The sequence below is a fragment of the Lepidochelys kempii genome, chromosome 7, assembly GCF_965140285.1.
Source record: "Lepidochelys kempii isolate rLepKem1 chromosome 7, rLepKem1.hap1, whole genome shotgun sequence".
Classification (NCBI taxonomy): Eukaryota; Metazoa; Chordata; order Testudines; family Cheloniidae; genus Lepidochelys; species Lepidochelys kempii.
Genome location: NC_136386.1, coordinates 1206275 through 1324290, shown reverse-complemented (window position 1 = coordinate 1324290; position 118016 = coordinate 1206275). Strand labels below are relative to the sequence as shown.

The 118016-nt window shown below is 65.5% G+C and overlaps 4 protein-coding genes across 10 annotated transcripts; all 4 read right to left on the bottom strand.

Annotated features, from left to right (window-relative positions):
- Window positions 1–1888: 1888 nt before the first annotated feature.
- Window positions 1889–44765, bottom strand: LAMB2 (laminin subunit beta 2). The gene is given in 35 exon segments (XM_073350846.2): window positions 1889–2456; window positions 2555–2714; window positions 4307–4483; window positions 5239–5380; window positions 5625–5832; window positions 13182–13326; window positions 14370–14573; window positions 14764–15005; window positions 15404–15588; window positions 15779–16151; window positions 16369–16465; window positions 19153–19370; window positions 20427–20651; window positions 26717–26880; window positions 27326–27557; window positions 27977–28085; window positions 28087–28121; window positions 28582–28774; window positions 30635–30755; window positions 31010–31137; window positions 32780–32935; window positions 33226–33361; window positions 33543–33622; window positions 35004–35116; window positions 36149–36328; window positions 36503–36691; window positions 37283–37403; window positions 37754–37956; window positions 38513–38576; window positions 39701–39889; window positions 41032–41105; window positions 41716–41851; window positions 42233–42402; window positions 44407–44484; window positions 44570–44765. Coding segments are annotated over 34 exon segments (5334 nt in total). The 5' UTR covers window positions 44435–44484; window positions 44570–44765; the 3' UTR covers window positions 1889–2319.
- Window positions 44766–47942: 3177 nt separating this feature from the next.
- Window positions 47943–91757, bottom strand: LOC140914013 (laminin subunit beta-2). Of its 3 annotated transcripts, XM_073350836.2 has the most exons (35): window positions 91676–91757; window positions 90675–90723; window positions 87661–87824; window positions 86784–86907; window positions 85647–85720; window positions 84862–85050; window positions 83440–83503; window positions 82880–83082; window positions 82321–82441; window positions 81760–81948; window positions 80459–80638; window positions 79357–79469; window positions 79207–79286; window positions 77238–77394; window positions 75463–75615; window positions 74679–74837; window positions 73734–73855; window positions 73153–73273; window positions 71428–71620; window positions 70817–70960; window positions 67682–67913; window positions 66839–67002; window positions 62774–62998; window positions 61562–61776; window positions 61261–61357; window positions 58258–58636; window positions 57606–57790; window positions 56141–56382; window positions 53559–53762; window positions 53141–53285; window positions 52685–52892; window positions 52260–52401; window positions 49990–50166; window positions 49422–49578; window positions 47943–48737 (listed from the first exon to the last, which is right to left on the bottom strand). In XM_073350836.2, exons 2-35 carry the CDS (start codon window positions 90703–90705, stop codon window positions 48604–48606), a joined length of 5487 nt encoding a protein of 1828 aa, XP_073206937.2. In that variant the 5' UTR covers window positions 90706–90723; window positions 91676–91757; the 3' UTR covers window positions 47943–48603. The 3 variants fall into 3 exon arrangements, with proteins under 3 accessions (XP_073206937.2, XP_073206940.2, XP_073206938.2); XM_073350837.2 differs by lacking the exons at window positions 47943–48737; window positions 49422–49578; window positions 52260–52401 and having other exon boundaries at window positions 50033–50166; XM_073350839.2 differs by lacking the exons at window positions 84862–85050; window positions 85647–85720; window positions 86784–86907; ... (1 more) ...; window positions 90675–90723; window positions 91676–91757 and adding an exon at window positions 84220–84820.
- A 16-nt stretch (window positions 91758–91773) lies between these two features.
- Window positions 91774–108182, bottom strand: LOC140914015 (uncharacterized). Of its 3 annotated transcripts, XM_073350844.2 has the most exons (7): window positions 102156–108182; window positions 101826–101964; window positions 99351–99514; window positions 97228–97460; window positions 96742–96839; window positions 95757–95961; window positions 91774–91844 (listed from the first exon to the last, which is right to left on the bottom strand). In XM_073350844.2, exons 2-6 carry the CDS (start codon window positions 101869–101871, stop codon window positions 95810–95812), a joined length of 693 nt encoding a protein of 230 aa, XP_073206945.1. In that variant the 5' UTR covers window positions 101872–101964; window positions 102156–108182; the 3' UTR covers window positions 91774–91844; window positions 95757–95809. The 3 variants fall into 3 exon arrangements, with proteins under 3 accessions (XP_073206945.1, XP_073206946.1, XP_073206944.2); XM_073350845.2 differs by having other exon boundaries at window positions 99351–101964; XM_073350843.2 differs by lacking the exons at window positions 99351–99514; window positions 101826–101964; window positions 102156–108182 and having other exon boundaries at window positions 97228–98202.
- A 975-nt stretch (window positions 108183–109157) lies between these two features.
- CCDC71 (coiled-coil domain containing 71) lies at window positions 109158–115566 on the bottom strand. 3 transcript variants are annotated; one of them, XM_073350841.1, is made up of 2 exons: window positions 115494–115566; window positions 109158–110849 (listed from the first exon to the last, which is right to left on the bottom strand). In XM_073350841.1, the coding sequence occupies exons 1-2, from the start codon at window positions 115541–115543 to the stop codon at window positions 109604–109606; spliced, it is 1296 nt and encodes a 431-aa protein (XP_073206942.1). In that variant the 5' UTR covers window positions 115544–115566; the 3' UTR covers window positions 109158–109603. The 3 variants fall into 3 exon arrangements, with proteins under 3 accessions (XP_073206942.1, XP_073206943.1, XP_073206941.1); XM_073350842.1 differs by having other exon boundaries at window positions 109158–110841; window positions 115494–115561; XM_073350840.2 differs by lacking the exon at window positions 115494–115566 and adding an exon at window positions 114594–114977 and having other exon boundaries at window positions 109158–110841.
- Window positions 115567–118016: the final 2450 nt, after the last annotated feature.

Sequence of the window (118016 nt, the reverse complement as noted above, 5' to 3'; positions counted from 1 at the left end):
CACGCTCGGCCCCCTGGCCCTGCCGGGCGCTGTTCACAGCTCAGACCCGCTCCCACAGCGTTGTTACTGCAGGCTGGATGCTGCCAAGGTGCCATGCCCCAAAGTCAGGGGAGACAAAGGAACCCAGTCAAGGGCCACGGTGTCACCGATGTGCCACCCCGAATGTGCTAATGCGACTCCGATGGGACCAGAGTGGTTAACCACGGCCTGACCCCAATTACTCGTGGCAAAGAAGAGCAGAGGGTTAACCGCTGACCGTGGGTTTGGCAAATGTTATACTTGCTCCCGGGGCAGGTCCCTGCCAGCTGAGGAAGCAGGGGGCAATTCCTGCCAGCCAGGGAAACGACTTGGAAATGTCAAGTTGCCATAAAGTGCTGGTGTGTTGTGCTGGGGTGATCCAGGCACATCATCCCATTGCGGGGGGCCTGGTAATCCCAAGAGCCTAAAGCACGGGGAAAGGAAAGGGCTCCATTAATGGAACTGGAGTCACACGTTCAGCAAGCGTCCATCCAAGAAGCTGCAATACCTGTGGGATGGGGAAGGGGTCTCAGCCACCCGCCAAGCTCGCAGCGGGGGAGGTGTGCGTGGCAAAGCAGTGGGCAAGAGGGTGAGTGCATCCCTTAGCCGACTTCCCCAGGCTCTGCACGAACCCACTAGTGCAGAGCAGGGCTGCCAGAATGACACCAGGGTGGAGAACCTGCCTCAGGAGTGGAGACTCAAAGAGCTCGGCTTGTTTAGCCTGACCAAACGCAGGTGAGGGGAGAGCTGCTCGCTGTCCAGCAATCCATGCGAGGGATAACACCAGGCAGGGAGAGGAGTTATTGCAGTTGAGTGAAAGTCTCTACTGGAAATTAGGAGAGGGTTTCTAGCTATCAGAGGAGTGACGTTCTGGAGCAGCCCTGGAGGGGTGCAGTGGGGGGCAGAAAACCTAACTGGCTTCGAGCCTGAGCTTGAGAAGTGTCTGGAGGGGCATGGTGTGATGGGGCTGCCTATGATGGCAGGGAGCCGCTCTGCGACTGCTAGCAGGAAATATCCCAACGCCCGGAGATGGGACACGAGCTGGGGAGGGCTCTGGGTTACTGCAGACAGTTCTCTCCCAGGTGGCTGGCTGCTGGGTCTTGCCCATGTGCTCAGGGTCTAACCAATCGCCAGGTCTGGGGTCAGGAAGGAACTTTCCCCTGGGTGAGCTTGGCAGAGACCCTGGGGGAGTTTCGCCTTCCCTGGCAGCATGGGGCACAGGGCACTGGCTGTTTTGAGTTCGTGTCAATGGTGGATTCTCACTGGAAGGTTTTAAGTCTGGATTTGAGGATGTCAGTGACTCAGCCAGAGGCGGGGGGTCGATCCCTGGAGGGGGTGGGTGAAGCTCGGTGGCCTGTGCCATGCAGGGGTCAGGCTAGATGAGCTGCATGGCTGTACTGTAGGGCTGTTTGTGGGCACAGGGCCTCTATGGGGCTGGACAGAGGGGATGTGCTACGACAGGATCTAGAGGGCACAGAGGAGCTGGGGTGTAAGGACTGTCCCTTCCCCTCACGGCCTGGCAGCTCCCACTGGCTGGCTGGGGCAGTCGTCTGCCCATGCTGGCTCTGTGCAGTGTGCTGTGGCCCCAGGCACCAGCCATGACTGGGGTGGGTGCACAGCTGGAGCTCTGCTTCCAACCCATCAGGTTCCTTCCCCTCCCGTGTGCCCAGGCCGGGCCCAGCTCCAGCTCCGAGCTGCCTGGGGCAGCAGGGGAGGATGCAATCTGCTGGCTGCCTTGGTCTGCATGAGAGCGGGGGGGCAGTGTGTGCCAGGCCCAGGGCTGGCCCTGCGGGCATGCCAGGGCAGCAGATGCCTGGCACCTGGCAGCATGGCAGTCACCAGCACATGATCCACACAGAGAGACAGCGAGTGCCAGGCAAGGGCTTTATTCACACACAAGCTGCCCCTGCCACGTGCCAGGGCAAAGCGCCAGAGGGTGCAAGACCCTGTGCCCTGCCCACTGTGGAGGGCGTGAGTCCCCCTCAGCCCCCCCAGCCTAGCGCTGGGCCAGGGTCCTGGTGCCCCTGGCCGGAGGCAGCAGCGGAGCCTTGGGCTGTGGGAAAGGGCACCATGGCTGCCAGGACAGGGGCCCAGGACGCGCCGAGGCTGTGCCAGGAGGGAGTTCTCAGCACTGCCCCAGCGGTGATGATACCAAGGGGGCAGGGCTCTCCTGGAGGGGCTGGTGCTAGGAATGGAGCCATGCAGGGGAGCCCAGGCCCTGGCAGACATGGAGGGGAGCTGGGCAGGGGGACGGGCTGTCGGGTTGGGGGAGGGAGGCGACAGGCTGGTGGGCGCTCGGGGTCACTGGCAGGTGTTGTAGATCTGGATCTGCTGGTTGATGGCACCCACGATGCCCTTCACCTTGGCCTCCAGCCCGTCAAGCTGGGCCGCCTTCTCCTCCAGCACCCGCTCGTTCTCCTGGTACGACCCCTCCAGCGCTGGGGAGACACAATGCAGGGTGAGCCCTCCCCTGCTGGGAGCCCGGTGAGGGCAGTGCCCAGGGCTGTTCCCGCAGCGCCCCCGCCCCACTCCTCACCTGTCAGGCGCTGCAGCTTGCCCTGAGCATCCCGTAGGAGGGCCGTGGCCTCATCACGCAGCCGCTCCGCCCGGTGCCTGGCCTGCAGCGCACCCCGTGCCTGGCTCTGCACCAGCTCCTGCACCGCCTGGTACCCGGCCTCCAGCTGCCCCTCTGCCAGCTGCGCCACACCCAGACAGAGACAGCCAGTCAGAGGGCACCCAAGGGCCAGCATGGCTCCCCCCCCAGGGCCAGTGCAGGCCCCCGGACAGAGCCAGCGCAGACCCCAGACAGAGCCAGCCCCAGCTCCCCCTCAGGGCCAGCACGGACCCCCGGACAGAGCCAGGCCAGCTCCCCCCCAGGCCAGCGCAGGACCCCCCCACAGGGCCAGCACAGACCCCCGGACAGAGCCAGGGCTGCTCCCCCCCCCCAGGGCCAGCGCAGACCCCCGGACAGAGCCAGCATGGCTCGCCTTGCAGGCCCTACAAGGACCCCCTGTGAGGTTAGGAGTGTGATATCATATCTCATTGACAGGTGACACAGGGCCAGAAAGAGTTAATGACCTCCCAGACTGACCTGACCCAGGGCCCAACTTTAGAGACTGCTTAGGAAGAGATGGAAAGGAGGAGAGCTGTGAACTGCAGCCCGCACTGCTAGAGAGAGAAGGGGAGATGCTGGCTCAGGGCTTGTGATGTCAGCAAACGAGTCTTGTCTATTGCCACGGCTTTGATTCAAAGATCAAAACAGGAGTGTGAAGATCTAGGAAGACACTGGAGGGCAACAGTGTTGTTGTCTCTCTGTCTCCGGGAAGGTTGGGGTAACCTGTATCTGAACCGTTTAATGATAAATTACCCTGAGCTAATTGCCAGGATGTTTGGGAGAAGGAAGGTTGAGCCTATTGTCTTCTCAGGCCAAGAGGCTGCTGGAAATGTATAAAAGCCCTGGGACACGATCCTCCTTCATCTCAGATCGGCTTTGGGTTTCAAGAAGGGGAAACCCTGAGCCATAAGGATTGAGATCCCCAGTCACTGACTGGAGTCACCCTGAACATGGACATTGGACTGTAACCTCTGGGCTGTTTCTAAAAGGACGTTTGGCCACTACAGATTCACCATCTCTGCTCGGTATCGTGACCTCAAGAACTGAACTCAGGTCGGTCTGTAGACTGATCTTTCTACCAACTCTCTCTCCCTTTTCTTTTTGAATAAACTGTAGTTTAATTAACGAGAATTGGCTATCAGCGCGTATTTGGGGTAAGATCTAAGTTATCATCGGACCTGGGTCTGGGGCCTGATCCTTTGGGATTGGGGGAACCTGCTCTCTTATATGATGAGAGAAGATCTTCAGTAATCATCATCGTATCTGACGTGTGTCCGGAGGGAGGCCTGGGGCGGGCACTTTAGGGGCACTGCGTTGTGTGGACGTCTGAGTACCCAGGGAGGTGATACGGAGGCTGGTTTGGTAACTCTGAGGAGTGGCATATCCACCCGCGTTTGGGGTTTGTCTGCCCCGCTCTGTCTGCAGTTCACCCCGACTGAGTGACCTCAGCTGGCTCCCACAGGCAGCACCGTCACCGCCCCCCGACAGAGCCAGCTCAGTTGCCCCCCCCCACAGGGCCAACCCAGACTGCGCCCCCCCAGGCAGAGCCAACACGGCTCCCCCCGCAGGCCTTACCCGGACTCTCCACCACCTCCAGCCTGCAGGGCCTGAACCAGAGAGCCAAGCCCCCTCCCAGGCCCCCAGCTGGGTGTCCTCTCCTTTGCCCCCACTCACCTGCTTGACCTCCCCGGCCCGGGCGTGCGCGGCGCTGGCTGTGTTCTTGGCCCGCGTGGCCGCTAGGCTGTTATTGGCCCGTTTCATCTTCAGCGTGCCCAGCTGGCTGTCCAGCCACCCCACCTGCTCCATGGCACCCTGCAGCTGGCGTTCTGTGCTCGCCGCCTGCAGCTGGATCTGCCCGGGAGGGGAGCTCCGTCAACCCAGGAGCCCCCCATCCCTGGCATGGCCCCCCCACCGCTGCTCCTGTGCCCAGCCCTGGCATCTCCCAGACCGAGGGGGGCTTGTCTGTGATAATGATGGGGACGGCATACCAGGCAGTGTTGGGCATCGCTGCCCCATGGTGCAGAAGGGTTCAAATGCCCCTGGGCACTGCAGGGGGCAGGAGCTGTTGGGTAGGTAACTGGCTGGAACCGACCCACAGCAACAAGAAAGGCACAGGAGCCCCACGGCCGGCCAGCTGACCCCTAACAAGGGGGAACTAGGCTGGCAGCTGGGAGCCCAGCGGGGTCTGCAGGGAGAGGGGTAGGGGCAGGACTCGCCGGGGGCTGGCGGACACGGGAAATATGAGGAAGGAGGCCGAGATGGGCTGGCCAGGCTGGACTCCGGCTGCCTCTCCGCTGAGCCAGGACTGGAACCCGGCACCGGCTGGCGCGGCACAGAGGGATGCTCCGAGCAGGGGCTCGCTCAGTGGCCTGGCTGGGCAGAGCTCCCGGGGGGAGGCAGAGGCTGCAGCCCGGAGGCTCGGGCTCAGAGGTGGGGAGGCCACACGTGACCCCGGGGACCCAGCCCACGGAAGGGAAGGCTGGGGAAGTGCACAGGCTCAGCTCCCTCCCAGCCCCTGTGGGGAGGACAGAGCTGCCCGGCCCCTTGCCGTGGGGCTGTGGGGTCCCCAGCTGAGGCTCCCCCGGGGGGGCTGGGGCTGCGCTCACCGTGCTCAGGGTGCCCTCCGTGTGGCGGATGTCATTGCTGGCACTGCGGATGGTGCTCTCAGCGGCGCTCTGGGTTCGCCTGGCATCCTCCAGCGCCCGCCTCCCCACTTCAGCCGCGTTCTTCACGCTCTCCGCCCGCGACCTGCACCCGGGCACAAGGCAACACATGGGGCCCTGGGCTCGCCCCGCCCCTCGCCCAGCCGCCCTGCCCAGGGCCTGGCCGGTGGCTGCCGAACGGGGAGTGCCCCCATGCCCAGCCCGCCTGCCCTGCCCGTTACAGCAGGGTCGCCAGAGTGTCGCCGCAGGCACGGGGGCAGGGCGGGAAGCAGGTGTCACTGTGGGTAGCCCCAGGCCCAGTGTGACTGGCCCCCGCCCCATGGTCTCACCTGGCCCTGCGGGCGTCCTGCAGCAGCTGCTCCGCTCGGCGCACATCACCCGCCGTCTGCTCCAGGATGGCATCCACGTTGGCCAGGCTGCTGACCCGCTCCTTGATCTCCTCGGCCAGGTGGCGGATCTGGTCGGGCGAGGCTGGGATGGAGAGAGCCAGCACCTGCCCAGCCACCACCTCAATGCTGTCGGGGTCGGCCCCCTCCTCTGCAGGGCGGGGAGGGGGTCAGCACTGCAACCCCTGCCCCGCCCCCGCGCTGCCTGCCCCGCCCTGACCTGCCCTGCCCCGCCCCCGCGGTGCCTGCCCCGCCCTGCCCTGCCCCGCCCCCACGCTGCCTGCCCCGCCCTGCCCCCACGCTGCCTGCCCCGCCCTGCCCCACCCCCACGCTGCCTGTCTGGTCCTGCCCTGCCCCGCCCCCGCGCTGCCTGCCCCGCCCTGCCCTGCCCCACCCTGCCCCCACGCTGCCTGCCCCGCCCTGCCCTGCCCTGCCCCGCCCCCACGCTGCCTGCCCCGCCCGCACGCTGCCTGCCCCGCCCTGCCCTGCCTCACCCCCACGCTGCCTGCCTGGTCCTGCCCTGCCCCGCCCTGCCCCCACGCTGCCTGCCCCCGCGGTGCCTGCCCCGCCCTGCCCTGCCCCGCCCCGCCCCCACGCTGCCTGCCCCGCCCTGCCCCGCCCTGCCCCGCACGCACGCTGCCTGCCCCGCCCTGCCCTGCCTCACCCCCACGCTGCCTGCCTGGTCCTGCCCTGCCCCGCCCCCACGCTGCCTGCCCCGCCCTGCCCCGCCCACACGGTGCCTGCCCTGCCCCGCCCCCACGCTGCCTGCCCGGTCCTGCCCCGCCCCCACGGTGCCTGCCTGGTCCTGCCCCGTCCCAATGGTGCCTGCCCCATCCTGCCCCGTGTGACGATGTGACTCAGCAGGGAGGGGGAAGTGTTGACCTGGGAATGTGCCCTGGGGAGGGGAGACCTGAGAGCCTGTCACCTGAGCCAGGAGGGGGAGGGGGAGGTGACACCTCTGCCCGGGATGTGAACAGAGGCTGCAGCAGGGAACCTGCTGGGTGGGTTTAGTTCAGTTTGGGGCTGGGTGGAGGAACACAGGGAACCCCAGGGCTGGGGTCTAAGCTCCCTGCTCCCCCAGAAGGACGTGATTGAGGGGTCCTGGTTGTACCCACAAGCTCTGTTTTGGACTGTGTTCCTGTTGTCCAATAAACCTTCTGTTTTACTGGCTGGCTGAGAGTCTCAGTGGATCCCAGGAAGAGGGGTGCAGGGCCTGGACTCCCCCACACTCCGTGACAACTGGTGGCAGCGGTGGGATCTACTGCACCCCGTGAACGGCGCTTCCTGCAGTAAGTGACTGGGGAGCAGTAAAAGGAAGGGGAATTGATGGGGACCAGGCATGCTGAAGATCCAGAGAGAGACGGTTTCGGGGGGCGGTTAACCCCTGGGAATGTGTGACCAGAGAGAAAGACTTTTGCAGTAACAGGGTCCCCCGGGGGATTGCAGCGAGCGGTCCCAGGGGCGGAGGAGTCTGCAGCTCGACCCTGGCAAAGAGTCGGTGACCTCAAGAAGGACCGGCACACGTGGGAAGCTGCCCGGCCTGCGAGTGGCCAGCAGGGAGATGTACACTAAACGCCTTAAGAGCGACCTGGTGGAGCTGTGCAGGCAGAGGGGGCTGCGCATCGGGAGGTCCACCAAGGAACAGCTGATTGCCCAGCTGGAGGAGAGGGATCGCTTGGATGACCCGATCCCTGTCCCTGAGGGAAGCCGCCCGGCAGACGCAGCGTGGGCCCTGGGGCCTGACCGGGCTGGGAGGGGTCAGACTGCTGCTGAGGACATCCCGAGACCCTTCCTACCTATGTCTGGGGGAGGGGTTGGGGGAAGCCCAGCGAATACCGAGGGCACCCTGACCCCGGCACCCAGCAGGGGATCCTCCCGGCGGAGCTCCCCATCCCTGGAGCGGAGGCGGCTGAAATGGGAGAGGGAGATGAAAATGAGGGAGCTGGAGGATCATGAAAAACAACGTCAACATGAGGAGAAACAACGTCAACATGAGCAGGAGGAGAAGGAGAAACAACGTCAACATGAGCAGGAGGAGAAGGAGAGGGAGCGTCAGGAGAAGGAGAAACAAAGACAGCATGAACTGGAGCTGGCCAGGCTGAGGAGCAGTGGGGCCCCGGCTGCGGTGAGTGCGGGGGGACCCAAGACTGCAAGGAGCTTTGATAAGTGCTTCCTGGCCCAGCGGAAGGAGGGGGAGGACATAGATAGCTTCCTGACGGCCTTTGAGAATGCCTGTGAGCTGCACAGGGTTGACCCTGCGGACAGGCTCCAGTTTCTCACCCCCTTACTGGACCCCAAGGCCGTGGAGGTGTACAGCCGGATGAAAGGGCCGGAGGCAGGGGACTATGAACTGTTCAAACAGGCCCTGCTCCGTGAGTTTGGGCTGACCCCCGAGATGTACCGGAGAAGGTTCCGGAGTCAGCGTAAAACGCCTGAGGTCACCTACCTACAACTGGCCAACCGGATGCAGGGATATGCCCACAAGTGGACAGCTGGGGCCCGAGCTAAAGAGGACCTGCTTGACCTAATCGTACTGGAGCAACTGTATGAACAGTGCCCTTCTGACCTGAGGCTGTGGTTGGTGGACAAAAAGCTCGAGAACCCCCAGCACGCAGGGCAGCTGGCCGACGAGTTTGTGAACAGTCGGTCAGGGGGTAGCCGGGAGGAGTCCCAAAAGAACAGGCCCCCCCCGATGCAGGCCCCTCCGACCCGCTCGAGGGGACCAACGTGACCTGAGCTGCTATCACTGTGGCCAGAGAGGCCACGTGCGGTCCCAGTGCCCCGGGCTCAGGGACAAACTGAGCAGACCCAACCTACCCAGGGTTAACTGGGTAGGGACCCAGCTGGACGAGGGGCAGACGACCCAGGAAAGGGGGCCTACCAGTTTACCACCTGCCCCGGAGGGAAGAGTACCCCAGGCCAGCTCCACCAGAGGGCTGGATGCTCTGGACTCAGGGTGCTCGGTTTACAGAGTGGGCGCGGGGCTGTCCCTCCGGAGAGAGTGCCTTGTTCCCCTGGAGGTGGATGGGAGGAAGGTCAATGGATACTGGGATACGGGCGCGGAGGTGACGCTGGCCCGGCCCGAGGTGGTGGCCCCAGATCGGGTGGTGCCCAACACCTATCTGACCCTGACAGGGGTGGGCGGAACCCCATTTAAGGTGCCCGTGGCAAGGGTACACCTGAAATGGGGGGCCAAGGAGGGCCCCAAGGATGTGGGGGTACACCACCATTTGCCCACTGAAGTTTTGATGGGGGGAGACCTAGAGGACTGGCCAAGCAAGCCCCAGGCCGCCCTGGTTGTGACGCGTAGCCAGAGCCGGCGAGGGGCACTGCGCCCTGACCTCGGGAAGGGTATCACACCGGAGGCGCAGGACCCTACCTTGGTGGGAAGGGAGGGCCGAGGGGCATGGCTCAGAGAGGCTGAGGCCTCAGACCCGGCCAGTGAGAGGGAACCGGGCCCCATCCCTTCCCCAGCCGCTGAGTTCCAGGCCGAGTTGAGGAAAGATCCCTCCTTGCGGAAGCTCAGGGACCTGGCCGACCTCAGTGTGGGACGGACCATGAGGAGAGGCTGCCAGGAGAGGTTCCTGTGGGAGAAGGGGTTCCTGTACCGAGAATGGGCTCCCACAAGGGAAGTAGAGTCCTGTGGGATCAGGAGGCAGCTGGTGGTCCCCCAGAAGTATCGCCGCAGGCTCCTGTACCTGGCCCATGACATCCCCCTCACAGGGCACCAAGGAATCCGGCGCACCCGGCAGAGGTTGCTACAGAACTTTTACTGGCCCGGGGTCTTTACCACGGTCCGGCAGTACTGCCGATCCTGTGACCCCTGTCAGAGGGTGGGGAAGGCCCGGGACAAGGGGAAAGCGGCTTTGAGACCTTTGCCCATCATAGAGGAGCCTTTCCAGAAGGTGGCCATGGACATCGTGGGGCCTCTCAGCAGGACGACCCGGTCGGGGAAGAAATACATTCTGGTGGTGGTAGATTTTGCCACCCGCTACCCCGAGGCAGTGCCCTTAGCTTCCATTGAAGCCGACACCGTGGCCGATGCGCTCCTGACCATTTTCAGCCGAGTGGGGTTCCCCAAGGAAGTCTTGACAGACCAAGGCTCCACCTTCATGTCGGCCCTGCTCCGGTGCTTGTGGGAGAAATGTGGGGTCCGGCACGACTGGGCCTCAGCGTATCACCCCCAGTCCAATGGGCGGGTGGAGAGGTTCAACGGGATGCTAAAGATGATGCTGAAAACCTTTATGAACCAGCACCCGCAGGACTGGGACAAGTACTTACCTCACCTGCTGTTCGCGTACAGGGAGGTGCCCCAGGAGTCTACCGGATTTTCGCCTTTCGAACTGTTATATGGCAGGAGGGTGAGGGGCCCCCTGGACCTGATGAGAGACGAGTGGGAGGGGAAGGCCACTCCCGATGGAGAGTCAGTGGTGGAGTATGTCCTGATCTTCCGAGAGAGACTGGCTGAACTCATGGGCCTGGCCAGGGAGAATCTGGCCAGAGCCCAGAGGAAGCAGAAGGTCTGGTATGACCGCACGGCACGGGCCCGTGCCTACGCCACCGGGGATCCGGTGATGGTTCTCATCCCCATGAGAAAGAACAAACTACAGGCCGCCTGGGAGGGCCCTTTCAAGGTCGTCAAGCAGCTCAATGAGGTAAACTATGTGGTGGAGCTGTCGAACCGGGCGCACCACCGCCGGGTGTACCATGTGAATATGATGAAGCCATATTATGCCAGGGGGAATGTGGTGTTGGCCGTGTGTGGACAGTGGGAAGAGCAGGGAGATGACCCTTTAGTAGATCTATTCCCTGGGACCAGAGCTGGTTCCCCCCTGGAAACAATTCCCCTCTCGGATCAGCTAACCCCTGCCCAGCAAGCTGAGGTCAGGGAGGTGCTGCATCCGTACCGACAGCTGTTTTCCAACCAGCCTGGACGCACTAATCTGACTGTCCACCGGGTGCAGACAGGGTCACACCCGCCGATAAGATGCTCCCCCTTCCGAGTCACAGGGAAAACTGCTCAGGACCTGGAAAGAGAGGTCCGGGACATGCTGGCTTTGGGGGTGATCCAGCCATCTGCCAGCCCTTGGGCCTCGCCGGTGGTGCTGGTCCCCAAAAAGGATGGGTCGGGCCGGTTCTGTGTGGACTATCGGAAGCTCAATGCCATCACTGTATCTGATGCCTACCCCATGCCCAGGCCTGATGAGCTCCTAGACAAGCTGGGAGGAGCTCGGTACCTCACCACCATGGACCTTACAAAGGGCTACTGGCAAGTGCCGCTGGATGCAGATGCCCGACTGAAATCGGCCTTTATCACCCCTCTGGGGCTCTATGAGTTCCTGACCCTGCCTTTCGGCCTCAAGGGAGTGTCGGCCACCTTCCAGCGCCTAGTGGACCAGCTCCTGAGGGGGATGGAGAGTTTTGCCGTGGCGTATATTGATGACATCTGTGTCTTTAGCCAGACCTGGGAGGACCACGTGTCCCAGGTTAGACAAGTGCTGGACCGACTCCAGGGGGCTGGGCTGACTGTAAAAGCGGAGAAGTGCAAGGTGGGGATGGCGGAAGTATCTTACCTGGGCCATCGGATGGGGAGCGGCCGCCTAAAGCCGGAACCAGCCAAGGTGGAGGTGATCAGCGACTGGCCCGCTCCCCACACCAAAAAGCAGGTCCAAGCCTTTATTGGGATGGCAGGATACTACCGAAGATTTGTGCCCCACTTTAGCGCCATCGCCACCCCCATCACTGAGCTATGCAAGAAGGGGAAGCCAGACAAGGTGGTCTGGACCGAGCAGTGCCAGGAGGCTTTCCGGGCGCTGAAGAAGGCTCTGGTCAGTGGCCCAGTTCTGGCAAACCCAGACTTTGACAAGCCCTTTGTGGTGTTCACCGACGCCTCAGACACGGGACTGGGGGCGGTGTTAATGCAGGAGGATGAAAAGGGGGAGAGACACCCCATCGTGTACCTGAGCAAGAAGTTGCTGCCCCGGGAGCAACACTATGCGGCCATCGAGAAGGAGTGCCTGGCCATGGTGTGGGCCCTCAAGAAACTAGAGCCCTATCTCTTCGGGCGGCACTTCACCGTCTACACCGACCACTCTCCCCTGACCTGGCTGCGCCAGATGAAAGGAGCCAACGCCAAGCTCCTGAGATGGAGCCTGCTCCTGCAGGATTACGACATGGACGTGGTCCACGTGAAGGAAAGTGCCAACCTGATAGCGGATGCGCTGTCCCGGAGAGGGGGCCCCGAACTTCCCCAGGTCACTGGTCAGCGTGACCCCGCTCAGTTCAGTCTCAAAGGGGGGAGAGATGTGACGATGTGACTCAGCAGGGAGGGGGGAGTGTTGACCTGGGAATGTGCCCTGGGGATGGGAGACCTGAGAGCCTGTCACCTGAGCCAGGAGGGGGAGGGGGAGGTGACACCTCTGCCCGGGATGTGAACAGAGGCTGCAGCAGGGAACCTGCTGGGTGGGTTTAGTTTCAGTTTGGGGCTGGGTGGAGGAACACAGGGAACCCCAGGGCTGGGGTCTAAGCTCCCTGCTCCCCCAGAAGGACGTGACTGAGTGGTCCTGGTTGTACCCACAAGCTCTGTTGTGGACTGTGTTCCTGTTGTCCAATAAACCTTCTGTTTTACTGGCTGGCTGAGAGTCTCAGTGGATCCCAGGAAGAGGGGTGCAGGGCCTGGACTCCCCCACACTCCGTGACACCCCGCCCCCACGCTGCCTGCCTGGTCCTGCCCCGCCCTGCCCCGCCCCCACGGTGCCTGCCTGGTCCTGCCCTGCCCTGCCCCCACGGTGCCTGTCCCGCCCTGCCCCGTCCCAACGGTGCCTGCCCCATCCTGCCCCACCCTGCCCCGCCCCCACGCTGCCTGCCTGGTCCTGCCCCGCCCCCACGGTGCCTGCCCCATCCTGCTCCGCCCCCACGGTGCCTGCCCCGCCCTGCCCTGCCCCATCCCCATGGTGCCTGCCTGGCCCCACCCTGTCCCCGCGGTGCCTGCCCCGCCCCGCCCCACCCTGCCCCGCCCCCACGCTGCCTGCCTGGTCCTGCCCCGCCCCCGCAGTGCCTGCCCCACTACCATGGTGCCTGCCCTGTCCCGCTCTGCCCCCGTGGTGCCTGCCCTGCCCCCCCGGGGCCTGTCCCGCCCCCATGGGGCTCACCCTGCCTCGCCCCCCAACAGTGCCTGCCCTGCCCCACCCCAACACCACCCCTAGACCATGCTCTCCATGCCACTGCCCCTGCTGTGCCTGCCCCATGCCCAAACAGTGCCCTCACTGACACCGCCTGGACACTGCCTCCCGCAGACAGTGCCCACCCCCCAGCCCAGACCCCGCCTGGGGGTCCCGGCCTGCTCCCCACACAGTGCCTGCCCTCCCAACCCAACCCAACCCCCCCATTCCTTCCCCGCCCCATGACAACACCCATCCTGCCCCGGGGGTACCCAGCGCCACAGCCCCAGGCCGCTGGCGCACGGGGAGGGCAGCCTGGCGGGGGGGGCCGGGCACTCACGGCTCAGGAAGGCCTTGATCTGGTGGATGAGCTCGCGCAGAGCCATGTTGGAGCGCTCCACGCGCGTCCTGGTCTCGTTGGCCTTGTCCAGCGCCACCTGTGCCCTCAGCCGGGCATCGTCAGCCTTCCCCTTGGCCTCGGCCACCTGCCGCAGAGACGTGAGAGCCACGCGCTGCCCCGGGCACTGCCCACGGACAGGGGAGCCACGCGCCACTCCGGGCACTGCCCACGGACAGGGGAGCCACGCGCCACCCGCAGGCGCTGCCCACGGACAGGGGAGCCACGCGCCACCCGCAGGCACTGCCCACGGACAGGGGAGCCACGCGCCGCCCGCAGGCACTGCCCACGGACAGGGGAGCCACGCGCCGCCCGCAGGCACTGCCCACGGACAGGGGAGCCACGCGCCGCCCGCAGGCACTGCCCACGGACAGGGGAGCCACGCGCCGCCCCGGGCACTGCCCACGGACAGGGGAGCCACGCGCCGCCCCGGGCACTGCCCACGGACAGGGGAGCCACGTGCCGCCCGCAGGCACTGCCCACGGACAGGGGAGCCACACGCCGCCCCGGGCACTGCCCACGGACAGGGGAGCCACGCGCCACCCGCAGGCAGTGCCCACGGACAGGGGAGCCACGCGCCACCCCGGGCACTGCCCACGGACAGGGGAGCCACGCGCCGCCCCGGGCACTGCCCATGTCAAGGGAGCCACGCGCCGCCCCGGGCACTGCCCACGGACAGGGGAGCCACGCGCCGTCCCGGGCACTGCCCATGTCAGGGGAGCCACGCGCCACCCCCAGGCACTGCCCACGGACAGGGGAGCCACGCGCCGCCCCAGGCACTGCCCACGGACAGGGGAGCTACGCGCCGCCCGCAGGCACTGCCCACGGACAGGGGAGCCACGCGCTGCCCCGGGCACTGCCCACGGACAGGGGAGCCACGCGCTGCCCCGGGCACTGCCCACGGACAGGGGAGCCATGCACCACCCCGGGCACTGCCCACAGACAGGGGAACCATGCGCCGCTCCGGGCAGTGCCCATGGACATGGGAGCATGCCCCCATGCCACCCACAGCCTCTGCCCACGAGTGGGAGAGCTGCAGTCCTGCACACTGTCCCTCGGGTCCCTCTCCATGCCAGCTCCCCCTGCTGCTCACACCCTTCCCGCACTCCCATCCCCGCCCACACCGCATACCTTGTGGAAAAGCTCGTCCACCTCCCCCATGGCCTTGTGCAGCTCGGCCTGGGTGTGCCGGGCCCGCTCCTGTGCGCTGCCGGCCATGGCCACCGCCCCCTGGCAGTTGAGGCCCCCGCAGTGGCGCCTGCCATCCTCATCCCGGCAGCTGGACCCCCCGCAGGGGCTGCTGGCACAGGGGGCGTCCCCGGGGGCACCGCACACCTGTGGGCAGACAGAGCACTGTGGGCCGGCGACCCCAGGAGCTGGGGGGAGCCGCCTGGAGCTGCTGTGCCACGGGCATGCTGTCCCCTGCCCCGCCTGCCCCACTTTGCCCATCCCCCGCCTCCCCACCCCACTTTGTCCCTCCCCCACCTGCCCCCCTCAGGCCCCATCCCCTGCACTTTCCCCCCACCTTCTCATTGATGTCACGCAGCTGCAGGGTCTTGGCCCTGGTGGCCAGCTCGCCCAGCGCCCGCCGGTTGGCCGCGCTCTGGCGGTTGAAGTTGTCTCTCCTCCGTGCCATCAGCTGCTCCGAGCGGCGCCGGGTGGCAGCTGAGTCGCTCACAGCGCTGGGCACTGCCAGGCTGGAGGCGTTGGCATCACGCTCAGCTGCCCGTGACAGGGCATGGGACTGGCGGATGCTGTCGTAGGCACCTGGGGAGGAGCAGGCGGGCACCTGTGAGACCCCTACCCAGGGCAGGGAGCCCCCTGCAGCCTCTGTCGCGGGGGCCCTTCGGCACCAGCCCCCCTGAGAACGCCTGCCCCAGGCCCCTTGGTGCCAGCCCCCACAGAGCCCCTGCCCCCGGGGCCCCCTGGTGCCAGACCCCCCAAAGCCCATGCCCCGAGGGCCGCCCTCTGTGCAAGCTCCCCCCCAGTCTCCCAGTGCCATCCCCCAGTGAGACTCCTGCCTCCTCAGTGCCAGCCCCGCCAAAGCCCTCACCTCTGGGGCCCCCGGCCCCCCCCGGCCCCCCTGCAGCTCCTTGGTGCCACTTGCAGTGAGCCTCCCGCCCCCTTGGTGCCAGCCCAGAGCCCTCCGCCAGGGCCCGGCTCACCCAGGAAGTTGGAGTTCTTGAGCAGGTGGAGTTGGCGTGCCAGGTCGAGCAGGGTGAGGTTCAGGCCGCGGGCGCTGCGCTCCAGCGTGCCCAGGGCGCGGTTGGCGTTGTAGTTCTCGTCCTGGGCCGCGGTGAGCTCGCCCTCCAGCTGGGTCAGCATCTCCGTGGCTTCGCCCACGTGCTGCCTGTGGGCAGGGCAGGGTGAGGCCCCAGGGCACGGCCCCAGCCTCACTCCTGCCCTCCCCACCCCACCTGCGGGACGCTGATCCCTGCCTGGCTCAGCCCCACACCAGGGCCCTTCGCCTGCTCAGCCCGTGGCCCACGCTCAGGCAGTGCCCAGGCACTGGGCGAGGCGTCTCTGCACCCCCCACTCACCGCAGCTCCTCCATGGTGCGCAGCAGCTGGGTCACGGCCCCCGCGGTGGCATTGCGGGCGTCCACAATGGCCTGGGCTCTACCCAGCTTCTCCTCCAGCTGGCGGAAGTTCCTCTCGAAGGCACCTGCGATGCCCGTCTGCTGGATGTGTTTGGCGCGCAGTGCCAGGCCCCGGGTGCGGGCAGCCAGGTCCTGCACCACACGGTCCCAGTCCCCGAAGCACTGGTGGCAGGGCTGGCAGTCGGGGAAGGCGCCAGAGAAGCCGCGGGCGCACTGGTCGCAGCGGACGCCCGACACCCCCTGGCGGCAGGAGCAGTGCCCGGTGGCACGGTGGCACTGGGAGCTCTCGACGCCGCGGAGGTCGCAGTCACAGGCTATGGAGAGCAGAGACACGTCAGTCGTGTGCCTGGAGCCATCCCAGCCCCACCCCAGCTGGGCCTGGCACTGCAGAGATGGGGGCCTGCATGGCACCCTCCCCCGGCTCCCTCCAGTGCCTCCTGCACTCTGCCAGCAGGGAGCCCCCAGCCCGCTCTGCCCACAGTGCTGAGGGGGTGCAGGGCCCCCAAGCCAGCCCGCTCTGCCCACACTCACCTCGGCACTGCAGGCTGGGCTCACCCCAGTGGTTCTCCTGGCAGTCGGCGCAGGTGCGGCCCCCGAAGCCCGTCTGGCAGGGGCACTGCCCTGTGAACTGAAGACAGACGCTGGCCATGGTCAGTGCGTGTGAGTACACATCAGGCAGGCACTGAGCCCCTCCCCACCCTGGGGGCAGGCCTGTAGGGGGCAGGGAGGGGATGGACCTTCTCAGCTAAGGGTCGCACCACGGGCCGTCTGGGGCCCTCGCCTTCTCCTCCAGGTGCCAAGGTCTCTTCATCATACCAGCCCCTAACCCATTCCAGGCCCCGCCCACCCTGCCCCAAACCCCGGGACAACATGGCAATATTTTGTCATGTTTTTATGAGGCCTGTCTATGCCTCGGTTTCCCCGCAGTGCTGCATGGCTCCCAGTGGGTGGGGAAGGACTGGCTGCTCTCAGGGCAGGCAAAGCGACGTGGGCGTCTGGGCCTTGCTCCCCATGTCAGTGGGGGGTCTGAGAAGACACCGGCGACTGGCACCGAGCACACAACGCCCCAGAGGGACCTGGATTCCCTGCCGCCCCTGGGGGGCTGAACAATCCCCAGCTGAGATCAAAGCACTGGGTGGGGGGGACCTGGGGCTCTCCCCTGGGCTCTGCCGAAGGAGGGCGGACAGCCAGAGCGTGCACCAAGGGGCTCCCTACAGCTGGCAGGGTGCTGGCTGAGCAGGGTGGCCAATGCTGCAACCTTCACGTCTCTGTGCCGCGCCAGGGGACAGCGCAGGGTGAGCGTCTCTGCAGCCGCTGGGCGCGGGGCATCGGGCCCTGCACAGTGGGCAGGGCTCTGCCTGGCTCTGCCTCAGGGGGACTAGCTGGGCAGAGCTCACGGGGCGGAGCAGGGCTGGAGCCCAGGGGCCCGGTGTAAGGGGGTGGGGAGGCTCGTGGCTGACCCTGAGGGTCTGGTTCACTGCATTGGGCCCCCAGAGCTGGTCCCAAAGCTGCTTAGTCCTGAGGGCTTTCTGCTCCAAATAACTAAACATTCTGCGCACAGTATTTTAAAATCCCGCAGACCGTGTTTGTGAAATAAACGTGGAGGCTCCCACGGCCCGGGGAGCCCAGGCCCCTGCTGCACAGAGGCGGGCGATCAGTGTGCGGCTCCCCGGGACACGGACTCAGCGACCAGGCGGCACCCAACCCTGACACAGCGCAAGGACTGGATCTGCCCCGGAAACACCCCAGGGCCCGGCCCCTCTGAGCCAGGTGACCAGGTGGTTAAGTAGGCAGCTCGGCAAGGCAGGAGCTTAGCGTGGGGGGGTCCAGGTGTGGGTTGAGAGGGTTCTGTTGCGACAAGCAGGGTAAGGGAGGCTCAGTGGGGGGGTCTGGATACGGAGAGGGATCTGGATGCATAGGGGCTTGTTGGGGGGTACTGGGTGCAACAGTAATGGGTCTCTGCAGGGGGGTCCAGGTGAAGGTGGCTGGGGCTCAGTGGGGTAGGGTCTGGCTGTGGTGGGGATAGAGCTCGGCATGGGGGTTGGGTGGATGAGGGAACAGCTCCCTGTACAGGGATCCCTCCCCCTGCAGCTGAGGAGCGATGGGTGCAGGAAGCAGGTGTGTGTGTGTCTGTGTGTGGGGGGGAGTTGGCAGAGCTTCCTATAGCTGGAGGAGAAATCTGGGGGTGGGTCTGTGTCCCGGAGTCCCTGGGCGATGCTCTGGAACTGCTCCCTACGAAGCCAGGCAGGACTCTGGGGAAGTCTCCTCTCTGGAAGCAGCCTGTCTGCAGGACACACAGCTCCCCCGGCTTCCACCTTCCTGGGTCTGACCTCGGAGCATTCAGCCTCCCCTGCCCCACTGTGCGCTTCCCACAGCCAGTCCGCCCAGGCGGGGTCCTGGGGAAGCCAGAGGGTCCTGCCCCCCAGCTCTGCAGTCAGACGGGACTCTCAGCCAGCCAGTAAAACAGAAGGTTTATTAGACGACAGGAACATGGTCTAAAACAGAGCTTGTAGGTGCAGAGAACAGGACCCCTCAGTCAGGTCCATCTTGGGGCAAGGGAGCCCAGACCCCAGATCTGGGCCTCCCTTTCTTTCCCCAGCCAGCTCCAAACTGAAACTCTCCCACCCCTCCTCTGGCCTCTGTCTCTTTCCCGGGCCAGGAGGCCACCTGATCTCTTTGTTCTCCAACCCCTTCAACTTGCACCTTGCAGGGGAGGGGCCCAGGCCATCAGTCGCCAGGGGACAGGGTGTCGGCCATTCTCTGTGCAGACACCATCACGCTGGCCCTCTAGGGCTCTGCCACAATCACACCCCCTTATCCCCCCACCTAGAGACTTAAGAAATGCCATGGGGAAACTGAGGCACACACACAGTATTCAGAGAAAACATTATGAACATTCCCACTTCATCACAGTCTGACACAGCCCCGGATGCCATGCAGGGAAGAGGAAGTCCCGTCCACCCCAGCCCAGCCGGGATTAGCAGCTGAGCCTGGTGCAGCGTAGGAGCCACCAGCAGGGTCCTCCCCAGTCCCGCCCCCTGCCCCACAGTGATTTACTTCTCTGCTGGCTGCCCTGGGCACCCAAAACATACTGCTGGGGAGGGTCACATGAGCATTCCCGGCTTCCCTTTGCTTCCCCATCAGAAAGTCATTTTTCTGTGGGGAAGCAAAGAAATCTGCGGGGGACATGAATTATGTGGATGTGCAATGGCACAGAATTCCCCCAGGAGTAAAACCTGGATCCGTAGCCCCACTCCTGGGGGCCATGACACTCCCCTGTCCTGCCCCCCGCCCCACCCCCATGCTGGCTCTCACCTGGTTGCAAGCAGGGCCCAGCGAGTGCTGGGGGTGGCAGGCACAGGGCTCACAGCCCTTCCCGCTGGCCAGGTTCCAGAAGTTGGGGGCACAGCGGTCACAGCTCTGCCCCTGGACGCTGGGCAAGCAATGGCACTGCCCGCTGCGCCGATCACACCGGCACTCACCCTGCGCGCTGCACTCACTGGGCTCTGTGCCCAGGGTGTTACAGGAGCAGCCTGGGAACCCAGACAGCAGGGGCATCAGCAGGAAAGGGGGGCCCTGCTGAGACCTGGCTACGGGCACGGCATGGGATGGGGCCTGGCCGCACGGCACTGGTACCCAGTACCCATTGGGAGGACTGTGCGCCCGGCCCTCGCGGGGAGGCGGGGGGTCTGTGCGCCCGGTCCCCGGGGGGCGTGGGCAGAGCAGGGGTCTGTGCGCCTGGTGCCCAGGAGGGAAGGGGGGGTCCGTGCGCCCCATCCCCAGAAGGGAAGGGGGGGTCTGTGCACCCGGTCCCCGGGAGGGAAGGGGGGGGGTCTGTGCGCCCGGTCCCCAGGAGGGAAGGGGGGGGTCTGTGCGCCCGGTCCCGGGCGGGTAGGGCAGGGGTCTGAGCGCCTGGTCCCGGGCGGGTGGGGGGGGGGGTCTGAGCGCCCGGGCCCCAGGAGGGAAGGGGGGGTCTGTGCGCCCGGTCCCCGGGCGGGGGGGGGTCTGAGCGCCTGGTGCCCAGGAGGGAAGGGGGGGTCTGTGCACCCAGGCCCCAGGAGGGAAGGGGGGGTCTGAGCGCCTGGTCCCGGGCGGGAAGGGGGGGTCTGTGCGCCCGGTCCCCGGGACGGGTGGGGTCTGAGCGCCCGGTCCCGGGCGGGTGTGGGGGGGGTCTGAGCGCCTGGTCCCGGGCGGGTAGGGGGGGGTCTGAGCGCCCGGTCCCCGGGATGGGGGGGGGGGGTCTGAGCGCCTGGTCCCGGGAGGGAAGGGGGGGTCCGTGCGCCCGGTGCCCAGGAGTGTGTGGGGGGGGTCCGTGCGCCCGGTCCCCGGGACGGGGGGGGGTCTGAGCGCCCGGTCCCCAGGCGGGAAGGGGGGGGTCTGAGCGCCCGGTCCCGGGCGGGTAGGGGGGGGGTCTGAGCGCCCGGTCCCGGGCGGGTGGGGGGAAGCGTGCGCCCGGTCCCCGGGGGCGCTCAGAGGCGAGGGTGACGAGCGTGGTCCAGGAGACTGGCGGGACAGAGCAGGGGGGGCCAGGCAGGCGCCTCCCGCCCAGGCCAGCAGCCCCGCAGTGCCCAAGCCTGGCCCCTACTCACGCTGGCAGCCGCGGCGGGTGGCGTCCCCGTAGTAGCCGGCCTGGCAGTGCTGGCAGCGTGCCCCCTCCGTGTGGTGCAGGCAGCGTTGGCAGTGCCCCGAGCGTCGCTCACACACCTCCTCGTCCCGCCGGTCCACGTTGCCGCTGCACTGGCAGGGCTGGCAGCGCCCGCCGGCCTGCGAGGGGTCTCCATAGTAACCAGGGGCACACTCCTCGCAGCGCAGACCTGCGGGAACGCGGGAATCAGGGCCGGGAACGCTGCAGTGTGGGGTGCGGCACGGGCTGGAGGGCAGCACCCCCCGCCAACACCCCATTCGGCCCCCCCAGAGTCACAGCCAGTCGATGCTGGGCTGGAGAAGCCAGCAATACCCTGGTTAAGTAGAAACAGGATCCCTGTGGGAACGTGTCCTCTCAGGCCTGGGTCTCGGGGCTCCCTTGGGAGGGAAGGAAGGGGGGGGTACTGCTATGTGGGGGGGCAGGGAAGGGGATACAGATTGGGACAAAGTGGGGGGTTCTCTTAGTGTTTTGCAGGAATATGGTGCGTGCCTCAGTTTCCCTGTTTGCTGCGTGCGTAACGAAGTGGCAAGAGAGGGTTTGTTGTTTTAGGGGACCAGGTGTGACCTTGCCTAGCAGCCGGGACCCCAGATAATGTCCTGGAGATGGGGTGTCACTGAGTGTGGGGGAGTCAGGGCCCTGCACCCCCCACTTCCTGTGATTCACCATGACTCTCAGCCAGCCAGTAGAATAGAAGGTTTATTAGCCAACAGGAACACAGTCCCAAACAGAGCTTGTAGGTACAGAGAACAGGACCCCTCAGTCAGGTCCATATTGGGGGGGCAGGGGGAAGCTCAGACCTGGGTTCTGGGCCTCCCACCATCTCCCCAGCCAACTCCAAATTGAAACCCCCTCCAGCAGCCTCACCCAGCCACCCCCCACCCCTCCTCCAGCCTTTGTCCAGTTTCCCGGGCAGAAGGTGTCACCTGGCCCTGACCCCCTCCTGGCTCAGGTTACCTGCTCAGGTATCTGTGACGAAGTGGGGCTGTTCTTAATGTTTCCTCTGAATAGTGTGGGGGTGCCTCAGTTTCCCCTATGCACTTCTCAAGTGTCTAGGTGGTGGGATAAGGGTGTATGATCATTGCAGAGCCCTAGAGGGCAGGTGTGTGCAGGGGTCTGGACACAGAGAATGGCCGACACCCTGTTTCCAGGCACCTGATTGCCTGGGCCCTTCCCCCCTGCAAGGTGAGAGCTAAAGGGTCGGAGAACAAAGGAATCCGGTGACCTCAAGGGACAAAGCCCAGAGGAGGAGGGGCTGGAGGGAGTTTCAGTTTGGGGCTGGCTGGGACATGGACCCAGCTGAGGGGTCCTGTTCTCTGCACCTACAAGCTCTGTGTTAGACCATGTTCCTGTCGTCTAATAAACCTTCTGTTTTATGTCTGACTGCGGAGTTGGGGGGCAGGACCCTCTGGCTTCCCCAGGACCCCGCCTGGGCGGACTGGCTGTGGGAAGCGCACGGAGGGGCAGAGGAGGCTGAATGCTCCGAGGTCAGACCCAGGAAGGGGGAAGCCGGGTGAGCTGTGTGTCCTGCAGACAGGCTGCTCCCAGGGAGGAGACTTCCCCAGAGTCCTGCCTGGCTTCGTGGGGAGCAGTTCCAGAGCATCGCCCGGGGACTCCGTGACAGTTCCAGGCAGCATTCCCGGGTAACACTCCCTACTCCCTCACATGGGGACCCAGCGACAAAGGCCGGAGAGACAAAGGATGGAGGAGGGGCTGTGGGGGAGGGGATATGGGGGCTCGGCTGGAAGCAGGGGTGGGGCTGGATTGGGACAAGGAGCAGCCCTGGGACTGGGAGGGGGACAGACCTGGCTGGCCAGGCCCGAGGCCCTCAGAGCTGCCTGGGCTGAGACACTCAGTAAACCTCCTGTGTGATGCTGGCTGAGAGTCCGTGCAGGATAGAGATGGGGGGCATTGCTCCCTCACAGGGGCTGGGGGTCCAGAGCGAGTGGACTCCCGCAGGGGGCCCAGGGCAGAGCCAGGCTGTTGATGGCTCTGAGAGGTGTGATTCCAGGAGACGCTGGAGCCCAGAGGCTTAACCCCCGGGGAGAGAGAGCGCCCCGGAGAAGGGCTGTCACACTGAGGGGGGTTCCGTACGGAGCCGGGAGAGCAGGGAAGGGGGCACAGCTAGGATGTGAGGGGAGGGCAGAGAAGGGGGTACAGCCATGCAGGGGAGGGAAGAGGGTACATCCAGGAAGTGGGGGAGGACAGGGGGTACAGCCATGTGGGAAGAAGGGGGTGTGACGAAGTGGGGTTTTATTCACCTTGTTATGTTGCATGTGAGTCTCACTGTCCTGTGCCAATACTGTGTGTGCCTCAGTTTCCCTGTGTGCTGCACCAGTACTGGGGTGGTGGGAACTGGGGGTGTGATTTTTGCTGAGGCCCTCAGGGAAGGTGAGCCTGCCCAGCTGTTTGCAGCTGTGTAACCTAAGACCCAGGAGGGGGTGCAACCCGGTGACATCTTTTGCCCGGAGACAAAGAGAAGGTGGAGCAGCAATGGGAAGGGGGGAAGGGGGAGGTCAGGTGGCTGGAGGCTGGCAGGCATGGGGGTGGGGCAGGAAGGGAATCCAGGCCGCCTGGCCCAGGACTCCCAAGATAGACTTGGCTGAAAGTTACTGATTTCTGTGCTAACAAGCTCTATTTTAGACCATGTTCCTGTCGTCTAATAAACCTTCTGTTTTCCCGGCTGGTGGAGAGTCACGTCTGACTGCGGAGTTGGGGGGCAGGACCCTCTGGCTGCCCCAGGACCCCGCCCGGGCAGACTCACTGGAGAAAGCGCACGGAGGGGCAGAGGATGCTGAATGCTCCGAGGTCAGACCCAGGAAGGTGGAAGCCGGGTGAGCTGTGTGTCCTGCAGACAGGCTGCTCCCAGAGAGGAGACTGCCCCAGAGTCCTGCCTGGCTTCATCGGGAGCAGTTCCAGAGCATGGCCCAGGACCCCGTGACAGGGGTGTGACGTTAGGAGTGTAATATCATATCTCATTGACAGGTGACACAGGGCCAGAAAGAGTTAATGACCTCCCAGACTGACCTGACCCAGGGCCCAACTTTAGAGACTGCTTAGGAAGAGATGGAAAGGAGGAGAGCTGTGAACTGCAGCCCGCACTGCTAGAGAGAGAAGGGGAGATGCTGGCTCAGGGCTTGTGATGTCAGCAAACGAGTCTTGTCTATTGCCACGGCTTTGATTCAAAGATCAAAACAGGAGTGTGAAGATCTAGGAAGACACTGGAGGGCAACAGTGTTGTTGTCTCTCTGTCTCCGGGAAGGTTGGGGTAACCTGTATCTGAACCGTTTAATGATAAATTACCCTGGGCTAATTGCCAGGATGTTTGGGAGAAGGAAGGTTGAGCCTATTGTCTTCTCAGGCCAAGAGGCTGCTGGAAATGTATAAAAGCCCTGGGACACGATCCTCCTTCGTCTCAGATCGGCTTTGGGTTTCAAGAAGGGGAAACCCTGAGCCATAAGGATTGAGATCCCCAGTCACTGACTGGAGTCACCCTGAACATGGACATTGGACTGTAACCTCTGGGCTGTTTCTAAAAGGACGTTTGGCCACTACAGATTCACCATCTCTGCTCGGTATCGTGACCTCAAGAACTGAACTCAGGTCGGTCTGTAGACTGATCTCTCTACCAACTCTCTCTCCCTTTTCTTTTTGAATAAACTGTAGTTTAATTAACGAGAATTGGCTATCAGTGCGTATTTGGGGTAAGATCTAAGTTATCATCGGACCTGGGTCTGGGGCCTGATCCTTTGGGATTGGGGGAACCTGCTCTCTTATATGATGAGAGAAGATCTTCAGTAATCATCATCGTATCTGACATGTGTGACATTCACGGAGGGAGGGAGGGATAGCTCAGTGGTTTGAGCATTGGCCTGCTAAACCCAGGGTTGTTAGTTCAATCCTTGAGGGGGCCATTTAGGGATCTGGGACAGAAATTGGGGATGGCTCCTGCTGTGAGCAAGGGGTTGGACTCAATGACCTCCTGAGGTCCCTTCCAGCCCTGAGATTCTATATTCTATGTGTGTCCGGATGGAGGCCTGGGGCGGGCACTGTGTTGTGTGGATGTCTGAGTACCCAGGGAGGTGATACAGAGGCTGGTTTGGTAACTCTAAGGAGTGGAATATCCACCGGCGTTCGGGTGCCCCGGTCTGTTTGTAGTTCACCCTGATTGAGTGCACTTAGGATGGAGTTGTCACAGGGTCCCCGGGTGATGCTCTGGAACTGCTCCCCATGAAGCCAGGCAGGACTCTGGGGAAGTCTCCTCTCTGTGAGCAGCCTGTCTGCAGGACACACAGCTCACCTGGCTTTCCCCTTCCTGGGTCTGACCTCGGAGCATTCAGCCTCCTCTGCCCCTCCGTGTGCTTCCCACTGCGAGTCCGCTCAGGCTGGGTCCTGGGGAAGCCAGAGGGTTCTGCCCCCCAACTTCGCAGTCAGACGGGACTCTCAGCCAGCCAGTAAAACAGAAGGTTTATTAGATGACAGGAACAGGGTCTAACACAGAGCTTGTAAGTGCAGAGAACAGGACCCCTCAGCCAGGTCCATTTTGGGGGGCAGTGAGCCAGACAACCACGTCTGCCCTTCAGTCCTTGTTCCCAGCCAGCCCCAAACTGAAACTCTCTCCAGCCCCTCCTCTGGGCTTTGTCCCTTTCCCGAGCCAGGAGGGCATAGAATCATAGAATATCAGGGTTGGAAGGGACCTCAGGAGGTCACCTAGTCCAACCCCCTGCTCAAAGCAGGACCAATCCCCAACTAAATCATCCCAACCAGGGCTTTGTCAAGCCTGACCTTAAGGGCACCTGATTTCTTTGTTCTCTAACCCTTTAGCTCTCACCTTGCAGAGGGGAAGGGCCCAGGCCATCAGCTGCCAGGAGACAGAGTGTCGGCCATTTATGTACCCTGGCCCTTTGCTCTGCAACAATTACACCTCCTCATCCCACCACCTAGAGACTTAAGAAATGCCTAGGGGAAACTGAGGCATCCACACAGTTTTCAGAGGAAACATTAAGAACAGTCCCGCTTCCTCACATCTCTCCCCCTTTGAGACCGAACTGAGCAGGGTCACTTTAGCTGGTGACCTGGGGAAGTTCGAACCCACCAACGTTGCCATGGATGCCCCAGGATCTCTCCCATTCCTTGCACCGCTACAGACTAGGGACCGAATGGCTCGGCAGCAGTTCTGCAGAGAAGGATCTAGGGGTGACAGTGGACGAGAAGCTGGATATGAGTCAGCAGTGTGCCCTTGTTGCCAAGAAGGCCAATGGCATTTTGGGATGTATAAGTAGGGGCATAGCGAGCAGATCGAGGGACGTGATCGTCCCCCTCTATTCGACACTGGTGAGGCCTCATCTGGAGTACTGTGTCCAGTTTTGGGCCCCACACTCCAAGAAGGATGTGGATAAATTGGAGAGAGTCCAGCGAAGGGCAACAAAAATGATTAGCGGACTGGAACACATGAGTTATGAGGAGAGGCTGAGGGAACTGGGATTGTTTAGTCTGCGGAAGAGAAGAATGAGGGCGGATTTGATAGCTGCTTTCAACTACCTGAAAGGGGGCTCCAAAGAGGATGGCTCTAGACTGTTCTCAATGGTAGCAGATGACAGAACAAGGAGTAATGGTCTCAAGTTGCCGTGGGGGAGGTGTAGGTTGGATATTAGGAAAAACTTTTTCACTAGGAGGGTGGTGAAACACTGGAATGCGTTACCTAGGGAGGTGGTGGAATCTCCTTCCTTAGATATTTTTAAGGTCAGGCTTGACAAAGCCCTGGCTGGGATGATTTAGTTGGGGATTGGCCCTGCTCTGGGCAGGGGGATGGACTAGATGACCTCCTGAGGTCCCTTCCAACCCTGAGATTCCATGATTCTATGAGTGACCTCAGCTGGCTCTCACAGGCGGCACCGTCACAAGGGGGTACAGCCAGGAAGTGGGGGAGGGCAGGGGCTCCCGGCTCAGACAGAGCAGCACTGAGCTGCAGTGCCCAGGAGGACGAAGGCTGTGCAGGGCTGTGCCCCTGCCGTGCCCCCACCCGGCACCGCCCTGCAGGGGGCCGAGCTGCCCCACGGCCCTGGGGGTCCCCAGTGCAGCCGGGTGGAGCTGCCTGGTGCTGGCACAGCCATGCCCACCACTGGGGCTGCTGCTCCACGGCTGAGGAGCCGGGCAGACGGGGCTGGGGAGGGGCTGGCAGTCCTGGCCCCGGAGCGGTGCTTCTGGTGGGTGCCCAAGGCCTGCGGGGGCACTCACCTGTGTAGCCGGGGTTGCAGTTGCAGATCACCTGGCGGGAGCGGCTGTCCTGGTGGCAGGAGGCAGCGAAGTGGCGGGCGCTGTTGGGCCCATCGGGGCAGGGGCAAGGGCGGCAGCGCTCCCCCGAGACCAGTGTGGGGTTCCCGTAGTGGCCAGCTGCGCACCTGTGGGGGGAGGAAGTGAGAGCCAGGGGGAGCCCCAGCCCTGGGGACACCTGACTGCACCCCTTCCCGAGGGGGGGGGCTGCGTGGCCACGCCCCACCCTCCCTTCCTGCTGCTGCACATGTCAGAGCCCCTGCCCCACTGGGCCAGCACCAGCCGGGGTATGAACCGTCTGTGTCACTCTGTGCCCAGCCCCTTGCACTGCTGCCCACTGCGGGGAGGGAATCGATGTTCTCCCTGGCTCCGGGAGAGCCCGGCTGGCACTGCGGCTCCCACCCCGGAGACGCCCACCGGCGCCTGCCCAGCCCCTTGCACTGCTGCCCACTGCGGGGAGGGAACCGATGTTCTCCCTGGCTCCGGGAGAGCCCGGCTGGCACTGCAGCTCCCACCCCGGAGACCCCCACCGGCGCCTGCCCAGGGGGAGCCCCCGGCTCCGCGGCCCGTCACCTCTGGCATCTGTCGCCGTCCGTGTTGTCGCGGCAGCGCAGGCAGCTGCCGGTCCGCGGGTCGCACTCCTCTGCGTGCCCATTGCACTGGCAGGGCTGGCAGTGGGGGAAGCCCCAGGAGCCAGGCTGGCAGCGGTCGCAGCGGGGCCCGGAGGCGCCCGGCCGGCAGGGGCACTGCCCACTGAAGCTGTCGCAGAAGCTGCTCAGGGCCCCGTCGCTGTTGCACTGGCAGGCTGCAGGGGAGAGGCCGTGAGAGGGGCCGGGCACTGCCCGGGCACTGCCCACCCAGCCTAGCCAGGGCCCCAGGGCACTCCCCGGGGCACAGGGCAGGTGGGAGAGGCGCCCCCACCCAGAGTCCATCTCCTGGGAACCGGGGACCCTCACCCTGGAACGGAGTCCCCCAGACAGGTGTGGGGGGAGGCTTGGGACCCCGCCTCTGGGGAAGCCTGCTGGGGGAGGGTGGTCAGGGTGAGGAGCCCCCGTCAGGGGAGGGTGGTCAGGGTGAGGAGCCCCTGTCGGGGGAGGGGTGGTCGGGGCAAGGAGCCCCCGTCGGGGGAGGGGCCCCCGTCGGGGGGGGTGGGGGCGAGGAGCCCCCGTCGGGGGAGGGGTGGTCGGGGGAGGGGCCCCCGTCGGGGGGGGGGGTGTCACTCACCTCGGCATCCGCTGGGCCCGAAGCCAAAGGTGCCTGGGGAACAGCGGTGGCAGCGACGCCCCGTCACGCCGGTCTTGCATGGGCACTGCCCCCCGCGGGCCTGGCACTCCGGCGCTCAGCGAGCCCTGGGGGTCGCACAGGCAGGCTGTGGGCAGACAGGCGAGTGCGCGACCCATGGGCAGAGGGAAGGGGCAGCCCAGCCCGGGCACAGGGCGCACCCCCCTCTCTGGAGCACACCGCCCGGGCCCGGGGTCCCCGCCAAATACACCGCCCGGAACCGGGGACCCTCCCAAATACACCGCCCGGAACCGGGGACCCCCCAGAATACACCGCCCGGAACAGGGGTCCCCGCCAAATACACCGCCCGGAACCGGGGACCCCCCAGAATACACCGCCCGGAACCGGGGACCCCCCCAATACACTGCCTGCAACCGGGGACCCCTCCCCAATACACTGCCTGCAACCGGGGACCCCCCCTCGATATATGCCACCTGAAAAACCCCACCCCCCTATCCCAGAACCAGGCTAGCAGATGGCAAGTGTCGTTCCCATCCTGGCACTGGCTGGCGCTGCCCAGGGAGTGCATGGTGGGCGGGGGCACTCACGCAGCGCCCCGCCGTGGATGATGGCCGACATGCTGGTGAGCAGGCTGGTGCACACTTCGCTGGCGGGTGCCTTGCCCACGGGCCAGGCGTGCTGGCCACAGTGGAACCGCTCGAAGGCCTCCCTACGCCCCACGGCACCTGCGTCGCCCGCGATGAACATCTCCATGGAGGAATAGCGCGGCACCAGCACCAGCTGGAGGGGAGAGAGGTCAGCCAGAGCTGGGCGTGCTGGTCCCCCCGGCACGGCCCTGTCCCCCCGCTCTCCTCGCCGGCGTGGCCCTGTCCTACCCCCGCACAGCCACGCCTGGCACGGCCCTGTCCCCCCCGCTCTCCTCGCCGGCATGGCCCTGTCCTATCCCCACACAGCCGGGCCTGGCACGGCCCTGTCCCCCCCCGCTCTCCTCGCCGGCGTGGCCCTGTCCTATCCCCACACAGCCGGGCCTGGCACGGCCCTGTCCCTCCCGCTCTCCTCGCCGACGTGGCCCTGTCCTATCCCCACACAGCCGGGCCTGGCACGGCCCTGTCCCCCCTGCTCTCCTCGCCGGCGTGGCCCTGTCCTACCCCCCCACAGCCACGCCTGGCACGGCCCTGTCCCCCACCGCTCTCCTCGCCGACGTGGCCCTGTCCTATCCCCACACAGCCGGGCCTGGCACGGCCCTGTCCCCCCTGCTCTCCTCGCCGGCGTGGCCCTGTCCTACCCCCCCACAGCCACGCCTGGCACGGCCCTGTCCCCCCCGCTCTCCTCGCCGGCGTGGCCCTGTCCTACCCCCCCACAGCCACGCCTGGCACGGCCCTGTCCCCCCGCTCTCCTCGCCGGCGTGGCCCTGTCCTATCCCCACACAGCCGGGCCTGGCACGGCCCTGTCCCTCCCGCTCTCCTCGCCGGCGTGGCCCTGTCCTATCCCCACACAGCCGGGCCTGGCACGGCCCTGTCCCCCCGCTCTCCTCGCCGGCGTGGCCCTGTCCTACCCCCCCACAGCCACGCCTGGCACGGCCCTGTCCCCCCGCTCTCCTCGCCGGCGTGGCCCTGTCCTACCCCCACACAGCCACGCCTGGTACGGCCCTGTCCCCCCCGCTCTCCTCGCCGGCATGGCCCTGTCCTACCCCCCCCACAGCCACGCCTGGCACGGCCCTGTCCCCCCGCTCTCCTCGCCGGCGTGGCCCTGTCCTATCCCCACACAGCCGGGCCTGGCACGACCCTGTCCCCCCCGCTCTCCTCGCCGGCGTGGCCCTGTCCTATCCCCACACAGCCGGGCCTGGCACGGCCCTGTCCCCCCCCGCTCTCCTCGCCGGCGTGGCCCTGTCCTACCCCCCCACAGCCACGCCTGGCACGGCCCTGTCCCCCCGCTCTCCTCGCCGGCGTGGCCCTGTCCTACCCCCACACAGCCACGCCTGGCACGGCCCTGTCCCCCCCGCTCTCCTCGCCGGCGTGGCCCTGTCCTACCCCCACACTGCCACGCCTGGCACGGCCCTGTCCCCCCCCCGCTCTCCTCGCCGGCGTGGCCCTGTCCTACCCCCACACAGCCACGCCTGGCACGGCCCTGTCCCCCCCCGCTCTCCTCGCCGGCGTGGCCCTGTCCTACCCCCACACAGCCATGCCTGGTACGGCCCTGTCCCCCCCGCTCTCCTCGCTGGCGTGGCCCTGTCCTACCCCCACACAGCCATGCCTGGTACGGCCCTGTCCCCCCCGCTCTCCTCGCCGGCGTGGCCCTGTCCTACCCCCCCCACAGCCACGCCTGGTACGGCCCTGTCCCCCCCGCTCTCCTCGCTGGCGTGGCCCTGTCCTACCCCCACACAGCCGGGCCTGGCATAGCCCCAGCCCCTGCCCTCCCCCCCAGTGAGGCCCCAGCCCCCCAATGCCCCTGTTGGCCTACCGGCACACAGCTGGGCCTGGTGCGGTCCTTTCCCCACGGCCCCCCCTGGCACGGTCCTGTCCTAACAGCACAACAACCCCCTCCGCCCAGCGTGGCCCCGCACCCCCCCATCACCCACACCCGCCGTGGACCTGTCGGCCAGGCCCAGCATGGCACAGCCCCCCAGCTCCCCAGGCTCACCGAGTCGAGCAGGATGCTGGCGCCGGGCACCGCCGGGCGGGACGTGTAGCGGGCGAGCTCCAGGCGCAGGGTGTAGCTGACGCCGCGCTCCAGGCAGACGGGCAGGGGCAGCAGCATGTACCTGCAGGGATGGGAGCCAGGCTCAGCTGCCCTCAGGTTAGCCTCGGGATGGGGGCACCCCCCACACAGATCCACGGGCACCTGCCAGCCCGGCAGCACTCCCCGCCCAGCGTCACCCAGGCAAATTCCTCCCCTGTGCCTGGCCCCAGCACCAGACGGGCCCCCCCAACCCACCCCTAGCCACCCAACTACGCTCTCCCCCTCCCCGAGCCATGCCGGGCACCCCCCCCCCGGGCACCCTGCCCACCTGCTCACCTGGCCCTGGGCGGCAGTGCCGTGGCCAGCCGGTCATCAGCAGGGATGGTGTTCCCACATGGGCTGCCGGTGGGGATGGGCCCGGGGCGTAGCACCCACAGCTTCACCTCCTCCCACGGCTCCGGGAGCTGAGAGCCGGGAGAGCCAGTCAGAGCGGGCAGGGGGCACGGGCCTGGCGCCAGAGTGAGGAGCCGGGGGGACAGAGGCCCGGGGCCGCGGGCAGGAACCCGGGGGGGGGCAGTGGCCCAGGGCCGTAGGCGGGAACCCAGGGTGGGGGGCAGTTGCCCGGGGCCGCAGGTGGGAACCCAGGGTGGGGGACAGTGGCCCAGGCCCGTAGGCGGGAACCCAAGGGTGGGGGGCAGAGGCCCGGGGCCGCGGGCGGGAACCCAGGGTGGGGACAGTGGCCCGGGGCCGCAGGCGGGAACCCAGGGTGGGGGGCAGAGGCCCGGGGCCGCGGGCGGGAACCCAGGGTGGCGGACAGTGGCCCGGGGCCGCTGGCGGGAACCCAGGGTGGGGGGCAGAGGCCCGGGGCCGCGGGCGGGAACCCAGGGTGGGGGGCAGAGGCCCGGGGCCGCGGGCGGGAACCCAGGGTGGGGGGCAGAGGCCCGGGGCCGCGGGCGGGAACCCAGGGTGGGGGGCAGAGGCCCGGGGCCGCGGGCGGGAACCCAGGGTCGGGGGCAGAGGCCCGGGGCCGCGGGCGGGAACCCAGGGTGGCGGACAGTGGCCCGGGGCCGCGGGCGGGAACCCAAGGGTGGGGACAGTGGCCCGGGGCCGCGGGCGGGAACCCAGGGTGGGGGGCAGAGGCCCGGGGCCGCGGGCGGGAACCCAGGGTGGGGGGCAGAGGCCCGGGGCCGCAGGCGGGAACCCAGGGTGGGGGGCAGAGGCCCGGGGCCGCGGGCGGGAACCCAGGGTGGGGGGCAGAGGCCCGGGGCCGCGGGCGGGAACCCAAGGGTGGGGGACAGAGGCACGGGGCCGCGGGCGGGAACCCAGGGTGGGGGGCAGTTGCCCGGGGCCGCGGGCGGAAACCCAGGGTGGGGGGCAGAGGCCTGGGGCCGCGGGCGGGAACCCGGGGGGGGGCAGTTGCCCAGGGCCGCAGGTGGGAACCCAGGGTCGGGGGCAGTTGCCCAGGGCCGCAGGCGGGACCCCAGGGTGGGGGGCAGTGGCCCGGGGCCGCAGGCGGGAACCCAGGGTGGGGGGCAGTTGCCCAGGGCCGCAGGCGGGAACCCAGGGTGGGGGGCAGTTGCCCAGGGCCGCAGGCGGGAACCCAGGGTGGGGGGCAGTTGACCGGGGCCGCAGGCGGGAACCCAGGGTGGGGGGCAGTGGCCCGGGGCCGCAGGCGGGAACCCAGGGTGGGGGGCAGTGGCCCGGGGCCGCAGGCGGGAACCCAGGGTGGGGGGCAGTGGCCCGGGGCCGCAGGCGGGAACCCAGGGTGTGGGGCAGAGGCCCGGGGCCGCGGGCGGGAACCCAAGGGTGGGGGACAGTGGCCCGGGGCCGCGGGCGGGAACCCAGGGTGGGGGGCAGAGGCCCGGGGCCGCAGGCGGGAACCCAGGGTGGGGGGCAGAGGCCCGGGGCCGCAGGCGGGAACCCAGGGTGGGGGGCAGAGGCCCGGGGCCGCTGGCGGGAACCCAGGGTGGGGGGCAGAGGCCCGGGGCCGCAGGCGGGAACCCAGGGTGGGGGGCAGAGGCCCGGGGCCGCAGACGGGAACCCAGGGTGGGGGGCAGAGGCCCGGGGCCGCAGACGGGAGCTGGGGGGCGCTAGCCCAGGGCTCACCTGGGGCTCGTAGCGGATCACCACGTCGTACTCCATGGAGGCGGGCACGTCGCTGACCAGGAACTCCACGGCACCACCCTCTGGCACGTGGGCAAACCCAGCCCCCGTCCACGTGGCTGGCCGGCCCGGGGACTGCGCCCGCTCCACCACTGCGCCCTGCCGTGAAGGAGCCGTCAGGAATGGCCCCTCCTCCCGCGTGTCCCAAGGGGGCCCAGCCTGGCACCGCACGCAGCGGCCTGCCCTGGGACCCCGCTCTCCCAGCTGGCTGCCGGGTGCTGAGCGGGGCCCGCCGGCCCGGCTCCCGGGGCTCTGGATCCTTGGCCCAGACGTTGCAGGTGCTGCCAGGGGCTCGCCCCCCGGCCCAGGTTTCCCCCGGGTGCCCACCGGGGCAGGCCCAGCCCCACCCCGTGCGCTGGCAGCCGAACGCCAGGGCTGGCCCGTCTCACCTGGCGCAGCCGGGCCTCCTCCGCCTCGTAGGTGTAGTGGTCCAGGCGGGCGAGGTAGAAGCCGGCTTTCACCCGGCTGCACGTCCGGCCCACCATGTGGCTACGGCAGGGGCAGCGCCCCGTCTCGACGGCACACCTGGCAGGAGAGCAGGTCAGAGCAGGAGCGCTGGGCCCCTCTGCCCACGGACAGGGCGTGACCCCCACCCCCCAGCCCCGGCAGGGCGGGCCCCAGCCTGCCTGTGAGCAGCCCCCTGCCCCCAGCCCCACGGGTTCATGCCCAGGGTGAGGCCATGGCCCCAGGCCCAGCACCCACTCACTGGTTGTTGTGGGCACCTCCCACGTCGCAGTCACAGGACCGGCAGCCGAGCTGGTCGTGGCTGAGAGCCCAGTGCTCTGGCTGGGGACAGAGACTGCGTTAGTGACCGGTCCGCCTCACCCTGCCTGGCTCCGCCCAACCCACCCCGCCAGGCCCTGCCCAGCCCCACCCAGCCCCGCCCAACCCGCCAGGCCCTGCCCGGCTCCACCCAACCCCACCTGACCCTACCAGGCTCCGCCCAACCCGACCCCACCAGGCCCTGCCCGCCCCTGCCCAGCCCCGCCCAACCCCGCCTGACCCTGCCCAGCTCCGCCCAACCCAACCCGCCCCCACCAGGCCCTGCCCGCCCCGCCCAGCCCCACCCAGCCCACCAGGCCCTGCCCAACCCCACCCAACCCCGCCTGACCCTGGCTGGCTCCGCCCAACCCAACCCGACTGGCCCTGGCCAACCTGCCCAACCCGCCAGGCCCTGCCCGGCCCCGCCCAACCCCGCCTGACCTTGCCCAGCTCCGCCCAACCCTGCCTGAACTTACCCGGCTCCACCCAACCCGACCCACCCAACCCAACCCTGCCAGGCCCTGCCTGGCCCTGCCCAACCCAACCAACCCTGCCCAGCCCCGCCCAACCCTGCCTGACCTTGCCTGGCTCTGCCCAAACCTGGCTGATCGTGCCCAGCTCCGCCCAATCCGACCCGCCCAACCCAACCCCACCTGGCCCCACCCTACCCACCAGGCCCTGCCCAACCGGACCCACCCAACCCTGCCCAGCCCCGCCCAACCCGACAGTCCCGAGCCCCGCCCAACCCAACCTGCCCAACCCCTGCCCAGCCCCGTCCAACCCGTCAGGCTCTGCCTAACCTAACCTGTCTGACCCCTGCCCTGCTCCGCCCAACCTGCCAGGCCCTGACCCCACCCAACCCACCAGGGCTCGGCCCTTCCCAGCCCCACCCGCCTGCCCCCTGCCCCGCTCAGTTGGCCTAGCCCCTGCCCCCTGGTGTGGCTAACTCGGAATGTTCTTGTTTTCTCTGAATACTGTGTGTGCCTCAATTTCCCCTGTGTGTTATTCAAGTGTCCAGGTGGGGGATTAAGGGTGTATAATCATGGCAGCGATGCCTAGATGGTAACTGATGGCTGAAGCCCGTCCCCAGCCAGAGGGTCCTGGCTGACTTCATTCAGGGCGGTTCCAGAGTACCCAGCCTGTGACTGCGAGACATCTGGCTCCACTCCTCCTCCCACCAGCTAGTGCCCCCGATCCCTAGGCACAGGCCAGGGCCTGGCAGCACACCGAATCCCAGGAGCGGGGCCCAGGCAGGCCAGGCCAGGCAGAGCCCCAGGAAGGGGCCCAGTGGGACAGCCCTCAAGCACCCCCAGCCCGTGACACCCCCTGGGGGGGCTGAGGCGGCAGCCCGGGGCCGATGCCGTGGGGAGGCGCTGCCCGTAGGGCCCGTAGGGCCGGCACTCACCAGGCACTGGTCGCACCTTTGGCCAGTCACCAAGCGCTTGCAGAAGCAGTCACCGCTGACGGGGTCGCACTGGGTCCCGCCCGACACCGTCCCCTGGGGGTGGCACTGGCAGCCTGATGTGGAGAGTGGGTGAGAGGGAGTCGCAGGCCAGCACCACCCCACAGCCAGCCCCCTGCCCCGTCCCCACACTGCAGCGCCCTGCCCCACCCCCACAGCGCCCCCTGCTGGGAACTCCCCCCAGCCAGCGCCCTGCCCCTCCCCTACAGTGCCCCCTGCTGGGAGCTCCCCCCAGCCAGCGCCCCACCCCGCCCCCAGAGCGCCCCCTGCTGGGAGCTCCCCCCAGCCAGCACCCTGCCCCGCCCCCAGAGCGCCCCCTGCTGGGAGCTCCCCCCAGCCAGCACCCTGCCCCGCCCCCAGAGCGCCCCCTGCTGGGAGCTCCCCCCCCCAGCCAGCGCCCTGCCCCTCCCCCACAGTGCCCCCTGCTGGGAGCTCCCCCCCCAGCCAGCGCCCTGCCCTGCCCCCACAGCGCCCCCCGCTGGGAGCTCCCCAGAACCAGCACCCTGCCTCGCCCCCACAGCGCCCCCCGCTGGGAGCTCCCCAGAACCAGCACCCTGCCTCGCCCCCACAGCGCCCCCCACTGGGAGCTCCCCCCAGCCAGCGCCCTGCCCCTCCCCTACAGTGCCCCCTGCTGGGAGCTCCCCCCCAGCCAGCGCCCTGCCCCGCCCCCAGAGCGCCCCCTGCTGGGAGCTCCCCCCAGCCAGCGCCCTGCCTCGCCCCCACAGCGCCCCCCGCTTGGAGCTCCCCAGAACCAGCACCCTGCCTCGCCCCCACAGCACCCCCTGCTGGGAGCTCCCCCCAGCCAGCGCCCTACCCCGCCCCCACAGCGCCCCCTGCTGGGAGCTCCCCAGAACCAGCACCCTGCCTCGCCCCCACAGCACCCCCAGCTGGGAGCTCCCCAGAACCAGCACCCTGCCTCGCCCCCACAGCGCCCCCTGCTGGGAGCTCCCCAGAACCAGCACCCTGCCTCGCCCCCACAGCGTCCCCCGCTGGGAGCTCCCCAGAACCAGCACCCTGCCTCGCCCCCACAGCGCCCCCTGCTGGCTGAGGCGGGACTGGCAGCTGGCCCTGTGGCCAGAGGTACGCACGCTGGCAGCCCTGGGGGTTGTCGGCGCTGAGCCCGAAGAATCCCGGCTTGCACTGGTGGCAGCGTGGGCCCTGCGTGTGCTCCTTGCAGCGGCACTGCCCGGCGAGCAGCCCCAGCGCCGGGTCGTCGTGGGCGTCACAGATCCCGCCATCCAGGGCGCCGGCCGGGTCACAGTCACAGGCTGCGGAGCCCCAAACGGGCAGAGTCAGACGGGGCCCAGCCCCCCGAGCCATGCCCTCCCCCCAAGGGAAAGGCCCCCCTGACCTCCCTCCCCGAGACGGGGCTCAGCTGGACACAGACCCCCGCAGCGAGGGCTCGGGGCCTGTTCTCCACCCCCGGCCCCGGGGCCCCTCACCTCGGCAGGCCCCGGGGTCCCGCAGGTCCCTGCCGGGGTCCCTGTAGTAGAAGGGTTTGCAGAGCTGGCAGCTGCGGCCCATGGTGTTGTGCTGACAGTCGTCACAGACGCCCCCGCTGGCATTGCCCGTGGCCAGGTACACGGCCATGTCGAAGTGGCACCGGCGTGAGTGCTGGTTACAGTCACACCCTGCCGAGACACCGGTGCCATCCGGTAATCCAGCCCCCGCCACGCCGCGTGGTGCCCAACCTGGCCCCCAGCCCAGCCCAGCCCCAGCCAGGCCCCCCAGCCCCCAGCTCCGCCACCCGGCCCCCTGCCCTGCTGCCCAGCCCCCACCCAACCACGCCACCCAGCCCCCAGCCCCACCACCCGGCCCCCCGCCCTGCTGCCCAGCCCCCACCCAACCACGCCACCCAGCCCCCAGCCCCACCACCCGGCCCCCCGCCCTGCTGCCCAGCCCCCAACCAACCACGCCACCCAGCCCCCAGCCCCACCACCCGGCCCCCCGCCCTGCTGCCCAGCCCCCACCCAACCACGCCACCCAGCCCCCAGCCCCACCACCCGGCCCCCCGCCCTGCTGCCCAAGCCCCGGCCCCCCGCCACGCCGCCCAGCCCCTGGCCCCGCCCCCAGCCCCCTATCCTGCTTCCCAACCCCTGGCCACGCCACCCAGCCCTGCTGCCCAGCCCCGCCACCCAACCATGCCACCCTGCCCCCAGCCCAGCCCCCTGCCAAGCCCCCAGCCCTGCCGCCCGTCCCTGGCCCCTCCGCTCGGCACTCACTCCTGCAGGCGTTGGTGCTGCGCCCCTCGGCCGGGCGCCAGGGCAGGTCGTTGTAGAAGTTGTTGCACCTCTCACAGTTCAGGCCCTGCGTGTTGTGTTTGCAGGCGCACCTGCCATGCACCTGCCGAGGGGGCGGGCGTGAGAGACGTGCCACGGCCCTGCTAGCCCCAGCCACGCCCAGCCCGGGCCCATGTCCCTGCTGCCCAAAGCCAGACTCCCGGGGAGCTTGGTCCCCAGGCTCGGTCAGTTCTCAGACTCCGCTCTGCAAACAGAGGGCCAAGCCGTGCCAGGCAGCCGGGGCTCTTGGGGCCATGCCCTGCCAAGACCCACAGCCACCACGGCCCAACCCGGCCCATGCCCGTCAGCAAGGGCTCTGCCCCCAGGCACAGCAGGGCCACACAGCCCGTGGGGCTTGGATCTGGGAGTCCCCAGCGTGGGGGGAGGTCGCAGGGCGGGCAGCGCAGCCCCTACCATGCCCTCCAGGTTGGCGTGGGCGCCGGGGGCGGGCGCGCACTCGGAGGCGTGGCCGTAGCAGAAGCAGCTCCCACGCAGCACCAGCTCGTAGAGGGCATAGTAATACTTCTCCTGGATCTCCCGCCGCGAGTCCAGCAGGTTGTCGCCCAGCGTGTGCAGCTTGGTCAGGTTCACCCGCAGGTTGGTGACGCGCAGCAGATCTGGGGGCAGATGTCACCCACTGCAATGCTCCAGCGCAATGCCGGGGCGGGGGGGAGCTCACCCAGCCCATCTCCTGGGGGCGGCCAGGGGAGCCCGTGGGGGGGACCCCGGGAGACCAGGGCGAAAAGCAGCCGCAGCCAGAAGAACCCAGCCCCAAAGAGAACACAGCAGCACAGGCCCCGGGACAGACACGAGCTGGGCTTGGTACAGCGAAGGCTCAGGGCTGGAGCCGCCTGCCCCTCCCCAGGACCCCCCATGCCCTGCTTCCCAGGACTCCCGCAGGTCCTCCCCCGCGCCTTCTCAGGAACCCCCCGTGCCGCCTCAGGATCCCCCCACCCTGCTTCCCCAGGACCCCCCCACCAGGAACTTCACTGCCCCTCTCCAGGACCCCGCGCGCCCCCAGGATCCCTCCGCCCCACCTCAGGACCCCTCGTGCCTCCCCAGGACATACCACCCCTCCCCAGGCCGGGCCTGTGCTGCTCTGAGATCTGGGCCGGATCTCCCTGCGCCTGTCTGGGACCTGGGCATTGTCCCGCTGGGCAGAGCTGGACTCACTCTGGATGGCCGGGCTGTAGGGGTCTCGGATGGGGATGGCCGGGTCCAGGACTCTGTAGATGACCTGCAATACGGAGAAACGCCCCTCAGTCCCGAGTGCCGGCTGCGGGACGGTCCAGGGGCCCCAGCGGGGTGGGGTGCCCGCCTGCCGTGCTCATTTCACGGGGCCCAGAGGTGCTGCCCGGCATTGGCCAGTGGCACACCAGGCTCGGGCCCCAGGACAGAGGGGAAGCAGGCTCAGCCCAGCATGGCCCCCCGTCCCTTAGCTGGGAGGCTTTGGAAGGAAAAGCTCCCGTGTTTGGCTGCTGCCAGCCGCCCCTGGGGAGAAGGGACGTGGCTGGGGCTGGAGCTGTCCCCTCCCGTCTCTCAAAGACAAACAACAAGCACCCGGCAGGGGACGGGGAGACCGGACCAGCAAAGAGAAAATGTAGCTGCTGGCTCGGCTACTGACTTCCCGGGCCAACGGGGACACAGACCAGACGGCCGAGCAGCCCCAGACGGCCCAGCACCAGGCATGCCGAGCCCTGCTCCCGCCGGCCTCTCCCCGGCCCAGACCCCAGGACAGACGGTGGGGGAGAAAAGGGGCACACAGGGCAGGGGGAGGGGCAGGTCTCCCTTTCCCTGGCTGCTTGGGACCGAGCTGGAGCTGTGGCCGTCCTCTGGCTCCCTCCTTTGTCTGGTCAGGACGGCTCTAGGGACCAGGATCGGGACAGGGACGGCTCTAGGGATAGGGCCAGGCCTTGGGATTGGGATTGGGATCAGGATCGGGCCGGCCCTCAGGATGGGGTCGGCCCTCGGGATCGGGACTGGGCCAGCGAAGGCCCAGTGACATCACAGCGAAGCTGGGGTCCCAGGACACGGAGGGGTGGAAGCGCATGCCAGGAGCCAGCTTTTCCCCCCAGGGTCTCTCTCGGGGGACCCAGAAGAGAGCTGGGGCAACAGCCCAGCCCACCAATAGGCCTCATTTCCCACCCCCAAGGGTGGGTGGCCGATTTCCCGTCCCTCCTGCTCAGCAGGTCTTTGGTCTGCACTGACCCCCAGTGCCTGTCCCATGGCAGGGCCCGCCCCGCCCCCGCCTGCTCGCAATCGGGGAAAGGTCCGTGCCCGCGCCGGGTGCAGGATCTCATAGGCCCACAGCCAGCCCACGGGCCAGGGCAGGCGGGGCCACGGCCAAGGACCCCCGCTTACCTCCCCCTCGCTGGAGGGCTCGATGTCCGAGTAGCGGGACTCACAGATGACATCATCCACCCTGCGCAGGGGGGCGGGGGCAGCTCTGGGGAAGGCTGACGCGCAGTCATAGGCGAAGTAGCGATAAACCTTCCAGGTGCGGCCGAAATCCGCCGAGCGCTCGATCAGCATGGCCGCCGGGCGGAAGGTCTGTGGGGAGAGACATGGGGGAGATGGGTGCGCCCCCAGCATGGCCCCGGGCAGGGTGTCGTGGGGGAGGGGAGCTGGGTGTCCCCTAGCATGCCCCGGGGCGGGGTGTCGTGGGGGAGGGGAGCTGGGTGTCCCCCAGCATGCCCCGGGGCGGGGTGTCGTGGGGGAGGGGAGCTGGGTGCCCCCCAGCATGCCCCTGGGTGGGGTCTCGTGGGGGAGGAGAGCTGGGTGTCCCCCAGCATGGTCTGGGGCGGGGTGTCGTGGGGGAGGGGAGCTGGGTGTCCCCCAGCATGGCCCTGGGTGGGGTCTCGTGGGGGAGGGGAGCTGGGTGTCCCCCAGCATGGCCCGGGGCGGGGTGTCATGGGGGAGGGGAGCTGGGTGCGCCCCCAGAATGCCCCTAGGTGGGGTGTCGTGGGGGAGGGGAGCTGGGTGCGGACCCAGCATGGCCCGGGGCGGGGTGTTGTGGGGGAGGGGAGCTGGGTGTCCCCCAGCATGGCCCGGGGCGGGGTGTTGTGGGGGAGGGGAGCTGGGTGTCCCCCAGCATGGCCCGGGGCGGGGTGTTGTGGGGGAGGGGAGCTGGGTGTCCCCCAGCATGGCCCGGGGCGGGGTGTTGTGGGGGAGGGGAGCTGGGTGCGCCCCCAGCATGGCCCGGGGCGGGGTGTTGTGGGGGAGGGGAGCTGGGTGTCCCCCAGCATGCCCCTGGGTGGGGTGTCGTGGGGGAGGGGAGCTGGGTGCGCCCCCAGCATGCCCCGGGGCGGGGTGTTGTGGGGGAGGGGAGCTGGGTGCGCCCCCAGAATGCCCCTGGGTGGGGTCTCGTGGGGGAGGGGAGCTGGGTGCCCCCAGAATGCCCCTGGGTGGCGTCTCATGGGGGAGGGGAGCTGGGTGCGCCCCCAGCATGGCCCCGGGCAGGGTGTCGTGGGGGAGGGGAGCTGGGTGCGCCCCCAGCATGGCCCCGGGCAGGGTGTCGTGGGGGAGGGGAGCTGGGTGTCCCCCAGCTTGGCCTGGGCAGGGCGTGGGGACAGGTTGAGGGTGATGAAGGGACAGGACTGGTGGCTCCCAGGAGGCCTGGCATGTCCCCCCATGTCCCGGGGAGGCCTGGCCTGGGCGAGGGGGCCCCGTGCCCGCCCCAGGCAGGGACCCACCTTGAAGGTCATGATGAGGTGGGTGAAGTGGAACTCGGCCTCCAGGTCCAGGCGGATGGTGACGTGCTCCACGCCTGCGGAGACGGGGCTGTGAGTTCTGTGGGGGCTGCAGTGGGGCCGGGGCGAGGCCCCCTCGGATCCCGGTTGCTGTCAAGGACTCGGCTACCTCCACCAGGCAGGGGGCCAGGTGGCAAAGAGCCAGGCCAGGGTGGGTCCGGCCCGCTGAGTCAGCGCTTCCCCGCGTGGGAGGGAAGGGAAGGAGAGGGCCCCAGGGACCCCCAACCCACACTGCTGCCGCAGCCAGCCCATGGGCCCCACGCTGGCAGGCAGCCCTTCTCCTGCCTAGGGGAACACAGGGGCCATACTGAGTCGGAGCCTGGCCCGTCTCTGTGGTGGGGGGACCCCAAGGCCCAGCCCCCACAAGGCTGCCACCTACCCCAGGGGCTGGATGGGGATAGCTTGGCCCAGGGGGGCAGAGCAGATCAGGACTCCTGGGGGAGTGGGCAGAGCCTGGCCCCACACACACGGGCCAGGCAGTCTGGACAATGGGGCTCTCTGCAAGGGAGCTGGGGGTCACCGTGGGGGACTGGGCAGAGCCTGGGGGCAGGGCTGAGCCAAGCAGGGGGTGGGGCTGGGGTCCAGAGGGGGGCTGAACTGGGGGGCTGGGGGCAGGGCTGGGCTCACCGTTCTCTGACTGCCACCAGGCCTTCCTGCGGTGGGGCGCGAAGGAGGGGATGGCGTTCTCAATGCCATGGCTGACGGGGTTGGCCAGCGGGGAGTAGGGCTGGCGCGAGTCGCACACAAAGCACTTCTTCTCCTCCTGCAACAGAGCCCTCAGCATGCACCCACCTCCTCCCTCCCGCCCCATGAGCCCCCCACCCCGGCCCACAGCGCCCCCGGCCCCAGCCTGCCCCAGCCTGCAGCGCCCCCGGCCCCAGCATACCCCTGCCCCAAGGTGCGTGGTGCCCCAGCATGCCCCCGCCCTGCAGTGCCCCCCACCTCAGCATACCCCTGCCCCATAGCACCCCTCACCCCAGCCTGCCCCTGCCCCAGCATCCCCCCTCCTTGCAGCGCCCTCCACCCCAGCATACCCCTGTCCCACGGCAGCCCCCCTCCCCAGCATGCCCCAACCTGCAGCGCCCCCCGCCCCAGCCTGCCCTGACCCCACGGTGCCCCTTGCCCCAGGATGTCCCCGCCCCACCTGCAGGTGGCTGACGATACAGTAGGGTTGGGGTCCCTGCAGCCCACATGTGGAGGAAGCTTTCAGCCGCTCCGCTCGGCCCACAAGCAGGTCCCCGGTGACTGGGTAGCAGCTGCCCAGGGAGCAGCCATGTGGGGGCTCGGGGTACTGGCACAGGCCCCCCCCCAGCACTGTGGAGAGAGGTCAGAGCTGAGAGGGGAGCAGCTCTGGGTTGCCCCAGCAGGGAAGTTTGGGGTCTGCACCCCACCCTGGGCAAGGGAGATGGGGGTCCGTGCCCTGTCCTGGAGCAGTGGGGCACCTCCCTGCCAGCCATGGAGGACACTGGGTCTGCCCCTTCCATGCTGGGAAGCCAAGAGCTGTCTGCTTCGCCTTCCTGGTGAGCCCAGGGCCTCCCTGTCTGCACAGAGCCAGCTGCCTTCGCCTGGGGATGGGGGGCGGGGAGGTGCCCTAGCCTGGTGCCAGGGCCTCTGTCCTGATGCCGGGGAGGAGGATGGTGCCCTAGCATGGGAACAGGGGGTGCCCTGGTACCACGGGGGAGGGGAGTATGCATGGGGCAGAGGGGGGCTGCCCTGGCACTGCAGGGTACAGGCACTGATGGGCATTGGGACCCTTTGTTCTGCCATTACCCGGGAACTGGGGCTCCCTGGCGCAGAGCAGGGCCAGAGCCAGGGGCTGGTGGTCACAGACAGGGGTGGGGGCCATGCTGAGGGTCTGGCTCCACGCTGCTCTGAGCCCCCCTTGGCCACCTGCCCCTGCCCCTCAGGCAGGGCCAGGAATGTGGCAGGCCGAGCCCTTTCCGCTGGCCCAGGCAGAAGCAGCTGGCAGCTGGAAATAGCCAGGCCCTCGCCCTCCCCGGCAGGCAGGCAGCCAGGGGAGGGGTGTCTTTGGTGGTGGGGGCTGCTGCATACAGCAAGGCCCTGAGCCGCCGTCCCGGGGTCCCAGGACCCTGACCGTGCTGCCCCGAGCAGGGCGCTGGCTGCCCAGCCAGGAAGAGGGCCCAGGCCGGGGGTGGGCGGCCGGGCCTGGAACCCAGGAGTTCGGGCTCCCTCCTCCCGACCTGCGACACTACTGCTCATGGGGAGGGCTGCAGGGGAGCTTGGCGCCATGCCCCAGCACACTCCCTGCCCTCTGGCTGGGGGGCTGCTCACCCTGCAGGGGAGGGGACAGCCCTGCCCCGCCCCTGCAGGCTACGTCCTGGGCACCCAGCCAGCTCCGGCCAGTCCCCTCTCCTACCACTGAGCTTCAAAGGCAGATGAGAACCGGCTGCCCTGGGGTGTGGCCCACCCGCTGCCCCCCACCCCCGGCAGGGGCACGGCCTGCACCCCTCCCCCTAGCTCATGGCAAGGGGGCAGCACAGAGCCAGGCCGGCAGGGCTGTGGTGATTTATCGAGCTCTGGGGCCGCACTGGGGGGCGAGGGGTGGCTGGCAGCTGGCCCTGGGCACAGGGTAACAAGGAAGCAGAGCCAAGGGAGTGGAGGCCAGCGCCAGGCTCAGCTGGCAGAGGAGCAAGGCAGGGGGCACAGCTGGGACTGGACCCAGGAGTCCCAGCTCAGGGAAGAGGCCCAGGGCTCACCCCAAAAGCCTGCAGGCTCCTCCCCGCCCCACAGCTCCTGGCACTGACGCCCCATGGGGGATGGGCCAAAGATGAAGCATGAGCCCCAAGGGTGCCAGCAGGGAATGAGCCAGTGCGACCCCCACCTGGTAGCCCCACCGCAGCTCCCCTGCCCCTGACTGGGCTGTGCCCCGTGGGCCATACAGGGGAAGGCACGTGCTCCCTGCACAGGGGCCGCCGGGAGCGAGGGGCTAGGGACCGGGGGGGGGGGGGGGGGCACAGGACCTGGGGGGAAGAAGGGGGGGCAACTGAGGGGCGGGGCCGTGGGAGGAGCTGCCCTGCCCCAGATGTCCCAGGAACCCCCCACTCTCTGGCCAAGCTACAGCTTCCCTGCCCCCCAGAGCCTAGACCACCCAGCCAGGAGACAGAGCATCTGGGGCGGGGCCGGGCGGGGCTGCACATCTGGGGCCGGGCGGGGCCGGGCGGGGCTGCACATCTGGGGCCGGGCGGGGCCGGGCGGGGCTGCACATCTGGGGCCAGGCGGACGGGGCTTCCCTCGTCCTGGGCATCACTCAGGGGCCCCGGGGCTCCCGCTGCCCCCCGCAGGCCGGGCCGGACTCACCCGCCAGCAGCCAGCCCCACAGCCTCATCGGGGCAGCCCGGGTCCCGCTCGCCCTTCGCCGCAGGCTCCTCTTCCACCCTGCGGGACAAGCCGGTGAGCGGGGCCGGGCCGGGCCGGGCCTCCCGCAGACCCCCGGGGACGCGTCCAGCCCGGCCCCGCTCACCTGCCCGGTCCGGTCCGGTCCGACACGGCTCGGCTCGGCTCCGCTGTGCCCGGGCCCGAAGTTGGGAGAAGTTGGCGCCGGGCCGGAGGGAAAGTGCGGGGCGGATCCGCCGCTGGGATCTGGGGCCGCGGCCAGGGGAGGAGCCCGGCCGGGGGGGCTCCCGGGGGCGGCGCCTCGTAGGGGGGCCAAGGGAAAACGGGACCCCCGGCCGGGGGCAGTCGCCAGAACCCCGCCCCTCCCCCCATCGCCGCTCGTCCCCCTCCCCCCATCGCCGCTCGCCCCCCCTCCCCCCATCGCCGCTCGCCCCCCTGCCCCCATCGCCGCTCGCCCCTGGGCAGGTCCCGGGAGCGAACGGGACAAAGGCCCTTGGGCCGGGACAGGGCTCCAGAAAGGGCAGGGGCCGCCAAGCCCAAACCACACCCAGGGGCCCGAAGCACCCTGCCACAGGGACACTGGCTCGGGGTGCAATGGGGCGAGCGACACAGCCCCGCCCCATCCTGGCCCTGGCTGCAGCGGGGGGGTGCCCGCAGTCAGGCACAGTCCCCTGCCGGCAGCCGGCAGGCCCAGACGTGGGGACCCCGGGGGGCGCAGGCCCTGGGAGCCGTAGCCTGGGGGCTGGAACTGGGGGGCTGCAGCACCCCCTGGCGTGACGTGGTTTCCATCGTATCCAGGGTTTGCAGTTTGGCTCCATGGCTCAGCCCGCCCCCGCCCCAGGCACATTGCTCTGGTGCCCCTGGCCAGCGGGCGCAGGCCCGGGGAGCCAGCCAGTGGGCGTGGGGAGTCGGGGGGCGCGGGTCTAGGGGAGCCGGCGGGCGCTGACATGGGGAGCCGGGGGGCACAGGCCCAGGGGAGCCGGTGGGTGCCGACGTGGGGAGTCGGGGGTGCGGGTCTAGGGGAGCTGGCGGGCGCTGACGTGGGGAGAGTCGGGGGGCACAGGCCCGGGGAGCCAGCCAGCCCGCACGCTTGTGGGGAGCCGGCGGGCGTGAAGCCAGTGGGTGTGGGGAGCCGGGGGGCACAGGTCTAGGGGAGCAGGTGGGTGCTGACGTGGGGAGCCGGGGGGCACAGGCCCAGGGGAGCCGGTGGGTGCCGACGTGGGGAGTCGGGGGTGCGGGTCTAGGGGAGCTGGCGGGCGCTGACGTGGGGAGAGTCGGGGGGCACAGGCCCGGGGAGCCAGCCAGCCCGCACGCTTGTGGGGAGCCGGCGGGCGTGAAGCCAGTGGGCGTGGGGAGCCGGGGGGCACAGGTCTAGGGGAGCAGGTGGGTGCTGACGTGGGGAGCCGGGGGGCACAGGCCCAGGGGAGCCGGTGGGTGCCGACGTGGGGAGTCGGGGGTGCGGGTCTAGGGGAGCTGGCAGGTGCTGACGTGGGGAGTCGGGGGGCACAGGCCCGGGGAGCCAGCCAGCCCACACGCTTGTGGGGAGCCAGCGGGCGTGAAGCCAGTGGGCGTGGGGAGTCGGGGGGCGCGGGTCTAGGGGAGCCGGCGGGCGCTGACGTGGGGAGCCGGGGGGCACAGGCCCAGGGGAGCCGGTGGGTGCCGACGTGGGGAGTCGGGGGTGCGGGTCTAGGGGAGCCAGCAGGTGCTGATGTGGGGAGTCGGGGGGCGCAGGTCTAGGGGAGCCGGTGGGTGCTGACGTGGGGAGTCGGGGGGCGTGGGCCCAGGGGAGCTGGTGGGCACCCACATGGGGAGTCGGGGGCTCAGGGGAGCTGCCAGGCGCCCACATGGGGAGTCAGGGGGTGCACAGCTCCTGTCCAGATGGCTCCGGCTTTCCCCCCGCGTTGGCAGGGCCGGGCTGGAATGCAAGTCCGGCGGTGGGGGGAGGCTGCAGGACAGACGCTGGCAGCCAAGGCCGGATTTCAGTCAAGGGCGGCTGGGCCAAATCCCGCCCCCACCCCGCCTGCTACAGCCCAGCCAGAGGGTTTGGGAAGCTGCGTCCCTTCCTCAGGCCCCACCCTCCCCAGTGGCCTGTCTCAGCGCCCCGCAAGGGGCCCCTGTATAACCAGCCCCTGCGCCCTGCCACAGAGCCAGCTGCATCTCAGCAGTGGGCAAAGGGTCCCTGTATAACCACCCCCCACCCCCAAACCCAGAAGCAGGCGCCTCAGTGGGGAACGAGGGGTGTTGTTGAACTAATACGGCATTGAGGGCTCGGTCCAGCCTCACGCCGGGGCAGCTAACAACACACTGGTACCTGCCGGCCTTACGCTGTCCCCACCCCATGCCCGGGGGTGGGTGCTGCCCAGCTGGCTGCAGCCTGCGTGGAGCCGGGGCGGGGGCGGCGGTTGGATATTCTTACTACAAAGAGCAGCAGCGAAGTGGTTTCCAGCCGTGCCAGCTACTGTGGTCCTTACGGGTCAGTGTTAACACCCCATGGTGCTGGATGGGGCCGCCCTGAGCTATTGGCCCAGGCCGGCAGTGCGGCACCGGCCCTGCTTGGGCCGTGGACACTGAGCCCTTGGGTCTGGGCCCGAGTAAATATCCCTGCTCAGAGCTGCCCTCTCTTGGGCGCATGGGCCCCAGACCTGGCTGCAGCCTGGCTGGTGCCATGGGCAGGCTGGGTGGGTTTGGGACGGGGCCCGCGGGTGTGATGAAGTGGGAATGTTCTTAATGTTCTCTCTGAATACTGTGTGGGTGCCTGTTTCCCCATGGCATTTCTTAAGTCTCTAGGTGGGGGGATAAGGGGGTGTGATTGTGGCAGAGCCCTAGAGGGCCAGCGTGATGGTGTCTGCACAGAGAATAGCCGACACCCTGTCCCCTGGCGACTGATGGCCTGGGCCCCTCCTCTGCAAAGGGGCCAACTGAAGGTGTTGGAGAACAAAGAGATCAGGTGGCCTCCTGACCCGGGAAAGAGACAAAGGCCAGAGGAGGGGTGGGAGAGTTTCAGTTTGGGGCTGGCTGGGGAAATGGAGGGAGGCCAGAGGAGGCTCTGGCCTCCTGCCCCAGAAGACGGACCTGACTGAGGGGTCCTGTTCTCTGCACCTACAAGCTCTGTGTTAGACCACGTTCCTGTCGTCTAATAAACCTTCTGTTTCCCCGGCTGGTGGAGAGTCACGTCTGTCTGCGGAGTTGGGGGGCAGGACCCTCTGGCTTCCCTAGGACCCAGCCTGGGCGGACTCGCTGGGGGAAGCGCACGGAGGGGCAGAGGATGCTGAATGCTCCGAGGTCAGACCCAGGAAGGTGGAAGGTGGGGAAGCTTCTTGCCCTGCAGACAGTCTGCTCCGAGAGAGGAGGCTCCCCCAGAGTCCTGCCCAGCCTCGTAGGGAGCAGGTCCAGAGCGTGGCCCGGGGCCTGTGGGGCACAGTCAGCATGGGCCCTTTGGGTGCTGGGGCAGAGCCCAGTGCAGGTGCAGAGGCTGGCATGTGACACAGAGCAGCCGGGGCCATAGGCTCAGGCCTTTATTTGCAGAGTACAGGGCTGCTACAGGTGCTGGCCGGGGCAGACCCTGGAGCTGCATGAGGGGCCCCTGACAGGTGGGGCCTGCACCTGGCTTCCCACTTGCTCCCTAGCACACTGCTGGGCCCCACGGCACCGCCTGCCCACGAGGCCAGAGCACAGCCCATGGCCAGGGCGGGCACCAACGGGGCACAGAGCCGGCTGCCAGCAGAACTCCTGGCTCCCCCTACGGCAGGCACAGCATATGGGGGCTGTGGGGTGGCTGGGGCATCCCTGCCAGCGGAGGGGCCTGCCCGCCAGCTCTGAGCCTCAAGGCAGCGCGGACACTTGGCTCTGCCCTCCCTGCGAGGCACTCCCCAGCCCCACCTGCTGTGGTGTGGGGGAGGGCCAGGAAATAATCCCATGAATGTCTGGGATGTGGGGGCAGGACAACGCGGCCCGGCGGGGGAGGGGCAGGACAACGCGGCCCGGCGGGGGAGGAGGGGGTAGGACAACGCGGCCCGGCGGGGCCGGGGGGGACAGGACAGCATGGCCTGGCCGGGGAGGAGGAAGGGGCAGGACAGTGCGGCCCGGCGGGGGGGGGACACCGTGGAGGGAAGGCGCAGAGGTCCAGACTGGCCGTCGGGCCCGGTGGGCGATGCCCTGGCACTAGCAGGTGGCATAGGCATTGGCCTTCTCCCGGATCTCCTCCAGCAGCCCGGACACCCGTCTCTCCAGCGCCTGCAGCCGCGTGGCCTTGGCCTCCAGCGCCTCCTCGCCATCCTCAAAGCGCCGCTCCAGCTCTGCAGACAGGCGGAGACAGGGGTGAGCCCCCCAGCATGGCCACAGCACCGACGGGGACCCGGGCCCTTTGCATGGCACAGCCAGCCGTCACACAAGCCCTGGCCTGCAGCCCCCCACGTGGCATGTGCCCGGACCCCTCCCAGAGAGCCCACGGGGCGCGTGGGGCCGGGCAGGTGTGAGTGGGGGGCCAGAGGGGCCCTCGGGGGGCGCGTGGGGCCAGGCAGGTGTGAGTGGGGGGCCAGAGGGGGGCGCATGGGGCCGGGCAGGTCTGAGTGGGGGGCCAAAGGGGGGCGCGTGGGGCCGGGCAGGTGTGAGTGGGGGGCCAGAGGGGCCCTCGGGGGGCACGTGGGGCCGGGCAGGTCTGAGTGGGGGGCCAAAGGGGGGCGCGTGGGGCCGGGCAGGTGTGAGTGGGGGGCCAAAGGGGCCCTCGGGGGGCACGTGGGGCCGGGCAGGTGTGAGTGGGGGGCCAGAGGGGCCCTGGAGGAGGCGCGTGGGGCCGGGCAGGTCTGAGTGGGGGGCCAAAGGGGGGGCGCGTGGGGCCGGGCAGGTGTGAGTGGGGGGCCAGAGGGGCCCTCGGGGGGCGCGTGGGGCCGGGCAGGTGTGAGTGGGGGGCCAGAGGGGCCCTCGGGGGGCGCGTGGGGCTGGGCACTGCTCCTGCTGCCCCAGCCACGCGGCCCGGGTACCTTCCAGCTTCCTCTGGCTGCCGCTGGCCTTGTCCAGGATCTGCTCAGCGTCCTGCAGGAGCCGCGTCACCCGGCGCAGCGTGGCGTCCGACGCCCCGGCCAGCTCGCCCACCTTGCTCTGCAGCGCCGCGTGCCGCCGCACGACCTCCGCCAGTGCCTGGGGGCAGAGGGGACCGGCTGACACCCAGCGCCAGGCTCACAGGGGTCCTGCCCTCTGGGCGCGGGGCCCACGGCCCACTGCTGCAGGGAGGGGGAGGGGTATGAGCAGACTGGTGGGCGGGGGGGGAAGGGTGTGGGCTAGCAGGTGGGCGGGAGGGGTGCTGTGCGGGGAGGGGCACCAGCAGGTGGGGGGGGGAAGGGAGAGCATGCTGGGGAGGGGGCACCGGCAGGCAGGCGGGGGAGGGGGATGGGGTGAGCTGGGGAGAGGGTGCTGGGGGGGTCACTGACAGGCTGGGGGGAGGGTGCTGTGTGGGGGAGGGCGTGGGCTGGCATCCAGGAGCCAAGGGGAGGGGTCACATGCTGGGTGCAGCATTTCAGGCCCCTGCAGCGGGGGACCGGGGGCTCTCACCTGGCCTAGCACCCCCGTGGCCGACACGGCTCGCTCAGCTTTCTTCTTGGCCTCCTTGGCCAGCCCCCGGTTGGTCCTGGACTTGTCCTGCAGGGCAGCCACGTGCTTCGCCAGCTCCTGCAGGGCACTCAGCACCCGTGACTCCTTCTCCTGCAGCCCCCGGAGCCTGCGCTCGGCCTGCACCGGAGAGAGGGGGATTGGGCTGGAGCCGGCAGGACGAGGGGGCCCCTGCCCGTGCCACCCCAGTCCCACTTGCCCCCGCAGCGCGGCCGTGGGGCTGTGGCCCGATCCAGCCCAAAGGAAACCCGTGGAGCAGTCGGACCCGGCCTCTGTGAGCCCCCCCAGCCCCGGCCTCAGGGCTGAGAGTCCACACAGCCCCAGCGAGCCCCCGGCCCGGACCAGCCCCAGGGAAGAGCCCTCTGGCCAGGAGCAGCTGGGGCAGGGACTGGCTGGGGAGGGGAGGGGAGGGCTCCAGGCAGCAGAGGTAAGGGGGGTTCAGGGGGTGGGGATGCCCTGGTGTAAGGATAAAAAGAAGAGGAGGACTTGTGGCACCTTAGAGACGAACCAATTTATTAGAGCATGAGCTTTCGTGAGCCGCAGGATGCATCCGATGAAGTGAGCTGTAGCTCACGAAAGCTCATGCTCAAATAAATTGGTTAGTCATCTACATGACAGTAACACAATGTCAGAGTGGCTGGCAGGAAGGCGACCCCGTCCAATGGCCCCCACGATCACCAGACACAGAAACAGATCTTAAGGTGGTTAAAGAAAACTTCATTTGATGGCATCTGTCTGGCAAGAAACCACTTCTCAATAGTTGTGGTTGTGAAACCCTCATTTTTTGTATTGTTTTGTCATTATGGCCCCCACTTCCCCATTGTTTGTCTGTCTGGTCTCTGTCTGGCTCTTTGACTGTTTCTGTCTGTTACATAATTAATTTTGCTGGGTGTAAATGAAGGTGGTGGGGTAGGATTGGGTAGAGAATTTTGTTACACTATGTTAGAGAAGAATGAGGGGGGATTTGATAGCTGCTTTCAACTACCTGAAAGGGGGTTCCAAAGAGGATGGCTCTAGACTGTTCTCAATGGTAGAAGAGGACAGGACGAGGAGTAATGGTCTCAAGTTGCAGTGGGGGAGGTTTAGGTTGGATATTAGGAAAAACTTTTTCACTAGGAGGGTGGTGAAACACTGGAATGCGTTACCTAGGGAGGTGGTGGAATCTCCTTCCTTAGAAGTTTTTAAGGTCAGGCTTGACAAAGCCCTGGCTGGGATGATTTAGTTGGGGATTAGTCCTGCTCTGGGCAGGGGGTTGGACTAGATGACCTCTTGAGGTCCCTTCCAACCCTGATATTCTATGATTCTATAGGGTTGGTTAGTAATGTTTCAGTCTAATGCTTGGTTACGGCACAGCTAAGCAGGACTCAAGTTTCACTATATAAACTGGGATCCAAGAGGAAGTTCTGTGGGAACCAACTCCAGGACACAGCCCCACGATCAGAGCTTCCAGACCTCAACAAATAAAAGGACGTTTTTCTCCACACAGCGCACAGTCCACCTGTAGAACTCCTTGCCTGAGGAGGTTGTGACGGCTAGGACTATAACAGGGTTTAAAAGAGAACTGGATAAATTCATGGAGGTTAAGTTCATTAATGGCTATTAGCCAGGATGGGTAAGGAATGGTGTCCCTAGCCTCTGTTTGTCAGAGGGTGGAGATGGATGGCAGGAGAGAGATCACTTGATCATTACCTGTTAGGTTCACTCCCTCTGGGGCACCTGGCACTGGCCACTGTCGGCAGCCAGGACACTGGGCTAGATGGACCTTTGGTCTGACCCAGTCAGGCCGTTCTTATATATGTTCTTAACACTCTGCCAATGACACCGGGCAGAAATTGGAGTGTCTCAGATGACCTGATCCTGACTGGCCATCCAGACAAGTTACTGGGTGTGGTGAGCACAGTCTGTGTTAATAAATAGAGGCGACGTAGGATATTACAGTGTAAGGCTCTTCCACTGGTAAAAGGTCCTGCACACATGCAGGAGTAGTGTACACCCGGAGCCCTACGCATTGGGTAAGGGTGTGGGGACTTACACCGACCAGGCCAGTGACACCGGGAGCCCTACGCATTGGGTAAGGGCATAGGTGCTTTTTGCCTGGAGCCCTATGGCCTGGGAAAAGGTGGGGTGCCATAATGTGTGTAGGTAACACCGGGGCAGGAGAAGCCTGGCTTGGGGGGGGCCAGAAGGGTCCCCGGGAAGGCAGAGCCCCTCACCTCCTTCACTCTGCTCTCCACACCCCGGACTGCCTTCTTGGTGCTCTTCAGCGCACGCCCTGCCACAGACACCTGGACCTTCGCCCCCGCCAGCACCTCCTGCGTGGCCGTGATCACCCCCCTGACGCCCACCGCTTGCTCCCTGGGGGGGCACAGGACAGCATCACCCTCAGGACACCTCCCCACCCCTGCCCCCACAGTGCCCCCTGCCGGGAGTCCACCACAGCCAGCACCCTGCCCTGCCCCCACAGCACCCCCTGCTGGGAGCCCCCCACAGCACCCCCTGCTGGGAGCCCCCCACAGCCAGAGCCCTGCCCTGCCCCCACAGCGCCCCCTGCAGGGAGAGGCTGGGACCAGAGTAGCCAGAAACTCCACCCACACCCTCAGCTGGTGTCCCTGCCCTGCTTCTGTCCCTGGTAACTCACCTGGCTTGCCCTGCCCGTGTGAGCAGCTCCTGGGAGGTGGCCAGGCTGTGGGCCGTGCTGTTCAGGACAGCGTCCACCCCATCCAGCTGCCGGATGCTGTCCTGGATCTCCTGCAGCAGGTGCCGGATCCTGCTGGGGCTGCTGGGCAGGGAGATGTTCAGCACCTTCTGGGCCACCAGCTCGATGCTCTCCGGGTCGGCTCCCTCCTCTGCAGACAGGGACGGCCCTCAGCATGGGCAGCGGGTCCTTGGCATGCCAGTGGGGACAGGCCGGGGCATGGCTGGGCACCCACAGATACCTGCAGCAGCCGCTGACTTGGGCCCTGGTTCACCCCATGCCTGCCCATGGCTTGGCCCAGCATAGCAGTGCCCTGGGACGCCCACCATGCCAGGCTGCACAGGGCACCGGTACTCCTGGGAACCCCAGGCCCACTCCAGCTCAGCTCCGGCTCCATACCTGCCAGGAAGTCCTTGATCTTCTGGATGAATTCTCGCAACCTGGCTGTGGACTCCTCCATATGGCCTCTGGCTGTCTGGGACCCATCCAGTGTGTCCTGGGCTCGTCTTCTGGCGCCCCGGGCCAGCTCCTGGATCTCCTGCACCTGGAGGGGACTCACAGCTGATTGCTCCAGGCTGGCTGCCCAGCTGGGAGCACAGGCATGTGACTGGCACATTTGTACGTGCACAAGGCTGTGGGGTGGAGGGCACCCAGCCATAAGGGTGCCCAGCCCACAGGTGTGCGAGGCCAGGGAAGGCTGTGCACTAGCAGACCCTGTGAGACACACACTCACCAGGACCCCTGCAGCTCGAATCACAGGCCTGATGCCTGAGGAGACCATCCCCACCCCTGGTGATGGGACCCACCCCTGTCGTACCTTAAGGGTGATGGTACCCAGCTGCCCAGCCGTGCTTTCCAACTGGCGAGAGACATCCTGGGCGGTGCGCAGGGCCTGTGTGGAGATGGGGAGCGCCCCCCTGCAACCTGGGCCCCCACAGCGCCGCTGCCCAGAGTCATCCTGGCAGGAGGCCCCTCCACAGGGGGCTTGTTCACAGCCCTGATCTCCCAGCGCCCCACAGATCTGCAGGCAGAGAGCACATGGCAGGGGGTCACCGGAGAGCCAGCCAGCCCTGCAGGGCCCCAGGGGAGGGGGGCAGAAACCTGGGCTTGCCATTGCACTCACTGATGGCCCCACACCTGGGAGGGAGGCTGCAACAAAGGGGGAATGATTTGTATGACTCCTGAGTGTGCCTCAGTTTCTCCCGATGCTCCACATGGCTACCGGGGGCAGGGAGGAGGACTCAGTTTGCTCTCAGGGCAGAGGGAGGCCTGTTCTTGTGACACAGCAGGGAGGTGGGAGTGTTGACCTGGGAGTGTTGCAGGGGAGTTTTACTGGGACTGTCTGCATTGGGGAGGGGAGACGTCCCTTGAGAGAGGATACCAGAGCCAGTAACCTGAGCTGGGAGGGGGATGGGGCCAGGTGACCCCTTCTGCCTGGGTAGCTGGACAAAGGCTGGAGGAAGAGCCGGGGGGAGGCTGGGGGAGTCGGCTGGAGGGGGTTCAGTTTTGGTGAGTTGGCTGGGGAAGAGGAGGGAGCCCTATGGCTGGGGTCTAATCTCTCTATCCCCCAGAAGGGCCTGACGAAGGAGTCCTGTTTGTGCCCACAAGCTCTGGTCTGGACTGTGTTCCTGTCGTCTCTAATAAACCTTCTGTCCTACTGGCCAGCCGAGAGTCATGGTGAATCACAGGAAGTGGGGAGACAGGCCCTGACTCCCCCACACTCCGTGAGGGTTCTACACTAGGAAACCAAGTCACTGTTACCACATCGCTCAGGGGGCTGAAAAATTGCCCTCCTGGAGCGACGCAGCGACCCGAGCTGAGCCCGGTGGAGGTAGCGCTAGGTGGACAGGACAGTTCCCCCAGCGATCCTGCCACCCCTCTCGGGGACGGGGATTGGGACAACATGGCAATATTTTGTCATGTTTTTATGAGGCCTGTCTATGCCTCTGTTTCCCCGCAGTGCTGCATGGCTCCCAGTGGGTGGGGAAGGGCTGGTTGCTCTCAGGTCAGGCAAAGCGACGTGGGCGTCTGGGCCTTGCTCCCCATGTCAGTGGGGGGTCTGAGAAGACACCGGCGACTGGCACCGAGCACACAACGCCCCAGAGGGACCTGGATTCCCTGCCGCCCCTGGGGGGCTGAACAATCCCCAGCTGAGATCAAAGCACTGGGTGGGGGGGACCTGGGGCTCTCCCCTGGGCTCTGCCGAAGGAGGGCGGACAGCCAGAGCGTGCACCAGGGGCTCCCTACAGCTGGCGGGGTGCTGGCTGAGCAGGGTGGCCGATGCTGCAACCTTCACGTCTCTGTGCCGCGCCAGGGGACAGCGCGGGGTGAGCGTCTCTGCAGCCGCTGGGCGCGGGGCATCGGGCCCTGCACAGTGGGCAGGGCTCTGCCTGGCTCTGCCTCAGGGGGACTAGCTGGGCAGAGCTCACGGGGCGGAGCAGGGCTGGAGCCCAGAGGCCCAGTGTAAGGGGGCGGGGAGGCCACGTGGCTGACCCTGGTGGAAGGGTGGGGCCCCCTGGGGGGCTGGCCCACGGAAGGGTTCCTCCCAGGGACTGTTTAAAAGCTGGGACCTTGCACCGACCCTATGGATTCATGACAGAGGAACACCCAAGTCCTGTCCCCGCACTCCCCTGCCTTGCCCCAGCTCTCTCCCTGGAGGGGCTCCTTGGGGTAACCCTGCCCTGGCGCTCGCCCCTGCAACGCAGCAGCACAGAACGCTGCCCTGGGGCGGGCCGGCCAAGGAGGGGGGCACGAGCTAGGAGGGGGCTCGGGATCCGCCCGAAGGGGCAGTTGGAAAGAGCTGTAGGGGAAGGAGGAGGATGCAGAGGATGGAGTGGGTGGAGCTGAGGAAGGAGGTAGGGGATCAGATAATGGACGAACTGGGAAGTGAGACGGAGGAAAGCAGGAAAAGAGGAAAGGTCTGAGGCCAGGAGAAGCGGAAAAGTCAGACCTAGCTCTGGGAGCAGACACTCTTGGGGCTTGTCTATACTGCAACGTTGTCGACAAAACTTTTGTCTTTCACAGGTACTCAAAAAAGCCCCCTCGTGAAATTCCCGACGCAAGTGGCCGTGTGAATGCCTTTGTCAGCAGGAGCGGCAGGCCCGGGCGGCGCTTACCTCAGTCGGCTCCCCAGAAGTGGTGACATCTCCCTCTGGCTCCTAGGCGGAGGCGCGGCCAGGCGACTCTGCATGCTACCTCGCCTGCAGGCGCCGCCCCCACAGCTCCCATTGGCCGCAGTTCCCGGGCAATGGGCACTGCGGAGCCAGCGCTCAGGGGCAGCGTGCAGACCCCCCAGCTCTCCCTGTGCCTAGGGGCAGCCCACCCCCCAGCCAGAGCCCTGCCCGCTCCTGGGCTCCCGCCCTGCCCAATCTGGGCTCCCCCAGCCCTCCCCCGGCTCACCCTCTCGTTGAGCCTGGAGACGCTGAGCACAGCTGCCCGCTTCTGGGCCTCCTGCAGCGACCTCCTCTGCGCTGCCAGGCTCCGGCGGAAGGTGTCACCTGTGTCACGCAGCAGCCCCTCCGCAGCCTGCCGTGTGCGCTGGGCCTGGCCCACCAGGCTGGCTGGCCCCTGCACCGAGGCCCTGGCCCGCTGCGCCGCCTGCCTCGAGCGCTCGGAGGAGGCCCGGATGCTCCGGTAGGACTCTGCCAGGGCACAGGAGCAGGGCATCAGGCCAGGCCACGGAGAGCTCTGCCCCTGCATGGCCAGGGAGACGCGGCTGCACTGCCTGGGGGCTGGGCAGGGCAGGGAGGAGCTGCTGTCATAGAATCATAGAATATCAGGGTTGGAAGGGACCTCAGGAGGTCACCTAGTCCAACCCCCTGCTCGAAGCAGGACCAATTCCCAGTTAAATCATCCCAGCCAGGGCTTTGTCAAGCCTGACCTTAAAAACCTCTAAGGAAGGAGATTCTACCACCTCCCTAGGCAACGCATTCCAGTGTTTCACCACCCTCATAGTGAAAAAGTTTTTCCTAATATCCAACCTAAATCTCCCCCACTGCAATTTGAGACCGTTACTCCTCGTTCTGTCATCTGCTACCATTGAGAACAGTCTAGATCCATCCTCTTTGGAACCCCCTTTCAGGTAGTTGAAAGCAGCTATCAAATCCCCCCTCATTCTTCTTTTCTGCAGACTAAACAATCCCAGTTCCCTCAGCCTCTCCTCATAACTCATGTGTTCCAGACCCCTAATCATTTTTGTTGCCCTTCGCTGGACTCTCTCCAATTTATCCACATCCTTCTTGTAGTGTGGGGCCCAAAACTGGACACAGTACTCCAGATGAGGCCTCACCAGTGTCAAATAGTGGGGAACGATCAGGGAACGATCATGTCCCTCGATCTGCTGGCAATGCCCCTACTTATACATCCCAAAATATCATTGGCCTTCTTGGCAACAAGGGCACACTGCTGACTCATATCCAGCTTCTCGTCCACTGTCACCCCCAGGTCCTTTTCTGCAGAACTGCTCCCTAGCCATTCGGTCCCTAGTCTGTAGCGGTGCATTGGATTCTTCCGTCCTAAGTGCAGAACCCTGCACTTGTCCTTGTTGAACCTCATCCGATTTCTTTTGGCCCAATCCTCCAATTTGTCTAGGTCCCTCTGTATCCTATCCCTGCCCTCCAGCGTATCTACCACTCCTCCCAGTTTAGTATCATCCGCAAATTTGCTGAGAGTGCAATCCACACCATCCTCCAGATCATTTATGAAGATATTGAACAAAACCGGCCCCAGGACCGACCCTTGGGGCACTCCACTTGACACCGGCTGCCAACTAGACATGGAGCCATTGATCACTACCTGTTGAGCCCGACAATCTAGCCAGCTTTCTACCCACCTTATAGTACTGTGGGGACTCTGTCCCTCTTACCCCCAAAGCTGGCCCCCTCCCATCTTGCCAGCTGCTCCTGCTGGCGGGAGAGGGTGAAGTTCAGCTCCCGCAGCTCCCTGCTCAGGCTGGCCAGGCGGCCCCTCTGCTCCACGTCCACTCCAGCTGGCTCATCCAGGCGCCCCTCTGCGGTCTGCAGCTGCTTCCACACCTCGTCCATGTCCTTCCTGGGGGCACAGCTCAGAGTGGGCACAGAGCGGGACCTGCCCCCCAACCCTGTCCCAGGGCCCAGGTCCAGCGGCCAGACCCTTCTCCCCAGCACACCGGCGGGCACATGGGCGCAGGAGACGGACGTCCAGAGGGCTGGCCAGAGCCAGCGCCCGGCGTCCTGGGAGGGAAAGCAGGGCCCATGAGTAGCTGCTGGCTGTTCAAGGCACAGCTGCAGGAGGAGTCTGCGCCAGCCCCTCATGCCAGCCTTGCCAGTGGGGCTCAGCCCTGCACCCACACGGGGTCTCCATCTCCTTGGCCTCTGCTGGGCCTGCTCGCAAGGGGCCAGCCATGCCAGCTGGGGCAGCAACATGGGCATCTGCTTCCAGCCCAGCAGGCGGGAGGGCAGGACCAGGCTGGTCCCGCCGGGTGCTCAGGGTAAAGGGTCCCGTCACCGAGCCCCTCCCTCCCGGTGCCACCCCCTTGCCTGGTGCCGTCCAGCCGGCGGCCCAGCTGGCGCAGGAGGGGGGCGCCCTGGCTGCTCCCGTCCCCGACCAGCCGCTCCGTGCTCCTCAGCTTGCTCTCCAGGTCCTGCAGGCGGCTGTTGCTGAACTCGGGCCCGGGGCCTCCCTCCTGCAGCGCCCGCACCTGCCCCTGCAGCTGGCGCAGCCGGTCGTGCAGCCGGTCCAGGGCCAGGTCCCACCGAGCGAAGCAGGGCGGGCAGCGCTCGCAGCGGGGGAAGTTGTCCTGGAAGCCGCGCTGGCAGCGGTCGCAGCGCTGCCCCGTGAAGCCGGTGAGGCAAGCACAGTGCCCGCTGAGACGCTCGCACTGCGGGCTCTCCACCCCGGCCGGGTGACACTCACAGGCTGCCGGGGGAAAGGGGGCATGTCACAGCCTGGCCGCAACCCCTGCCGGAGTCTGCACACAGCCTGGCACGCCAGCTGCCGGGGGGGGGGTGTTAACCCTTTGACTGCTGACCCCTGCCCGAGCCACTCCCATGGCAGGGGGCAGGTCTCCAGCCGTGCCCCCTGTGACGAAGTGGGGCTGTTCTTAATGGTTCCTCTGAATAGTGTGGGGGTGCCTCAGTTTCCCCTAGGCAGTTCTTAAGTATCTAGGTGGTGGGGTAAGGGTGTATGATCGTTGCAGAGCCCTAGAGGGCAGGTGTGTGCAGGGGTCTGAACACAGAGAATGGCCGACACCCTGTTTCCTGGCACCTGATGGCCTGGGCCCTTCCCGTCTGCAAGGTGAGAGCTAAAGGGTTGGAGAACAAAGGAATCAGGTGACCTCCTGGCCCAGGAAAGGGACAAAGCCCAGAGGAGGAGGGGCTGGAGGGAGTGTCAGTTTGGGGCTGGCTGGAGACCTGGAGTGAAGGGCAGACGGGGTTGTCTGGCTCACTGCCCCCCAAAATGGACCCAGCTGAGGGGTCCTGTTCTCTGCACCTACAAGCTCTGTTTTAGACCATGTTCCTGTCGTCTAATAAACCTTCTGTTTTACTGGCTGGCCGAGAGTCACGTCTGACTGCGGAGTTGGGGGGCAGGACCCTCTGGCTTCCCCAGGATCCCGCCTGAGCGGACTCGCTGTGGGAAGCACACGGAGGGGCAGAGGAGGCTGAATGCTCCGAGGTCAGACCCAGGAAGGGGGAAGCCGGGTGAGCTGTGTGTCCTGCAGACAGGCTGCTCCCAGAGAGGAGACTGCCCCAGAGTCCTGCCTGGCTTCGTGGGGAGCAGTTCCAGAGCGTCGCCCGGGGACTCCGTGACACTCCCCCACCCCAGCTCTGACAATGCAGCGAGGCCTTGGCTGCACCAGCTCTGCAGTCTCCGCAAATGCCCAAAGCCCCACGCCCTTCTCTGCGGGGCACGGGGCTCAGTGAGGGCAGAGCAAAGCAGCCTGTCCAGTGTGGGGACCCCTCTCGCTCGACCCCATTCACCTGTGGCTTGCCTCCCATCCCTCTGGGTTTACTCCCATCCCCTTCCAACTCACCCCCGACTCTCCCCCCCCGGCTCACCACCATCCCCCTCTGACTTGCCCCCCACTCCTCTGGGCTCACCCCATCACCCTCTGGCTCAACCCCACTGGGCTCACCTCTCAGCCCCCTCTGGCTTGCCCCCTGTGGGGTTAGGAGTGTGATATCATATCTCATTGACAGGTGACACAGGGCCAGAAAGAGTTAATGACCTCCCAGACTGACCTGACCCAGGGCCCAACTTTAGAGACTGCTTAGGAAGAGATGGAAAGGAGGAGAGCTGTGAACTGCAGCCCGCACTGCTAGAGAGAGAAGGGGAGATGCTGGCTCAGGGCTTGTGATGTCAGCAAACGAGTCTTGTCTATTGCCATGGCTTTGATTCAAAGATCAAAACAGGAGTGTGAAGATCTAGGAAGACACTGGAGGGCAACAGTGTTGTTGTCTCTCTGTCTCCGGGAAGGTTGGGGTAACCTGTGTCTGAACCGTTTAATGATAAATTACCCTGAGCTAATTGCCAGGATGTTTGGGAGAAGGAAGGTTGAGCCTATTGTCTTCTCAGGCCAAGAGGCTGCTGGAAATGTATAAAAGCCCTGGGACACGATCCTCCTTCATCTCAGATCGGCTTTGGGTTTCAAGAAGGGGAAACCCTGAGCCATAAGGATTGAGATCCCCAGTCACTGACTGGAGTCACCCTGAACATGGACATTGGACTGTAACCTCTGGGCTGTTTCTAAAAGGACGTTTGGCCACTACAGACTCACCATCTCTGCTCGGTATCGTGACCTCAAGAACTGAACTCAGGTCGGTCTGTAGACTGATCTCTCTACCAACTCTCTCTCCCTTTTCTTTTTGAATAAACTGTAGTTTAATTAACGAGAATTGGCTATCAGCGCGTATTTGGGGTAAGATCTAAGTTATCATCGGACCTGGGTCTGGGGCCTGATCCTTTGGGATTGGGGGAACCTGCTCTCTTATATGATGAGAGAAGATCTTCAGTAATCATCATCGTATCTGACGTGTGTCCGGAGGGAGGCCTGGGGCGGGCACTTTAGGGGCACTGCGTTGTGTGGACGTCTGAGTACCCAGGGAGGTGATACGGAGGCTGGTTTGGTAACTGAGGAGTGGCATATCCACCGGCGTTCGGGGTTTGTCTGCCCCGCTCTGTCTGCAGTTCACCCCGACTGAGTGACCTCAGCTGGCTCCCACGGGCAGCATTGTGAGCCCCCCGCATGGCTCACCCCTCATCCCCCACGGCTTGCCTCCCACCCCCCACCCCTGGGCTCACCTTCATCTCCCATCTGGGCTTGCCCCCTGCCACCCCTTGGTCTAGCACCCATCCCCATCTGGCTCTCCCACCACCCCCTGTGCCCCCTCCTGGCTTGCCCCCCCCACTCCCCTCCAGCTCACCCCCCATCTCTTCCAGGTTCCACTCCAGACTTTCCCCCTGCCCTGCCCCACCCCCCCACGGCTCGACCCCAGGACTTGCACTCCAGGTCTCTGCCCACATCTCCCCCCACACACACTCACCCATGCACTCCCGCTCTGGCTCGCCCCAGTGGTTCTCCTGGCAGTCGGCGCAGGTGCGTCCCCCGAAGCCTGGCCGGCATGGGCACTGCCCTGTGAACTGGTGGGCAAAGAAGACACTTAGGTGGAGCAGAGGGAGCCCGGGCACCCCCAAACACAGGCCTCCCTGGGCCCTGCGCAGCCCGATGGCCCCACAGGGCAGCCTGCCCATGCAGTGCCCAGCAGGGCATGGCCCAGGCCGAGCGCCAGGCCCTGCTGCATGCCAGGTGGCACCCAGCCCCTGCTCCCTGGCACGGGCACTCACCATGTTGCAGCCTTGCTGCAGGGAGTGGGCCGGGTGGCAGCCGCAGGGCTCGCAGCCCTGCTCCCCACCGAAGCTCCGGAAGCCGGGGGCGCACTGGTCGCAGTTCTTGCCCACCACGTGCTCGCGGCAGGGGCAGCTGCCCGTGAGCCGGTCGCAGTAGCAGGTGCCGGAGGTGCAGTGGGCAGGCAGCGTGCCCAGCTGGTTACAGGTGCAGCCTGGGAACAGCAGCAGCAGGATTGGAGGGGCAGGGTTCAGCCCCCTCCCTCTGCCCACAGATACCCACAGCCCCAGGGCACTGCCATCTCCCACACTCAGGGACAGGGCCGTGCTGGGCCCTCTCCCCCCGTGTCTACACAGTGCCAGGGCCTGGGACCCCAGCCCCACTCCCTGTGATGAGATGCCAGGCCCTGTCCTGCCCCACTGTGCCAGGCCCACCCTGCCCCTCCCCACGGCCCCGCCCCACTGTGCCAGGCCCAGCCTGCCCCTCCCCACGGCCCCGCCCCACTGTGCCAGGCCCAGCCTGCCCCTCCCCATGGCCCCGCCCCACTGTGCCAGGCCCCACCTCGCCCGACGACCCGCCCCACTGTGCCAGGCCCACCCTGCCCCTCCCCATGGCCCCACCCCACTGTGCCAGGCCCACCCCGCCCCTCCCCACGGCCCTACCCCACCGTGCCAGGCCCACCCCGCCCCTCCCACGGCCCTGCCCCACTGTGCCAGGCCCCGCCCCGCCCGACGACCCGCCCCACTGTGCCAGGCCCCGCCCCGCCCCCCACGGCTCCGCCCCTCCCATGGCCCCGCCCCACTGTGCCAGGCCCAGCCCCTCCCCACGGCCCCGCCCCAATGTGCCAGGCCCCGCCCCGCCCGACGACCCGCCCCACTGTGCCAGGCCGAGCCCCGCCCCCCCATGGCCCCGCCCCACTGTGCCAGGCCCAGCCCAGCCCCTCCGCACAGCCCCTCGCCATGGCCCCGCCCCACTGTGGCAGGCCCAGCCGTGCCCCACGGCCCCACCCCACTGTGCCAGGCCCATCCTGCCCCTCCCCACGGCCCCACCCCACTGTGCCAGGCCCAGCCCAGCCCCTCCCCACGGCCCCGCCCCACTGTGCAGGCCCCGCCCCACTGTGCAGGCCCCGCCCCTCCCATGGTCCCGCCCCACTGTGCAGGCCCCGCCCCTCCCACGGCCCCGCCCCACTGTGCAGGCCCCGCCCCGCTCACGTCGGCAGCTGCGCTGCGGTGCGTTGCCGTGGTAGCCGGGCTGGCAGGCGGCGCAGCGGGGCCCGTCCGTGTGGTGCTGGCAGCGCAGGCAGTGCCCGGTGCGGGGGTCGCAGGCCTCGGGGTCGCTGGGGTCGATGTTGCCGTTGCACTGGCAGGGCCGGCAGCCCCCGCCCTCCTGCCCTGGGGCCCCGAAGTAGCCGGGGGAGCAGCGGTCACAGCGCGGGCCTGGAGGCGAGACCAGGAGACGCTCGCGGCCGGCTGGGCGATGCCCCGGAGGGACACCCCGGCCCGGGCAGCCTCAGGGGCCCCGTCCTGCTCTCAGGACCCAGAAACGCCACCAACGCCCCCCACCTGCCTCTGAGCCCCGTGCCAGGAGTGTGCTGCTCGGCTGGAGCCCCCCGGCCTGGCGCCGTGGGGCCCGGGGACCGACCCCACGCACGCATCCCTGGGACGGCTGCCCAGGCCCCAGGGCCGGCACGGAGCCCTGCCCCGGCGTGCTCCCCGCACTGCCCCCCACAGGGCTCTCGGGAACCAGCCGGCCCCAGATCACCTCCCCGGCCCCCTGCAGCCCCCAGCATCGCCATCGGGAGGGGCTGGGGGTGAGCGGGGCCAGGGGTGTCTCTATTTGGTTTTTTAAAGGAAAAGGGTAAACCCCACCCTCCCTGTCGGCCAGCAGGAGCCCCCCGCCCCGCCCCGCCCTTCCTGTCGGCCAGCAGGAGCCCCCCGCCCCGCCCCGCCCTCCCTGTCGGCCAGCAGGAGCCCCCCGCCCCGCCCCCGCCCTTCCTGTCGGCCAGCAGGAGCCCCCCCGCCCCGCCCCGCCCTGCCCTCCCTGTCGGCCAGCAGGAGCCCCCCCGCCCCGCCCCGCCCTTCCTGTCGGCCAGCAGGAGCCCCCCGCCCCGCCCCCGCCCTCCCTGTCGGCCAGCAGGAGCCCCCCGCCCCGCCCCCGCCCTTCCTGTCGGCCAGCAGGAGCCCCCCGCCCCGCCCCCGCCCTCCCTGTCGGCCAGCAGGAGCCCCCCGCCCCGCCCTTCCTGTCGGCCAGCAGGAGCCCCCCGCCCCGCCCCGCCCTTCCTGTCGGCCAGCAGGAGCCCCCCGCCCCGCCCCGCCCTTCCTGTCGGCCAGCAGGAGCCCCCCGCCCCGCCCCGCCCTGCCCTCCCTGTCGGCCAGCAGGAGCCCCCCGCCCCGCCCCCACCCTCCCTGTCGGCCAGCAGGAGCCCCCCGCCCCGCCCCACCCCGCCCTCCCTGTCGGCCAGCAGGAGCCCCCCGCCCCGCCCCGCCCTCCCTGTCGGCCAGCAGGAGCCCCCCGCCCCGCCCCCGCCCTCCCTGTCGGCCAGCAGGAGCCCCCCGCCCCGCCCCCGCCCTCCCTGTCGGCCAGCAGGAGCCCCCCGCCCCGCCCCGCCCTGCCCTCCCTGTCGGCCAGCAGGAGCCCCCCCGCCCCGCCCCGCCCTGCCCTCCCTGTCGGCCAGCAGGAGCCCCCCGCCCCGCCCCGCCCTCCCTGTCGGCCAGCAGGAGCCCCCCGCCCCGCCCTTCCTGTCGGCCAGCAGGAGCCCCCCGCCCCGCCCCCGCCCTCCCTGTCGGCCAGCAGGAGCCCCCCGCCCCGCCCTTCCTGTCGGCCAGCAGGAGCCCCCCGCCCCGCCCCCCGCCCTCCCTGTCGGCCAGCAGGAGCCCCCCGCCCCGCCCCCGCCCTTCCTGTCGGCCAGCAGGAGCCCCCCGCCCCGCCCTTCCTGTCGGCCAGCAGGAGCCCCCCGCCCCGCCCCCGCCCTCCCTGTCGGCCAGCAGGAGCCCCCCGCCCCACCCCCGCCCTCCCTGTCGGCCAGCAGGAGCCCCCCGCCCTCCCTGTCGGCCAGCAGGAGCCCCCCGCCCCGCCCTCCCTGTCGGCCAGCAGGAGCCCCCCGCCCCGCCCTCCCTGTCGGCCAGCAGGAGCCCCCCGCCCCACCCCCGCCCTCCCTGTCGGCCAGCAGGAGCCCCCCGCCCCACCCCCGCCCTCCCTGTCGGGCAGCAGGAGCCCCCCGCCCCGCCCCGCCCTGCCCTCCCTGTCGGCCAGCAGGAGCCCCCCGCTCCGCCCCTGCCCTCCCTGTCGGGCAGCAGGAGCCCCCCCGCCCCGCCCCCGCCCTCCCTGTCGGCCAGCAGGAGCCCCCCCCGCCCGCCTGCCATGAGCAGGGCTGGCATAGCGCCCAGCCTGCAGCCGGGGCTGCTGGCAGCAGCAGATAGTGCTGTGACGGTGCTCTCCACGTGATTTTATGGAAATATGCGAACAAGTGTGACTATGATGTAACTGGAATATGCTTCAGGAAAAAGGTCTCTGGTACGGGGTCATTACAAAGCTTATAATCTACTGAGTGTGGTCATCCCATTTGTATGAATGTATCATCCTTGTATCTGAAACTAGAAATATTAAATATAACTCTGAGGTCCTATTGTAATTATGCAATGTGTGGGCCAGTAATGGTGGTTTGGTATCTTGGCTCCTGTTAACCAGGACAATTGACTGTAGATGGCTCTGTTTACTTGCAAGCCTTCCTGTGAGTCAGGCTGGGAAGAATGAAGGCTGTGAAAGAATGAAGGCTTCCTGTGAGTCAGGCTGGGAAGAATGAAGGCTGTGGAAGAATGAAGGCTTCCTGTGAGTCAGGCTGGGAAGAATGTGACCATGTCACCTGGTACTGGAATCCATCTTAAAATTGGGGCTTTTCTGTTTAGAAGGAGGGGTGGGGACCCAGAGAGACAAAAGATTCCCCCCTTGTGCCAAAGCTATAAAAGGGGGTGGAACAGAACAAATTGTCTGGAGTCATGAGAAATCCCCTAGTTACCACCTGAGCTGGAGCGAACAAGAACTGTACTGGGGAAAGGATTGGGCCCAGACTAGGAAGGAGTCTAGTCTGTGAAAGAAGCTTATTGGAACATCTCTGAGGGTGAGATTTCATCTGTGTTCAGTTTCTTAATGTATTAGGCTTCAACTTGCGTGTTTTGTTTTATTTTGCTTGGTAACTTACTTCATTCTGTCTGTTATTACTTGGGGAACCGCTTAAATCCTACTTTTTATACTTAATAAAATCACTTTTGTTTATTATTGAACCCAGAGCAAGTAATTAATACCTGGGGGTGCAAACAGCTGTGCATATCTCTCTATCAGTGTTATAGAGGGCAATTTATGAGTTTACCCTGTATACGCTTTATGCAGAGTAAAACAGATTTATTTGGGGTTTGAACCCCATTGGGAGCTGGGTGTCTGGGTGCTGGAGACAGGAGCACTTTTAAGCTGTTTTCAGTTAAGCCTGCAGCTTTTGGGGGACCAGGTACAGACCTGGGTCTGTGTTTGCAGCAGGCTGGCGTGTCTGGCTCAACAAGACAGGGCACTGAAGTCCCAAGCTGGCAGGGAAAATGGGCTCAGAGGTAGTCTCAGCACATCAGGTGGCAGTCCCAAGGGGGTTTCTGTGACCCAGCCCACTACCACTACATCTCCAGTGGGACAGGCTAGGGGGCTGCACGTGGTGGGAGGCAGAGCCCAGCCTCGCCTCCCTCTCTCTGTGCCCGCAGCCCCTGAGAGCTGGGGGAGGCCCTGCCCTGTGTGGTAACCCAGAGGAGGTGGATGGGTCCCTGGAGCCCTGAGCTGGGTCCAGAGAGCAGTTGGAGGGAGCCAGGCCCAGCTCTTTCCCCTCCACAGAGTTGGGGGATTCCTGCCCCATGTGGTGCCCCCCAATCTTCAGGGTGCAGCGCAGGCCTGCTCTCTTCTCCCCCAGCAGCTCCCAGAGCAGGCTGTGCTGCCTGGCATTGGCGGGGGCGGCCTCGCAGGGTTTGGGTCTCCTGATTGCTCTGCCCGGCAGCCACCCATCCTTGGGGATGCCCCGGGGCAGCTCCGCAGAGGCTGAGCAGCATTGCATGGGACCGAGGGCACCCCCTGCCCACTGCCCCTGGCTGCTGCCAGCCCCACGGCCTCTCGAATGGCTGAGTGGGGCTGCCACCTGCTCCCCCATGCAGTCTCCCCGAACAACGGGGCTGTGCCCAGCCCCATGACCTCAAGAGTGGGGGGGCAGTGCCCTGACCCCGTTATCCCGCTCCCCCACTGCTCACCCGTATAGCCTGGTGCACACAGACAGACGATCTGATTGGTCTCCTTGTTGGCATGGCAGGAGTTGCCATGGTAATGCCGAGTCCCAGGGTACCCCGGGCATGGGCAGGGTCGGCACTGCTGCCCCGAGCCCAGCACCGGGTCACCATAGTAACCCTCCAAGCACCTGCCCACAGCACAGGGAGAGAGAAGAGGGAGATGAATTCGGACCAGAAACCACCTCGCCTCTCCCCCGCCTCTGCCCCCCACAGCCAGCCCCCCACCGCTGACCCCCAGCCCCTGCTGCTGACCTCTGGCCAGCCCCCTCGCCTCTGCCCCCCTGTCAGGCCGCACCCCAACTACCATCCAGCCCCACCACTGCAGCCCCCCAGCCTCCCTGCCATTGCCTCCCCAGCCCCACAGCCAACCCCCCATCACTCCCACTCCCCCCGCTGCTGCCCCCCATCCCCACAGCCAGCCCCCCCATCACTGCCCTAATCCCCATGGCCAACCCCCAATTGCTACCCTCATCCCCACAACCAGCTCCCCCCACCATCCCCGCATCCCCATGGCCAGCCCCCATGCTGCCGTCCCCACATCCCCACAGCCAACCCCCCACCGCTGCCCCCTCAGCTCCACAGTGAGCCCCCCTTGCCACCCCCCATATCCACGGCCAGGCCCCCCACTGCTAATCCTTGTCCCCACGGCCAGCTTTCCCCCCCACCTGAGGCAGCCCACACTCTGGCTGCCCCCCAGCCAGCCCTCCACGCTATTCCCCATTGCGTCTTCATCACCCAGGCCTCAACAGCTGTCCCGCGCAGTGGGACCATAGCTGTGCCCCCGCCCCGTGGGGCCCGCACACCCACCTCTCACAGTGGAGCCCTGTGGTGGCGTCACGGCACTGCTGGCAGGCCCCGGTGTGGGGGTCGCACTCCTCCGAGTGCCCGTTGCAGTGGCAGGGCCGGCAGGCGGGAAAGCCCCACTGGCCCCACGAGCATTGGTCGCACCGGCGCCCCATGGCACCAGGCTGGCATCGGCACTGCCCGCTCACGGCGTCACAGAGCTTGGAGACCGAGCCCTCGGGGGAGCAGGCACAGCCTATGGGACAGGTGGGTGGGGCGTCACCCAGCTGGGCAGCCAGACGGACAGCAAGCATGCCCAGAGCACCCCATACCCAGACAGATGGACACAGACGGGGCCCGATGCCTGGAGCGTTACTGTGACAAAGGGGGGATGTTTAAAATATTTTTATGAATCCTATGTTTGCCTCAGTTTCCCTGGAGGAAGAGCAAGACCCCAAAGGGCTCTGGTACACCGCAGGGGTTCCTCCTGGAGACCTCCAAAGGTGGGGGTGTAGCCCTGATCCTGTGGGTCTGTGTCAGTCACTGTCCTGGGTAGTGGGCTTTCCCCGTCTTCTCCTATCCTCCACTGAGATGGGTCTGCCGGCTGGGACAGCTGGGTGGACAGGTAGAGGCCTTGGTTGGTAGGTGCTGGATTCCTCATTGTCTTCCCCAGGCTCCACTGATAGGGGGATTGAGGCCCAAGCAGCTGGGGACACCCTCCCTCTGTCTGCTAGCCTGCCCCAGAGCACACAGCCCTCCCCCTCCCTGCAACAATGCAGCACAGGGGAAACTGAGGCATGCAGGCTTCATACCAATATTACAAACCGTTCCCACTTTGTCACCTTCTTGCCCCTTTGCGACCCAACGGAGCGGGATCACATCAGCCAGTGACCCCCCAATGTTATCCATAGGTGCCCCAGCATCTATCCTGTCCCTTTGGTTGCTGGCCGGCCAGGCATTTCCAGGATCCGCCAAGCACCATCGGCAGTTTCCAGTACACCATTCAGAGCAGTGTCATGTCCTCTCGGAGGTCGGCGCTTTTGGGGGGCACTAGCAGGGGCCACGGGGGAGTTTCCATGCTGCCCTTTGCCATCCCAAACCTTTGGGTTTGAAACCAGGCTTGGGTCCTGCCACTGCCCCTCCCCCTTGTCTGCCAGGGAGTGAGGAGGGCAGTGACCCCCTTCCCCCAGGGGTCAGCCAGCTGCAGCCCTGGCCCTACATTGGGCAGGGAGGGACCCCTGGAGCACTTGGGCAGATCAGAGAAGGTTTGTCCCCCTACAAGGCTAGTCGTACCCCAGCCATGTCTGGTGCCCTGGGGGTGGGGAAGCCGGGATGCAGGATGCTCCTGCATGTGGGCAGGGCCCTCTGGAGTCGTGTCCCAACGCTGGGACTGGGTGTATGCAAGGCCCCCACCTCCCCTTGGGGTAACCTGCTGCCCCCAGGACAGAGCCCTCTTAGCCTCCCCCCCCACCTCGTGGGCTGGAATTTGGGCTCTCTTGCGGAGACCCCACCACGGCCATGGCCCCCCTCAGACCAGGTGTCTCTGGTACCAGCAGCCACCTCCCAGCTGCTTTCCCCTCCCCTGGGGCCTCGTCTGGCCGTGGTCTTGCCCTGCCTGGGGGTTCAGCTGGGGGCTCAGCCCTGCCCCTGCACCCCGGGACAGCGTCTGGGCCCATGGGACTCAGCTCCCGTGTGTGGGTGGGGGGAGGGGGGATTCCTCTGCCCCACTCAGCCTGGGGTCTGGGCTCTGGGCTCTGGTTGCAGACAGGCAGGTGTCTAGCAGCCCTTCCTCTGTGTTACAGGAGGGGGAGCCCCTCCCTCCGCCTGCCAGCCGATCTATTGCCTTCCCTGGCCCCTGCTCTGAGCCTGGCTGGCGTGGGGCAAACCCCGGCCTGACCCAGGGCAGAGGGAGAGCTGCAATGCCCCCTCTTCCCAGGCCCCAGGCTCAGGCCAGGCCCCTTTGCATCCCTTTTCTCGGGGAAAGCCAGGGGGAGCAAGCGAGTGGCCGGGGGTCTCGGAGAGCCGAGGTGGAACGTGTGTCGGAAAACGACCAGAGTGGGCCCGGTGCTGGGTGAAACAGGGAGGCGAACTCGTCCTTTGCCCAGCCAGGCAGTAGGGTGACCAGGCGAAAAGGGACCCTGGCAGCTCCGGTCAGCCCCGCCGACAGGGCCATTAAAAACCCGGCCGGCGGCACAGGGGGGACCCGGGGCTAAGGCAGGCTCCCTGCCCGTGGGCACGAGGGCAGCACGCAGCACACAGAGCCGCCTGGCCGCCCATGCGCAGAGAGGCCACAGGGTCGCGGTAAGCGCCACAGTGACCCCGCACCCCAACCCCTGCCCAGATCCCCCTCCTGCACCCCAAACCTCTCATCCCCGGCCCCACCCCCGGCCGGAGCCCTCACCCCCCCCGCACCCCAACCCCCGCCCAGATCCCCCTCCTGCACCCCAAACCTCTCATCCCCGGCCCCACCCCCGGCCGGAGCCCTCACCCCCCCCGCACCCCAACCCCCGCCCAGATCCCCCTCCTGCACCCCAAACCTCTCATCCGCGGCCGGAGCCCTCACCCCCCCCGCACCCCAACCCCCGCGCAGATCCCCCTCCTGCACCCCAAACCTCTCATCCCCAGCCGGAGCCCTCACCCCCCCCGCACCCCAACCCCCGCCCAGATCCCCCTCCTGCACCCCAAACCTCTCATCCCCGGCCCCACCCCCTCCCCCGCAACCCCCTGCCCCAGCCCAGTGAAAGTGAGTGAGGGTGGGGGAGCGGGAGCAATGGAGGGAGGGGGATAGAGTGAGGGGGGCGGGGCGTGGGGGGGCCTCAGAGCGGGGGCGGAGCCGGGGTGTGAGTTCGGTTTTGTGTGATTAGGAAGTTGGCAGCCCCGCAAGGCAGCTGCAGCTCCGGCCCAGCGAGCGAAGGGTGCGCCCAGCCCTTGGGAGGGACGAGCCACAGCGAGCTCCTGGGCACCGGGGGTGGCAGACGGGGGGGCACACATCCCCTTTGGCTCTCCTGGGCTCAGGCACATCCCCCCCAGGGGAGCACAAGGTGGGGTTCATGGGAGACAGCCCTGGGGTGGGCAGTCACCCAGACAGACCGACAGACGGACCGACCGACCGGGCCGGTGCTCCCAGGGCGACATGGGGACAGACACACAGGTACTCACGGCTGCAGCCGGAGGGCCCCAGTCCATAGGTGCCTGGCGCACACTGGTCACAGCGCCGGCCGATCACGTGGGGTTTGCACGGGCACTGCCCACCCACCGGCTGGCACACGCTGCTGGTGGAGCCTTGGGGGTCGCACTGGCAGGCTGGGGAGAGAGGGGGACCAGTGGTGCTCATGGGGGCCCCCTTGGCACACACAGGAAGAGAAGTCAGGAGTCCCGCCCCCCAGCGCTGGGCTCACGGAGGAGCGTGCTTGGCAGAGCCCCAGGGCAGGGCGTTAGCTGCCATTCAACCCACTCCGCCCCTCAGCAAGCGCTGCCCCCCCAGATTCCCAGCCCAGGGAGCCTGTCCAGCACCCTCCCCAGGCCCCCCCCCGGCCAGCACTCCCCCAGGGCCCTGGCCAGCACCCTCCCCAGGCCTCCCCCCCCGGCCGGCACTCCCCCAGGGCCCCCCCCCAGCCGGCACTCCCCCAGGGCCCTGGCCAGCACCCTCCCCAGGCCCCCCCCCCCGGCCGGCACTCCCCCAGGGGCCCGCCCCCGGCCGGCACTCCCCCAGGGGCCCGCCCCCCCAGCCGGCACTCCCCCAGGGGCCCGCCCCCCCGGCCGGCACTCACCCAGGGCCCCATCGTGCAGCAGGGCGGAGATGCTGCAGAGCAGACGGGTGCACATCTCGGGCAGCGCTGGCATGGTCGCCATGCGGAACGCCTCCTGGCACGTGTAGCGCTCCAGCTCCTCCCGGTGCTGCACCGCCGCCGGCTCGCTGCCACGGAAAGCCGGCAGCTCCAGCACTCGCGGCAGAAGGACGAGCTGGGAAGGGAGAAGCATGAGCGCAAATGGGGGGCCCAGCCTGTGGGGCACGGGCTGGGCAGGGCAGCAGGCTGCACTAGGCCAGGAATGTGGGGGGCAGGGAGTAGGCCAGGCTGGGCTAGACAGGCTGCACTGGGGGAGCGGGGGGCGCTGGACAGGCTGCATGGGGCAGAGTTAGAGGCAGGTGCTGGCTGGACTAGGCATAGGGCATGGTGGGGGCATGGCCAGGCCAGGCGCGACGCAGAGGGGGCACAGGCTTAATGCCACAGGCCAGATGGATGGGCAAGCCCAGTGGGGCAGGCTGTGCCGTGGGCCCATGGGCCGGGTAGCGCAAGGTGTGGGCTGGGCAGGGCCAGGCAGGAGGTGCAGTGGACCAGGTGTTTGGGGCCAGGGAGACAGGGGTGCGGGCACTGGGGAATGAGAGCCAGAGGCAGAAGTGGCACCCAGCAGGCCCGGAGCAGCCCTGGGGCCCTCCCCACCACCACATCATGGTACTGCCGGTGGCACCTGCCAACGAGCGAGCGGCACAGTACATGCAGGCAACAGATGTCCTGTCATCTGCTACCACTGAGAACAGTCTAGAGCCATCCTCTCTGGAACAGCCTCTCAGGTAGTTGAAAGCAGCTATCAAATCCCCCCTCATTCTTCTCTTCTGCAGGCTAAACAATCCCAGCTCCCTCAGCCTCTCCTCATAAGTCATGTGTTCCAGTCCCCTAATCATTTGTGTTGCCCTTCGCTGGACGCTTTCCAATTTATCCACATCCTTCTTGTAGTGTGGGGCCCAAAACTGGACACAGTACTCCAGATGAGGCCTCACCAATGTCGAATAGAGGGGAACGATCACGTCCCTCGATCTGCTCGCTATGCCCCTACTTATACATCCCAAAATGCCATTGGCCTTCTTGGCAACAAGGGCACACTGCTGACTCATATCCAGCTTCTTGTCCACTGTCACCCCTAGGTCCTTTTCTGCAGAACTGCTGCCGAGCCATTCGGTCCCTAGTCTGTAGCAGTGCATTGGGTTCTTCCGTCCTAAGTGCAGGACTCTGCACTTGTCCTTGTTGAGAGGAGGCTCCCCCAGGGTCCTGGCTGGCTTCGTAGGGAGCAGCTCCAGAGCACAGCCTGGGGATGCCGTGACAGGTGGCAGCTGGCGGGAAGTGACTTACGGCTCAACCAGGGCACTGGCAGGTTTCCTGTCACATCCGGAGCTGGCACATGGGCTCCAGCTCACAGTGCCGTGGGGGGCTTCAGCCCACAACACCTTGGGGCAGTGAGTAGCTGCTGGAAGGACACCCCCTGCTCTGCAAAGCCAGGCGACGTGGCTACAGCCCTGGCTTGGCCTCTCCCCGCCCAGTGCAGGAGGCAGCTGCCATGCCTGGCCCAGGGATCTCCCAGGGAGAAGCGGGGATTGGGAGGGGTGCCTGGCAGAGGCCACGTGGGGACTCTGGGGTCAGGACCTGGCACCCCCCTGCGCAGCCGCTGGCTGAGGGGAGAGGCTGCTGAGGGCAGCTCCCGCCAGCCCCTGCCCTTACCGAGTCGATGAGGATGAAGGCGGCTGGGTGGCGCTGGACCACACCCGCCCGCTGGAACCGCATGGCGATCTCGTACTGGTTACTGGGCTCAAAGCAGAAGGGCCGGGACAGCAGGGCGTACCTGGGGGCAGGAGGCAGGGGTGAGGGGCAGGAGGGTAAGTGGTGTGGGCTGGCCGATTGGGGCAAACAATGGGGGCTATGACACAGGGGGGCTGTGAGCCCAGCCCAGCATGGGACAGGGCCCTGGGTGGGGGTGGGGGGCTCTGAGCCCAGCCCAACGTGGGACAGGGCCAGGGCCTGCGGGCGGGGAGGTGAGCCCAGCCCAGTGTTGGTCAGTTTGCCAGGCTGGGGAATCAGCTGGCATGGGCTGGGCTGCGCACGGCATGGCTGGGAGGCTGGGGGGCTGTGCCCCCTTGGCAGGGCTGGCTCCTAGCCCGGGCAGCAGCTGGTGAGGGGATGCACTGCAACATTGGCCCGAGCCGCCTGGCAGCGAGGGCACTGGTGCCCCACGAGGGTCCCCAGGCAGGGGGAGGAGAAAACAGGGCCTGGATCCGGCCAGGAGCCCCCCTGTCGGCTCTCACCTCTCGGTGTGCGGCAGGCTTTCCTTGTATCTCTGCTCCGAGGGCAGCACGTTCCCGCAGCGAGGGCTCGTGGGCAACGCCTGGGCACTGACGCTGACGATGGCCTCCCAGTCCTCTGTGGACTGCAGGGAGAGGGGTTGGGGCGCCCCGCAGCTGGGTCCCCAAGGGCGGAAGCCTACAGCCCTCCCGAGGGAGTGGGGGCACTGCCGGGGGTGGGCCCGGTGGTGCTGGCAGGGGAAGGAGCCCTGGGCTGGGGGCCGGACAGGCCCTGGGAGATGAACCGGGCCCCTGCAGCGTTCCTCAGGGCAGCCTGCTCCCAGCATGGGCCCCTTGCCCTGGGCAGCTGAGCTGGGCGCTGAGTGTGGACTCTGCACCGGGTGCTCTCGGGGCTGGGCCCCACACACCAGGGGAGCCCGGTGCCAGGCCATCCCCTCCGCCCTCAGCTAGGGCTGCCAGATGCCCAGTTTTTGACCGGAAAGTCTGGTTGAAAAGGGGACCTGGTAGTGCCCGGTCAGATGCACTGACTGGACACCCGAAGCCCAGTTACCACGGGTGGGGGGAGGCGCTGTGTGATTAACCCACGCGCTCAGACCCTGCTCAGCCAGGCCGCCCCCTGTGCAGGCCGCCGGACCTCCAACCCAGCCCCGGAGCAGAGGGAGCCCAGCGGGGCGGGGGGAAGGAAAGGAAGGTGGCAAGATCCAGCAAGTGACAGGGGTGGGGCCTTGGGGGGAGAGGCGGGGACGGGGGGGGGCTGGGAGTCTGGGTACCAGCAATTAGAAAGGTGGCAACCCTACCATCAGCCCCATGCCCTGTGGCAGCCTGGCACCCAGCCACCCCTCCCCCATCAGCCCCACACACCCTGCAGGAGCCCGGCCATCCCCTCCCCTGCCGGCCTGTTGCCACCGGGCAGCCTGGCGCCCAGCCACCCCTCTGTGCCCCACACACCTCGGGCTCGTAGCGGATCAGGATGTCGTACTCCATGGGGTAGGGGATGTTGTCGATGTGGAAGGACAGGCCGGCCCCATCCCGCACGCGGGCGAAGCCGGGCCCCGTCCATGTGATCATGTGACCCACGTGCTCCCGGGACACCACTTCCACGTCAGGCTGGGGGGCAGAAACCTGGGTCAGTGCCCTGCCCCTCCACCGCTGCCCCTTGCCCCCACCTGCCCCCATCTCACCCCATCCCTGCCCCCCACTACGCTCAGCCCATTCCTGTCCCCACCCCTCCACCGCTGCCCCCACCTGCCGCATCCCTACCCCCACTCCTGCTCCCTGCTATCCTCCCTTATGTGACAAAATGGGAATTTTTTGTAGTGTTTTTTATTAATCCTACGTGTGCCTCAGTTTCCTTTTACTCCCTGCATTGCTGCCCAGTGGTGGGAGGATTATGGCTACGTCGGCTTCACGGGGCTCTCCCCTCGCTTTGTTAGCCCCCCTCCCCAAGAGGCCAGGGAAGAACTCCTGAGGGCCTAGCACTGTCCACAGTGGGGCAGGTCGTCTGGGCATTGGCACCCCAAGCGCCGGATGTAGGCCTGGTGGGATCACATGGCCGAGCCTGGGAGAGGAATGGGACTCGGGGGGCTGGCCCACTGAACGGGCCCTCTGGGGCACTGCTCGAGAACTGGGGCATAGCCCCGACCCTGTGGATCTGTGACACCCCACAGCCCCCCCATTCCTGCTCCCATCCTCCCCCCCCTTCCTCCTCCAGGACCCTCCCCCCGCTCCTCACCTTGTGCAGGGGCTGCCGGCTGCGCCGGGGCAGGGCTCGGTGCTGCCGGAGCCGCATGGCTCCACGTTGGCGGCGCAGACGCCCCTTCCGCCCGTTGGGGAGCCCGCGGGAGTGCTCCAGGCAGTCCGAGGGGGCCTCGGGGCGCAGCGCTCCCTGCAACGGGCCAGGGTCAGCCTGGGAGACCGCCAGGGGCGCGGGGATGGGGGCTGCGCCGAGCACCCCGGGGGATGGGGCTGAGCCAGGGGGACTGACGAGGGGGCAGGAGGTTGCTGTGGGGGGCTGGGGTTACCCTGAGGAGACCCCCTGACCGCAGCAGGCTCCAGCTGGCCAGAGGGACGCTGACGCCCGGCTGCACAGTGTAGCTGGTGCTGGGTCCTGTTGCTCTGCGGGGGGCAAAACCCCCGGCCCAGACCCCAGCCTGCCACGAGAGACTGGGCCCCACAGCCACGGAACTGCACTTGGGAGGGGTACTGAGCCCGTGACCAGCTGTGACGTTATTGACTTGAACTGGGACCATATAGAACATCGTTGCAACCCAGGTCCCGTAGTGGCACTAAATCTTGTATAAAGGGGGTCAACTAAGGTGTCTCAGACAAGGTGATGGTTTGCTGGTTAGGATGATGCTGTCTGTGTGCGTCTATCATTTTGTAGTTAAAGTTATGAATATTGGCTCTGTCCTGTCTGTAGTTCAAACCTGTGCTCTGCTTCTGGGGGACACCCCAGACACGTTGGGGTCAGCTCTGCCTAGCCTGCTGGACGGCCCATTAAGGACCATCAGCGACACAACTGACCCAGTGAGAGAAGGCAGACGCGCCTGGGGACTCAGCCAGGCGTGCAGGGACCTGCCTAGGGACCGAACTCGGAGGTGTTTCCAGGCCATGGATGGGCAGCTTGTCCTTGGGACACAGAAAGCAGAGACCACACGGCAAGAGACTTTCAAAAGCTGCTGCAGCTCTTCCAGCTGGTCTTCAGTCCTGCTTCTGGCCTCTGGAGGGACTTGGCTACCCTGAAGCTTTGACCCAAGGACTGAAAGACCCATCCCAGCCGGGGATGTTCTCCAGAGACTGGATTTGAACCTGCCGTTTATTCCATCCCTGCTGCAAGCCTGACCCAAGAACTTGGCCGTCACTGGACGTCATTGATTCCATTGAACCCGTTCTAGCTCTCCTCTCTGTCTTTTCCGTTTATGAACAAACCTTTAGATTTTACACTCCAAAGGATCGGCAGCAGCGTGATCTGTGGGTAAGATCTGTTTTGTGTATTGACCGGGGTCTGGGGCTTGGTCCTTTGGGATCGAGAGAACTGTTTTTCTTTTACTGGGGTGTTGGTTTTCACAACCATCTGTCCCCATAACGAGTGGCCCTGGTGGGGATACTGGGAAACTGGAGTGTCTAAGGGAATTGCTCGTGTGACTTGGGGTTAGCCAGTGGAATGAGACCAAAGTCTGCTCTGTTTGGCTGGTTTGGTTTGCCTTGGTGGGCACAGAAACCCCAGCCCTGGGCTGTAACTGCCCTGCTTTGAGCAGTTTGCCTTAAATTGGCACTCTCCGTTGGGTCCTGCTAGAACCAGCATCGTTATAACATGGGACTCTGTGCGCTGCCCACCCCCTCGGCCCTGGGACCCCACACACTGCCCCCCCCTTGGCCCAGGGACCCTGGGTGCTCCCCCCCGGCCCTGGGACCCCACATGCTGCCCCCCTCAGGCCCAGGACCCCGCGCCCTGCCCCCTCCCAGCCCCGGGACCTGCAGCAGCCAGCATTGGGTGCCCGCACTCACCGGCAGCGTGGGGTGGGTGGGCGCGTGTCCTGTGGCATGCTCTGCCTCGTAGCTGTAGTAGTCCAGGGGTGCACAGAAGTAGCCGGGCTGCACCTGGTCACACTGGCGCCCGATGAGGTGGGGCCGGCAGGGGCACAACCCGTCCTCCATGGAGCACCTGGGGGCGGCACAAGCCCTGTCCATCCTGGGCTAAGGGAGCCTGCTCTGCCCTGTCCCTTTGTCCCGGGGGAGCCGGCCCAGCCCAGGCCACATGTCCGTGTGTCTGTCCCAGGGCAGGGGCCATGGGGGAGGAGTGAGAGGGGCCAGCCTGTTACCAGCCCTGAGTGCCCTGGTTCCATCCCCAGCTCCCCACAGCTTGTGTCCCACCCCCGGGGTGATGACCTGGGCATGGTCTTACTGTCTTCTCTGAATAGTGGGTGTGCCTCAGTTTCCCCTGTGTTACTCAGGTATCTGGGTGGTGGGACAAGGGGGGGTGATCTTTGCGTGACCCCTAGAGGGCAGGTGTGGCTGTGACAGGCCGCAGAGAACAGCCGACACTCGTAGCCTGGCAACTGAGGGCCAGGCCCCCTCCTCTGCGAGGATCAGCCCAGGGTGTTGGCGCAGCCGGGGTGACCTGCTGGCCCGGGAACAGAAAGGAAGGAGGAGGGGCAAGAGGTGTGAGGGAGGGTTGCCAACCCTCCAGGGTTGGCCTGGAGTCTCCCGAATAGGCATCGGTCTCTGGGTGACTATTGAAAGCAACCCAGCAGACCGGGCTGTTCTACACCGACTAACCCGCCTGTCACACGCTGGCTGGGGGTCACGGCAGCTAGAGATCGGGGGGGCATTTCTCCCTCTGGGGGTGGGGCCCCAGGGGCAAAGCCAGACTCCTGGTGGCTCCAGGAGGCGGGGAGCCTCTGAGAAGGGCTGTCGCACTGAGGGATTCCTCCCAGGGGCGGTGCAGGGCTGAGAGTCTGGGGCCTGGCAGTGCCTGACACCCGGCACCCCTGAGCCACGGTGCCACCACTGCCCCATGACCCTGCCCCACGGCCGTGATATCGCCCCATGTGTGACAAAGTGGGAACGTTCTTAATGTTTTTTCTGACTACTGTGTGAGTGCCTCAGTTTCCCCATGGCATTTCTTAAGTCTCTAGGTGGGGGGATAAGGGGGTGTGATTGTGGCAGAGCCCTAGAGGGCCAGCGTGATGGTGTCTGCACAGAGAATGGCCGACACCCTGTCCCCTGGCGACTGATGGCCTGGGCCCCTCCTCTGCAAAGGGGCCGACTGGAGAACAAAGAGATCAGGTGGCCTCCTGGCCCGGGAAAGAGACAAAGGCCAGAGGAGGGATGGGAGAGTTTCAGTTTGGAGCTGGCTGGGGAAATGGAGGGAGGCCAGAGGGGGCTCTGGCTCCCTGCCCCCCAAGACAGACGTGACTGAGGGGTCCTGTTCTCTGCACCTACAAGCTCTGTGTTAGACCATGTTCCTGTCGTCTAATAAACCTTCTGTTTTACTGGCTGGCGGAGAGTCCCGTCTGACTGCGAAGTTGGGGGGCAGGACCCTCTGGCTTCCCCAGGACCCCGCCTGAGCGGACTCGCTGTGGGAAGCGCACGGAGGGGCAGAGGAGGCTGAATGCTCCGAGGTCAGACCCAGGAAGGGGGAAGCCGGGTGAGCTGTGTGTCCTGCAGACAGGCTGCTCCCAGAGAGGAGACTTCCCCAGAGTCCTGCCTGGCTTCATGGGGAGCAGTTCCAGAGCATCACCCGGGGACCCCGGGACACCCTGTACCCCCTCTCCCCAGCTGTGGCGCTGCTCATCATGTCCCTCCCCCCAGCGGTGAAGCCATGTGGCTTCCCCCGGAGGAAGTGTGAGACCCCTGGGGGGTCTGGTACCCTGCAGGGTTCTCCGGGAGACTGCCCCAAATACTGTCGTAGGTCGTACCCCCCTCCGACGTGTGGTGCTGCCCCGTGCCCTTCCCCTGCGTGGCACATGCCTACCTGTTGCTGTAGGCGCCCCCGAAGTCGCAGGCGCAGGGCCGGCAGCCGGCCACGTCGGTGCTCAGGCCCCAGAACTCGGGCTGTGGGGAGAGCAGGGTTAGGCACCGCCTGGGGTCCGGCCGGGGCCAGGCAGGGGGCAGGGGCACTCACCAGGCACTGGCTGCAGTACCGGCCGCTCACAAAACGCTTGCAGTAGCAGTCTCCACTGACGTGGTCACAGGGGGGGCTGCCCGTGAGGATGCCCCGAGGGTCGCACCTGCAGGCTGGGCAGAGACACAGCAGCTTACCCAGTGGGGCCCGTGCCCCCAGGATCCTGCCCGGTACCCATGAGGTTGTCCCACGCAGCATGCGGGGCCCTGCCACTGGCGGCTGCACCGAGGAGCCATGTCCCCCGGGGCCCTGCAGCACAGCCCGGCTGGGTGGCTGTGATGAAGTGGGCATGGTCTTACTGTCTTCTCTGAATGCTCGGTGTGTGCCTCAGTTTCCCCTATGTGTTACTCAGGTATCTGGGTGGTGGAACAATGGGGGGTGATGTCTGCAGCAACCTCCAGAGGGCAGGTGTGGCTGTGACAGTCTCCAGAGAACAGCCAACACTCTGTAGCCTGGCCCCCTCCTCTGCAAGGATCAGCCGGAAGTGTTGGTGCAGCCGGGGTGACCTGCTGGCCCGGGAAAGGGACAAAGGAACAAGCAGGGGCAACAGGCGTGAGGGAGGCCTCAATCCCCTGCATAGGGGCTGGAACTAGGGGGACTGGGGGGCTGCAGCCTCCCCTGGCGTGACATGGTCTCCATCATATCCAGGGTTTGTAGTTTGGTTCCATGGCTCAGCCCCTCCCCAGCCCCGACCCCGTACACGTTGCTCCAGCTCCCTGGTCTCCTGTTTGGGACTCAGGGGGAGTCCGGGGGAACCAGGCCCCGGGTCCCCCCAAGCTGGTTTTCTGCAGGTGCCTGCTCCCTGGGCTGACAAGCTCTGTTCTACGCTGAGCTCCCGACGGCTCTGTCACACGCTGGTGGGAGACACAGCTGGCTGCAGAGTGGGGGGCAGGGCGCTTTGGGGGGGTGAGGCTCCCCAGGGGGACTCACTGCAGGGAGCGAACGGGGTGACCAAGGGGCTGAACGCTCCGAGGTCGGACCCAGGAAGTGCCAAAGCCAAGCAGGCTCCTTGGCCTGGTGAGCATGGCCCTGAGGGGAGACACTGTCCCAGAGCCCTGCCTGGCTTCGCTCCGAGCGGTGCCAAGGCCGTGCCCACACTCACACTGGCAGCCCTGTGGGTTGGTGCGGCTCAGCCCGTAGAAGGCCTCCTTGCAGCGGTCGCAGCGCACGCCCTGGACGTGTTCCTTGCAGCGGCACTGCCCGGCGATCATGCCCAGCGCCACGTCCGTGTGGCTGTCACACACCCCGCCGTCCAGGGAGCCCACTGGGTCACAGTCACAGGCTGCCAGCAAAGGGGAAGAGAGCAGGAGTCGCACGCCAGGAACCAGCTCAGCGCCCAGCCTGGACGCCAGGGCCTGGCACCGCAGTGGCCCCAAAGCAGGTGGCACTGCCAGGGCAGATGGGATCGCCAATGCCGGGCAGGGAGAGGGCAGCCGAGTGTCTCAGCGCAGCCAAAGCCCTGGGCACATGCCCAGGCCAGGGAGTGCGACTGCCAGCAAAGGGGCTGGGGCTTGGCGTGAGCCCCCCCCACAGCACTGCAGCCAAAGGGCTCACGTGCTCCCTGGCCGCATCCCGGGGCCGTGACCAACGCGGGGACGTGGGTGATATGCGCCTCAGTTTCCCTAGGCGTTGCCCTGCCGCACTGAGCGCCACGAGGCGTGGGCCACGCAGCAGGCTGGGGAGAGACACGGGGCAGCGAGGGCATGGGGGACCTAACAGACAATGGGAACCCCAAGGACCCCGCATGTCCTCGTGAGAGGGGAGCCCATGAGGCTACAGCTGGAGAAGGAGGGGGCCGTGCCAGGCGAGTGTGAGAAGACCCAGGGGAGCCCCTGGCATTGAGACTCGGGAGAGACGAGGAAGGAGGCCAAGATGGGCTGGCCAGGCTGGTCTCCGCTGATCCAGGACCGGAACCCGTTACCAGCTGCCGCGCCACAGGGGGACAGTCCAAGCGGGGGCTCGCTCCGTGGCCTGGCTGGGCAGAGCTCCCGGAGGGTCACAGGGGCTACAGCCCGCTCTCGAAGGCGGGGAGCGGCCAGCCTCGCTACGCACAGAGGTGAACCCAGCCTGCTCCGATCTCTGGGCCCTGGGGAACCCAGGAGCCGTGCAGTGCCCTGGCCTTCCCTCACGCCTGGGGAGGGCACAGGGATGGCATCGGGGGCCCATATGGGCTGGGAGCAGACCCGGGGACAGCATCTGACTAGCGGGGGCCTGGCGAGCCCCTGGAGACCCAGGGCTGGGCACGGGCCGGTAACCCTGAGAGAGAGGATGCCCCCTCTGCACTGCGGGCACCCAGCCGGCCCCAGCTCTAGCTTCAGAGGAAGGGGAGCAAAGCGCCGAGAACCCCAGGGGGTGGCCCCCGCCCGCTGGAGGCTGCCCGGGCCCGCCCGGCAGGGCACTCACGGACGCAGGCGGTGCTGGCCCGGATGTCGGCCAGCGGGCTGTGGTAGTAGAAGGGTTTGCAGAGCTGGCAGCTGCGGCCCATGGTGTTGTGCTGACAGTCGTCACAGACGCCCCCGCTGGCATTGCCCGTGGCCAGGTACACGGCCATGTCGAAGTGGCACCGGCGTGAGTGCTGGTTACAGTCACACCCTGCCGACAGATGGGTCCATGAACGACGGCCCGGGCACACCCGCACCCAGGGCACTGCCCCCCAGCACACCCACTGCACTAGGCGCACAAGCAGGTGGGGGGAACAGCCACGGGGAAGCAGGGGGGGCACGGCTGTGGGATACCAGGGGGGGAACAGCCATGGGGAAGTGTGGGGGGGCACGGCCATGGGGAAGTGTGGGGGGGCACAGCTGTGGGATACCGGGGGGGAACAGCCACGGGGAAGTGGGGGGCGCACAGCTGTGGGATACCGGGGGGGACACAGCCATGGGGAAGTGGGGGGGTACGGTTGTGGGGAAGCGGCTGGGAGGGGGGCACAGCGGCGGGGAACCGGGGGGCCGGCTGCTCTCTCACCTTGGCAGGCGTGTGGGTCGGTGCCCCCGGCAGGGCGCCAGGGCAGGTCCTGGTAGAAGTCCTGGCACCGCTCGCAGTTCAGGCCCGTGGTGTGGTGTTTGCACACGCAACGGCCGTGAATCTGGGAGAGAGGCGGGGACGGCGCCCAGGTCAGCTGTGGCCCACGGCCCTGGCCTCAGTCCCCTCGCGCCGGGCTCTGCAGGGCCAGCGGACGAGCCCAGGGCCCTCAGCTGCCATTAGCAGGCCCTGCCGCAGACAGCAGGCCAGACGCCAGGCCTGAGTGGGTCTTGTCTGCACTGGGGCAGGAGGAAAGGCTGGGGCACAGGGACCCCTGGGGCTGCCCCACACCCCCTGCCACCCGCCTGCTGCCCCGGGAATCAAGGGCACAGCAGCCACCACTGCTCCCCGCTTGGCTGGGCCTGGCTGCCTTGTGACAGGTCTTGGGGTGGGCTCTGCCCCCTTACTGCGCCCTCCCCACCCCACTCCCTGTGGGATGGGGCTCTGGCCCCTTGTCATGCCCTCCGCTCCCCCGACCCGCCATGGGGCTCCGCCCCCTTACCATGCCCTCCACGCCCCCTGGCACGCCGGGAGTGGGCGCGCACTCGGAGGCGTGGCCGTAGCAGAAGCAGCTCCCACGCAGCACCAGCTCGTAGAGGGCATAGTAATACTTCTCCTGGATCTCCCGCCGCGAGTCCAGCAGGTTGTCGCCCAGCGTGTGCAGCTTGGTCAGGTTCACCCGCAGGTTGGTGACGCGCAGCAGATCTGGGGGCAGGGGGAGCTCAGCACTGGCCCCACCTCCTGGCCCTGCTGCCCCCAATCCCCCCAGGCCCCCAATCTCCCAGCCCCAGCACCCCACAGCCCTGATGCCTCCCACTCTCCTCGGCCTCCGCATACAGTCCCCAGTCACCACTCCTGCATTACCCCATCCGCAAACCCCCCTGGCCTGCCTATGCCTTCCCTGCCATGGGCATGTCCCTGCCCACGGCGCCGCTTGCAGCTCTGAGCCCGGCGCCCCACGGCGCCGCCCGCAGCTCCGAGCCTGGCGCCCCAGGACTGCAAGCTCTACGGCAGGGATCAAGGCCCGTCCTCCCGGCTGATCCCCCCGCCTCGTGCTCCTACCCTGGATGGCTGGGCTGTACGGATCCTCCACTGGGATGGACGGGTCCAGGACCTTGAAAATCACCTGGACGACAGGCGAGGGGCAGCATGAGACCCCAGAGCTCCCCCAGCCCCAGCCCACCCCCAGCCCCCGAACATGCCGCAGGGTGACAGGTGAGGGGCAGGGTGACCTTAGGAGTGTGATATCATATCTCATTGACAGGTGACACAGGGCCAGAAAGAGTTAATGACCTCCCAGACTGACCTGACCCAGGGCCCAACTTTAGAGACTGCTTAGGAAGAGATGGAAAGGAGGAGAGCTGTGAACTGCAGCCCGCACTGCTAGAGAGAGAAGGGGAGATGCTGGCTCAGGGCTTGTGATGTCAGCAAACGAGTCTTGTCTATTGCCATGGCTTTGATTCAAAGATCAAAACAGGAGTGTGAAGATCTAGGAAGACACTGGAGGGCAACAGTGTTGTTGTCTCTCTGTCTCCGGGAAGGTTGGGGTAACCTGTATCTGAACCGTTTAATGATAAATTACCCTGGGCTAATTGCCAGGATGTTTGGGAGAAGGAAGGTTGAGCCTATTGTCTTCTCAGGCCAAGAGGCTGCTGGAAATGTATAAAAGCCCTGGGACACGATCCTCCTTCATCTCAGATCGGCTTTGGGTTTCAAGAAGGGGAAACCCTGAGCCATAAGGATTGAGATCCCCAGTCACTGACTGGAGTCACCCTGAACATGGACATTGGACTGTAACCTCTGGGCTGTTTCTAAAAGGACGTTTGGCCACTACAGATTCACCATCTCTGCTCGGTATCGTGACCTCAAGAACTGAACTCAGGTCGGTCTGTAGACTGATCTTTCTACCAACTCTCTCTCCCTTTTCTTTTTGAATAAACTGTAGTTTAATTAACAAGAATTGGCTATCAGTGCGTATTTGGGGTAAGATCTAAGTTATCATTGGACCTGGGTCTGGGGCCTGATCCTTTGGGATTGGGGGAACCTGCTCTCTTATATGATGAGAGAAGATCTTCAGTAATCATCATCGTATCTGACGTGTGTCCGGAGGGAGGCCTGGGGCGGGCACTGCGTTGTGTGGACGTCTGAGTACCCAGGGAGGTGATACGGAGGCTGGTTTGGTAACTCTAAGGAGTGGCATATCCACCGGCATTCGGGGTTTGTCTGCCCCGCTCTGTCTGCAGTTCACCCCGACTGAGTGACCTCAGCTGGCTCCCACGGGCAGCATCGTTACAGGCAGCGTGTGACCCCAGAGACCCCTCTGCCCTGGCCTGCCCCAACATCCCCATTCCCCAGGGCAACAAATGAGGGGCAGAGTTTGTCCCCAGGTCCTTCCCATGGGCCCTGCCCCAGCCCCCGTGCCCAGGGTGACAGGCAAGGGGCAGCGTGAGACCCCACAGCCCCTGCCTGCCCCAGCTTCCCCACCTCGCCGTGGCTGGAGGGCTCAATCTCGGAGTAGCGCTGCTCACACAACACCTCGTCCACACGGCCCGAAGCCTGCACAGCCACGGCCGGGAACAGCTGGGAGCAGTTGTAGGCGAAGTAGCGATAAACCTTCCAGGTGCGGCCGAAATCCGCCGAGCGCTCGATCAGCATGGCCGCCGGGCGGAAGGTCTGTGGGGAGAGACATGGGGGAGATGGGTGCGCCCCCAGCATGCCCCGGGGCAGGGTGTCGTGGGGGAGGGGAGCTGGGTGCGCCCCCAGCATGCCCCGGGGCAGGGTGTCGTGGGGGAGGGGAGCTGGGTGTCCCCCAGCATGCCCCTGGGCGGGGTGTCGTGGGGGAGGGGAGCTGGGTGTCCCCCAGCATGCCCCTGGGCGGGGTGTCGTGGGGGAGGGGAGCTGGGTGCCCCCCAGCATGCCCCGGGGCGGGGTGTCGTGGGGGAGGGGAGCTGGGTGCCCCCCAGCATGCCCCGGGGCGGGGTGTCGTGGGGGAGGGGAGCTGGGTGCGCCCCCAGCATGCCCCTGGGCGGGGTGTCTTGGGGGAGGGGATCTGCATGTGCCCCCAGCATGCCCCGGGGCAGGGTGTCGTGGGGGAGGGGAGCTGGGTGTCCCCCAGCATGCCCCGGGGCGGGGTGTCGTGGGGGAGGGGAGCTGGGTGTCCCCCAGCATAGCTGCCCAGCCCTGCAGAGCCAGGCCTGGGACCAGTGGGATGGCTGCTCCTGGGCAGGGTTGGCCCTGCTGTCCCCACCCCCAGCCCTGGGCCCAGTTACCTTAAATTTCATAATGAGATGGGTGAAGTGGAACTTGGCCTCGAGATCCAGGCGGATGCTTACGTGCTCCACGCCTGCGGAGATGGGACAGGATCACCCCCAGGCACCAGCCCCCCTGGGAAGATGGGACAGGACGGGGTCGACCCCAGGCACCAGCCCCCCTGGGAAGATGGGACGGGACGGGGTCGCCCCCAGGCACCAGCCCCTCCCGGGGAGACGGGACAGGTGATGCAGCAGGGAGTGGGGCAGATTTGACCTGGGGATGTTGCCAGGGAGTTTCATTGGGAAGGGGAGACTTCCCTTGAGGGAGGATACCTGAGCCTGTAACCTGAGCTGGGACAGGGGGCCGGGGCCAGGTGATACCTTCTGCCTGGGTAGCTGGACAAAGGCTGGAGGAGGAGCCGGGGGGAGGCTGGGGGAGTCGGCTGGAGGGGGTTCAGTTTTGGTGAGTTGGCTGGGGAAGAGGAGGGAGCCCTATGGCTGGGGTCTAATCTCTCTATCCCCCAGAAGGGCCTGACTAAGGGGTCCTGTTTGTGCCCACAAGCTCTGGTCTGGACTGTGTTCCTGTCGTCTCTAATAAACCTGCTCTTCTACTGGCCAGCCGAGAGTCACGGTGAATGGCAGGAAGTGGGGGTGCCGGGCCCTGACTCCCCCTCAGGCCGTGACACATCCCCCTGCACCACCACTCCAGGGAGACGGGAAAGGATGGGGTCACCCCCATGCACCAGCCCCCCCGGGGAGATGGGACTGGGTCACCCCCATGCACCAGCCCCCCCGGGGAGATGGGACTGGGTCACCCCCATGCACCAGCCCCCCCGGGGAGGCGGGACAGGACGGGGTCACCCCCAATGCTCCACCAGCTGCCGGCACCAGCCCCTTTGCCGCCCTCACTTCTCCAGCCGTGGGCCCAGCAGAGGCAGGTGCGGTGGCTGCGGGCGCCGCTCACCCAGCCTGGAGGTCCTGGCGCTGGGGTTTCCCGAGGAACAGTCCCCGGGCCCGGGCCTGCAGCCCAGGCTGCCCTGAGGGTCCCCTGTGACTCCTGCGGTCCGGGGCAGCGCAGGCCAAGGGGGGGGCCATGACCCCTCCCTTCCCCTCCCCACTAGTCTGGGCTCCACCCGACCGCAGGGGGCCCCTCACCATTCTCCGACTGCCACCAGGTCGTGTGGCCGTCCTGGCCGCCGAGGTACACCACGTTCTGGATGCGGTGGCTGGTGCGCAGAGACGGGGACCGGGAGTCGCAGGAGAAGCATTTCTCCGAGTCCTGCAGCACAGAGAGTGTCCCAGTGGTGTCCCTGCCCCCCAGCAGCCCCCCCAGCAGGGACAGACGGACAGACCGGGGCACTGGAGCTGCCTCTGCTCCCCACCTGCGACAGACCCAGTCTCTTCAGCCCTGGGACAGACAGATAGACTCACCCCCGGACATACCCATCCAGACATGCACAGTACCCACGTGCACAGACGGATGGACGGACACAATCACCAATCCAGGCGGACAGACGGACTCTCACACACACACGGATCCAGGCGGACAGACGGACTCACACGCACGTGCAGAGCCGGACAGACGGACTCTCACACACACACAGATCCAGGCGGACAGACGGACTCTCACACACACGTGCTGACCTTGGCTTGCCCGCAGGCTCTGCCAGCCCGGCTGGGGCTGAGTGTTTGGGGCTGGGCACAGGGGACTGAGTCCCGCGTCTCCCTTGGCCAGGCTCACCAGAGTCCTGAGGACCGGCCGGCGGGTGCCGGTGAGAGCGCAGGGCTTAGGGCCAGGCTCCCCTGGTTGCCCTGGATGGGAGGGGCCTGGCTCCAGCCAGTGGGGGCTGTGGGCAGAGGGGCCTCCCCCTGTGTGCCCAGGCAGTGCTGACGGGGAGCGCGTGGCCGCATGGGGGGGTGGCGGGGGCAGCTGTTCACACCGCACGCAGAGAGCGTGTTGGGCCGGGAGCCACACAGCACCCGGCGGGCTGGGGGCTCTGCACCGAGCAGCCTTTGGGGGCTGGCCGGGTACCTGCAGGTGGCTGACGATGCAGTACTCCTGGGGCCCCTGCAGTCCACAGGTGGACGTGGCGCTCAGGTTCTGGGCCCGCCCCACAAGCAGGTTCCCAGTGGCCGGGTGGCAACTCCCCACGGAGCAGCCTGGCTCTTCCTGGCTCGCCGCACCGGGCACCTGGACTGGAGAGAGGCAAAGGGAGGGCCCGGCTGAGAGGGGGCATGTGGCGTCCTGGCACCCAGGGACTCTGCTGCGCTGGCCCCAAGAGGAAACCTGGTGTGACGAAGTGGGACTGTTCTTAATGTTTCCTCTGAATAGTGTGGGGGGGTGCCTCAGTTTCCCCTATGCAGTTCCTAAGTATCTAGGGGGTGGGGTAAGGGTGTATGATCACTGCAGAGCCCTAGAGGGCAGGTGTGTGCAGGGGTCTGGACACAGAGAATGGCCGACACCCTGTTTCCTGGACACTGATGGCCTGGGCCCTTCCCCCCTGCAAGGTGAGAGCTGAAGGGTTGGAGAACAAAGGAATCCGGTGACCTCCTGGCCCAGGAAAGGGACAAAGCCCAGGGGAGGAGGGGCTGGAGAGTTTCAGTTTGCGGCTGGCTGGGACATGGAGTGAAGGGCAGACGGGGTTGTCTGGCTCACTGCCCCCCAGAATGGACCCAGCTGAGGGGTCCGGTTCTCTGCACCTACAAGCTCTGTGTTAGACCATGTTCCTGTCGTCTAATAACCTTGGTTTTACTGGCTGGCTGAGAGTCCCGTCTGACTGCGGAGTTGGGGGGGCAGGACCCCCTGGCTTCCCCAGGAGCCCCGCTTGAATGGACTCGCTGTGGGAAGCGCAGGGAGGGGCAGAGGAGGCTGAATGCTCCGAGGTCAGACCCAGGAAGGTGGAAGCCGGGGGAGCTGTGTGTCCTGCAGACAGGCTGCTCCCAGAGAGGAGACTGCCCCAGAGTCCTGCCTGGCTTCATGGGGAGCAGTTCCAGAGCATCGCCCGGGGACGCCGTGACACCTGGCCAGGGACCCACCAGTGAGGGCCCCGGGGCAGGAGGGAGCGGAGTCAGCAAGGGCTCCAGGGTCGGGGAAGATCCACCGAAGGCCCCAGGGCGGGGGCAGATCCAGTGAGGGCCTTGGGGCAGGGAGGGGGCAGCGCGGAGCCAGTGCGGGCTGAGGCGGGCCGGGGGGGATCTGTGACTTTTCCATTTCCCACCATGACAGGAACCCCTCAACATCTGCTGCCAGGGAGCCCGTCAGCTGGACCCCTCCAGCCCCTCACCACCACTGCCCCTCGCACCCCCTGTGGGTACCTCTCCCCCACATATGCCCCTTCCCCTGCACGGGACCCCCAGGCACACCCCTCCCCGCCCACCCGGGGTCTCCCCCGCGCCCGGCACTGGGTCTCAGACCCGCTGACCCGGCACGGAAACACCGCGACCCGGAAAGCCCCCGCGCGGCAGCCCCGTGACTGGGGGAGCAAGGGCCTTTGTCTGGCCCACGTGACTCTGCCCCCCCAAGCCTGGTCCTTCCCTACCCTTCGCCCCCCCAGGACTGCTCTGCCCCGACTCTGCCCCCGCCAGCCCAGTCCTTCCTGACTCTGCCCCGCCCCGGGACTGCTCTGCCCCAACTCTGCCCCCCCAGCCTGGTCCTTCCCGACCCTGCCCCCCCCCCCCCCCCCCAGGACTGCTCTGCCCCGACTCTGCCCCCGCCAGCTTGGTCCTTCCTGACCCTGCCCCCCCCCCCGGACTGCTTTGTCTCAACTCTGTCCCCCCAGCCTTGTCCTTCCCGACCCTGCCCCCCCCCCCCCAGGACTGCTCTGCCCCGACTCTGCCCCCGCCAGCCTGGTCCTTCCTGACTCTGCCCCCCACCCCGGGACTGCTCTGCCCCAACTCTGCCCCCCCAGCCCAGTCCTTCCTGACCCTGCCCCCCCCCAGGACTGCTCTGCCCCCCCAGCCCAGTCCTTCCTGACTCTGCCCCGCCCCGGGACTGCTCTGCCCTGACTCTGTCCCCCCAGCCTGCTCTGCCCCAACTCTGCCCCCCCAGCCTGGTCCTTCCCGACCCTGCCCCCCCTCCCCGGGGACTGCTCTGCCCTGACTCTGCCCCTCCAGCCTGCTCTACCCCGGGACTGCTCTGCCCCAACTCTGCCCCCCCCCAGCCTGGTCCTTCCTGACTCTGCCCCCCCTGGGACTGCTCTGCCCCGACTCTGTCTCCCCCCAACTCTGCCCCCCCAGCCTGGCCCTCCCCGACTCTGCCCAGCCCCTGCCAATGATTAACCAGTGAGGCTGTGCCCAGGGAGGGGCCGTGCCCAGGGAGGGGCCAGGGACACACTCCACACATTCCGCACCTGGGCTTGACCCGGGGAGTCCCCACCACCGGGGCAGAGAGTTGGGGGGCAGGGGGAGGAGTCAGTGAGGGGGGGCAGGGTGTCCGTCCAGGCCCCTTTGCATTGCCCTCTGATCCGTCTCAAACCAGCAGCCACGTCTGCCCGCCAGTGGCCCCCACCCTGCCCAGCGCTCTGCACCGGGGAGAGGAAGCAGACGCAGGGCTGGGGGAGGGTGGCTCGGGGCAGCCCTGGCCGTGCCTGTCCCGGGAGCTGTGAGCCGTGCTCCGGTGCTGCCCTAATTCCGCTCCCAGGGCTCAGCGGAGCCAGGACGTCTGGGGATTTACGGCTCAGCCTCAGGGGCCCTTTGCCACGGGACGGAGCGGGCGCAGCTGGGCTGAGCTCTACCCGGGGGATGCTGCCAAGGGCTCGGACTGTCCCGGGGAGCGCGTCCCCCACACTCGCTGCACAGGCCCAGAGCACTCGGGCACTCCAGGGCACCCTGTCCCCGACCCTCCCGCGCCGGGCGCCCGCCCTCGGGGCACCCTGTCGCCGACCCTCCCGCGCCGGGCGCCCGCCCTCGGGACACCCTGCCCCCGACCCACCCGCGCCGGGCGCCCCAGGAATATGTGTGTGCACCCCCTGGGATCTGAGTACAGTGCAGCCCACTTGCCCTGGGAGGGGAGAATATGCCCAGGGCCGAATGTGTGCGGGGACTTACCCAGCAGCAGGAGAGCGACCAGCAGCTCCATGGGCACCGATGGTCCGGCCTGGGGAGAGCAAGGCGAGAGAGTTACGTCAGACTGGGCTGGGCGAGGGGACCGTGGGGTGGAGGTCAGATCTGCAGTGAGCCGTGGGCCCAGGGTGCAAAGGGGAGAGGGGTTGGGGGGGAGGGGAAAGAGACTGGGGGCGATGGGAAGCGGGGTGGGACAGGGCTTCCTCTTCCCTATGCAGAAGGTTTCAGGGCATGGCTCATGACTCCTTCCTGCCAGTCCTGCAGGTGAGAGGTGCCAGGGCTCCCTGGCACTGCTAATGCCCGATGCCGGGGCTGGGCCTTGGTCAGCAGACCCAGGGCACCCATGGGGCTGACTGCCCCAGAAGTCAGGCACTGCTCAGCTACCCCCAGGACAGCACGTGTGGTCCCCCCCCTCACCTTGCCTGGCTTTACCCTGCTGCCCCCCTCCGGCTCTGGGGAGTTGCGGGATCGGGGGGCAGGCTGGAGCTGCCCATGGCTGAGGGGTCCCATGTCTCAGAACTGATGCATGTGGTCCAGGGCAAGGCTGTCTGCTAGTGCCCTGGGGCAGGGCCAGCTCTCGTGAGGGCAAACTGCCCCAGTGGGCAGTGTCCCCCCGCCAGCGCCATGTGGGACGCAACCATGCTAACCTGGGGTCGAGATGCAGAGCAGCCAGCCCAGCTCGGAGCATCGAGACAGGGATTCAGGACACCTGGGTTCTCTTCCTGGCACTGCCCCGACTGGCTGGGGGGTACTGGGCAAGCCCATTCCCCTCAGCCTGCTCCACCTCGGCCCTGGCTCCTGGACCCTCTTGCTGCCCCTGGGCACCCTCCTGCCAACTTACCCCCCGCTGGGCACAGGGCTCTGGGGCTGCAGGAGAAATCCAGGCAGCTTGAGCATTAATGTCGCTGCCTGGGCCGGGCACCTTAGGGCAGCAGGCTCCGCGGGCAGCCCCCTCCCGCTCACCCCAGAGCCGCCCCGGTACTCACGTTTGAGCGGTGCAGCCCGCGGCCCTGGCAGCCACTCACCACTATGGGCTGGGGGAGGGGGAGCTGGCGGCCGGCTGGGGCGGAGGCGGCCCCCGAGAGCGCCCCTCCTGCTCCTGCGAGTCCCCGAGCCCTGGGCGGGCAGCGTGAGAACTCGGAGCACAAAAACAACCTGGCAAACAAGGGGAGCGATGGGTAAAACTAACCCAGCTCCTCTCCCAGGGCAGGGAGGCCGGGACAGAGCGATTCTTATTCAAATCGGGGCTGGGGCTGTGAAAGGGACTAACGGTCTCCAGGCTACGGGAATGTCACAGCCGATTCTTTCTGCTCGGCAGTGCACGCAGGCCAGCCGGGGCTCGCCGGGGCCTCTGGGCCTGAGCCGGCCGGGGCCAGACTCCCGGCTCACCAGGGGCTAGAGTTAGAGTCAAACCGGTCGCCCCGCTGGGCGTGACCCGAGGGAGCTGCTCCCGTCTCGCCACCTCCTGGGGCACAGGGCGCGCTTGGGCGGGGAGGCACCCGAGCTTTCCGCAGAGACCAGCTGAGGGGCCAGGTCTGGCTCCCCCCGCCACTCTGGGCAAAGGGGCTGTGACAAATGGCCACCTAGTGCCGCTTCCTGCCGCGCTGGGGGGGAGAGGGCCCGCTCCTTGCCCCCCGCTGGCCTCAAGCCACAGAGCATGGGAGCAGAGCCGGCTGAAGCCGCGCCACGGCCAGGAAGACAGGAGCAGACCGAGCCCTGCGCCCAGCAGGCCTGGCGCCCGCGTTCCCAGGGTGCTGGCCCCAGCCAGGCAGGAATGTGCATGTTGTGTCTTGCCCCAGGCTCTCCCGGGAGAGCAGCAGGGCTGCGCGTCCCACGGCTGCTGCCACCAGCCTCCCCGCAGCCGCTGGGCCAGGCCGGGGAGAGGGCAGGCTGCAAACAGCCAATGTCCCCCGCGCCCAGGGAGGCTGGGCAGGGAGGGAGCCAGCTCCATTCCCGGGGGCATCCACGCGCCACACATCCCCAGCTCCCTTGGCATGGCAGGCCACTGAGCCCAGGGGACTGGGAGATCTCTGAGCCCAGGGGACTGGGAGATCTCTGGAGAGCAGCTCAGCCCCAGGGGCCGGCAAGGACCCAGGTAAGCCCAGGTCCTGGTGGCAAGGGGCGGGCTTTGCAGGAGGGGACAGCCTGAGTTTGACTCCCAGGAGGGGCTGCCTTAGAGGGCACCACACAGGGACCCCACCACAACTCGGGCTCCCTGCTGCTTTAGGGCCCTGTCCCCTGCCCCGCGGCATGGCCTGGTGGGCAGCCTCAGGGACCTCTGTGGGGCTCAGAGATGGGGCCCAGCCCGGCAGCCTGCAGGACTCCAGCTAGCCAGACCCATCCCTTGTCCCAGCGTCAGCTCTGCCCCCGCGCGGGAGCGGCCTCCCCCGGCCCAAAGCCTGGCTCAGGGACCCTCTTGTCGCCCCCAGAGCTCCCCCCACATGGCTGGTCCCTCCTGCTGCAGGGCGCTGGCCAGGGCAGAGAGGCCTAACCCCCGTGCCTGAGAGGTTTGCCCCTGCCCCGCACCCAGCTGTTGAACTTCCTCCTGGACGTGGGTCAGCCCCATGGACGCTGGCCCAGGCCAGGCACCACGTGGCCTGCGCACCAGGGCATGTGCTGAGCCTCCAGCCGGGGCCCCAGGCCCGGCAGCGCCGCCCCAGGGGCACGGTCGCCCCCCAGGGAATAGCAGCCCAGGGTCCCAGGCCCACCCCAGAAAGGCTGTGAGCCCCAATGGCTCTGTTCCACCCCACCTGTGAGCAGAGCTCCCAGAGCTCCCCCCACGTCTGCGCTGGCCAGGGCGGGACACCACATGGCAGGGGACACACCCACAGGCCTGTCACAGCAGCCCTGGGCAGGGGCCATCACCCTTCCCTGGCTATCGTCTGCCAGTGCACAGGGCACCATGCCCACAGCTCTCTGCCCTTCCAGCGAGCTCTGTGCACCTCCAGGCCTCCCACCCCCGCAGCACTGCCCGGCCTCCAGGCCAAACGCCACTTCCCCCCTCACCGCAAAGCTGCCACCTCTGGGCGGGAGTGGGGCAGCTGTGTCACACAGCACACTATTGTTGGCACTGGCCGGGGCCAGGCCCGACTAACCCATGGAGACTGCCCGCCTGGGACATGGCAGGACACAGGGTTCACGCCCCACTCAGAGGGTCTCCAGTGGGTGAGAGTGGCCAGCCCTGCCCCAGGGAGACGATCAGCCCTTCCCACCCCGAACACGGGTGCTGCTGCAGGAGCCCGCCCCGCCCACTGCAGGGCACCACGGCTCTGCCCACGCAGCGAGAGCGAGCCAGGCAGGGGGCTGGGCTGGTGCCGCCAGGCCAGGGAAGGGCGCGAAGGCAGTATGCAGAGCCAGGGCTGGTACCTGTACGGCCGCAGCTGCTCGGTGTCCCTGGAGGGGGCGGCGCTTGGCCAGGTGGGCACACGCCCGTCCGGGACCCCCAGCCGTGGCCTGCCACCCGCCGCCTACGAGCTCAGCTCTGCTCAGGGCTGGGCTGTTTGTTCCTGCAAAGCTTCCCTCCCCCAGGCTCCTCCTCCCACCACCGGTGCCAGGTGGGGCGGGCCCAGCGGCTCAGCCAAGGTGAGCGGGAGGCCAGGTACAGCGGCTCTCCCAGCCCTGCACACAGGGGAGAGGCCAAGCTGGAGCTGGGCCGGGGGAGTGAGCCCCGCACCCTGAGCTGCCAGCCCTGCTCCTCGCTGCGAGGGAAGGGCAGCATGGGAGGGCATGAGGCCTGGTGCCTGCAGGAGCGCCTGCCCCGGCCTGCCCAACCCTGCCCTGCCCAGGCCTGGCCCGGCCCCAGCTGGCCCTGCAGCCATGGGGAGGGACGGGGACCTCAGGCTGCGGCTGCAGCGGGCGGGGAAGCTCGGGCGGCAGGCAGGCCCTGGGGCTGGGGCCGTGCTGCGTGCCAATGAGTGCCCGGCTCTGCCTGCGCAGGGCCCCCAGGGCTGTCCCCACGTACAACACTTGGACCACGTCTCCTGCTTGGAGCCGCCCGTCGGCCAGCCTGACACGCGACTGTTGGTGCCAGTCAGTGCCGAGCTGCCTGGCTCCGGCCTGGAGCCGCCTGGCGTTTGGCGTGAGATGGCCCCGGGAGTCACGCAGCGCAGGGGGTGGGCACCGCCGCCCAAGGCTCGGGCCCGGCACACCCCACTTTGGCTGCCTGCAGGCAGCCCCCAGCCCCTACCCGCTCTCTGGCACCATGAATGGTGCTGCCTTTGGTCCTGCAGCGAGCCCCTCCCTCGGTGTCGGGCCGGCCCCCGCTGGGCATGGCCCGGCTCTCCAAGGGAGTGCTCCCGGCAGCCGCCGGCAGACGCGCAGCAAGGCCGTCGCAAGTATTCCCTTCCCAACGGGGCACAGTGACCCTGTGCCCAGCTCTGAGCTGCCAGCCACGTGCAGACGCCCTGAGATTGGCAAGGAGCCACAGCTCCCTATGGAGAACACCAGCAAGCCGACGCCATCACCGGGCCTAGCCGGCGAGTCGGGAGGGGCCTGGTACCCCAGCCAGGGGGGTGTCCCTGACAGGGGGCCAGGCCCAGCCGGCGAGTCAGGAGGGGCACAGTACCCACAGCCAGGGGGGTGTCCCTGACAGGGGGCCAGGCCCAGCCGGCAAGTCAGGAGGGGCACAGTACCCACAGCCAGGGGGGCGTCCCTGACAGGGGGCCAGGCCCAGCTGGCGAGTCGGGAGGGGCACAGTACCCGCAGCCAGGGGGGCGTCCCTGACAGGTGGCCAGGCCCAGCCGGCGAGTCGGGAGGGGCACAGTACCCACAGCCAGGGGGGCGTCCCTGACAGGTGGCCAGGCCCAGCCGGCGAGTCGGGAGGGGCACAGTACCCGCAGCCAGGGGGGCGTCCCTGACAGGGGGCCAGGCCCAGCTGGCGAGTCGGGAGGGGCACAGTACCCGCAGCCAGGGGCGGCAGGTTTGTGTACATCAGATGGGATGTATTGCCCGAGAGTAAATGCTAAGCTCTGCACCAGCAAGCCGGCCCTGCCCACGTGCCAACGACGCTGGGCATGCGCCCACGGCCGAGAGCCCACTGCCCTCATTCCACCACCCCCAGCCACACACCTCCCTGGAGAGCCCGGTGCAGATAACGGGCCGGCCCCTGGACCCCCTGGCTGTCATTGAGGTCGGTGAGCGGCTCCCTGGCCAGCAGCAGGCTGGTTGCATCCCGGTGCAGCTCCCCCAGCCGGTGCATCACGTGCAGCTGCCGACTCCACCGGGCCACCCGCTGCATCCTGGGCGTGAGAGCGGCGCCTCCCAGCCCGGGCACCTGCAGGGGGCAGTGCCATGGGGGAGTGGGGAGAGACAGAGTATGGCACCCACACACGGTGCGGGAGAGCTCGCATGGTGGGGGAGGGGGCAGGGGGTGCCTTCATGTAACAAGGTGAGGGAGGGGCGTGGGGGGCCCTTATGTAGTGGGGGGGGGCGAGGGGGTCCCCTTATATGGCAGGAGGGGCATGGGGGTCCCCAGCCCATACAGCCTTGGTGCCCTGCCAGGGACAGAGTGGCTCTCACAGACCCGCCAGAGGGGGGACCACCTTTGTGGGGTAGGAATCGGGGCAAAGCCAGCTCTCACCCATGGCAATCCCATGCGCAGGGACAATCTGTGCCCCAGCCCAGGAGCCCCCTCACCTGCTCGGAGAGCGCCCGCCCTGTCCCGGCCTCTGCCGCCTGGCTCCTCGTGCAGGAATTGCCAGAGCTCCTCAGCACTGGCCCCTGGGGGAAGGGGCACGTCCAGGCCAAGTGTCCCAGGCAGGGCCTGGTGCCCAGCCCTGGCGAGCCCCAAGCCCAGGGCCCGCGCTCACCCTTGGCTGGGGGCCGCAGGGCTGCTACTATTTATCCAGCCAGCCATGGCCCAATGGCTGGAGCCAACCTGGCCAATGGGCAGGGCCCGGGACAGGCCCGTGAGGCTGGGAAATGGACAGGCCCCAAGGCAGTGGCGTGAGCAGATCAGCCTGTGCAGCCAGCCCAGGCCACGGGGCTCAGGATCTGCAGCCAAGGCCGTAAGTGCTGGCTCCTGGGGCCAGGGGGCTGGGGCTGGGCACCTTACCTCCCACTGCCTCCAGCAGGCCCTGCTCCCCAGGGCTCCTGCACCTCTCCAGGGCTGGCGGGCTCAGGAAGTATTCGGCTCTTTCAGGGCCCAGAAGGCTGCGGGGAAGGAAGCAGGTCACAGCACGCAGCCCAGCACCTTGCCTGGCCCACCCCCTTCGTCCTGCCTGCCCCCACCCAGGATGGGTATGTGCCACCCCCCGCCCAGGCCCAGGATCCACCCAGTTTGCCATGGCCCACCCTATTCAGGACCTAACCCACCCGGAATCCACCCAGGATCTGGCCCACCCCACTCAGGCTCCAGCCCACCACATCCCTGCCCGGCTGGTGCCCACGAGTGCCCAAGCAGCCATGGTGCCGGCCCTGCCAGGGCGCCTGGCATCTCCTCTGGGGCCGCACTGGGCTGGTTGTTCCATGGGGCGAGCCCAGCCCACTCTGCCAATGCCTGCAGGGCTCCCCTGGGGAGGGGCTCCCCTCCTTCGCTCACCTGTACAGGTACTGCCGATAGTCCAGCGGGGGGCTGGCCAGGGGCTCCTCCTCGATCCCCTGCAGCCTCTGGCTCTTGCTCCCCTTGCAGGGGGCTTGGCTGCTGGGTGCTGCCTCCATGGGGCCGGACACCTGGTGCCCCCATGTCACGGAGTCCCTGGGCGATGCTCTGGAACTGCTCCCCACGAAGCCAGGCAGGACTCTGGGGAAGTCTCCTCTCTCTGAGCAGCCTGTCTGCAGGACACACAGCTCACCTGGCTTTCCCCTTCCTGGGTCTGACCTCGGAGCATTCAGCATCCTCTGCCCCTCCGTGCGCTTCCCCCAGCGAGTCCGCTCATGCGGGGCTCCTGGGGAAGCCAGAGGGTCCTGCACCCCAACTCCACAGACAGACGTGACTCTCAGCCAGCCAGTAAAACAGGGGTTTATTAGACGACAGGAACATGGTCTAACACAGAGCTTGTAGGTGCAGAGAACAGGACCCCTCAGCTGGGTCCATTTTGGGGGGCAGTGAGCCAGACAACCCCGTCTGCCCTTCACTCCATGTCCCGGCCAGCCCCAAACTGAAACTCCCTCCAGCCCCTCCTCCTCCTCTGGGCTTTGTCCCTTTCCTGGGCCAGGAGGGCACCGGATTCCTTTGTTCTCCAACCCTTCAGCTCTCACCTTGCAGGGGGGATGGGCCCAGGCCATCAGTTGCCAGGAAACAGGGTGTTGGCCATTCTCTGTGTCCAGACCCCTGCACACACCTGCCCTCTAGGGCTCTGCAACGATAATACACCCCCATCCCACCACCTAGATACTTAAGAACTGCCTAGGGGAAACTGAGGCACCCCCACACTATTCAGAGGAAACATTAAGAACAGTCCCACTTCGTCACATCCCGCCACTGGGACTCCACTAGAACAGAGGGGGAGGGGCGAGGAGCAGAGGAGACCCCCTGATGGGGAGCTAAACCCTTTGCCATGGTTCCCCCCCTTCACTGGGCCCCACCCCATCCCCATCACAGTCATGGCTCCCTGCCCCCCGCCTCACCCCAGCACTCAGCCCCCCTTCTCCCCTGGATTCTGAGCTGCACCTCATCACACAGGGACCCAGGCTCTGCTGGGGAGTGGGGAGAGCCAGCCCCCCCCCATGGCGAGGTCCTGGTGGCCCCCGGGCCCTGGCTCGCAGTCACTGGGCGCATCTCACCTGCAGGCCCCGCGGTGCCGGCCTGTTGTGCAAGGGTTGCCATGGCACCACCATCTCCTCCCGCCCGGATGACCGGGCAGCAGAGCCTGCGGGGCAGGGGGCTGGTGGGCACCAGGGGGTGGGCAGGGCACTGGCCAGGAGCGTTGGGGTCAGGGAGGGAAGGGGGGCTGGGCTGACCCCACATGGCGGGGAGGTAGTAAGGACACACTGTGGGTCCAGCCCCTCTTGCTGACCCTGGGCTGCGGCCAGGCCCCCACCAGCCGGCTCCTCAGAGCCCCGTACGGCCAGGGCTTGCTGGGGGGACACGGTGGGGGGGGGCAGAGAAATGGGGCTGCAGAGCCATAGCCCAGGCTCACGCTGACCCCTGTTGGCTCCCTGTGGCTGTCTGGAGCCGGGACCGCCGTGGGCGGGAGGGCTGGTTCTGGGCTGCCAGCCCGTCCCCAGCCCAGGACGGGGGGACGCGGGACACCCCAGAGCCAGGCAGGCCTCTGTGCTCAGCCTTTGGCTTCATTTCAGCCACATACACCCGGGAACAAGTTCCACCTTCTGCCCCTGCCCTGGCAGCTCTGCCAGCCAGCGGGTGCCTTGCTCCTTTTCTATGCTGACCGGCCGCAGGTCCGGCTGGGCCCAGCTCCCCCGGCGGCCAGCGCCCCAGCCCCACCAGGCCAGGCCAGGGCTCCCGGGAATCCGGGCTGCCCAGCACCGCAACAGGCAGGGATGATTGCCAGCATTGCTACCAGGCCTGCCAGGATGGGGCCCCAGCAGGCCGGGCACTGCCCAGCACGGGCCCCCTGTCTGGGGAAGCTCTCCAGGGGGGTCACCAGTGATCTGGAGCCACGCTGACTGGAGCCCCCCCCCCAGCCCACCAGGGTACCTTAGAAGAGCCTGAAACAGACCCCCTGCCAAGGGGGGGCAGCTATGCCACAAGCCAGGACCTACTTGAGACTCCTCGGCAGTCCACCAGCAAAGCGTGCTGAAGGGGAAGGCCCCGGCTCCCGGATCAGCGTGTGCAGACACCGACAGCTGGAAGCAGGGTCTGAGTGGCCTTTCGTGAGGCCCCCGGAACAGCAGCCCAGGCCAAAGGGGTCGGGGGGGGCTCCCACCTGGTGACATGATGCTGCTTAGCAAGTCCTAGTTGCTCATTGACCCTCCCGCCCTCTGTTTAAAGGCTGAGCTGGTCAGACTCCATTGAGAGGTTCGGGGGCTGAGCTGGAGAGCTGCAGAGGGGACAGCGTTGCTATGAAAGATGAACGCAGGGTCCCCACTCCCCAGTGAAATGGCTAAGGCCTGGGCTCCGTGGTGAAACCGCAGGGCTGGAGGCAGTGAGAGCGTGTGGCATTGCTCGTCCCCCGGTTAGGGGTGGGAGGTGACCTGCTGTGACGCACCCCTGAATCCTGGGCCTTGGCTGACTTTGCACCACCAACTGTGAGTGGGGGGCAGTGGCTTGCCACGTTAAAGGGACTTTCGTCTGCTGGACTGTCACACTGCCAGGTGGGAAACTGAGGCAGAGGACACAGCCCAAGGCACTCAGTGTGGGGGCGGATGTTACTTCTGGCCACGTGCTTTTGAGCTGTTGCAGTTTGCCAAATTGATGCTGGGTTTGTTCCCTTTTAATAAAACTTCTCTGGTTCTCCACAGGCTCAGTGCATGCGAGAGAGGGTGGGGTCTCCCCAAGCTGCCTGGGGACGGTGGAACCCACCGTACGGGGCAGAGGCTTGCTGGTGTGTGTTGCTAAGAGGAACCCCTGCACACTGAACCTGGCTTTTGCGGCTGCTGGCACCAGCTAGCAGAAGAGTAACAGTGTTTACACTGAAACATGGCACCCGGCCCATCCCCACGGACACAAGACCCAGGGATTGGGAAGAGCTAGATACAACCAGGGGAGCTGCTCTCTGCTTTCCATTCCCTGGGGGCTGGGGGACACAGAGCAGTTTATGTGCACAGGGATAACCCTTCTTCCTACGTTTCATCCAGAGCTCAGGGAAATGCTCTGCAGTCCTCGCCCGCAAGTCTCTAGGGAGAGCTGCCTTATTTCTTCCTCTGTGGTGGGACCCTTTCCCACCCTGCTCCGTTTGCTGACACCAGTGCAGCTGGGTTGCGTGTGTGACCCAGGGGTAAGGGCGGCTGCAGAGCAGTGATGGGCAGCTGGCCTGGGGAAAAGTGATCCTGGGAATGCGGGAGGGGAGCGGTGGTTTCTTTCCCTTTCTGGTGGGAGTGTAAATCCAAGGCCACACCTGGCTGTTTTATCAGCAGCTGCTGCTATTGCAGCCTGCAGAGAGGGCTCAGGAGGACCCTACTCCATTCCCCAGGCCAGTGCTGCAGCAGATCAGGACCAAAGGGCTTGAGTCTGGAGAAGGAAAGAGCAGAGGGGGAAGGGCCCAGGAGTCCAGCAGGACAAGGGAAGGGAGATGCACCAGGACATAATGGGGCTTCTCATGCAGAAACCCAAATGCTGCAGGTCCAGAAACCCCAGACTGCCCCCATTTTGAGGTCCTTGGAGGACTTCATGGTAACAGCTCCCATCCCAGCTCAGGGAAAGCACACCTGGACTCCCAGGTCCACCAAGGGCCACGAGTAGGGCTGGATTGCCCCTGGCTTTTACCTCGGAGTCTGACAATCCTGCATCCACCCTGCAGTTCTCCTGGGGAACGAGCAGAGGAACAGGGCAGTTTCGCTCCGAGCAAAGGCCCAGGAGCAGGACGAGGGGCAGGTGAAAGCACAGCCAGGACTGCACATGCAACCGGGGAACCCCCCCAAATACCCATCACCTCGCTGTTCACATGCAGCTGGTTCCTGGCTTTGCATGTACTATCCAACAAATGTACAGGCTCGGGAACGGGCATGTCTACACCAGCTAGGGTGACCAGATGTCCCGATTTTATAGGGACAGTCCCGATTTTTGGATCTTTTTCTTATATAGACTCCTAATACCCCCCTCCCAACCCGATTTTTCACGCTTGCTGTCTGGTCACCCTAACACCAGCCAGGGCCTCCATCTTCGAAAATTCAGTCCTCTGCACCAGTCAGGAGCTGGGCCCCCTTCTGCTAGGTGGCCAGGCAAGAGAATGGCAGATGAAATTCAGTGCTGCCAAAGGCAAGGTACTGTGCAGGGGTGGGACTGCTGCCTTCCTCAGCCACAGCACAGAGCCACCCGGGACCATGGCTCGAGAGTTCCAACCCCGCTGCTCCCAGGGAAGCCAAGGGGCAGCACCTCCCCCAACCCCTTTTAGAGGTGGGCCGTGATGGCAGAGGCAGAGCCGGCGCCCAGTGCAGGAAGCTGAACAGATGGAGGAAGGCATACAGACAAGCCCCGTATGGCACAGCCCCTCCCAGCTCCTGCCCTGGGGAGCAGCGTCCTAACTGTCAGGAAGGGGGAATAGTGGAAGCCCTAGCGTCCTTCCCTGGCTCCTGCACCTGGCCACTCCTGGTTTCCTGGCAGGACAGTGACATTGTAACACATCACTATGAACACTTCCCTTGCAGAGTAATTCCCGGACAGTACATCCTGGACACCTGGGCCTGCCCGGCCAGGCACCTCGGGCCTTCATGGGCGCTGCAAGAGAGAGAAAAGTTAATGAGCTGTTGATGACGCCAGGACAAGATGCTGCGTTTGTTTGGGTGCATGGTGTTGGACTGGCTGACGCTGCTACAGGGTGCCAAGGGGAGCAGGGCTCGTAATGCTGAGTGTTAGAGAATCAAGCCCCGTGCAGCAGCCAATCACACCCGAGGCTCTGCCCCGTTCACCTGACAATGTGTTAGTCATTACCACCAACAGCAGCAGCCTGGCCAAGGGCAAGGAAGGGCCCAAAGAGGAGCCGGACGCAGCTGGCTGGGTTCTGAAGCACCATTTTACTGAAGGACGGCAGGGCCAGATCGCCTGCTCGTATTTCATAACAAAAAGTTCACTTCATTTAAGAAAAAGAGACAGTTTGGTTCTGGCCAGTTGCCTCGTAAGAGTGGGACAACACGACCACTGCCCTTCACTGAACAGCCTTCCGAAGATACACAGCGAGCCCAGCAAACCACTGACCGCGCGGCAGAAACACTCCACACACACACCAAAGGGTAGAAAGTTCACTCCCGGCACAAGGGGGCCAGTTGTTTCAGATTCACAACATAAGCAGCACTTGGGGTCCCTCCTGCAGGCGATCCCGCTCCCAAGCTGACAGCAGGGGCGGCAGGCCCGGGACAAGACCCGCTGGCAGGAAAAGGCCCGCTCGCTCTGGGGACTAGCACTCTGCTGGTACAGGGCTGTTGAATTCACACACAAAGAGAAGATCCATGGCAAAGCTGGTGGCTCCAGTCTAAGCAGAAGCAGGCTAGTCACGCTGCAGCAACGGAAGGAGACCAGTTCTCTCCCAAGGCTGCTGGGCAATGAAGAACAGTTCCCAGCTCACAGGCAACAGAGTCTCCCTGTGTCCCGCTATCCCACGGCTCTGTGAATAGCGCCCATCGGAAATGCTGCAGCAGGACACTACAGGCAGAGGGGATGCCAGTGTCTCTCCAGACATGACACTAACTGCACCGCTTGGTAAACTCCAGGTGCCAACTGGCATCCCTTGCGAGCTGTGGCAGGAGGCGTATTTCCCAGTGCTCTGTATTCCCGTCTGTGCCCCTGGGGTCGGGAGAGGTGGTTCGGAGCAAGGCTGTGGCTGTACGGCGCCTTCTCTGTCACTGCAGCACTGCGCACCCGGCTTTGCCCCGGGAAGGCCCCAGACGCCCTCCGTGGAGACCTGTGCGCTGCTACAGGAACTGAACGGGATCATTAAGACACCACAAGAGGGATAGGCTTGGGGATAATAAGGCCTTTGAGGGACTCCTCAGGGCAAGGGCTAATTACCGCCTTTGGGGAACTTCCTTTGGATGCTCATGCTCGGACGAGATGCGCTCCTCTTTCTCGTGTTGTCGATCGGAAGGATCGGCACCGCCCGGGCAGGGCTCTGGGCCACGAGCGCTGCAGAGACAAGAGTCACATCAGCCCCCTTGCCGCTGCAAAGCGAGGGAGGACGGAACCCAAACGTGAGCAATGCCCCCAGCCGCCCCTCCATGGCACAGCCCAGAACCCACAAGGCCCGATCCACTCAAGGGAAAACTGTCTGGAAAGGGCTACGCATCTGAGAGCTCTCTGGTGCTCCACAGCCTTCGCTGAGCTCAATCCCCCAGAAGCACACGCCATGTACAGAAGCCAAACAGGCCTGCCAGCCACACACAGCCAGCTTCTTGGGTTTCCCTTAATCCCAGCTCCTCCCCCTCGGCAGCACCGGGCACTGCCCCAGCAGAGCTCAGGGCCAGGGCGCCGGCTTTGTAAGCTGCTGTTACACACACAGACCCAGAGGTTGGTGCTTTGCCCTCCCAGCAAGGCTGAGCACCTCCTAGGGGCACAGCACTCAGCCCCTTCTCCAAGCCGGCACCGTGCTCCTCTCCCTCACCAGCAGTCACGGCCCCTCGGACCCATCCAGCACAGCTCAGCAAAAGACACGGCGGCACCCAAAGGGAAGAGGAACAGTGGGGTAGGGGACAATCTGCCATAGGGCATAGTCTCTAGCTGCTGGAAGGCATCTCCCCCAGACCACAGGGGTCGCAGACATCAGCATCACTTTAAATCCTGCACAATGAACACACTCACTTCTCCAGGAAATAAGGCTTGCGCTGGTGAATGGAGAGTCCGCCCCCCAGTGCTACAGAGAGGGGAGAAGAAAACATTTTCCTCTTTCCCCAGGCATGGACTGTGTGCATGGCCCTGCACTCGGCGTCCAGGCAGCAGCTGGCCCGGTCCGTGGGGGTTTTCATACACCCACTGGGGAGCGAAAACACTAAAGCAGGAGCCTGTTATGGGAAACCACACTTGGCACAGGACTCCCACTGACTAGATTTCAAACTTGCAGCTCCCCGGGCTGGCACAGCTGCTGGATCAGACCCTCACACCCTGAAGCGAAGGGCCTACAATGCTGCTTACTTCTATCCTCAGATAAATATGCACAGGGTCTCCCCAAGTGCCCATTCCCACCCTCAGGCTGGGCCGGGGAGACGCCTCTCGAGCACTGTTTGTGACTGAAGGTGCAGTCTCCGCCACCCAGGAGGAAGTGCTGGAGAACGCTCGGGAGGAAGAGCCCCGCCACAGCACTGCTTAGCTCTGTTTACATCAGGCAGCTAACACTGACCGGTAACTCCTGCCCACGCTGCTTTCCCCTCTGCCTTCTCTGGGGTGCACACAAGCTCATTTCCCCGGGGCCACGATTTACTTCGCTCTGGGCACAGCACGGCACCCAGCAGCTGTGCCACAAAGCCAATGCTGTCACTGAGGTAAACCAGACCAACAGAAGAGGTGTTTGCCAACCATCCCCCTCGAGCCCACCAGGAAGAACCAGAAACCCAGCCAAACAAATGCATGTAACAGTCTGGATTTGTACCAAGGCGAGATCTCTCCAGGGAGAGCGAGGCACTGAGCAGGGTGTCAGGAGCCGAGCTGGTACATCCTGGAATGTAGGGCAAAGACGGATCAATCCAGCCTGAAGCGTCACCTTCATCAAGGGCCTGTTCTGAGAAGTGTTCAGACAACGGCCATTTACATGCACTCTGCTCGTGCTCAGCCACTAACCACCACTCCACGGACGCCTCCCCTCCAGCCACCAACAGGGTCAGGACACGGCACGCTACAGGGTGGGCTACACAATTGAAATAGTTACAAAATCATCCCTTCGTTTTGCACAGCAAAGTGCTCTAGAGATTACATACCAGGGTCACTCCTGCAGCCACCTCTGGGGTGGAGCACACAGCGGGTCTCTGCCAGCGACACCATACAACATGGTTTGCAGAGAGGGAGCAAAGGAGAAATTCCTCTCATTGGAACTAGAGGCAGGAAGATGCAGCCTGGTCACAACACACCTTTGCCTTAAAATTTCTGCTCATTAACAGCAGATTTTCAACCAAATCAGACCCCCGCCCCCCCTTCACTGACCTGCGCAGACACATGCTCAGGTAGCTGCTTTCCCTGCAAGAACTGATGGCCTCGCTAACACCTACCACAAAGAAGGAAGCGCAGGGGCCCCTGTCCTGGGTCACTTGTGACTGGTGCAGCCAAGTCAGGCGGGTGAAACACGAACTCTGACTCCTGGCTGGCAGGTAAGTCAGAGAGGAAATGACCCCCGGAACGTGGTTACGGACAGCCCTCTGCAGCCCTCATGAGAACACTGGTAGCATTAATCCACACAGAACAAGCAGTGCTGAGCACGCGGCTTTGCCGGTACCCAGGAACAGTACCGCCAGACTAGGCACTTGGAGGACCTATACAAAACAGACTGAAAACAACCTCTGCCGAGCTCTGCAGGGCAACGCATTCTGCATTTACTGGCTCGGTTCCAGATATGACCCTGTGGCCACCCCAGCTCCCTGGCTGCGTACACATTTCGGGTCTGCCCGAAATGCCAATCAATCAGTAAGAACGATCCTACAGGCCCTTACACCTCTGTGCCAACCCAGCCCCTATGGGCAGGAAAGGATTATCCCCAGGCCTAAGGGCACACAACAAAGCTGTAAAAGGCCATGCCTCCTCTCCTGGGCGGTGGTGGGAAGGAAGAGCCCATACCCTCAAGTCCAGCACTGTCTGGGCAGCACCCTCACAAGGGGGCTCCGTGCAGACAGGTCTCCAGGGGCTATCACAGTAACAACCCGTGGCATGGAGCTGCATTCTGTCTGCACCCCCTCTTGAAACAATGAAGGGAAGGGGTTGGCGAGTGGGCTATCTGCACTCCCCGCCTGCACTGGACCAAGCCCCTGAATGCTCCACTGCACTGCCATCTCTGCCCACGAAGACCCTCGAAAGCTCAGACACCTGCCCTGCTGGATTCTGGGCAGGAAGAACGTATTTCAGTGCCTATCGCTGACACACACAACCGACTAGTGGCACACGAACCAAGCGGAGAGCCACAGCGACCTCCAGCTCTCCCAGGAACCTGGGCGGACCCCCTTTTCCACACACTGTAGGAACTCTGAAGCAACGAGCGGGGAGGCCCAGGAGTGTGGAGGCAACAAGCCCCGTTTGACGTGTGCAGTCGCAGTGGGGGAGAGAAGCATGAGCTGCCTCAGGGACATGGCAAAGATTTCGGGAGCTGAGTGATGTGGGGAGGCAGGCAGCAGAGTGCTGCAGGGGGTAACAGACAGCTGCTCACCTATAGAGAGAGGACCTAGGCCTGGATTCAGCCCTGGGTATAAGCAGGTGCATTTCTCATTGGCTTCAATGGGAGCTGAACTCACCTCCGCAGGTTCCTAATCTGCATGGTGAGCGAATCTAAGGCTAAAACAGGAAATAACCCTTCAGTGCCTTTAGAGCAGAGAACAGGAGGCCTTGTGGCAACGTAGCGACCAACCCATTTATCTGAGCATCAGCTTCCGTGGGCTGCAGCTCACTGCAACGGAGGCACTCAGTGGACAGTGAGCTGTAGCTCACGAAAGCTTATGCTCAAATAAATGGGTTATCTCTAAGGTGCCACAAGTCCTCCTTTCCTTTTTGCGGATACAGACTAACACGGCTGCTCCTCTGAAACCTGTCTTTAGAGAGGAGAGAAAAGGAGGAATGAAGCACTGGGTAAGGCAGCAACCCAGAGCCCACTCAAGACTGGGAAGATTCACTGGAGGGCAGGTTATTTCTCAGCCTGCTTGAAAAATGGGGAAGGAGCTGAGCAGAGGGAAGGGAGGGAAATGGGAAAGATGAGCCAGGTCTGGTAAGTGATCAAACAGCCCCTGCTCACCCAGTGCCACTCCTGCAATGGGAACACTTTGCAAAATTGAAACACAAGGACTGTGAAAACAAAGAGTGAAAAGGAAACATTTCCATCCTATAGCCAACCCGGGGCAGCCACTGAAGGGCACGCACTACGGTGGAGTGAGCACCTGGCCAGCAATGGCATTAGCAGCTAGCAACTCACGACAGAGTGACTGCTGTGGGGCTGGGAGGGTGCTCCACAAATTCCCAGGTGCTGGCTTTCCAAGGAAGCAACAGCTATGAGCCGCCATGCGAAGTGGAAGAGCAGATCAGCGGAGCCAGCCAGCGGTTTGAGCTGCTACGCCAGGTGGGACACTGCACTCGATGGCCTGGGGTGGCTGAATCCACGGTAACACGCAGCACATGGGAGCCCCCAGAGCCAACCCATCCCAACCTCCCGGAAGGTGCTCTAGGCATCAGCTGGCAGAAGGCTGGGGGAGCTGGAAAAGCCTGATTTCACTGGCACAAGGGAAAGGGAAATCAGGCCCCAGCGTCCAGTTGGTGCGGCAGGCAGAGGAGCATCTCTGACACCCCCTGCTGCGGCCTATGCACTACGGCTTAACATGCTGCTCCCTCACTGGATGCCCAGCTTGTCCCTGCATGCAAGAAAGGTGCGACCTTCTGGCGTGCTTGTGTGTTAACAACCCAGGGCCTCCTGGAGGAGAGGAGACACATTCCCAGGAGCGAGAGGTGGGGACCTCCCACAAACAGCCTCAGCACTTTGGATCAACTCTCCTCCGGAGAAGGGGGGAGAATGTCCCTTTCAGTTTTTATGGTCTCTGGATCAAGACGCCCTGCTCGTCAAGTGCGAGATGACGAAGGCTGTCTCTCTGTGCAGGGCGATGGTCACACCCCCTCCAGCACTGACAGCTGGAATTTTACAATAGTTCACATGCAATTGGCAGTCCGCTTCCAACAGCAAAACGTAGAACCAACAGTAACCAGTGAAGGCTCTGCCCTCAGATCACACCCAGCAATGCAACTGCAAGTGCGATTAGCATATTCCCAGCCCGTACCTGCCAGACTCTCCCAGTGAGGAGGGAAGGAGGCACCTACCCCTTGTTTTCTCATGCTCCCCTGAACACAGAACTAAGCACGGAGACTCTATGCAGAGAAAGATTTTATACCCTGCAGCAGATCACCACCCTAAAATCCCAGAAGAGCTGGCAAATCTGAAATCCAGGATGAGAAATAAATATACAGTGGCTTAACCCCACGCAAACCACTCCCCAGAAACTAATACTGTATTCTCTTGAAATGTTAAAAAAAATTGCTGGAAACTCGTTTTATGAACCTGCTGCTGCTGCGCTCTGGTTCTCATCCATACCCATTCCACTGGAGCCAGCAGAACGTTAGCAAACACTCGATACATTCAGAATCACAGTGGGCGAGTTCTCGACCAAACCCGAAGGTCAATGCAATGTTCAGCAGCACGCAAGTGGTGACAGTCTGGCCAGGAAATAACAAGTATCCGTGGATTGGCAGCCCCAGATCTTGGTTTGACAACCAGCCACAAATTCATTTTTTAAGTTAACGAACAGGGCATAACAGCACCTTTCCCGTGGTGCTCTTTGGAAGCAAACCCGCAGGAAGTGTTTAGCGTTTCTGCTAATAGCGAAAGGTGGGCGGCACCCAGAAGCCGTCAGACAGACTCAGCGCTAACAGCCCAATCAGCCCTCCCCTACTTTCCATTTTCTTTGAAGAGGTCATCTGAACAGGATAGACCTAAACTCATCTACGAGCTGGTAAGTCTCCATCCGGCATGGTGTTTCCAGAGACAAATGTGTGGCTATAATTCTGTCTGCTTCTGAGCTTCTCAAGAGAGCCCAGAACAGACGGGTAACAACACTGATGATGGGAAAGAAACCCTGGCACCTTTCGACAAAAAACTGACTGACGGGCAGGTAAAAAAAAAGGTATGGAACCAAAATCCAGAGGGGCGGAGGAAATGTGTCTTCAGACAGTGCCAGGGCATTGTGTGTGTATAGATATATAGATATATAATAAAGTTATAAAATTTGATCAAAATAAAACCAATAAATGTACAGCTTGAAAAAGAACAAAATATCACAGTGCATGAACGTCATGAGAAAGTCACGCGCTCCCCACTGCACAGACGTACGCTCCACCACGTTCAGAAAAGCACAGCACAGAACGCTAGCACCTGGCTTCGCTCAGCTCACCACAGGGGCTGGGAGTCATTGTCCTGTATTTCTAAACATGGGTTTGTACTCGTGCAGTCCAACTCTGCAGAATGTCACCAGGCAGCCAGCAACAGCCGTGGAGCAAGCTGCCCAAAGTCTGCAGGTACCGGGTGTGATACTGTTGCCGGACACTAGAGAATGGAAGTGGCTCTTACATATTTCCACAGCCTGGCAGCTGGTTCACACTTATATATTTAAGAGAAAAGTGACAAAAGGAAGGAAGGAACTCAGGGGACATTGTGAGAGGGGGACAATGGCTGAATTTTGATCACAGGGGACAGGTTAACCCTAAGGATCTTCTGTGCTCTCCGCCTCACTTCATCGTCTGATGACGAGCTGTCCACCTTAATGGCCCGGGATCTCAGCAGGTTCAAAGTGCTCTGACCTAGTTCAGGTTTATTCATGGCATTTTTCTTCTTCTTCTGTGGTGCTTCTTTCGCCTCCTCGGCTCTTTTCCTTTTCTGCCCAACAGGTTCCTGACTACTGCTGTCTTTCCATTCAGTTCTCCCCACTGGAACTTCCTTGGCTTTATTTTTAAAGGCCTTGGACTGTGACCCCCCACTGCAACACTGAGATGAGCTACCTGTAATCCTGCCATTCAGGATTCCAGATGCTTTGCAAGCATTACTCTCCTTTAGCACCCCACCTTTAGTTCCCTTCAGAAGTGTTACAGCTAGAGCGGGAGATTCTGGCGCTTTCTTAACTACGTGTTTATAGCCTTTGGGGTCTAACTGCCCCGAGGGTAGCTTAGTGTTCTGCCTCGAGGCACCCGATGCCTTGAGGAGCTTCAGGTCCGAGGGGGAGATTCCAAGATGCCCTGGTTTGAATTTGGACTCCAAACAGGATGCTGTGGCTTTCAGTGGGACCAAGGCTTCTAGAACGACAGAGAGTCTCATGGCTGGATACACGTCAGGGTACATATTAGCTGGGAAGCCCATTGCTGAGGCCTTCGATGTGCCTGACCGTGTCTCTTTCAATGAGTTCAGCAGCAGGTTTGTGGAACTACCTTTTGAGACAGGCTTGGTGCGGACGTCAGGAGAGCAGACTGAAACCCCCGCAAGTGTCCCAGGAATCTCTGCTGTCACTGCAGGGCTTCTAACCGGAGCTTTACAGTCAGAGACAGCAGCGCCGGTGCTTGAACTGTCTTGTGTGCTCTCGAGTGTCTGGCTGGGAGTAGCCGCCGTGCAGGAGCTGTACCCATACACATCCTTGCTCCTTAAGATTGTGGGCTGGTGGCCTTCCTCCTTGAGGCCTTGGAGGAAGGCCACCAGCTGGGTCTCGGTGTCTGAAAGGTCCTTGGACATGGGGTTGAAGACTCGGAGGGCTTCCTCCAGGGCTTTCTGTCCTGCAGAAGAGATTCTTGACCAAGAGTGGACAGCTTTTTCTTCCACATTGTTCACCTCAATATTCATGGCATTAGGGTAGTAGGAGCTTCCAATAGGTCCAAATTCCTTGAAAACCAACGCTGGACACCTCAAAGGGAAAGAGAAGACAGTTAGCGCAACCCAAACACCAATCTCCATGCCTCTAAGGGAAGGCTACGGAGAACCCTCCACAATGTTAATGCCAGTGACCATCTAGTCTGACCCCCTGCGTAACCCAGGCCAGAGAACCTCACCAAGGGATTCATGCGTCCAGACTAATCATTTGGGATTAAACTACCACATCTCTTTTAGAAAACCAGCCATGCTTGGTGTGATGATTTCAAGTGACGGAGAACCCACCACACTTGCTAGGGCAGCTGTTCCAATGGTTAAACACGTGCACCTTATCTTCAGTCTCACACTTCAACCTGCAGCCACTGGCTCACTCTGCTCTTTGTCAGCTACATCAAAGAGCTCTCTGCTACAGAAATCTTCTTCCTGCCTCGCGCTTACAGACCAGGATCAAGCCATCTCAGCATCTTCTTCAGTAAGCTAAAGAGACTGAGCTACTTAAGTCTCTCACTATAAGCCATGTTTCTTCCAACCCTCTGACCATTCTCTGCTCCAGTTTTTCAACAACCTTTCTGAAGTACTGACACCAGAATTGGATCCTATTCCAGTAGTGCTCTCACTAGTGCCACAGACAAAGGCAGTGTGACCTCCCTCCCTCCTCCTACTTCCTATTATTCCCCTGTTTATACAGTCGTCTGCAATTTGCTGTCACACAAACCGTCATTCATCCAAGGATGCTCACTCCGCAAAGACGATACAAAAGTGCTTTTCACTGAGGCAAGAAACCACAACAGAAACCCAGCTATGAGGTAGGAAATCTAACCCACTGGAGGCTTGCGCACATGGGGCTGATGGCCAGCCCTGATATTACCTTTAGCAGCACTCAGCTACCTACCCTGGGGGAACGGAGATAAGAGCTGAGTACAGGACACACCCCCAGAAAGGAGCCATCATGGCAGAACACTGTGCTGGAACTGGAAGGTAACTAAAGTCATGTGACACTAGGCCAGCAGGCTGAAGCCAACACAGACGCAACAGGCTGATTCTATGCTGGAAATGGCAATTAAAGGCTGACAAATGCGGTAAAAAGTGAAGAGTTGGTAAAACCTGTAGCTGCTGAGACACCTCTCGAACCAGTAAGAAAGTGGAATTCAGTGTTCTCAAACATTCCCTTCAAAGACTACCACCTCAGATAGATTCCACAGGTATTCTCACATCCGCAACCCCCTTCCAGAATCATTATTTTTATTACCAGAGCACGTAGGAGCCCTAGTCATGGACCACAGAGATGGGCCCTGCCCCAAAAAGCTTCTAATCCAACTATAAAATGAGACCCAGCCGAAGGATCTAGACAGACAAGGAGCACAAGGGAACAGTGAGACAATATGGGTCAGCATGATCAGCAGTGGTCTCTGCAAATCAACAGCCAAACCGCAGTCCATTTGTGTGTAGGTCTCGTGGCCAAGGAGAGGTTAAGGAGGGGTTTGAAGGTGGATAATGAAATAGCTCGGGGAGGGGAGAGGGGGTGTTACAGGGAGCTCCTCCCAAGCATGAGGGGCAGCGCAGAGAAAGCATGTGTAGGCAATGGAGGCTGACCTCACGGGCCAATGGGAGATGGAGGTCGACATCCTGATAGTAAATGAAAGAAGATAGGGAGGGAGGAGATAGGCCATGAAGGCAAGTAGCTTGTGTTTGGTAGGACAGAGAATGGGGAGCCAGTGGAGGGATGCAAAATCACTAACATGTTTTGAAAAAGGTGCAGAATATTCAATCGTCATCTGGGAATTGGAACCTGCACCAAGAACAAAGATGGCCAGCACACCTTACTGTGGATTTTTGAAATGCCATTTTAATACAGAAACAGACCAGGAGGTGTTCTTACTTTAATATATATTTATGTTAATAAAAAGTAAAGTTTAAGAAGTGACTGACTTATACAATGTAAATGATATCTCGTCTAATCAACAGCACTGTCTCTTGCTGAACCCCAAGTTTGTTCACCCACATGCCAGATGATGCCCTCAATAAATCAAGTGATGCCACGTGCATCCGCTGGGATGGCGAATCTATGATTCTATAGAAAAATGACCCAAAAGGTCCATACTCCTCGAGTAACCAGAATAGCTCTTGGCCATCAACATAAGGCCTCCAAACACAAAGAGGCAATTTAAAGTATTAACAAGACAAACCCTGGAGACAGGTTCAGACACCTTCAAAACGTGTGACGATTCCAGAACAAAGAGGATTCTGCAGAGTGAATAACCTGGCATTCTGCATGAGTGATCAGTGGAAAGGAGTTAACTCCTCAAAACTCCAATGATATTTGGAAGAGGCAAGCAGAGATTTCTTAGAAAGGCTGTGTCATGTGGCTGAAGGCCATAAAGGGGGTATATTTAAAGACACAATCTGCACAGAAAGAAACCAACTGAAAACCTCCCTATGGCAAGGCCATTCTTTGCCCTTGGCTTCTCCTGCCATTTCATGCTCATTAAAAGCTCAGCTCTGCAAACTTTCCCTCCTAGGGTGACGTGCACATTCCTAATCAGCACATCCTACACAGACACCAACTAGCAGCCATCTCCCAGGGCTTGGGGGTGAAAGGAATTGTCTGCATGACTCTACCTTCTCAAACTGAGCCATTTGCATCACTTTTTGAGTAGCCAGGAGCCAGGTTAGAGAGATGGGGTTTAGGCATGGCAGCCCCATTCCACCCAGCCTACCCATCGACTACCTAGTGGCTGAGAATCCACTGCTACATAACAGCGCTTCCTGGGCTCAGTATCCCAGCCACTGAAGCACATTCCCATCCAGAACCCAAACTGTGCTCAAGAAGCTAATCAGTCCCTAAAACATCATCAGCACCCAAGCCACTGGGAAGGACAAATGAAAAACAGCAGCCAAGTGAGCTCCGGCAGATCCCGGCAACACTCACTCTGCAGTGAAGAGTTCACAGCTAAGGCAGGCTCCATGCGGGGGAGACTGGCTGTTACAAAGCACAGTCTGAACCCAGAGAGAAGAGACTGTGCAGCCAGTGGGACAGATTCACTTTCTCCTCAGTGTCTAGAGTACAATGAAATGTGAGAAAAATCTCTCCACCAATTATCCAGCAGCAGAAGAGACATCTGTTCAAAGAGCAATGCGGAAAAACTGCCCGACCTGGGGAGAGAGGAGCCAGAGGATGGGGATGGCCTGGCACTATGTACCAACCCATTAATGAACATAATGACAAGCGGGCAGAGGGGATTAGCTCTCCAGTGGGGCGCACACCCCACAGCGGGCAGGTCACACCTGCCCAAAACAGATTCTGGAAGGCTCTGACTCTCCTACCCTTTGGCAATACTTGGAGAGTTTGTTGTGCCAATAAAGTCTCATTGACCTGAGGGCGTACGCAGCACAGGGCGGGTCACAGATGCACTGAACCGCTATGTGTTTCTTTCATGGCCTTGTGGCTACTTTTTATGACTACTTGAAATTATTCGCATTATTAAGAGGATCAACAGCCTGTGACAGAATCCCCAGAGGAAAAGCCACCCAGAGCTGCCCGAACCCAGAACCGCTCCTGACCCCTGGTGACACTCCTGCCCCCCCCACTCAGCACTACGTGACTCAGGAACGCTGCTTGTACCAGGCTGTGTTTGGTGCAGACAACATGTGTCACAGGAGGTTTTAAAGCTGGCCCATCTGCCCAAGAGAAAGGTCGTCACTCCTAGCTCCCTGTTCCCCCCAAATGACCTCCCCGGCTACTGCATCCTTCCCACCCCTACCCAACGCCCCGTCTCACCACAGGCCCAGAGCCAACTCTCTGGTTCTTGTAATGCACGAGTATGGGTCACGAACAACATGGGGGGCAAGTACTGACTGCATCAGTGAGCCTGGGGGACAGGGTGGATGGGGAGCCCTCTGAGGGAAGGTGGCCCACGGCTGTGGAGGAGGGGCCTGAGCGTCTCTTGGGAATATAAGGCAGAAGACAGATGCTGAGGAGAACAGGTCACTCTGGGAGACAGGGTGAGGATGGAGGCCCCCAGGACAGGGCAAATAGGAGATTGTGGGGCAGGACTGAGCAGTGGGCCAGGCCGTGGGGCAGGAGGAGCTGGGGGGGGGCAGGGCCAAGAGAGGAGCAGGCTGGGGCTGGCAGAAGAGCTGGGGGCAGGGCCGAGGACCAGGGCCATGGGGCAGGGAGGCCGGGCAGTGGGGCAGAGGGAAGGGTCGGGGGCAGAGGGCCGGGCAGAGTGGGGACCGGGTGGGGCAGGGGGGCGGGGCAGAGTGAGGGGGAAATGGGGCAGGGCAATGGGGCAGAGCTGGGGGGGCGGGGCAATGGGGCAGAGCTGGGGGAGGGGCAGGGGGCGGGGCAATGGGGCAGAGCTGGGGGGGCGGGGCAATGGGGCAGAGCTGGGGGCGGGGCAATGGGGCAGAGCTGGGGGCGGGGCGGGGGCGGGGCAATGGGGCAGAGCTGGGGGGCGGGGCAATGGGGCAGAGCTGGGGGAGGGGCAGGGGGCGGGGCAATGGGGCAGAGCTGGGGGCGGGGCAATGGGGCAGAGCTGGGGGAGGGGCAGGGGGCGGGGCAATGGGGCAGAGCTGGGGGCGGGGCAGAGCTGGGGCGGCTCGGGACGGGGCGGGCTGGTCCCGGCGGGCGGCAGCGCGGAGCCCGGCAGCGCCCCCGCCCGGCCCCGGCCCAACCTACCGGCCGCCGCGGAGCCCGAACCCGCCGCTGCGCCGCCGCCGCTCCAACATGGCTGCCGCCGCGCGCCGGAAGTGCCGCCCGCTTCCGCTTCCGGCCCCCGGCCCCGGCCCGCGCCTCGCCCCCCCGAGCCCCTGACTCCTCCCACTGACCCCCAGACCCCGCCCCCAGCCCCCCCATGAACCCCCCGGCCCCCAGTCCCCTCCCACTGACCCCCCCAGACCTCGCCCCCAGACCCCCCCATGAACCCCCCGGCCCCCAGTCCCCTCCCACTGACCCCCCCAGACCTCGCCCCCAGACCCCCCATGAACCCCCTGGTCCCCTCCCACTGTCGCCCCCAGACCCCCCATGAACCCCCAGACCCCCGGCCCCCAGTCTCCTCCCACTGACCCCCCCAGACCCCGCCCCCAGACCCCCGGCCCCCAGTCTCCTCCCACTGACCCCCCCCAGACCCCGCCCCCAGACCCCCGGCCCCCAGTCTCCTCCCACTGACCCCCCCCAGACCCCGCCCCCAGACCCCCGGCCCCCAGTCCCCTCCCACTGACCCCCCCAGACCTCGCCCCCAGCCCCCCCATGAACCCCCCGGCCCCCAGTCCCCTCCCACTGACCCCCCCAGACCTCGCCCCCAGACCCCCCATGAACCCCCAGACCCCCGGCCCCCAGTCTCCTCCCACTGACCCCCCCAGACCCCGCCCCCAGACCCCCGGCCCCCAGTCTCCTCCCACTGACCCCCCCCAGACCCCGCCCCCAGACCCCCGGCTCCCCAGTCTCCTCCCACTGACCCCCCCAGACCTCGCCCCCAGACCCCCCATGAACCCCCTGGTCCCCTCCCACTGTCGCCCCCAGACCCCCCATGAACCCCCAGACCCCCGGCCCCCAGTCTCCTCCCACTGACCCCCCCAGACCCCGCCCCCAGCCCCCCCATGAACCCCCCGGCCCCCAGTCCCCTCCCACTGACCCCCCCAGACCTCGCCCCCAGACCCCCCCATGAACCCCCTGGTCCCCTCCCACTGTCGCCCCCAGACCCCCCATGAACCCCCAGACCCCCGACCCCCAGTCTCCTCCCACTGACCCCCCCAGACCCCGCCCCCAGCCCCCCCATGAACCCCCCGGCCCCCAGTCCCCTCCCACTGACCCCCCCAGACCTCGCCCCCAGACCCCCCCATGAACCCCCTGGTCCCCTCCCACTGTCGCCCCCAGACCCCCCATGAACCCCCAGACCCCCGGCCCCCAGTCTCCTCCCACTGACCCCCCCCAGACCCCGCCCCCAGACCCCCGGCCCCCAGTCTCCTCCCACTGACCCCCCCCAGACCCCGCCCCCAGACCCCCGGCCCCCAGTCCCCTCCCACTGACCCCCCCCCAGACCTCGCCCCCAGACCCCCCATGAACCCCCTGGTCCCCTCCCACTGACCCCCCCCCAGACCCCGCCCCCAGACCCCCGGCCCCCAGTCTCCTCCCACTGACCCCCCCCAGACCCCGCCCCCAGACCCCCGGCTCCCCAGTCTCCTCCCACTGAACCCCCCCAGACCCCGCCCCCAGACCCCCGGCCCCCAGTCTCCTCCCACTGACCCCCCCCAGACCCCGCCCCCAGACCCCCGGCTCCCCAGTCTCCTCCCACTGACCCCCCCCAGACCCCGCCCCCAGACCCCCGGCCCCCAGTCTCCTCCCACTGACCCCCCCAGACCTCGCCCCCAGCCCCCCCATGAACCCCCCGGCCCCCAGTCCCCTCCCACTGACCCCCCCAGACCTCGCCCCCAGACCCCCCATGAACCCCCTGGTCCCCTCCCACTGTCGCCCCCAGACCCCGCATGAACCCCCAGACCCCCGGCCCCCAGTCTCCTCCCACTGACCCCCCCAGACCCCGCCCCCAGCCCCCCCATGAACCCCCCGGCCCCCAGTCCCCTCCCACTGACCCCCCCAGACCTCGCCCCCAGACCCCCCCATGAACCCCCTGGTCCCCTCCCACTGTCGCCCCCAGACCCCCCATGAACCCCCAGACCCCCGACCCCCAGTCTCCTCCCACTGACCCCCCCAGACCCCGCCCCCAGCCCCCCCATGAACCCCCCGGCCCCCAGTCCCCTCCCACTGACCCCCCCCGACCTCGCCCCCAGACCCCCCATGAACCCCCTGGTCCCCTCCCACTGTCGCCCCCAGACCCCCCATGAACCCCCAGACCCCCGGCCCCCAGTCTCCTCCCACTGACCCCCCCAGACCCCGCCCCCAGCCCCCCCATGAACCCCCCGGCCCCCAGTCCCCTCCCACTGACCCCCCCAGACCTCGCCCCCAGACCCCCCCATGAACCCCCTGGTCCCCTCCCACTGTCGCCCCCAGACCCCCCATGAACCCCCAGACCCCCGACCCCCAGTCTCCTCCCACTGACCCCCCCAGACCCCGCCCCCAGCCCCCCCATGAACCCCCCGGCCCCCAGTCCCCTCCCACTGACCCCCCCAGACCTCGCCCCCAGACCCTCCCATGAACCCCCTGGTCCCCTCCCACTGTCGCCCCCAGACCCCCCATGAACCCCCA

Coding starts and splice junctions, on each gene's coding strand:
- CCDC71 (XM_073350840.2), bottom strand. CDS start 114,654: ATGTTGTTCGTGACCCATACTCGTGCATTACAAGAACCAGAGAGTTGG. Junction 110,842..114,593: donor GAGTTGGCTCTGGGCCTGTG/GTGAGACGGGGC, acceptor TGAGGTGTCCAG/CGTTGGTTTTCAAGGAATTT.
- LOC140914015 (XM_073350843.2), bottom strand. CDS start 97,913: ATGGCCTGGGCCCATCCCCCCTGCAAGGTGAGAGCTGAAGGGTTGGAG. Junction 96,840..97,227: donor TATCGGCAGTACCTGTACAG/GTGAGCGAAGGA, acceptor CCTTCCCCGCAG/CCTTCTGGGCCCTGAAAGAG. Junction 95,962..96,741: donor CCTGCTGGAGGCAGTGGGAG/GTAAGGTGCCCA, acceptor TGCCCCCTGCAG/GTGCCCGGGCTGGGAGGCGC.
- LOC140914013 (XM_073350836.2), bottom strand. CDS start 90,705: ATGGAGCTGCTGGTCGCTCTCCTGCTGCTGG. Junction 53,286..53,558: donor TGGGTACCATCACCCTTAAG/GTACGACAGGGG, acceptor AGTCCCCTCCAG/GTGCAGGAGATCCAGGAGCT. Junction 49,579..49,989: donor CCACGGGGGTGCTAGGCCAG/GTGAGAGCCCCC, acceptor CTCTGCCCCCAG/GCACTGGCGGAGGTCGTGCG.